Genomic DNA, 107,928 nt, shown 5'->3' with positions numbered 1-107,928 from the left:
CAAACTCCCCCAAATTAAGGAATCTGTAAAAATCTTTTTCTCTAGAACCAGAAGTGATAGAGCTAAGTTAATACTATGAGTTAGTACATTGATGACTGTAGTTTCAAGTTTGTTCATGGCAGAATCAGGGGTGCCCCCCTTAGGTCCCAGGGGAGGGGGGTGGGGAGGGGTCCTAATGGGGCCTAAATTGTACATTTTCATCTTCTTCTTGAGAACCCCATGACCCATTTTCACCAAACTTGGCAGGTAGCATCCCTAGGGGGTCAGGATCTCAATTTATCAAAATGGGCACCATGCCCCACCCAGAGGGCCCCAGGGGGCCCTAATCCCCCCAAATTAAGGAATCTTTAAAAATTTGGGCTCTTATTGTACATTTTCATCTTCTACTTGAGAATTCCTGGTCAAATTTTAGTAGAGCTGTGAAAAGTTTAGATTAGTGACTGCGTGAAAGGTGAACATGTGATACTCAGGTGAGCGCTAGACCCGCGGGTCTCTTGTTTTGTCAAGAAACAGGAAGGTCTAATTCATTTAGGCATCATACCTACAACACTGAAAATGATATGAATGTTCTATCAAGTCATAATGTACAACCCACAAATGTCCTAAAAGGCATTGTTTGTAGGAAACTGTCTTTCATAAGTATGTAATATATATATATATATATATATATATATATATATATATATATATATATATATATATATATATATATGTGTGTGTGTGTGTGGGTGTGCATGTTGTGCATGTATGTGTAATATGTGTATATAATGTGTGTGTGTGTGTGTGTGTGTGTGTGTGTGTGTGTGTGTGTGTATGCATTTATATATATGGTCAAAAAATTGCCAGACATGAATTCAAGTTTAGGACAGATTCTGAAAGAGCAGACTCTGAGCTTTGAAGTGATGTATAACTCAATAAAAATGCACTTTCCTAACCTATCTAAATAATGGAAAGAAAAGTGGAATAGAAATGGAAAAGTATTAACAGAGAAATGAGGCTTCGAAGTTTAGGGTCTATTCAAATGCTTAAAGGAAACCAAAGCCCAAATATAAATGTGGATTGAGTGAAAGCAGCAATATTAGTAGAACTCATTGGTGAAAGTTTAAGGAAAATTGGACAATCCGTTCAAAAGTTGTGAGTTTTTAAAGTTTCTTTGTCATCATTACTGGATACGAAGACAAATACAGATCATGATGTCATCTTGGACAACAATAAATTGTACAATGCATAAGAAAAGGTAAGGAGAATTCCACAGAATATTATTCCCCCGGCTCTCTTAAAGACATTGGTCAAGTACACTTTCATTATGCTAGAAAAGTGAAAATATGTCTAAGTTTCTTTTATTCCATAATTTGTTGTCCATAATGTAATCATGAAGTGTAGTAGTCTCCTTATCCAGCAATGACAGCACAAAATCTTCACAAATTCATAACTTTTGAATCGCTTGTCCGATTTCCCTCAAACTTTCACTCATGTGTTCTACTACTATTGCTGCTTTCATTCAATCCTATTCATACTTGGACTTTGGTTTCCTTTGATGTCTGTAAGCTCTACTCTGTGCAATGAATGGGACAAAAAAAAAAAAAAGAAGAAGAAGAAGAAATAAGAATGTAGAACTCCACAGCAACCACAATGAAGGGATTATCAGATTATGCCGAAATTCCGCACACTATTCAAGCCCATTCTATTCATTACTAATGCAGACTTTCAATGCAGTGGTATCACTATACATGCTTAAATTGGTCCAAAGTATGCTGTATACTGCCAGCTACAAACATGATACTTATTCACACTGCACATCACATTACAATTTTATTACCTTTCCACTTAGTGTGTGATAAGCTGTGGTGTAGGCCACATGTTTTGTGTGTGGGTCATGTGTACATTCGTACAAGATGGAAAGTCTAGCATTTCTTTCACCTGCCTGCCATTTTTTTTTTTTCATTCTAGTGGTAACAGATAAAGCAAATAAGGGAAATAATGGCAAGTCTTCTGGTAACATCCTCTTGTACTATCGAAATCCCATTATGTATTTCTGAAACTAGTTGTGCAATAGACATGCATGTAAAGAAAAAAAAAACCCTCTGTACCGGGAGAATCGTCTCACAATTATGAATTCTTGTTGTGCCAGTGTTTGTGACAGTAGGGTCTGCCTGTACATATTATATACATATGTACAATGCGTAAATACACATATGTATATTATGTATAAACAGACTAACTTTAAACCACCTAGTCGCAAAGATAACAGCTGTATTTTTTTATTATAGATATGATAGATATAGATATAGATTTATAAAATTAATAAAGAGATGAATAACAGCGGCATTGTTATCCATATACACTGTATTACATATGCAAAGTTTTGGTCATTTGTACTACATGTAGCTATATTTTTTCCATCCATTTTGTCGAGTCTTTAGTCTAAGATCCATATATGTAGTCATACTGAAGCATGTGTTGTTTTGTAGGGCTATGGGTATCATTATCCTTTTACCCGTACAATTACATTGTATTTATTTCCCTTTATTGTTAGCATTGGGTGAACACCATTGCCCTAAGCTCACTTGCAAGGCTGATACAGTAGTTAGATAAGATTGCAATACATGTCATGTGTTGTTGAAGTATATAATGTGGTTAGTGTGTAATTTACTCAAATTTGGGTTGAAGGAGATGTCTTTGTGGTATTCCAGGGTGTATCAGGGACACAAATAAGAAACAACTGAGCAGAGCCTTTTTTAGTTTTCACAGGTTTTATTGTTTGCAAATGTCTTGAAGGATTTCATTTGAAAACACAGAGCAATGATGACAAAGCACAACCGATAAGCATCCTCTGAAAAAAAAAAATGGCTACACTTGCTTGCATACATAGATTTAAAATCATTGCGCAAAATCCATAAATAAATCTTTTCTTCAAATAAAGTGTATACTTATTTACACAGAGCCATGCAACATCCAACGCTAGACAATGAAATATGACATTTAAAATAATAGAAAAAAAAAGAGAAAATGATCCGTATGATACGGTAGTTCATGCACATCTAGGCGAGTTTTGAAACATTGTATAGAAATTGGGGTATTATTTTGGCTGAAAAATCTGAATGTCCACATGAGCAATCGTGACAGAACTTGCATGGGAAGAAAAATTAGAGTCGCTCAGTATTCTATTCGCTCGCTTTCACATGATCCAGTACCAATTCATACTGTAAAAAACAAACAAACAAACCCTGGACACTGTTACATCCAAGCCTGTCCGGAGATATACACACACATGAATCAAAACACCTTCGTTGGGTCTTGTACACGTCTTCCAGTGCAATTGTGTCCATTAATGCTAAAATGCAGCAGATCCACAGCATGTTTCCTGCTTAGAGAGGTCAGCAAATGTGGACAGGCTGTTACTCTAAAGTTTGATTCTTTCAAAGAGACATTCATTGTTTGCTGTCCATATTGTAACATTTGGTATATTGATGTCCCAAATCAATACTTTTTTTTCCCATAATTCCTCTCTATGATTCTTCAGTTCTGCAAACAATTCTGACATATTCCAGTGCAATGTTTTCTACATGACTCAAGCTTACATCAGTGCTATAGCTTGGTCTTCTGTTCATTTGATACTATCACTTCAATACAACTTTATCTTTTCAATTTGGTTACTCTTAACAGTCAAAAGTAATTTACACTCAAATTTCATGACAATGTAGGGGTAATACCATTAAATTGTTATTTTTACATTAGTAATTACTCATCAAAAGTGAAAATACACAAGTGAGCATTATTATATAAAGGTCCAATTTTGTGAAATCAATAAAATATAAAAATTAGTCTGAGCTTTTTACTTTGTTGTATGTGTGCCTGTGTATGCCAATCTCTTGAGATTAATTGTTTCAAATACTGTGAACTTTGTGTATGTCAAAGTCCTCTAGTTCAAATTTATTATGAGTGGAAGTAAATTCTCGGACCAAAGTATGAAAAAAGTGTGATGATTGCATCACGTAAAATCACACAGTTGATTCTTTTATTTTAATTCCATCAGGGGATTCGACTTGCGCAGAGTTGACTGTGTACTGTACTTGTACATAGTGTAATATTCTCATCAGAACTACAGCATTGATACCATGTGGTACAATTTTGACCAACTTCGGGGCAGAGGGAGAGACAGAAAGAAGGAAGGAGAGAGGGAGAGGGAAGAGGGGGGGGGGGGGGAGTGGAAGGTCCCAAAATAGAAGGTCAAAATAATCTGAGCAGTACAAGAGAAAAACAAATGAAAAGCTGACGCGTTGTGACAAAATACACTAAAAAGGTCATTGATATACAATGCAAATAGTAATTCAAACTTAAAACCAATGAAGTAAGTCTGTCTTCCTATACGACCAAATGATATGCTTTTGGAGATATGGTGGTTCTGAAACTACTACTGTGTTTCAATTGAATCACTCAATATATTTCTGATGATAGTATTGGTTGAATACATTCTAACGACAAAAATGAGATTAACTGAGAAGTATTATGTTAAAATATTCTAAGGAAGTCAAGAGTATGTAAATGATATGATCTTCAGGTGTCAGGAAATTGTTCATCTAGACTGCCTTGAAGAAAGAACAATTTATGATGTGAATTTATAGATTTTATAGCAGCCAGCTTCAAAATAAACATTTGTAGCCAGTGACTTCTGAAAACTTTATTTCAGAAATCACAAACTCTAGTAAATACAAGAAGTACAATTGGATATATTTAGACACTTCCATTTCATAAGATTATAGCTGCAGCCTCTGAAGAACCGTCTTTTATCTCTCTTTTTTGGGGTGGGGGTGGGTGGGGGAGGCGTAATACAATAATGTAGAGATTAAACTGTGTATTGCTATCATTACATGTATCGGCATACTTTTTGTACGGTTTTATGATAAACGCATCACATGGTACATGTGTTGTGTGAATACTTTCCAAATGTGTATAAATACCACTAGAAAAAAAATCATGCCTTTTGGATTGATGATACTATTTAGAGCATGGGTATACCATAGAAGATTGTGTAATACTTTCCAACCTCTAATTACAGGATAAAGGTGGTCCACATGAACATTCCCTGTTACAATGTATCCTTTCCTTCAGAAATGTTTTATATCTGAGCTTCTATAACATTTCTCTTTTATGTTTATCTCGTTTTGTTTGTTCATTTGCTGACAGTTGTTGCATTACACTTCAAAATATAAAGGAAGAATATGATGATGTTAATATTCAATGTTGCTTACAAATAGTCCTGTACCTGAAATATATATCACAGTTTAATGAGTGTTTGCTAATTAATGCATTGATCTTTCTGAGTGTCATGCATGTATTCATTTGCATCCACACAGGTATAAACTAATGAAACAAAGGGTTAGCACGGCCAGTCCGTTTGCCTATACAGTATTTGGCACCAATTGAAATACTGCTTATCATGTCTTTACTGCCTTTCAGTCCTAACTTTCAGCCATTTTACAGCAAGAAAGGAGACTGCTGAAGAAGTGACCATCAATTGTTCGTCCATACATCTTGGTTTATGCAGGAAATATCTTTGCTTGACATGAATGAACACCTTTGCAAAAGATGCTTAACTTTTTTTCTACGATTGATAATCTCAGTGCAGCAAGCAGGACAGTAAGGAAGTTACAAACTAAAACAAACCAATACATGAATTGGCCCCCCCAAAAAAAATGCATCACAACTATACTGTCAAAATAATAGACTCCATCCTTTTGATTAGAGTGCCATACTCTACTAGTATCCCAATATTTCATCTATAAAAAGAATTACATTTTACATCTATAAACTACATAAGCTGAAGTACGGTACAGTAATTTTTGTTTTAAAGTAAGTTGAATAGTATGCAAGTCAAAAGTGACCCAGTAACTTAGAATTGTTATGAAAGTGTTACTACTGTACAGCAAAATACCATGCAATAATATACCATGCCTTCTCATGCATAACTCAATGGTCAGGCTTGATTGTAGGAAAAGGAAAGATGTATGATAAAACAATCTACTCTTTCTTAGGTGGGTATATTTTGCAATGCTGTGTATGACTTTCAAAAAATCAGCTAAAGACAAGTTTTAACAGACATGTTGATCATTCATTTTTTGTTTTTTGTTTTTTTGCGTGTGTGTATTTGAGTGGCTATTGTACACATTTTGAACAAGCAGGAATGTATATTTCATTAAGGATATTACGTTTCTACAAGAAAGCAAGAACTACATTTATGAAGGTTCTTGGGATTAACATGAGAAAAGGACACAGATTAGTGTTGTAAAACAATATCAAGCTTGCTAAACTACATTACAGAAATCACACATCAAAGCTAGGCATGATATATAGGAGGAACAGCATCTACGTACACAGTTTTCGCTTGTGACAGAAATAGGTATGAGTATTCACCATCAAATCAATGTTATACTGTGTGGACCACATCACCTGGTGTAGAAACTTGAAGATGTACCGCACAACAACATGTGTTTTCACTTGAGAACTTGCTACTAGCTCATTGAAATGTGGCAATGCATGCGTGACAGTGTAATTACCTCAACATTTCTCCAAAACCAGTTGTAAATGAGTTAAAAATACACACAAGCCACAAAGTTACAGACATGGTCGGATTTCAGACAAGCGGTTCAGGTGTGTTATCGACAATCAAGTCACTTGAACAAGAAAATGATATAATACAGTTAGCAAAGTTCAGATAATTAACAAATTTTAGACCAACTGACCATGGCATTCCAAATTTATTATTCGCTGATAAGGGCATGAATCTTGATTTCAGTTGGTCATTGTTAGTGGTCTAAATAGCCAAGAATACTGATTTGTACAGAATGAGAGGCATATGTATCCCCTTAGATACACGTCAAAGTTGGTAGTTAGATGGAGCTATTCATGAGACTGAAAACACAGAGGAAACTGTTATATTTGTAAGACAGTTACTTGTACATGCTCCAACAGACACACATACTTTTTTTTTTGCAAACGTAAATGATAACTTTTCGTCTTTCTAAGCTACGCCATGTAATATTTGAAAATGCTCCAAGATTTTTCTATTTCTTTTTAGCACATGATTTCCAATATTTGCGTCTTTCAAGTGATCTACACATCTGCAGTCAGTACTTGGGCAGTGCTACGGCTTTAGAAGAACATGAACAGAAGTGAATGCATTTTTTCATAGGTACGGAACATTTCATTTCAGAGAATTAACAGCGATAGCTGAGAAGACCAATGACCATTGTGTATGGCAATACACATGGTTTAATACATACTTTCCTCACATGTAACTGCCTTATCACACATTTTCTTTTTTCCTTTTCATTTTTACCTGATTCAGCATCAGCCCTAACAAGAATGGCTATTTTACAAGCAACTTTATTCAAAAGATGTCCCAGACATCTCATATCATGAATGATTTTTAGAGAACAAGAAGAAATCCACTTAGAAAGCTAAAATATTTTGCCTGTTATCACTTATGCTTTTCACTTTTTTTGTCCTTCGTTTAAAAAAATTATGCATATCCTGGTACGTAATATGTTGCTAATTTGCTACTTTGAATATGAAAAGTCGCTTAATATGCTTGACAGAGCCTTACTTGTATACAGATTGGCAATACTGACAATGTCTACAAAAGGATATTCACTGAGAGTTTACAGAGTTTGAAGTACCCATGCATCGAGTTTCAACATAACACAGCAACCATCCAAGCAGGAACAAACCCCAACATTGTTGGAGCTTCACAAATGTAGTATTTACATTAATAATTAACAGATATTCTGAGATATCTTAATCATATTCTGTTGTAGAACATGGCAAACCAGCTGATAACTGTGTGTCGTGTTATAATTTGAGTGCCAATCCAAGAGAAAACTGGTAAAATATCACAATATCTTGATGTATGTTTGAGACCAGCTTACTTACGATTATGAAATTGTGTCACCAGTATACATGTATTTGTAAACTTGGCGGCAATATAATCTGAGAGAATGATATGTTAGGATGGCCTATTTGTTTTGTTCACAAAGGAAACTGCCACTACTCCTGTATAGAGAATGTTGGACAAATATCAATACTGCTCTAAAATGATTGTATTTTTAATGTGTGATTCACAATTCATATATAAAATGGGCAATAAAGTAACGACTGCCAATACGATGTTTTGCACTGTAAAAATAAACATGGTAGTTATGTTGACATGCATACAGATCATGTAAGATGTTGAGTCAGATATTCAAAATGATAAATACATACAGGCAAAGCACTATAGGAATATATGGCATTCTGCATCATGTTTGCCAGATATCATTGCATACAAGAAATCTATGAAAATGTTTTTGTATGTATCATTGCATGAGACGCTATGACATCCAAGACAGCACAGCATTGCATCGTTCACATTTATGTCAAAGCACAAGATATCTGATTCTTTCTCCCTCGTCTCGAGAGGAATGAACATGTTAACTCCACACATTAACTACTTCACCAAAGGTTCAGCAAAGTAGATATATATGTTAAGTGAAAACTACTAAAATCACTTGTTAGGTACCGGTATTTGACATAAAATGCTTAACTTATGCAAGGAAAATGACAACCTGTGCTTGCATATACATCATAAACAGTATAAGGATAGATCAAGTATGCTACTAATAGTGAATTCCTCACAGAATGTGACTATCACTTATGCTAATAAAGCTGCAAATGTCTTATGCTATATCTTGATTCTATCAATATCAAATAAGAGAAAGGTATTTCAACCCTCAAATGCTACAATATACTTGCAGTTCTGAAATCAGTTGATTGGTCTTTTTTCCCTATATTTGCCGTGCAGAATAGTGCAGAATATACTGATGCACTGAACTGGGGTTCCTTGGTAAATGTCAGTGATATTCAGTGTAATTTCACAGTCATCTTGCTTTCTGACTTCTCTTTTTCAAACTTTTCTCCTTGTTATTTACACCAGCTTTTTAATGACATCTTGCAGTGTATAGAAACCTCGAACACTTTCGCATTGCTATGGTTGCAACTACAGCTGGCAGAATATTTTTCCCACTGGTCAGCTATTTACTGCCTGTTTACCATTGATATGCCAATACGTGATTCTTACTGGCTATTAATGCATTCATTACAAATCATATGATACAGCCCATTGGTAGCTATATACGCTGTTGCAAACATAAATACCGACATATTTCTTGCTTTTTCCTAATAATGACAGACCATCATATCTATTTGTTCCTAATAAAGCCTTCCGACACAGTCAAAGACATATGGGTCAATTTCATTGAAATGAGAGCTGCTTTTTTTTTTTGTTTTTGACATGGGTATCTGTTATATTTTTCTTTCTTTCTTTCTTTTTTTCAAAGTATTTGCACAATCTGCATTTGTTGCCACTTGTACATGTTATAAACCAGCAATTAGCTGTGCACGCTAGCTTGGTAGAAAATCCCTCAGTAAACCAGGCCAACCTCATATACAGTATCTCTCCTTGGATACTAATCAGAGGGGTATTCAGCTGATATCAGTGCCAAGCATTATTTCTCATGACATCTAGACATGCCATACATCACAAGCTGTCACAGAAGTACTAATTGAGCAATGTGTCAGCCATTACACCAGAAACGGCAGAGTGTGTTGTGTATAGTCACAATTTCATTCCTTATGTCACTTGTATTCAAGCAACAACTGCACTAACATTCACATCAGAAGTCAGCAGACTGATAAATAACACATACATTTTTTACATCCTTAAGAGAAACAAATAGACACCCACTGACATAGTATGCACAAACAGATGCACTTAAATGACCCTTAGAATGTGAAGATTTTGACAGCAAAGTGAAACTTGGTTTAATAGATATGATTCACTTCCTTGCATATGATTTCTACAATTATCTTCTTTTTTGCACATCTTCACTGATAATTCGTCACATATTTAGATACTGATGTAAGACTAGGTATGTAGTACTACAAATGTGTATTCAATGCCTGTAATACAATTACCATAGGGAGCAACATACTCCATGAAGGGACAAGGATGATTATAAGGCTTTATGAAACACCATCCAATACCTTGGATATAATTCTGACTTACACTGTATCCAGGACCCCAGTTCAGTTGCAGACCACTAACTTATCCTATGCAATCTCTTTGTAAATATACGCAAAGGTCAATAACATAATACCATTTTATTTTATTGCAATAATCCCAGGTTTTCAGTGACTTTGCGTGAATAAGTTTTCCTCTTGCTGAACACGAGAGGCCTCAGTATATATATTTTGCTTGCATTTTGAAACAAGAACATTGACAGGCAGTTTTTCTTTTGTATACTTATTTACACCTGAAATACACTAACGATTACATACAGACCCTACAAAATACATATGTACACACTTATGGACAATGGGGGTGAGAAATTTGATGAACGCAATTTCTCTGAAAGCTGTCGGTACTTGTTTTGGAGATGGCATTTGGGTTGAAGTATTGATGATGGGTTTTTTTTTCAATGAATGTCCCCTTCGTTTTGTGGTGGCAAGCTCTCTTGTGGTGGCTCAGCTTCATCAGATTCCTGGAGACATTAAGACGATTGTAAAGTCATCAAGATAGATAAAAACAAGTTTTCCACATAAAATAGATTAATAAGACTGAGATCCACAATGTTCTGATTGCAATCCGAGTGGAGTGCTTTAATCTATGTGTTTGAAATCTGTGACTATATTGATATCAAATAATCCAGTTGGCCTTTTCAAAGGCCCGCATGTATTGACATTCAAGAGAAGGGATATTTGGGATGTGCATCAGTGTTAAATGGAGCTTACATGAGCTTCTTGGAATGCTTTTGAATCAGTTGATTTTGATATCTTTTTGTTTTGTTTATGTTTTTTGTTTTGGTTAGCAGCAATCATGGAAAAAGCCTTGGAACTCTTTCAATGTTTGACCTAAGTTTCATATTTAAGCCTGAGAATGACATTTTACTTCATCTCCAAAGTGAAGCTAACATTAAATACCTCTATGGTCAACAGTTAACCATTTTTGTGAATTGGAAGTTCTGCGATATTCAGCTCCCTTTTTTTTTTCTTTGTTACACTTATCATCTCACGATCAATAGTTTTTCTACCTGTGCTATAGGGGCCTATCTATAAAATACTCCAAGTCACACCCCTCACACTTCACTACCCCCACAGGGGTGTATCCAGGATTTTTTCTGGGGGGGTCGTAATCAAAATTTTTGGACCTTTACCTTTGCGAGGGAGCGGAGCGACCGAGCGGGGGGATGGTGTGGGGGGGGGGGGGGTGTCCCCCCTCCCATGGTAGGGAGTTTTTGAATTTTATATTTTAAAATGGGGCCATTTGGTGCATACAAAAGTGACTTTTTCGGCATGGCAGTGCAGCTTAGAAATAAGGTATGGCATATTAAAACTAAGTTACGAAATCTACGAGGTTTTTGACAATTTGCTGGAACACCACCTGGTCACTTTTTTTCCTGTTGTATATAGGGTAAAAAGCCCTCAAAAAACAAAAATGTCTTTTACAAAAAGTGGACCTTTTGAAAATTTGGGGGGTCGTACGACCCTCCCGACCCCCCCCCCCCCCTTGCATACACCCATGCCCCACATTACGTTTGCAAACCACTCACACTCATCCCACTGACACCACACACAGCAGGCATACCCCTAATGCCTTAAAAGGTAACCAGTGTGTTTTAAGCTATGTTGGTATATGTATTTCGAATGATTTCATTGCAATCATTACCGCTGTTATTGCTTATTTATACTGTACTGCTACTACTGTTCCATTATTTTCACTGCCAGTGTATGTGATTAATTGCCTCTCCGTTGTAGTGAATGTCATGTTGCTGTCTATATTCTGTTTTATTTTCTTTTGATTTTCTTTTGACTTTGTTATTTTGCCTTGTTTTTGCCTTATTCTGTTCAAATGTATGCAAACTGGTTGCTTTTCTGCTTTTGTGTTTACGTCCCAAGCCCTTGAAAAAGACTGGTAACTCGGTCGAAAGCTCCGGAGAATAAAAGGCTATTAGTGAACATACTGCAAAGTCTGCGAGCAGTCATTCCTCCGTCACACCTATATCTATATATATATATATATATATATATATATATATATATATATATATATATGTATATATATATATATATATATATATATATATATATATATATATATATATATGTACATATATTTCATAATATGTTTGCATTTGTTGTGTATTTACAAGTATCATGTATCGCACCTGCATACATAAACTTATAATATACCTTTTTGCCAGGGTCCTGAGGTCCACAGTTGTCAAGTGAGCCCACTTTACTCTGCGCATTTGTCTTAAATTCCAGTTTTTCATCTTGAATCTGATGATGGAGATGGTTTGACATGCATTAAAATTCTTGTAAAATTGCTGGTCACACAAGACACACTATGTGTTGAAAATGTCTACTATGACTTTGAAATGCAAGGTTGAAGTATACAAATAATGCACAATACAGATGGTGTTAGTAAGAATTATCCACCCAATAGCAACTTTGGACCATCCAAAAGTTACAGAGGGTGGATGATTTTCACTAAGGCCCGAATAAGCAACGTGCATTATTTGTTTTATAAAATGGCAACATGGATCCATGTCATTCAGTAATGTAACTTAATTGTAGCCACACCCGTAGCACCATTTCCACGCTAAGAAGGCCTAATATTTTAACTGCGTAACTGCACGCAATACATTATGAAATATAGGCAGTGCAGGCGAGTGGAGATGATCATTACCCTGGAAATCAACAGGTAATGAAACAACTCGACCAAAGATAGTTTTGGCTGAAAATTTAATTTCTGCCCATATATCAACCATATTTAACATTTCATTGCCAAATCATCTACAGTGGACTTGTCAAGTCTTTTCAAGATTATGGCCAGCCAACTGCATGAACGAAGTCGTGTGTTTCAGGAATGGTATCTCTGAGTGGTCGTTAGTACCGGTCATTAGTACCAGTCACTAGTATACAAATAATGACTGCTATGAGGGGCACAGTTAAAATCATGGGCCCAAGGTGATGTGAAAACCGTAACTATGCCCGAAGCGAAGCTGAGGGCATGGTTATGGTTTTCACATCACCGAGGGCCCACATACTTTTAACTGTGCCCCGAATATCAAGCAGTCATTATTTGTTTTATATACTGAAAATATAGATTCTGAAATATAGATACCGAAAATATAGATTCTAGTCTCTTTTACAGCACTCGTAATCAATGCTGATCGACAGCGCGGCGGCGCGGTCGTATCATTGGTGCGTACATAAAGTGATCATCTATGTGTTCACAGTGTACGGGGTTGCGACTGTCTCTAAACCTATTTACAGGGCACATTGACCGCTAGTCTCTTTTACAGCACGCTGATCGAATGTGCGGCGGTCGTATCATTGGTGCATATTGGTCGTATCATTGGTACATATGAGCGATCTATGTGTACGGGGTTGCGACTGTCTCCAAACCTATTTAACATGTTGCAGGGCATAGTTAATCAACTGTGCCCCGGGCACAGTAAATCATGACGTCATTTTGATCAACAATGGGGCACAGCTTTTTTCACGACTCCCCTTTTAACCAATCAGATGAGAGGATTCTATATATGAGGTATATAATAAAAACTTATGCCCACTGGGCATGTTAGACAGAATGAAAGACTGGTCATGTGATTGCTCTCAGCCAATCATTTGATTAGGATCCATATCACCATTATATAATACTTTTCTTGCATATACTGGCAGAACAATTTATTGACTGTCTATGTTGGTGTATCGCTGGTCACTTAGAAAGATTTCCTTTAACCCTTTGAGGACGGGCTGATTTTGCTGTAACATGGTATTGCATTTCCCATAGACACCTGCCTGAGTATACTCAGGACTATAGTCTTCAGTGGGTTAAGAGGAAAATATTTACATGGCAATTGAACCAACCAGGGTCCCATTTCATAAAAGATGTTAGAATAGCAACTCCTGGAATGGCAACTTCCAATTACGACAGCCAATCAGGAAGCTGGATTTTTGTTGTTACCATGACAATTGCCATTCCAGCAAGAGTTGCTATCATATCAACTTTTTATGAAATGGGGCCCAGAACTTTCCATTTCTGTATGATAATGCATCATTCAGCACTGCAGCCCATGTTCATGATATAAACATTATGCCATGATTAGGATAATCAGTGTTGTTCCATATCTCTATTCAAAAAGCAAGACACTTTAATGTTAAATGAATTTTAGGGCTGGAATGTTATTTATTTCTGGTTTGGGCTACAACATGTGGGCCCAGCACTCGAATCACCCAAGTTTAATTTAATTGTAAATGTGAAAGAGGCAGGTCTTTTTTAATGAATGAATTTGCTCAAGTAAGAGCGAGGCTCACTCTCACTTTCAAATACATAATGTTGAAATGTAATCAAAGTGGTAGAAGAAATTTCATACTTGTAAAATTCAGTGTGTAGATTTTTGTTGACAGTGATTCAGATAGTTAAAATACCTGCAGTGATGACGACAGTGAATGTCAGGATTGACAAAATCTTTTTAAGTCACAAGTTTTGGTTTGTTGATGTACAAATTCAAAAAGGGATTGTTTTCATCATCTTTCAAGCACTGTTACTGTTTAATCACTGTAAGTGATTTAAAGTTTCATACAGAAAATTTAATTTTCCTTCTTTTCATAATGCAATACAACACCATGTTCCAGTTTACTTTGATAACAAAAGTAACATCAAAACAAAGAGAATTTACCTTGAAATGAGAAAAATATGAAATTGGTTCAAATTGGAATAAAGGTTCACTTGTTTGCATGAAACAGTAATATTACCATAGCAACCACAAATTAGATGTGGTGATGATGGCATAGTCTAAAAAATCTCCCATTTACCTGTACACAGATTTTCACTAATTTTTCCCCCTTTTTTGATATGCAATAGAAAAAAAGAAATGTTTGCATGAAACAGTTATATTACCATAGCAACCACAAATTAGATGTGGTGATGATGGCTAGTCTAAAAAATCTCCCATTTGCCTGTACACAGATTTTCACTAAATTTTCCCCCTTTTTTGATATGCAATAGAAAAAAAGAAATGGTTGTATTTGATAGATTATCTATCGTTAACGACATTCATACAAACTAATGGAGAAATAATGAGTTGATAGCAATTATTACTTTATGTTATTGGATTATAATCAATAACACTTTTTTGTTAAATTCAAAGTACTCTTTAGATGAAACTCACACAATTCTGTTAACCTGATTTTACTCTGTATCAAAGTTTGATTCTTCAAAGACAAACAGAGTGGAACTGTATTGCAGATTTATTTCTTTTGAAAATAAAAATTGTAAAACATTGTGCACACACCAGTAGGTGATGCATTGTCACCAAGTTTGTCTTAGATTATTACTGATTGCACTGTTTCATGAAATCAATTGAAACTTACAGATTTCAGTACTTTAGGCTGCTTGAAATAGAATTATTGCTGTCTTGTTTGTATGATTTTTATCTATTAATTGAGGTCAATTTGAACAGGGATCAGCGTTTCTCTTCAATACCTTTACGTCTCCTCCACCGGGCTTGTGGCTTGCATTGTCCAGTGAGCCAACTTTGCTTTGGGCCTTGGTCTTGAACTCTAGTTTCTCATCCAGAATCTGAAGGGAAAAAAAAAAGACATAGTGTGGTGTCAGACAAGTGATTGGTTTTAGTTGATGTCACACAACTAGATTATTCAAATTAATTCATTGTGAGAAAAATCAAGTTGAGACAGTTCTCAGCTTAAAGGGATGGTACAGTATTGGTGGAGATGAGAATTGGGCTTTTAACTTTTTGCAAGATACCAAGAAAACACTAATGATATAGTACAGAGCATACCATTTTAAGAGGAATTCAAAGTTTATTTGATGAAAATCGGGTTTGGAATGACTGAAACATCCAAAAACAAAGTAAAACAAAGTGATCGTAATAAAGTGTGGGCCCCACACTTTATTAGAATCGCTATTTTTTGGATATCTCAGCCATTTCAAAACCAATTTTCATCAAATAAACATTGATTTCCTCATAGAATTACATGCTCTTTCATATTTCATAAGAGGTTTCTCATTATTTCACCAAAAAAGTAAGAAGTCCGAAATTAGGTCTCAACCAAAACTGTACGATCCCTGTAAGTACTGTACGAGCTGAAATTTTTGCGAATTTCGCAAATTGCCTTTGAACCGCGAAAATAACAACATACGAAAATAACAACGCGCGAAAATGTCCTCCATGTAGCAATTCGCGAAAATATCTGTACGCGAAAATTTCAGCTCGTACAGTAATAATCAAGATTCCAAAGAAAAATTAGGCATATTTATGTTTTTTGGAAGGTAACAAACAGTATTGAAATACTATAGAATCGTTTCATTTTATTTATGATGATCCTGCTTTACACCAAAATCATGACATCAAGGTAAATTGATAGTATGATGACTAATTGTGAATGATTGGTCTGAATTGATTTGAGTTATTGATGTGATTTCTAATGAGTTTAGCTCTAATTCAGTCTCTGAGTTGTGCACCTCCATGTCCTACCTGGACAGAAAAGTAAAGAGGGAAAATGGATGTTTTAAGATCGCTAAAAAGACGTTGTTGTTTTTGCAGTTGGCAGGAACTGACCTTTACTTGACCTCCACCAGGCTTATGTTCGATATTGTCCTTGGATCCAATCTTGGAAGTGGCCTTTTCCTTGAAGTCCAGCTTTTTGTTCTCAATCCTGACCTGTCCACCGCCAGCCTTATGCTTGATGTTGTCCTTGGACCCGATCTTGGAGGCAGCCTTGTCCTTGAATTCCAGTTTTTCTGAAGTGATCTTCACTTTCCCGCCACCGGCCCTGTGCGAGGCGTTGTCCAGGGAACCAATCTTGGAGGTCACTTTCTTGCTAAAGTCTACCTTTTTGGATTCAATCTTCACAGCAATGAAAAAAGTAAAACACAATTTAGATATATCCATGTTTATATGAACTACACAGTTTATGGAAAAGTCTATATATATATATATATATACATTCTTTTTTCATTGATGCTTATATCTTTGGAAGAGATGTGTGGGATGCATGCATGTGGGAATCTTTTGAAGTAATTTTGGCAACCATAAATGCATCAATTGTCTCTTTGAATCAATTTCATCCTTCTCACTTAAGTGATGAGCTTGTTTCTGAGGACAGACATCATTAGGGCAGAAACACATGATGCAAAGTGGTATTGACACTCGCAAACAGAAATGGAAATCTTCACTCACAAACGTGTCGGGAAGTTCACTGGTATGTGAGCATACATTTTGTCCTAAACACAAATGAGCTCCTGAGAAAAGCATTCATCAGATCAAGTTGTAATCCACTTCAAGAAACATAAAACTGAAATCAAAATCAAAATCAAATTCAAGATGCATACATACAGAATTCGTGCATCTGTCCAAGATATTTATGGAACACACAGATGCTTTGAGGCCAAAGATATATTGCCTGCTTTCTTTGTATCATAAAAATTCTGGCACCTCCACAACTGAAAGAAACATAGAATATAATTTCTGGCATTTCTTTTGCTATAGAGGAGTATCCGTTGCTCCCATGAAGAAAAGAATGGAGATGCTCAGGGAAATGGAACATAATATGAATATCTCTTCCAGCAGGATAGAGAACAAAAATAAGTATATTTGTCATATACTGCCAACACTGTGTGTGGCATTTCAGCAGAATATGTTCTTGTGGAGAAAAGTCAAGGATTTGGTCGCGGTTGAACAAGGTACTACCTTGACATTTCCTCCTCCCGGTGAATGTTTGGCGTTGTCCATGGATCCTATTTTGCTCTTTGCTGTCTTTGAAAAGTCTGCTGACTGATTGACGATCTAGAAGAAATTTGTGTAGATAAAACATGAGGGTAAAACAAGCGTACAGTATTGGGCAGAGTACACCACCACAAAAGACACAGTACAGTTAGTGCTACAAGGCAGGTATACTTAATCAATGACATTTCCATGTTGTATTTTTCTCTCTTTGCAGCTGTTCTTTTGTGCAAGAATAAAATACATGACAGCACGGCATGCATTTGCAGGATTTTTTCTCTTTTTTTTTTGGAAGGAAATCTCTAGGCAAGCAGTGATCATTTTTGCGTAATACTGTCTTGCAGTCAAACATGATATTTATACTTCAGACTTTGTTGTTTCTTCCATAGAAGGTCATTGGCAAAATTTTATGAACTGGGAAATGAGTTTCACCCAAAGTCTGTCATTGCTGAAGGAAACCTGATTTGAGTTAGTAGGTACAGGACACAGACATAACAAGTACTGAGGCTCATGTCCTTGCTTGTACCTGCAAACAAAAAACATGTTGACTTGTTTCTCCCATCGTTCTTTCAAACATGAGGAAATTGCCGTCTCATTTCAAAATGCCATTAATGGTTACAATGAAGACGTTGCACAGGGAACAGTGTGGACTACCTTTACATTCCCACCTCGTGGGGTATGCTGTGCGTTGTCCAGGGATCCTATTTTACTTTTCGCCGTTTTGGAGAAATCGGTTGATTGAGAAACAATCTAAAAATATTGTGGAGAATAGAATAGAAAAAAAAATATAAAAAAACAAACAAACATAAGGTGCAAAGTAACCAGAGACAGCAGATGAATAATCCTACTCAGCAATCCGATGTTTTCTGACAGCAGAGGAAACAGCTTAAAGATGCATAAAGCAGAGAGTCAGCATAATTGAAACTGGTTCAAGAATTCTTTGCCATTCAGTAGTATCATTCCTTTCTTTTTTTTTTTTTTCATGGTCACATGATGAAAATCAATCATGTGATTCCTTCAATGAGGTTTAAACTTTTTTTTTCTTCTTTTTCTTCACCCTTTGTTTATACCACTTTGAAATTGCTGGGAATGGATAGGAAGAGTATTTAGAGATGCCAAAAATATATAATGTACCTAAATGTATGCCAAAAATGACTGGTATGTCAAAGTAAACATTGAATCAATTTTAATTGCAGCATATGTATGACATGTAATGGAACATCACAGCCAGTTTCAGGAGAAAAAGAAACATAGGTGGATATATTGCAGGCAAATGCAAAGCTATCAACTTGGATCCACTGCCCTGAAATGAAAAGAAAGAGTGGAGAAAATAAATCATTAAATACACATCAACAGAGCTATAAGATCCTGAGCTCAAAATATAATACAACAGAAGAGATCCTGACAAATAATCAGTAAGAGTCATCTTTGTTTTCTGTAGATGAACCCTGGTCTTTAAAGCTCTTTGAAACATAACCATGAAATCATGACTCTCTCTAAATACAAGAAACACATGTTTCCCTGTCTTAATTTTGTTAATGTTATTGTGTTTTCTAATCTATTTGTATGAGTAGCAAAGTGCGCTTAGAAACGTCAGTATGAAGCGCCATATAAATGCAATTATTATTATTATTATCATTATTATTGATTTCTGTCACTCTGTGAAAATGTCTTTGTGTCACAGTCTTGATTAAGTCATAACACCTACACTGATTCACTATCATATACTGGGAAGGATCAATGGGTTAAAAAAATAAATAATTGCCCCTGGTTTCTATTACCACCATTCTGGGAGGTTCCTGCACTTTACCACCTCTGGCTACATGGTTAGCATTATTTAGCAATCCTTCTTTTACTCTATTTCACTCTATGTCTGAATGTCATGTAGGTTACACTATGAAATAAGTTATAACCAGGTCAACAAAAGAGAATGTACACATGTGAGTATAGCTGTAGGGCCTACCTTTCAAGACACTTTTTGATTAAAAAACGTCCAAATGATGGGCATATCCCAAATGACTACATGATTAGGGCCTTTCCCCATCACAAAAATTATCAAGAATTTTTGGTGATTCACTGCATTCATTATTTTCAGGTTGTCTGTAAAAACTGAGTATGGAACACCCTGCTGTTGCAAAGAATTGTGGGTGTTTTTAATAAATATTGACCAAGAGTATAGTGAATATGTGACTTAAAAGTTAAACTTGCTACCATACAGCCACAATGTCTTGAAATAACATTAAGATCAAAGAGTCCAAGAACATCCAAGAATCTAAATTTCATCGCCAAAAAATGTGAAAATTAAATTTTATAAAATGCTTATGTAATGTAATATCATCTGACATCATCTGCTATTTGTATAAATTCATTAGGAATCTTGATACCAAGCAATTGAGGACAAATACCAATGGTATGATAATAATTGATGTCAAATTGAACAACCTAATATGGGTTATTAGATATTGGAACATAGATCACCTTGTGTGAAAATCATGTTATGACCAATACTCTGGCACGAAACCGTATCTGGATAGATTTTACAGATCTGACTACAAAGTAGATTTGAGTATCTATACACCAGCCATTTATGATAGTGCAACATTTACTGCTACTGTTGTTACTGTAATCTGTACTACAGAACAATAATACTAGTTCAACACTACACTGCTATATACTACTACTACTACTACTACTACTATTACTACTACTACTACTACTTCTATTGTTGATTTCAACACTACACTGCTATATACTACTACTACTACTACTACTAATACTACTACTACTACTAATAATAATAATAATACTTCTATTGTTGATTTCACCACTACTACTACTACTACTACTACTACTACTACTACTACTACTACTACTACTACTACTACTACTACTGCAATAAGAACTATACTTACTAATTACTTCCTTTTGTACCATTATGTTCATTCTACATCATTTATCACTACTGTAGCTACCATGACAAGCACCATCATAACCACTGAAACTATTAATGCTATATAGTTAGATGTAATAGAATAGTTTTTATTATATGATTCACAAAAATATGAATGTAGAAGAATGCACAAGTTTATAATGATTTTTTTCTTTTAGTTCAACAAACACTCAATTCATGATTGATTTAGTGATGAATCTCCACACAAACATGGGATTTTGATTAATCTATATGGGGTTACACTTGTCAGTCAATATAATGTACAATATGAGTTGATTAAAGAAACATTGGTAATTAAATTGAGCCACAATTTCAAAGCTGAGAAGATTACTGGTCAAAACCTAGTGGAGTGACGAGTATATTGAGTGTATACTTTGAAAATCAAACATTTTTTTTTCAACTCTACCATTTCCTTTATTTTAACCAGTTTACATATTGTTTTCTGTGCATTCATCTGCTTGTGATGTCAATCTTTGATAATGTTGTTTCATAATGTACACAAGTACTACTAAAATCTATGATGGACGACGTGTGCCAAGGTGGTCACTCTCTAATTCTACAAGTGATAAATGCCATGCTTCATTATTTTTGGCCGAAAAAAGTTTCTACAATGCTTCATTCTTTTTGGCCGAAAAAAGTTTCTACAAAAACTATGGCAGTCACTCTAGCTACAGTTGATACATCATACCTTAATGTTTCCCCCTCGTGGCGAGTGGTGAGCATTGTCCAGTGAGCCTACTTTACTTTTTGCACTTTTGCCGAAATCCATGGGGGAGTTTGTGATCTTTTTTTAATGATGGAAGACGTTGAGATGGGGAGCAGATAATGTTTCAAGTTTTAAAGGGGGAAATAAGACAAAAATAAAGAAAAATAACAATGAATAAAGAGAGTGATACACATATAGAATATGGTACATAATTACAGACACCCTAACTTCACATCTTTTGAAGAGGCATGGTATTATATCAACCTATCATCTATACTTTAATACAAATTTGATATGCCTATAACTAAGATTCTCTTTACATTCATAGATTATGTTTTACTGCATGGATTTACTTGTCACAGAAATTTTTGTTTAACATGAATTTAAAAAGAGCTTACTGAAGTGGACTGTTATTCATGGCACACTGGACCCTTACTGTCAAAACGTATGAACATGAGTTGATTTGTTCCTCTTAAAAGAAGCCTTGTCTCAGGAGACATAGAATAATTAGATATCACATTTATTTTAAATCAGCATTGATCAGAGATCCAGTGTTTAGAGCAGATTTCCTCTTATACTCAACTTGTTTTCTGTTACAGTTGGTGTAGTGATAATAGTAGGCCTAAGTAAATTTGACAGTAACAGTTTTATCATCTTGTTAATATTGAAATAAAGATAAAATATGTAAACAGTATTGGATGCCTGCATCATAGCTATTATGGTAATGTGAACTCTTTCATTTTATCTGAAGAAAAGATGAGTAACTTTGCTTTGAAGAACAAAGAAACAGTTGAGCTCCAACTATCCACATAATAATTGCACTCTTGCTTCAAAACAAAATCAACTTTCTGCTTATGACATAACAAGCAACACTTAAGAATCATATTTTTTTTCATTTAGTGTAATTTAAGTACTTATGAGGGTATATCACTCTGCAAATGTGGTGTTAGATCACAGATGCCATTATAATGAAATATTTGTGAATAGTTTTGTAATCATGACTGTTGAATTTTGATGATTTCTTACAAGTCTCTCTCAATCTTGCTCTCATTTCTTCACTCATGTTTAATCAAATCACTCAAATTTGGGCCACTGTTCTTATTGGTCAGCAGTGGAATAAAGTTTTTTCTACTCCTGTAAGTTATATTTGTGCTGTGATTGCATACATTACCAAAAATTGTAAATAAAACTTGTGAATGCTTGTAATACATTTGAAGAGAAGAAAAAGAAGTTTACAAAGAAGTGATTATACTATGAGATTATTTAAAAAAAATACTTGAACATCTCTTGAAGACAAGTTGTGATATGAGAAAATAATCAGCAAGCTATGTCAACTTTAGTGTAGGCATTACTAATGGTTTCAAAAGTCATCCAAGGTCCAAAATAGTCACCTTAACTTGCCCACCGCCTGGTGAATGGTGGGCATTATCCATGGAGCCGACTCTACTTGACACTGACTTTGAGAAATTCACAGGGTCGTGCAGGATCTATGCAGGGCAGCACGGAACATTGGCACACAGATTGGCAAGGAGGAAGAGTAAAGCAAAACAAGAACAGCAGACAGAAAGAGACAACAAGAACAACAGATTAAAGGATCAAATCACAAAACAACTTTTCATGCATGCAAACAAAGCATTGAGTAGATATATACAATTTAGGGGGTCACTTATTTATGTACACATCTAACCTCAACTCAAGAGGGCATCTTTGAAATCATATTTATTTCTGCATTTGGCTGAGGCACTGACAGTATGACTAGGTTCAAAATTTTCTTTTGTTGTGACATGTACTTCCACACACCAGTCATCTCTATCGATACTACTTATGATGATTTTTTTTTTCACGTAAATGTACTTTTTTTCTCTCTGTTTTTTTGTTTTGTGATTGTTTGATCAATGGTTTTCAAATTATGACTGTTTCACAATCATTTTCTTTTCTGTTTTAGTTTTAGTTTTGCTTTTATCTTCAGAGAGCGAGATTTGCCCTCTTACGGGAGCATTTCTGATACAGCAAAATCATTCTGCTGCCCCTAATGGCATTATTTACCATTTGCAGATGAAACAAAAACCCAGCTTTAGTGCTTCAAAATAGTTCTAAAATGTGAGTTAGGGGAATAGAAACAACCAATGTAAAATTTTTAATCATTTGGGCCTATAAACAATGTTAAGCATTGTTGAATAAAATGTGAACAATAGTTATAATAAATATTGTTTTTAGAATAAACCGTCAAGAGTTATGGTTTATTGAGAAAAAGAAGTGATATCTCTTTATATTTTAGGCTTTAATGCAAATTTTTCTTTAATGGTAGGATGTTTTGTGATACTGACCTACACAATACCGTATGCATCAAATGTGATAAATTGAACATTTTAAAGTCACTGTTGTCATCCCAAATTGAAAATGAATTCTGTTAAAGCTCACATACCCACACAATGATGCTGCAATGTTGTCTTTTAGGTATCACTGGACTATTTTGCACTCTCGCCCATTGAAATCTAAGCAGAAGCACATCCTAAGCTACTATGCAGTCTTGCTTCTTTGACTTTATATTCTGCATTCTGAACTGACAGTCAGTCCCTACCTCAATCTTTGCTTTGCAATCTCAGACAAAAGTGCACGTTTCGTAGAAGCTTTGAAAAGATATAAAATTAAGATTATTTAATATTATCTCATATAGTTGGGATTTGAAATGTGGTAATTATTGAAATATATCTCAAGATTCTACACTTTTGCTGCCAGTTGTGAACAAGGATAAAAATCTATGACAAATTTCTTTAAATTCCTTTCATCGTTGATGACATTTATATACTATGTTTCATATCTTCAGTTCTGATGTATGAATGCACAAATTCATCAAGCTGGATGTGCATGCCTGCCATGAGTAGCATTAAGTACTCTTTCATTTCCATCTTTGCTTGACGGCCATAAAATGTCTTCTCATCATTGTTTTATATCAAACCATCATAACAAAATTTCTTATTATGAACTTGTACGGAAAATACTTATTACTGAACTTGTCATTGGCATTTTGTATCCATGCAGATTACCCAATATGAAAAAAAGATATATATATATATTGAGTACGGAGACATATCAATTGTCAGTATCACTAGTAATGTGGATGCCTGACTCAGTTTTACATTAAGTACCTTTTACTATGAGTAAAAAATTGAATGTGAGATGTTGCACACACTGAACAGAGATTACCCAATTCCCATGATCTGTTCGATAGTAATTGTGTCACCATAATATTCCTATTGGGCTGAGGCACATTGCTACATCAGAGGGGGGTTTGCTTATATAACCTCAGATGGATTACTGAATGCTGATGGGAAAAAAAAAAACTTGACAAGTTCAGCTCAGTGCCTAGTATGCACATTCAAAGGGCTAAACCAACTGCAATATGTGTTGCTTGAAGGTTTGCATGGTGAAGTAAATGAGGGAGAAAGGTTTGTGGTGACACCAGGTGTATGTAGTCCTTAACCGGATCGTTGCTTGGCAGAAGAAGAGCCGTCCTTAACCGGATCGTTGCTTGGCAGAAGAAGAGCCTAGCAAAAGAGGCTCTTCTTCTGCCAAGCAACGATCCGGTTAAGGACTACATACACATGGTGTCACTGCAAATCTTTCTCCCTCAACTGCAATATGTATGATGTTCATCACAGGTCTCTGGCTACAAAGCATGCCTTTTTTTCACTTACAAAAGCAGCATAAGCCAAATGTCTTCACTGCATGGACATTAAATAGCACAAAAGCATGCATTTATACCCATGCAAACATGAACAAGAAAAATATGATGAGCTTGGCTTTGTTATACATAATGAATTCTTGGCTCTTATACCAACAACATAAACATTGACAATAAATTGAGTACTGGTAGGTTATACAATTTTTTCTTTCACTCTTTGCTTGCATTATGTCTTTATTGGAAATGTATATTAAACTATATAACACCACACGTAGGGGGAAAGAAGAAATGAAGAGAATTGCTCAAAAACAAACTTAAAGGTGGTTGATATCTTAGTAAAGATATATTTCATAATATTATCATTTTCTCCATCATGCCCTTGCCATAGCACAGATCTATTCAATTTTTCAGTGCTTGATGAGCAAGTACTGTCCAAGGCAGTGCAGAAAATGTCAGAGGTGACCATAAATGAGATCTGATGTATTCGGGAAGAAGTCTTTTTGTTTTTGTTTGTCTGCATTGGTAACAGATATAATTGATGGAAAAAGATTCAAACTTATGTGAGAGCAGCATCGAGCAACTGTGATTTTTGATACATGGTGTGAATAAAAATCAAGCCAGTGTTAATATACTGTAGCTGCAGTAAATATCATAGACATGCAAAAAAAAAAAGAAAAAAGGATTCACTGCAATTTGGATAATGCATTTTCAACTTTGTCATTACCAATCAAAGTACCATCATCATGGGTTACATTTATTAAACCCATATACTGTTAAACTGGTATTTTGACTGGTTTAGTTTTACAAAAATCACCTTGACTTTCCCGCCTTGCGGGGAGTGATGGGCATTCTCCAAAGAGCCGACACGACTTGTTGCTGATTTGGACATTGTGACAGGGTCGTGGACAATCTGAAAAGAGTAGGGTGAAGGTGTGTGGCACCGTGGACCCAAAGCGGGTACAATTGTCAGGTCAAAATATACAGATTTGTGCATAAAATAATCAGTGACACAGATAATTTGTTAAAGTTTACCATTTCTTTGGTAGGAATCATCAATCAAATGAGGTGTGCAAGCATCGCGAGCAGGTGGAGAATCAATATCTACTTCTCTTTCTTATCACAATCAATCCATAATCATTACAAATATTACAAATCTTGATTGTGTGTGTGTGTATGTGTGTGTGGTTTTATGCCTGTTCATGGTGGGCCTCCATAGAACAAACCATGCATTATACCTACCAGCTTTGAAAATGCTCATGCAGCACTTCCACTGAAAATGGAAATTAACAGCATTTGATGTTCAAAACTTTGGAGTATAAAAAAACCTTGTCTATAAAAAAGAGGGAAAAAATCTCTCTCAAAAGATGTGATAAAATTATGTTCATGTCTTCACATGAATACTTGTTTGTTACCTCAGCTACTTGCATCCTGTATTCTCACTTGCCATTACAGGTGGAAAATACTTGTTGGTACCAGTGTACTTATAATAAAGGAAAAGCAAACCCTCTGAACCTTAGTTAGATGAGGGTACACCTGTTCACAATGGGAGAAAAATGCACAAAAAATGCAACACTGTGGCACAACATACATAGACATGTGCATGCACCATCACAAAGTCTTCCATCATGACAACATATCATGTAACATTCAGGTGACATGGTAAACAAACTGTTACAGGGTTTCAAACACAGCAAATCAGCTTAAACTACACTTGGTTGAGAGCTCAGTGGAATGCACTTGATGTATCCCATGGTGCAATGCATTCATGCAAGGGAGCAGCATGTTTTCATCTTTATGGCTTGTTCAGCTTTCCGCTGCAATGACTGCTTTAGGCTACACTGCAGAATTTGAGACAAACTTGTGGTATTTGGCGCACATTTGCAAATGAGTCTTTGCTGAAATGCTTTTAAATAGTATATGCATAATAGTCTTTTGGCTCCTCTTTCATGTAAACTGAATAATCAGAGCTACAAGTTCAAAAATTACCCACAGACTTTGTCAGAAAAAAAAATTGATTTCAGAATTGATATGCAAAAAAAAACCACATATTTTGATGCTATGCAATATCATTCTCTTAATGGCTTGTTTCAAAACATATAGTCTGGTAGTTTGAAGCATGCATAAACTTTAGCCATTTTTTTTTTTTATTTATGACTATTCATAATCTTCTTTAATTGCATTTTCTAGCTAGCATGATTGAGATTTTACAGCAATTTACACTTAGGTGTACAGAAAATAACTCTAATCAGAACAAATTAAAACTTTCATGACTCTTGCACTGCAAAGATTACCTTTCCACAAATGCCCAAATACCTGGTAATCTCACAACTAGTGAATGCATCTAAATGCATGTTGTGTCAGCATGATATAAAACTGTTTTGCTATGTGGAAATGAGAAGGTGTCCCTTAATTCTCCTTTACATTTACTTAGAAATCTGTGCCTTCTATCATTTTTCTTGCCAAAACTGATGTAAATACAACAAATATAATGAGCCATTAAAAAAATGTTATTTTAGTGTAATTAACCAATTTCTGCTGATACAGGGTATGGCAATAAAAAAACACACACTTTTTTCAAAAAAAAAAAAAACCAGAAAGTTCGTCCATCCCTTTCAGTCCTTTCTGAAGTGTCTCACATTTGTATTTCTATTTGAAGGATATTTATGATTTTCCACAAGCTAAACAAGTCACTTTTCCTTTCAGATGTATGTCTTTAATACATATGTGGGATGTCTGAATATAATTTGTTGGAATGTGTTTACGTGAAACCATCATGATTGATCTAGGATGATGGTAACATGTTCAGTTCATAAAGGCACTCTAATTGGTTAGTCATGAAGATCAAATCAAGTCAGTTTGTTAGAACTTCATTCACAGCATGCAGACTGGAGAAATCCATCTGATGTATACTGAAATAATTTGTATGTCAAGTTCCATTTATGATGTCATGCTACTGATTATAATGCCTTGCCTCCAGATCATGGGTTAAGAAATGTGTCTGTTTTTGTTTTAGTTTTGTTTTGTTTTGTTTTGTTGTTTTTGGTTTTTTTTGCCATGAAGACCAGATAGGTGCTGCAGATCACTAAACTGTTAGTTAACTTCCTTCTCATCGCATATTTGAAACAGACATTTCTTTAACAGTGTGGAGGTCACCCAATACCAGAGCAAGCAAAAAATACGATTTCAATTATAAAAGGAATCCAAACATCAAGTCGTTAGAGTGAATGTATCAATGAAATCATATAACAAAAAGAACAAGAAGTTCATATCTGAATATTAGCTGTCTACCCAGCATATCAATGATTTTTTTTTTCTTTAATGCCCAGGGTTGCTCTTTGGCAGATGGATTTCTATTAGTGTGATGCAGACACAAGATCCTGGTGTAATCCTAGTGTTAAGGTTAGTTTACTCTGCCTCAGACCAATCCATTTAAACAGGATGTGAGTTGATGGCACACATGCAATACCTTAACATTACCACCCCCTGGGGAGTGGTGTGCATTCTCCAGGGACCCAACACGACTGTTGGCCCGCGATCTAAAGTCCACTTTCTCATCAAAGATCTAGATTTATCCAGGGTTGTAGAAATGGGAGGGTAAGCAAGTATGTGGTAAGTATGATCGACTCACCAAAATTCTATCCTTCTATAGATAGTCATGCTCAACTCATGCTATGACAAATATTGCTATTTTCCTTAGCACTTTTATATATTCCTCTACTGTGATATGGAGATAACACATCAGTTTACTGAATATCATCAGCTTCTTGAGCTATCAGCAGCAGATAGAAACAATTTCACAGATTAATTACCATAATTTCAATACATACATATATAGCTGTGGCCTTTCATTAGCTATCATCTTCATTTGTCTTTATTTATGAACATGCAGATGAAACCATTCATCTGAATTATCTTGTATTACTGTAATTCCTGGCTTAAAGAAAACAATTTGAGACAAACTATACATGAAGGAATGTTGAAATTAAACAATCTTTCCGTGAAACACAAGTTTTCTTTTTTAGTGACTATCAAGTTGTGAAGGAAATCCTTGTCTCGCTGTCACTGTGTATCACCCATTGATTTTACTTCAAACAGAAGAAAACTACATTCATTTCTGTCGCCATTGTCAGCATCTATCTAAAGATCTCCTTATGAACTTATTTTATGACATCTGTGATTATTCTCCTTTTGAATCACCATTGATGAGGAGAAAAAAAGTGGACAAAGCTTATTATAAAGACATGATTGTGGTTAAATTAGCATGTAAATCAACAATTGCTGATAACTCTAATATCTAAAATTTTTCATGCTCTGGACACAATTCACACCTCACAACAGTTTTTAATGCCATGAAATAACAGATACAGACACGATGGCTGTGATCAAAGATCTGATGATGGTGGTAACAAAGACTTGCAAGAGAATTCTGTCTTCACAGGTTAATTGATGGCATATCCAAGCACTTTTCTACACATTATGTGATGTAGTGGTAGTATGGAATTTCACACAAAACACAAATCATATTGTCAGCACATCATGGTTTCATGAAATTCCTAACTCTGAAAAAAAAAAGACACAGATTGAAACACAAAGTACTGCAATCCATTCAAGTCATTCAAATATCTAATTGTTGATGAAAATGACATTTTAAATTCATTGATAAAATGTCATAAACTTAGCATGCTATGTTTTGATGCTTGGATGGTATTGAGAAATGTTTAGAGGGGAAATAGTGTCAGTCAACTTTTGGCAGTGTGATAGGTGGATGTAAACAAGTAGACGTAAAGTACCCGAACTATATTTGTGACAAAAGAATGTGACATATCACATGCTTTTCAGGTCAGAATATCATAACTTCCTGGATCACACCAACCTGCATCAAAAACTTTATCAACAGAAAATGTAAATGAAGCTGGAAACAAGAGAGCAACTAGGGAATAGATTTCAAACAGATCAATTCATCTGTCATTATTTGAATGAAAGTGTAAGAGAGGTAAACTTCTTGAGACAAACAGTAAAACTATTTTGTGTCTGTGTAACATGTGACACAAATAAGATATCAGAGGAAATGTATTTGTTAAGGCATATGCATTCTGGGTGGACCACCAGGAAAAAGGAGTCATCAATTTTGCAAGTCTCACTATGAAGCCTGTAAAAAGAAGCTAGCCTGCATGCAAGGAAAACAAAGGATTTGATTCTTCCTATACTCAGAAATAGTTACCTTGACATTACCCCCTCCAGCTCTGTGTGTGGCATTACCCATTGACCCACATCTTGATTGGACTTTGCTGTAATCGGTCTTCTCAGTATGGATCTTTACCTGTTGATGAGGAGACAACATCTTTCGGTCAGTTAATGGAATATGAAAATACTTTCTTGAAACATTAAGGTTGTACAATGTTTATGCAAACTTTTTTTTTTAATGAACAACTTGTCTGATACTAACAGCTAGCTATGAAATATGATAGGATACTGTCTATGGTAGTACGTAATAGTACATTTTAGGCAATGACCAGATGATGTTATGAATTCGAATCAGTAACTGATCTCTGAATTCATTCTAATTTTGATATTAGTCTATATAGAACACAATGTCTCAGACAAATACTATCCTGGGGTCAGGAAATTAATTCAAAAGATCTGTGCATTAAAGTAAAATATGTTTTCAAATGACATATACCAGTTTGTAAGAGAAACAGAAACTGATCTTCTAAAATTTGTTGCCAATTAAGAAACAGTTATATATTTAGCAATGAAGAAGCTTTTGAAATATACCAGAAAACCAGAGGGCTTAAAGGACAGATATCTACCCACAATACCTCATGAAACACTTGCAGTAGTAAAAATCAAGATAGTAAGACACAACATCACCCCAAGAAATGTGGTTTCTGCAACTTGATGGATTAATGCAGATTTAGCTATTATCTAAAGAATGTCCAGAATGACAGCAGCCTTACACTTCCTCCACCAGGTGTGTGTTTGCTGTTGTCAAGGGAACCAATCCTGGATGTTGCAGATCCACCCCTACTTGGAGATTGTCGTAGACGAGGTGAGTCCCCATCAGCTGAGTTGGGGGGGGGGGGGGAGGGGGGAGAGGTTGAGTAGAGATGAAGTGAAGCCCAAAATATAATTGCACATGCTTTATTTTACCTGACATTAACACAGAAAAGACGATGAGACAGTAAACAATTCATTTTGGAAGAGTTCAAATCCATTTTGGTTCTGGTAGAATACTTTGGTTACTAGTGGCAGGTTTGAACATAAGTAGGACAGTAAGAGTTTCTAGTATGTCACAGATAACACCAAAAGGTGACCGGCATTGGTGTGTTTCATTGAAATGTTCCCTATTCTATGTAATACAGCAGTTATTTGGCACATACTGTATCAACAAAATCACAAACTAAGTGATAAAGAAATTACTGAATTTTTATCTTTTGTGAGGCAATATCTGGTTGTACCATCCTTCAATCCCTGAAGACAAACATGCAAAACAGAACATATGAGCAGAACCAGAACACCTCTAAGCACATTATATTATCAAAGATTACCAACTGTACATACCTAAGTCATTATTTGAGCTTTTACTGACAGACTGTTTAATGAGAATTTTCAATTGCTGATATACACTAAAGGTATTACAAAAAGATGATGCATCACCATTCACCTGCTATGGAGATATATTGCCAAAAAAATACCTGATTTTCTTGGTGAAGACTTCCCAGACCTCACTTCTGCACTTGATGTCCTTGCAACTGGTGAAACTGTTCCACCAACCTTTGGCTTGACTGCTGACATCTTGGCCTGCAAAATTGTTTTGAAACAATGAAATACATTTTTGCATTGTGTCACAAGCTGTATTTTGTGGAGTTAATGTAACACAAACGTAGAAGAATACATCTAAGAGATTATGCTGACTGGTGTAGAGACAGAACAAAAATGAACATCAAATTGTCTTCATGAAAAAGCATTAGACACAATGAGGCTGTACAGGAGCAGAAAGATGACAAACAAACAAAATGGCTTCAGTACAGTTGTCTGTCTCATCAAATGCTGATTGAAAGACCCATCTTTACCATCTGAACAATTATTATTTGACGCTGCGATCTAACCTGAAGAGAGAAGGAATGTATGTGTTAGCATGCAAGTGCTAATTAATTTTATTTTCTAATGTCAGTATAAAATACGTCACTGAAAATCTCATTCACAGTGATCATACCGATTGTTTGAAGAGAAATATAAAGCTATGCTTCATGCATGGCTCTAGTCACTGCATTTGATAAAGCTTTCCCTCTCTGTTGGCACAATCTAAGAGAACTAATGATGACATTAGAAATACTATACAGGAAAACTTTTCACGACAGTTTGCAGTATCGATAAGTTAGTTAATTTTGTCATGTTTGTGAAGGTACATAAAGATATACGACAGATAAATATACCATCTCTATGATCTCAATTGAGAGAATACTTGAAGAGTTTGTTTGCAAAAACCGATAAGTCCATATCTGTCAAATGGAGATATTTGCGATTAAAGGTCAAGAAAAACAAAGAGAATAATAAGAAAATTTTTGCTTCTTTTGACCATAACTTCAAAAATATACCTTTATATGTAGTGATCAATATATCATTTAAAAGGTATTATTTTGTACTTTATGACAGAGACCGTATTTCAAAATCTTCAAAAATGGACTTATCGGTTTTTGCAAACAAACTCTTCAATTGTAATTCCAAAACTTCAGGAAAATAGCAACACAGATGTTCCTCAGTATAAAAAATATACACAAATCTTCCATGGCTTGACAATCAAAACAAAGAACTCAGAGGTATCACTTTAATATTTTTTTTTTTAAATACACCACAGTCACAATCTGAGTCTGTACCTCATCATAACAAATGACAATATAGTTTGAAAATATTATCTTTACATACCACTGCATAGAATGTCATTCTAGTCTACATCATTTGAAACCTGTGTCATATGTGTTTTTCATGTTTATACCTTATCAGGCTTTGGTTTACTTTCACTTGGTTTGGTGTCTATCCTTGATGCTGCTGCTCTGGTTCTTCCAGGAGAGGCAGCAGCTGGTGCTGGTGATGCAGTCCTGCGGACATGAGGAGACATCTTTGATGGTGTCTTTGTTGGTGTCTTTGTGGGTGTCTTGGCAGGCTCTTTCTTTTCGGTAGGCACTGACTTGGGTCGTGACTTTGTTGCTGTAGGGACGGTCTTCTTTTGCACTTGAGAAACCTTTGGTATTTCAGGTTGTTTCGCTTTCTCTGCTGGTGATGTCGTTGCTGCCTTGGCAGGACCTTTGCTGGCAGGAGATACTTTGGGCTTTTTGCTTTGCTGAGATGTGCTTGATTTCTGCACTTTTTCCTTTGTTGACTTTGATGCAGCCTTGCCTGGTGGAGTAACTGGTGCTTGTATTGGTGCACTTGGCTTAGGAGCCTCAGTGATCACTGAAGGTTCCACACTGACTGGCTTTTCTGGCTCCTCTGATTGTGTATCAGCAGGTTTTAGCACTTCTTCCACTTCCTGACCAGCAGGTTTGCTCTCTTCAGTCTCAACTGCATCCTCAGCTTGAATTCGAGTTTCTTCTGATAGAAGTACTTGTGGAGTTTCAGTCGGCACCTGATCAATAATTTTCTCATCCTGTACTTCCTTTTGAATTGTTGCATCATCTTCAGGGGGAGACACAGAGGACACTTCTGGTGTGTTTGGTGGTGTAACACTTGGAGCACGCCTTTCAGGTTCACTGTCTGCCTTTTCTTGGGAGTCCTCCAGTAGTTTATCAGCTGTGATCTGTAGGGTTGTGTCTGTTGACATTTCCTCTCTATCAGTTACATGTTCTTCCAATGGCCCAGCTTCGGCTTCATGCCTTGCGACATCTGGAGTGGAATCCTGTGGTGTGTCAGCTGGAATCTCAGTTGCAATGCTTGGTGGTGGCATATCTGATTCTTTGATTGTCACTGGCACTTCTTCATCAACCCCCTTTGAGAACTCTTGAACCTCTTGATGAAATGACTGAGTGCTTAATTCTTCATCAACCTCCTTTGACATGGCTTGAACTTCATGTCTGGAGGATTGAGCATTCACATCTGCTGTTTCTACAAGGAATTCCTCATCACCTTTTCCCTGGAAGTCTTGAACTGTATGGTCTGGTGACTGTGAATGCATTTCTGTTTCAACCTCTCTTGGTATGTCTTTGACTTCTTGTGGTTGTGACAGAGTGTATGATTCATCAACCTTCACAGATAATTCTTCATCAATCAAGTCTTGGACATCATGTTCTTGTGGCTGTGTGTATGATTCTCCTTCAGCACCTTTGGGCATGTCATCAGCCTCATGCTCTACTGTTGGAGTATATGAGCCTTCAGTCTTCACTAGTGGGTCTATATCAGCATTCGCTGGCAAAGTTTGGACATCATGCTGTGGTGACTGATTTAATTCTTCCTCCACTTCTTTTGACATAGTTGGGACATCGTCTTGGAGTGATCGATCTTCTGGTGGCAAGTCCTGGGCATCATGTGGTGACTGAATGCTTGGTTCCTCAGTTTTCACTACTTCTTCACAACCTCCTAATGAAAGGTCCTGGACTTCAAGTTGAGGACTTTCTACTTCCTTTTGTTCATCAACATAAGACATATTGGCAGGTTTGATGATGTCGATGGGCGTAGTGATGTCAACAGGCTCAGCGATATCGATAGGCCCAGTTGTGTCGCCAGGCCCAGTGGTGTCCCCAGGCTCAGTGACGTCGACAGGCTCAGTTATGTCGACAGGCTCAGTTATGTCGACAGGCTCAGTAATGTTGACAGGCTCTGTGATGTCAACAGACTCAGTGATGTCAACAGGCTCAGTGACATTTACAGGTTCAGTAACGTTAATGGTCTCAGATATGTTGATGGACTCAGTAACGTTGACAGGCTCAGAAATGTTGTTGGGCTCAGTAGCATCTACAGGCTCAGGAACACCAACAGGTTCAGAAACATCAACGGGCTCAGACACACCAACAGGCTCAGAAACATCAACGGGCTCAGAAACACCAACAGGCTCAGTAACGGCAACATGATCAGTATTGTCAACAGGAAGTTCTTCTGTTTTCAGTTGATCGACTGATGTCAGTTCTTCTGATACCTCTTCACTCTTTGTTTCATGACTGACTGTGCTCATAGAGGATTGCTCACTAACTTGCTCATTTGATTTGGATTCTGTTGGTTCACACACATCCTTGTCAATGTCAGAAATACTTTCTGCTAGAAGCTCTGGATTATTCATATTGTCTGCAGGAGGCACTTCAGAGGGAATGTTAGTTGACTTTTCACCTGGTAAGTCTTCTGCTTGAGTATCATCTCTGATTTCTGCTTCAACTTCTGTTGTCTCCGTGTCTGCATCATCATCACTTTCTACAGGTGCCTTGCTTTGCACCATATCTCCTTCTCCTTGCAAAGCAAGTGCAACAGCAACATTGTCTTCAATGGGGGAGAAAGAGCCCTCAAATGACTGTTGCCCAGCAGAGGATGGCTCTGCTTGCACATGAGAAGGGTCTTCTACTAGACCATCTCCAAGATCAAGCAGTGGCACTGGCTGAGCTCTTTCTTCTGATTCCTCTGGTTTTTGAACAGGTTCACTTACACTGTGGTCAGCATCACTGTCTAGGACCTTTGATTCTGAAGAGGAAGGAAGGCTGCCATGTAGGTCTGGTTCTATGATATCAGGGGCAGGCATACTTTCAGGTTCCTGTTGGACCTGTTCTGTGGTATCTTGGGAAGGGGTTTCTTGTTCTTCTGTTGCTTGTTTTTCAGTGTCATGAGGAGGCATGATCTCTGATTCTTTTTGTTCTGATTCTGTGATCTCATGAACTGGCATACCTTCTGAAGCAGTGTTTTCTGGTCCTTGGCTATCTACAGAAGTCACAGGTGCTTCTTCATATCCCTTCTCTTGCTCAGTTACTTCTGATGGCCTGTCCACTAATTTCTCTTCTAGCTCTTCTTTTTGGCCATCAGCTTCTATGGTATGCAGGCCTTCTGATTGTAAGGAACAACTAAGATCTTGCTCAGGTGGATGCTTTAAACTTTCACTTTCTTCTACCTTTGATGCAGTTTCAGTGATAACATCTTCTTGAGCCTTTGTTTCAACATCTTCTTGAGCCTTTGTTTCAACATCTTCAGTAGGCAAAGGAGCTACACTGTCATCGATATATTTTCCATCATGATCCCTTTCAAGATCACTGTGTGAAGGAACCTCGGTTATATTCTTTTGTAAGTCCTGTGGCTTTGATGACTCAGATGATTCCATCTGCTGATGCTCCTGTATTGATTCATCCACTTTACTAACCTCTTTATCAGTATCAGCAATCTCAGGATGCATGCTGTGGTCAGGCTCTATTCCTACAAGGTTTTCCGCAGAATTAGTGTTTAAAACTACATCAACAGGGTCAACCTCACGAGCAGTATCAACAAAACCATACTGTTGGTCTTGCTGTTCCTCACAGATACCCATTTGATCTCTTTCTACTTTTGATATTGAATCCCCATCTTTCAATTCTTCGGCTTTAATGTTGTCTTCATGAGAGATATGAACTTCTGGCTCTAGAATGGTAGCTGCAAAGTTATCAGCTGCAGGTGTGTGTGATTCTTTGCCTGAATCATCAGGAGGAGGACTTTCTTTTCTTTGACTGGGATCTCCAATAGAACTAGGAGGACCTGATCCATTCTGCTGTGAAATATCAGATGTTTCACTTGGGTAAGCGTACATTGCTGCAGTAACGTCTGGACCTTCTTGACTGATCATTGAATGCTCAATGCTTTGTGTACTGCATGTGCCTTCATGCACATCCACAGCCTGGCTGCTGTCTTGTTGAATGTCACTTGGCAATAAAGCTTGATCTTGTGCATAGCTATCATCCACACTTGGTGCAGTAGTTTTGTCAATTTCAGAGGACATTTGGGTCTCAGACATGCATGTTTCTTGGGCTTTTTGTAATTCCAGATTAAGTTCTTCCTCTTGACAAGGAACTTCTCCTTGGCCTGCTTCATACAAGTCCGCATGTTCACCTGGCTCCAGTTTCTCATCATATTGTCCATTGGAGCTGGCATCTACTGCAGTAGTCTCCGCTATCCTGGGTACTGCACAAGGATCCATGCTTGCTTCAACTTGAAGCTCCTGGGAGTTGTTTGACACAGGAGCAATTGCTTGCTGGTTAGAACTGGTTGACTCCATCTGCTGAGATTCCATAGGATCATAACCTGCTGCTTCTTCTTCATGGGAAACAGCCTTTACATCTGCTACCTCATTTGCGCTCATGCTTTCAAAGTTCTCCTGTGGTGTATCAATGCCTCTGTCATCCATCACAGTAGGTTGTACTTCTTTACTCTCTGGGACTGTGGCATGTAATTCAGTGTCCTGTGGCACAAATTGCTGTTGAACAGTCAGGTCTGGTTTGTGCTCCACCTCTTCTTCTAGTTCCTTCCGACTTGAGATCTCCTCTGATGTTGTCACCAATAAGGACCTGTCAGTGCCTTGAGTTGATTGAGGTTGACCTCTCTCTGTAGGATAAGATGGCTCCTCCTGTTGTTTAGGCCAAGATGACTGAAGATCATATATATTTTGAGCTTCTGGTGAAGGTGCTTGGGGCATTGGCTGATCATCCGGTGATAGAAATGGATCTGGAATGAAAGAAAATAAAAGACAAAAATCAGTTAAAGGTTTTCCATTATTCCTCCTATTTAAAAAAAAAGTAACATAAAGAAACATATGCATCAATCAATTTGTTACTTGTTGAGCAATCAGTTTGTTACTTGTTGAACGATCTTTTTGGCCAACAAAGTCAAGTCTATGAAGAAATATAGTTTCCATCATGTTTTTTTTTTTTGAGCTATACCCACTAAATTATCAAAAAATCTATGAGACATACATAAGTTGTTCAGGGTTTTGGTTAATAATACATGGACAGATAAAATGCACATATGTCTGTCTGTATGTGTATGTCTATAAGAGTAGGCAAAGAAAGAGCAATATATATACAGTATGTAAACATTTATATCCATTGATATACATGTATACATAAATGCATATTATTATTATTTTCTTCTTGTTAAATATCATACTTCATAGCACATTAATCATATTATATAACTCTACATGTCATAAGAAAGAAGAAAACACAAGAAAAATTACTGTTTTGCAGATTGATCCTTCCGCGGAAACACAGCTTTATGGGCATTTGATTAGTGAATGCCATTTGTGTTGATAAAAACTGAAAACAGTCATTAATCCCTGCCTATTGACCGATTCGGGTTCGTTGAGGGCAGCAGACATTTTATGGCACTGGGCGCAGCCATGAGCTCAAATTGCGGTGTCTCAGCCGACCCCCCCTGCTCTCCCCCACCCCAAGGGCAACGTGTTTATCGCGCACTTGTAACAAAGGTTCGCGCACTATAAGCAAGCATTCGCACATTCAATACAAGACGCCCATTGGCTAAAGCAACCATGCATCAGTTTTTCATTCTGCGCGCGTGCTAATGTAGGGAGAGGGGTGGGGAGTGGGAAGGGGGGGGGGGGGGGTCGGCTGAGACACCGCGTAATGGCGCTGCCCATGCCAAAAACACACATAGCGCGTCATAGAATCGGTCAATAGGCTGTTAGATTAGACACTTTGGATTATGTTTCTGACCTCATATAACACATAAATATCACTACCTGAGACTTACAAGGTTTAAAAGGGAGCACAGTATAATGAGCAAAATCTTTATACAGATACCTATGCACGTTTTACGGCCAGAATCCCACAGGAAAATATATCAGTGGGTGACATTGAATTGATGACTCTGTCTTCCCTGGGAAGCAGTGTTTGCAGCATACATGGCATGAAGATATTAAAAGAGCAATGCAATTCAATTAAAAGAGCAAACAGAGAAGGTTGTACAGTGACTGAAGGAGGCTTAGGATGTCCTCTGTGGAGCCATGTGAAAATGGTCCATTCCCACATCAGACTGTGCCCACTCTAGGCTGTAGTCTAATTTGTCTTCCACAATTCAAACACAGATCCAGGAAGCTCCCTGACATCTCTGCTGTTTGTTACCCCATCTGAGAAGACATCCTACCCCAGCCACTGGCTACCAATTGTCAACATTTCCCTGATGCAAAAGAAGCAATGGAATGTAGTGCATGGTATTCCCCCTAGATGCATAGCTCAATGAGGCTCTTCAAGAAGCTAGGTGTATGACATTTAAAGATTGTTGAGTTCACATGCCCTGCCATGACTTTGCCAACTTCTCTCTATCAATATAATTTCATGGCAGTCACGATCATAGATAAGCGAGGGACATACCAGTAAACAGAATTCTCCGTCTCAAATAATTTACGATTTAGAAACTGGGCAGCTGAGTGAGTGAAAGGCATAATGTTCATTTGTTTTGATATGAGGGCTTCAAATTCTACAGTATAGTGAGTTACTCTTTTCTGATAACTTGAAATAACATAAATGGCTCTTATAAAAATTTGTTGTATAGTCTTTCATCGTGAAGTAAAATACAGTCAGCTTTACTTAAAGTCAATCCCATATAAGTCAAGTCAAAGTCTTTTCAAGTTCTCTTCTCTTTACAATATAGGGATTTTAATCCCTCATAAGTTGAATTTTCTCAAGGTCAAAGCTATTTATTCAGTCCTAATAGATTTGACTAAGTCAGGGTTGACTAGATGTAAAATCAGTATTTTGAGAATATACATATATATATATATATATATATATATATATATATATATACACAGTATGTCCCCCCCCCCCCAAAAAAAAAAAAATACAACGGGGCCCTCCGCAATGATATCTTTAAAAATAGTGAATCAATCTGAATACAAATTCAGGGTGTGAAACTATAACTCATTGCCCACATCTTGCAGAAAACCCCACTCGATTTGCTTCAGTGGTCAAAGAGAAATATGGAATTTTGTAGAGGATGTCAGGAATCTCTTCTGTCCAAGTTCTGTCTATTATCCCACACAAGATCATCGAAATGCTAAACTCGGAAGAATCCGATTCATGACATGCTTTACAACAATCCACATTTCTCTGTGACCGCTTAACCAAATCATATGGGGATTTCTGCAAAATAGAGCTAAAATGTTATATTTTAAGAGCCTGAAGTAGCATTTCAAAAATGTAATCATATTGGGCGTTATCAATGCGAAAATCTGATTGTAATTTTGGGGGGACATACTGCAGTAAGTCGCCCCAAAAATTACAATCAGATTTTTGAGTTGGTAACAGCCAATATGATCAATCTGTCTAGGTGCTACTTCAGGGTCTTAAAATATAACATCTTAGCTCTATTTTGCAGAAAACCCCATTCAATTTGGTTAAGCGGTCACAGAGAAATGCGGATTGTTGTAAAGCATGTCATGAGTCCGATTCTTCCAATTTTAGCAATTCAATGCTCATGTGTGTGAATAATAGACAGAATCTGGACAGAAGAGATTCCCGACATCTTCTACAAAATTCCTCATTTCTCTTTGACCACTGAAGCAAATTGAATGGGGTTTTCTGTAAGATGTGAGCAATGAGTTATAGTTTCATACCCTGAATTTGTTTTTAGATTGATTCTCTATTTTTAAAGATATCATTGCGGAGGGCCCCGTTGTAATTTTTTTTGGGACATACTGTATATACACAGCATATATAATTTTTCTTGACAAACTATCACATTTCGTGAAGTTTTGTTATGACACATTTGAAATAGTATGAAATCCCAAAGTAAGAAGTAAATCTTATCTTAAAGGAATGTTAAATGTTTCGATCACTGGGCTCAAGAAAAAAACAAAACAACAATATTGATTCTTTTTAGAATAATTGATAGAATAGTAGAAGTTGTTTTAACTCAGTAGATGAGACTTTAGACTATCTTGAGATCCCTGTCTCAAGTCCCATTGCAGCAACTGTTGTGCTCCCAAAGCAAGGCACTTATTCTCATTGCCTAGTTCTTCAGATGGGACTTTTAAAGCCACACGTGACATGGTTGCTCGCTTACAAGCATTCATAACTTTTGTTTTTCACTTTTTGCTTTGATTTGATTCTGTTGATAGGAATTTGGAAACATTTAAGTGCATGAAAGTACCATACACCAAATGTTGTATAAAGGCTGTTGAATATTTTATAATGTATATTAATGCTACTACAGAATCAGGCCATCGTTACCATCTGCATATCATATAACTATGATATACCTAATAATGAGCAATATCATCGATACAAATCGTAATCGTAATATGATTGGGGTGATCTTCCCAGCCATTTGCCACTTTTCAGATGCTCTGCTGAGATGTTCCTGACTAATTCACAGGTTAAAGGTGGCTGTTTTTTCATACATAGCACAAGCAAAGCAACAAAAAGCAAAATCAGGTATGAAGGAGGAAAGTATGTTTCCCAATGAAATAAGCCAACAACAAATTTACCCAAGGGACCATTCTTGACATAGACACCTTATAGCAGTGCCAGTTGAGTTACGTTCTTGAAAAGAAAAATGCTAAAAGCACCACCCAACTCCTATCACATCCACATCTCTAAGTCTAAATTGAGTTTAGGTTTGTCATGTCAAAGATGCTCACCTATTGAGTGTCGTGAGTACTACAATAGCCTCCACCACAATGTTTTGCCAGAGATAACTGTGCTTATTCCACAAAAAGTGAGCAGACCAAATTGAATCCTGTCTGCCAGTGCAAATTTATAAGTACAGCGGACTGACATTAAGTGCTATTCATAATGCAGCATTATTATAATTACTCTGTCTGCAAATGAAGTAGTGCCTTCTTGTCTTTGGCGGGAAAATGTTTGATGAGTCCTGTACTTTGATATTACCTGAAGTGCCACATCAATTATTCCAATGTTTGCTTAGGTCCCACACAAAGGTATGCTGTAAGTAACTCTATACGACCAACAGGAAAATGTTTGAATTGCTGATCTTGTTACGATAACGATATATAACTGACTTGAACAATTTGATCATTCAGAGATTACTGCTGCCTACTATACAAATATGCACACACTATTTGTTTATAAATTTAAACTTAGTTGCAGTTTAAACTTTGTTGCATATTGTATACAGATATTCAACACACAAAAAAGTTGCTTTAAAACATCTTTTTCATGCAAAAACAAAAAACAAAACAAAAAACAAAAAATGCACCTTGAAATTAAAAGTCAGACATGACTTTTCATACAATTTCTTGATGGATAGTGCACAGTATATCTTGAAAAGACAAACATTATTATAAGCATTTTAATGAGTATTTGATCCCTTCTCAAAAATCAATATGTGTGTGAGTTAGAATTGATGCTAATGGCAAGCTATAATTAGTATGGAGAGTATTTCCATTCCACCACAAATAGAATCTAAATGACACACTCTCTGATTTGACAATAACATACTACAGTTTCAGTCAAAGTTGGCACTATTTTGGCATATTGGTGCCTGACATGAAAAAACACTACTCTGTAATGTCTTCCTGGTTTGACTAAAGAATCGCACAGTAATAAGAGAAAAAGGAATGCTCTAAATGATATGTCAGCTCAAAATGTACAAAAGGAAATATATTTGCTGTATTTCCAAGAGACTATCAGGGGGAATGTATGGAAGGAGGAACATGTAGTCATTCTTTATTGTGACTGTCGTTTATCTCAGTTTCAGATTACTTTTCAGCCAAACTATATGTTACATCCTTATATAATAACGCAGGTATGATATGGATTGACAGGTATATGAAGTTCTGTTGTGAATATTGTGCTTCAGTTTTGTTTACCGTATTATTCTTCATTATACATAAGTGTATCAGTATTATTATTAGTAGGGTTATCATTAGTTAGGATACTATCTCATAAAATTATTCGTGCCCACAGTCTATCTTTGCAAAAGGAACTGTTTTGTTTCAGCAAAATGCTAAATACCACTAATACAAAGTATTCCTGTCACATTCATAATCCCAGTGTTGAGTATTCTGGCCGGTGTTGAAGCAAAACAGATAAGGGATTGTGAGTGTAATACACGAAATGACACACATCTCATATATTCAATAATACATTTCTTAGTTTAACATGATTTTTAGGCAAGGTATTTTGTATTAAATTTTTGATGAATGGAATTCATAAATGTTAATCACTTTCCAATCCCATGAGATCATTGCACATGCCTCATGCTCACCACTAACCACATTTTCATGTCTGGAAAATTCAGCAATAAAGAAGCAATTAGTGTTTTTGCAGTCATAAAATGTCAGGGGAATGGTCCGTAGAGATGCCATGTAGGAAACAGGTATGCATGGTGTCTGCATGGCTACAATGCATTATGGGTAGCAACAGTATGTAGCTGGTATACAGCGGCACATGCAGGCATTACCCGTGAACATTAATACACGCATGTTGTGCATGTTTTACCCGATCTATAATTCTGTAAGCCCGTAATCCCTCATGTCGACAGAATCCTATCAGGGAGTAACCTTCAGCCCCATCTTTTGTCAGCGGAGCGCATCGACATCATTTCCCCCTTGCGCAGTGGGCTCAATTAATTGGATAACGTTCTGCGGCCCACCATATCTCCTCGCAGCATGCTCGTAAAATGAAAGTCAAGCAAGCGTCTGATAACCATGATTCATTAGTACACTGCAGACATCGCCTTCTGACACCTGTCAACTCCCCATGTGACTCCAGCACATGTACCTCTTCTGAAGCAAAATATACTTTCCCAGGATTAATCAGGATATTTAATATTCATCACAAAATGTGTCTGCCATCTATCTTTGATATCTAATTCAGTCTTGAGACACAATTTTATCCCTAATGGCTACCATTTATCCTGTATAGTGCAACTTGAACTTGACATCTCAATGCACTCTATCTTTATACTAAAACAGACAGCTTGAAATGATGTAGTATCAGCAATCACAAATTCTTTATATCCTATGCAATGCCTGGGTAATGAACAATTTGCATTATAAACAATATTTTTCATACGAATACACCAATCCTGATGACCCATTGGTTGATATTGTGATGGTGTTTCAATCATTTGCACCAAACCATCATAGGTTCTGTAAGAATTGTTCCATTGCAATTTTTAGAAAAGCAATATGATTCCTGCGGTATACTTTTTCTTTTTAATAGTCTTTGCTCAAAGTAGCACATTAAGAAGAAAATGATATTAATAGGCTAGTGTTTGGTAGTGTCATCTGTTACCAGGTGTAAATTCCAAACTATTTTGAAGCCCCAGTCTTTTGATAACTATCTTTTTATGCAACAAAAGTATCTTGCTAAATAAAAAAAAAAAAACAACTGCATGAAGGGCTGGCAAGAAAGAACATAACTTCCAAATCTATTTTCCCTTCCAGCAATCATACGAGCAAATAGTACATTCCATTGTATGATACAAGGTACACTCTCTCAAATAATTTTGTCCTACTATGAAGCAATAAATATGCCCATAAAGATGAACACAATGTCTGCCTACCCACAGATGCATGAAAACATCTTAAAGGTTAGCATGCACATCCAAATATCAACTCAGGGGCCATACCAAGTGTATGACAGGAAAAAATGAGAGTGCAAATATTCTTCCTGTCTTATTATTATTTTTTCTATTATTTCTTTGAAGACAAGGGAGTACTTTCATAGACATGATCTGTACACCTTATAATATAATGATGTTATTAGATAAGAAGCTGGTTTCGTTTAACAATGGGTGGAATTAAATCTGATCATGTGAGGCCTATTGACTACAGCTCTCCAAACTTGATATATCATCCTCCCCACCCCCAATAATGGGTGAAAAAAAAAAGAGACGAGAAGAGATAATCATCCGACAAAAGGAATACAAAATCTGAGAGTGGGAAAAACATGGTGGCCTTGTGTGCATATTCCTGTGGCGAAGTCTATTTTTGACCCCCCACGTGAATGCATAATATACGGCCACGGATGACTCATCCCAGCGCCATGCATGGCAACCGCTCCCTGTCTCCAAGTCTGCCAACGTGGAAGGCGAGAGGAGGAGAAAGGGAAAGACAGCGAGGGAGAATGAAAGAGGGGAAAAGGAAAAAGGATGGTGGTAGGGAGATGGCAGGCAGATAAGGTGTCATGTTGTTCGACTCGAATTTCATCGTTAATCGTAGCAAGAACAAGTTCAGCTTGGATTGTACCAAGAACAACAAGAAAAAATGGCAGACATACCTTGAAAAGGTTGTCACACCATGGAAAGCTTGTTGGTATCCTATAAATGTTGACCTGCTTATCAGTACGGTAGTCTTAATTGGAGGAATGTTCTTCACCTCACCTGTTGCCCTTCAATATATCAAATATTGCTGGCAGACACTCTTTTGTAAATATGTTTGTGTCCATATTGTTATGGTCTATATGAGAACTCCACCTTCAATATAATTGACTATTAGATTAATTGGTATATCTGGTGCCAGCCTGGGACAACTACTGCTCTATGTTCACATTCCCCTACTTACTTCCATGCACCCCGATGGCATGCAATTGCTCTGCTGCGCTATGGTATAAAAAGCACAGCAGACATATGTACTTACACTCTCTTAATTTGTATAAAGTCTTACACAGTTGGGCACTTAAATTGCTACAGGAGCTTGCTCGTGGACAACAAAGTAGCCGGTTATGAAACACCTCTAATACATCTAGAGATTCAAAAGTTACATATACACACTGTGTCCAGCATCTGTCGTTTTCTGACAGATCCAATTCAAGCTGAGATAATGAAGCAGAGGATTGTGTGTAATGAGTGAATATGCTGACTCCCTTGCTGTTGTATGGGTGAAGTAGTGATGATGAAATCCTGTTAGCAAGGACATGTGGGATGAATGGAGTCACTGACCTTGGAGCCTTACGGTGGTGGACATTTCTGTCCTTGCTTTATACTCTCTCTCTCTCTCTCTCTCTCTCCTTTCTCCTCTGGATGATTTGGGATGCAGTGAAAGGATGCACACACACAAATGCTAGACTTTTTCACCAGGATCTTGGGTGTACAAATATTTGTGTGAAAATTATCATGTTTTGCTATGATATAGGCCTATCTCCCTGTAGTGAGATGCAATGATTAATCAGATAAAACACACAGTCCAAGGTCTCCACATCCGGATATTTCACAAATACTGTTATCAATAGTTAATTGCTCTTTATTTAAGTTTGCTGGGTGTCTTCCTTCCCCTCCCCCTCCCCTCCCCCCCCCCCACCTCCCTCTCTCTCGCCTTACAGGGTGGTGGAGAACAGCTGCATTGAAAAGATACCTGTAAGTGGCTGTATATGGCTGAGTACACCACTCATTTCAAATGGAAAACTCGAACTGGTGGGGCCCGGAAATTATGCATTTCATCTGACCATGGAGCAAGCGCATCCAAAATTAATGCATGTTAGTGAGAGGAAGCTTTCCTGTACACACCTAGTCATATTCCTAGCACCTCTGGTAAGATATGAGAAATTTCACAATACATTTTCATATAAGCTTATCAAACTGGAACTTTGTCTTTGTGATGCTGCTTTCCAGATGTTCATTAAAATTGATGAAATTTAAGGAAATGCTGGAATATATTCAAAGACAAATCTACTATGGATATTTTAAGGGTCAATGAATTCCACATGGCAAGGGCTTGCAGGTGATCAATATTTTCGGACTCTCCTCTCATACGTTGTCAACCTTGCCTCAAGTAGTGGGTATTTCTATTTCTGTTCAAATCGACGAGGAAGCTAGGTTTCCAAAGGCAAGGAACTGCATCAAGATGTTTTCTGAATACGAAAGACCCTCAGATTTACGATGTAGGCCTACAGTTCTACGAAGACAGGCAATTCCTAAATGAAAGAGATATATATCTCTTACAGATACCTCTATGATACACATACTATGCATAAATATAGGTCTAGCTACATATCTGTACTCATAAGAACATAATATATGAATACCTACACACAAATATAAACACATATATATGTGTGCGTGTGTTTGTTTGTTTGTTTGTTTGTTTGATTTATTTTTCTTCCAACACAATTTCATACATAAATCAAAATTATTTTCCGTAATATCACATGGAATATCAGTAAGCAGATTACAAGTACATGATTCAAAGAAGGAAAATCGATGTGTAAATTAATTTCATTGTGTGTGTGTGTGTGTGCATGTGTGTGATATAGGCTAACTGTAATGTTGCATTTATTACAATCATTATTTTGGTGCTACATATTAATGTGCACAGAGAGCTACTTGGTGATAGGAACGTCCTCTGCAAAGGACATTCATTTTCTAATATTGATGTAATCAGTCATCACTTTTCAGTGTACACAATGGCATAGCCTCGCAACCCATTACTCAATTTAGCCGTTTGCTGTTCTAGTTCAGTCCAAGTGAGAAGCAAAATACATTCAATGGAAATGAGGTTGACCTCCCCAAATTTGAATGCATCCAAGGCCCTGGGGATGGACTCCTGCCTACCAGCCTCTTCCCTACCACAAGACCCGACTTGCTCTTCAACAGGCTAGCGCCAGCAAGATATGCAAATATTGGTCGGTTTCTTCAGGCAATTACCTGTCTGGGTTGGCTGTCTGTTCATGAAAGTCATTGCGATGTGCATCAGAGGGTGAGTGAGCTTAATGGATGCATTCTAGCCTTCGGAGTTATTGACTTCACACTCAAAGTCTGGGTCGAGAAACTTTAATCTCACAGCTTGCTGCGCATTGGCAGTGTGGCAAAAGAACCTTATCCGCATCATTTCAGGATTGCATGTACCAGTAACAGAGACCATTAAAAATATCTTCAAGCCGTATTACTTTGGTCTTGATGGCATACATAGAGATCATTTTTGTACAGTCAAATGTTAGATATTTACTTAGGATATATTTTATAATTATCACCAATTCAAAAGCATTCCTAAATAGTTTTCCATAAGCTTTCATATTCTCAGAAAATTGTCTGTTATGAAAACAAAGTTCTTCATCACCACAGGAGCCGGCTATGCAAATGTTCTGTCAAATATTGATATTGAGAAATGGTTACAAAAAATTTTATGATAATTTAATCAGATATTTGAAACCATCATATCTCTTTTTCCATTTTCCTGTTACTGCCTAGGCCTCGGTTACTCCAATTGTGTTAAATGTGACTAGAAATGCTGTGGTTTGGGCATTTAAGTGAGATACTTTTTTTGAATTTCAACAATTACCTAAAGTCAGAGAAAAAGAGGACACCCATATACAGCCAGTGAAATCACTGTGTCTTAGTATCTAACCATTTCCTAAATTTTTGATTGTCTGTAGTCTTTTATGTGATTTCCAAGCAGTCTTATGTCTCTGTCAGAGGTCACAGTCATACATGAGAACAGGTTCTCTCATAAATCCACTTATGCCATTTTCCAACGCACACAATTCCCCCATAACCACGTGCTAGACTGAGAACATAATGCATAGTGGTAAAGCCACAAAGAAAAACTTGTCACTAAAGTGAAGAAAGGAATTAAATTTAGAAGCACAGGTCCAGACGTCAGACCTTTTATGAAGTGGATTTGGTTTTGCTTGGCAGTCATTGTGTGTGCATAGCAGAGATGGGTGAACTGCAAAGCTCTGGAATGCATGACTCAGACTGTGAGAGCGAAAGCATTTTGGTTTGCAAGGACATGGCTACTGATCAAGCTGGTTCTGAATCGTACATCCTGCATCATGAATGCTCCATGGAGATACCTCAGGCGGGCTCAAACTTAAATCTATTTACCGAGCAAAGATGACGACGGTCCATAGGACATGCCACAACAAATGGTGAATCCGCCCATGGTCTCAAAATGTTATGAAATGGCTGAGAGCCATACATAAACATCATGGGCATGTACAACATCATATTGTAATATATGATAATTAGAATGTTAGCCTATGTATGTACCATATAATCAATATATATATATATATATATATATATATATATATATATATATATATATTTATACACACACAGACACACACACACATATTATATATATATATATATATATATATGCATAAATACGTTATATCCCTGACTGCAGTGAAAACTGCCACTATTATAATTAACTCCAGTCCAGTATACTTGAATGATGGCAATCACCAGTGCATGTAACCATGAGGACAAATGCTGATGACCACATTAGCCTGTGCTTTATTACACATTATTCGTGCTTGATAAGAAGTAGGCAATTCATTGCTATTTTTGTCAACTGTCAAGTGAATTGTGGACAATTTTTGGATATCAATAAAACACTGACATGTACTGTGATGTATCATAGTGAAAGCCATATAATGTCAGGAAAATTGTTGTTGGGTTTTTGTGGGGTTTTTTTTTGGTTTTGGCCAACTTTGATTCATTAGTTGCTAAGCTTCAAATTGATATAAATATATACTTTGTCCTACCTTCTTACAAGGATTTTTTTTTCTACAATTAAAAGTTAGTAAACTGTAAAAGGAACATTGCCAAAGTCTGCTTTATGCACATTTTTCTTCCTTAGCTTATCTTCGACTTTATACCAGTAACGTGATGATGCACCACAAATGTATGTCACACATACATGTAAATACACATGGCATGATATATCCATGATTATCAGTAAATATACTCTCACAGTGTGCAAGTGTGGATGAAACAGTCTTTTTGGAATGCCCTGTTATTGGATATAAAGCATGCATAACCAAATCTGGCTGTCACAATTAAGTAATAATCAAATGGCATAAACATGATCACAAAAAGTTTATTTGACATATTGTTTCTACAGAGTAACATATTAAGACAGATCCAAAACTGCATTTTTGTACCATGTTTTGTGTGAGTCTCTCTTCTCTTGATATGAAGTTACTCTTTTTGTTTATCATCTACACACCAACACTTCTTTTTTCCTGCCTTGCTCTGTACTCACACACTTGATGTTCTGACTTCACAAAAGTGTTTTTGAGGCATTATTTGAATTTGCATGAATTGATGATCAGCTTTCATTGATCTACCCTGCTAACTCCAAAGCAAGGGCTGATAGAATACCCAACAAAGTACATTAACCTTGTCCAAATGACAAGCCGATTATGCTTAATTCACACAACAGTGACCCGAGTGATCAGATATTAAATCATCCCCTCTCCCCTCCCCCCCCCCTGCTAATTTCTACTATAATATACTGAAAGTAACTAGCCATTATTCTTCACACAATGTTCTAAATTGAACAGTTGAAATGTAAATTAGGCAATTTGTGAAGATAGCTAAGGGAATATATTTTGCTTGGTAGTTTGAAGTTTCATAACATAATATGTTATTCCTTGCAACAGTAAAATTTGACAATAGATGTAGCATGCTGTTTGTCATCAGCATTACCATCATTATTGGCAAAAAAAAAGAAGAATTGTCCTTGATACATGCACAAAAAGATCTATCAGTCAATGCCATCAATAAATAACACACATGAAAACGGGTGGACATTAAAGTTGTCAAGCTAGTCTTTTTACAGGTAATTACATCTGTTTATGAATTATTATATACACATAAACAATTAAATAAACAAAAATGAAACTCACTAAGTATGTAATTGAGGGGCATAAATGTCACTGCTTCATTACATGTTTGCATTTAAATAGTTAATGTCTTTAAATTTGATATTAATAGTTCAAAGTTTGCATCATATAGCATCCGGTGGAACTACTTGTGACTTAAGTACTGAGTCACAATATAAACACTCCCCACCTATTGTCATTATAAACCTAATGATAAAATTAATATTTAGCATATGATTACAAGATGTTTTGTGGGAATTAAAAACAAAAATAGATGACATAACATTCAAACACTACATAACCCCTGACCCCCAACCGCAAGTAAATAACCTTTTGATATAATTAATATGTTCTAGCACAATACCCACTGACAACTTCTGATGAAATTTAGCACAAAAGGAGAATTTCATCTCATGAATACCATACAAAATAGCATAAAACCAGAGGATAATAAAGAAGACTTGCAATGTGCCTGGTGTATAGTTTATGTGTGAGCTTGCATCAGAAGACCAGTCTACACTTTGTATATAGAAGGAGGGAGGAATCATAGGGCACCTATAAATCATCACATCTGTTGAGCAATAAATTCACAAATGGGAGAAATAACTAGGGTGGGTGAAACACTATATATCAACCTTAATCAAGGTAGCATGGTCTATGCACTACCTTCTATTACAGTTACACAATAGTTCATTAGGGTATTGGATGGTACACAGGGCCTACTGAAGTATTGAAACAGAAATGTTCTGCTCGTGTGTAGTTACCTTAAACATTTATATTTTTTTTCACTATTAAACAATGGTGTTTACAATCAATGCATTGCATAGACAAGTTTTGGCATTGTTAGAACCTGAATGAATACATGCTACTTTAGATTGACATTCTTTCTTTCTTTCCTGTTCAATCTTAATGGTGGATATTGAAATTGACATTATCCTAAGCTGCTAAGGCATAAGCAATGGTGCTAAATATCAAGAAAGATTTGTGCAATAACCTGTGTTAACAGTGAAATGGTCCAAATGAAATGAAACTAAAAAAAGAGGGGGGGGGGTTAATACATTGGTAGATGTGTTCATGGACCAATCTTGCACACTATGCAAGGTGGAGGCCCACACCCATTCCTACGATGACTTTTAACCAGACACTAATTAACATGCATGAAATTTTCCTCGTCCCTCTTCATTCAGTGATGGCCTCAACGAGCCATGATATGAGCATTCTGTCAAATAATACCAGGGTTGATCAATAACTTTCCTCCATGCCAACGTATTGGTGGTGGGCATGGTGCCTATATACTGTAAAACAAGGAATGTTTGCATGCATTTTAATTTCGGGAATTTCGCAAGCACCAAGATTCATGAAATTAAAATGCACACAAAAGTTCTTGTCTACACTATATGCATTGAACGCCAGTGGCGATTCACGAAAATTTCATGCCACGATAAAGGCCGCCAGCTCCAATTCGCGAAAATTTCATGCTGCAAATATATCATGTTTCACAGAATCCTTCTACCACAAGCTTTCACACTGACTGGACATGTGTGTACCATGAGGCCTTTCAACATTATATACTCACTGATATAAATATAGAGCATTTATGACTAGAAATACTCTTTTTTTATGAACATTTTAGGATTTTTTTTTTTGTCTAACTGGCTATGCATCAAGTATTATTTCCTACATGAACTCAAGACATTTGGAACAGTGACATGTAAAGAAAATATATCAGAATAAAAGAAAAATGTCAGGAAAACAACAAATAACGAAGATCTAAATATGCATGACACAAAGCAAATAAGATTGCTCTCTCATATAGATCACTTTGGAGGAAGAAATGATGAATAATGGTGTGGCAAGAAAAGTAGGTACCCTCAGGGTACCTAGTGTTTTGATATTCTAGTGCTTTGCATATTGCTTTACAAAAATTACATCAGGCAAATGGGTATCAGAATGGACTCTGAAAAAAATACAAAATGAAAATATGCTTACTTCAGGCAAAGAATTTAGTCCCAGCACAACTGAGATATTAATTGCATATTTGTAATACAGTTATAGATCTAAATATAAAATGCTATTTTGTTAATTCCAATTTTCTTTACACGATTGATTTCTAAACTGAACCTTTTTTTCTGACCCAAGACAACAAAAGGGACGTTAAGAACTGTAATGAATCTGGATTTTTCCTCATTTCTTTTCTTTCTTTCTTTTTCTATGCTACCCATAACATAAACTGATATAAATGAAAAATTTTCACATGGCCAAATCTATTTGAATCACACTATTTCATAATGATGTGACTGGCTTTTTATATGGAAAAAATGGAGAATTTTAATGTGTTGATATCATATACTTCATATAATATGTCAGCATGTTCAGATGATGACTGAAAAGACTTGATGGAGTCAATGCCTTCTGACTATGAATACTTGATAGTTTGGTAAATCCTGATCAGGCTGATGCGAGGCAATACGGCAGACATGGGTGCATATGATTACATTCAGCATAAACTCTACCTCCTGCACTTCACAGCGGCTTCCTCTGATGCCTTCCGAAAGATGTCACATGATTACTTGCATGTGTCGGTGAAAGCGATCACTTTGTGAAGTCTGTGCATGCATGTTGCGAATAAAGCTTTTGATGGACTGTTCCACCGCTTACTCCGTAAGCAGACTTAAAAGTGCATTCTATTGAAACACATGCATTGCCGAGCCATTTGTTTATTAAAACGTAATTACATCTTATCAAACAAAATCAGGTAGACATTTGTATTCTACACACCAAGGTTATTATCATAGTGTCCTGATGAAAAGTGTGTATGTGTGTGTGTGTGGGGGGGGGGGGGGTTGTGTTAGAAGTGTTGAAAGTCATTCCCACTGAGGGGTGGTCTAGCTACTAACAAAGAAACAATTGTACCATATCAGGATAAAGATGTACCCAATTCTGAAGTACAGCAAGTCAGGGTTTGACTTTGTGCGATGCCTCAGTCTGGACTTAACTTTCATGGGGAAATACTGTATTTTGCATATCTACCTAAGATGACAAGTTACTATGGGTATTTGTTGCACTGTTGTGTAATACCACTGGCAGTTGATTAGATAAAGAACTAAATAAACCATGTGAATGGTGTAAATAAAATGTTAAAGTGATACCATCAAAGTAGTTAGAATTCATAATATTCATGCATGTAAATTTCATAGCAGCAATTTATGTCAAGGAAAATAAAAACTTGGTGATCTGTAACTTTCAATTAAGTCTGTGCCAGTGCCAATGAATACCTTTTGGGCCTAAGAAACCCTTGGGTAGTCATGGCCTTGTTCTTGGAAGTCATAACAGGATTACAATAACAGGCCAGTTTGGAGGAGAAACAGGATGCAGGGACAGGCACTAGGGGCGACAGATGGCCCAAGGAATGGCAGAGACGAGGCCGATGACAGACATGTCTATCACAGCGGCCTTGGGTGATGGAGATTGAAGAAAGATGCTGTCTCAAATAGTCCTCCTTCTTCAGGTAATGACTGTCAAGGTAATAACCTCAATACACTTGAATGGTACAAATAGCCTGAGGCCCTTGTAAAGAATTTGGCTCTTTGAAGCCTGTAGTAAAATTTCATGATATATTCATGATATCTATCCATGAACATTTAACAACTAATATCTAATCATATTCATTTGAAATAGCTGAAATATGTCAATAGACAGGCATAGACATACTTTCCTCCCAAAAAGCTCTTCATAGATTAAAAAAAGTTGAAATCATCAGTGTTTATTATAAACACTTCTCTCTTTATAGCACATTTCCCTAGTCTGGTAGACATACCCCTGTACAGTGCCTTCAAACAATTAACCTGCGCTATGAGGCATAATGTGGTTAGCTATCAGCTGCTGTTAACTCACATTTACAAGTTTTTTTTACAAGTCTCAGAATATGTACTAAGAAATCCACTATTACAATTTCAGCAATTTCATCTATAAGGTATACTTAGGTGAAGTGATAATTGGCATAAGCCTACTTGTAAATGTGTGTAGGACTGTTCAAAATGAAGTTAGAATACCTTCCCATTTAACGTCTGTTTTAGAAAATTTTGCAACAATGTGCATTATAAAACCGTTTTGGGATAATCTACAATAATATGCTTTGTGATTTTTATTCATAACTGCAAAACTTGACAGGAAACACTCTTTACTTCACATGTAGACACACAACATGAAGGGCTCCTGATGTAACTGAAGGTTTTCTTTAAAATAATGTAAGGAGAGTAATAATGTCAGCCTCATAATGACACCAATATCCGGATCACTTCAAAACAAGGTGGCAATGTCATGCTGCCTGCGGTTTTCATTATTGTCACATCACAACATGCTCTTTGTTTCAGGGGATATTAGGCAAGGGAAGCCATTATCCCATCTGGGTGATGCTTAGTGCTCAAGCTAATGTTATCATTAGTGATGGCATAGGCTCGCCTCTCTCTAAAAGTTTCTTCCCATGTTGCATGGAAATGATGTAATGATGTAAAGAAAAGTCTATGTAACGACCTACTCCTGAAGAAGATGCATGGCGAAATTCAAGGAAAGGAAGAGGAGCATGCTAAAAATTATCCTAGCATGTGAAATTTGGAAACATGATGTAACAAGCTGATAACATGACCTATATTTTCAAGGAAATGTACTATCATTCAAGTGCTAAACATTACAGGAAAGATGGACAATTTTTTGTTTTATTGTTTGTTTATATTCTATACTACAAACTTGATAAGAACCTGGCACAAAAACAATCATGGCACTTCTCCTGATGTTTGTGAGTTTCAGTCCTAGTATTGCAGGATATATACAGCAAACATACCCTGGCATTTGAGAACTTGGCTGTCGTCTCTCCCAAGAGGCCCAAACCACTCTAATTGATATGCAGGAGTGGGAATATGATCATCACCACCCGATGGAGAGCGGGGCTTTTGAGAACGTTCTAGTTCGAGGACAATATCTCTTAACCCTCTCAAAATCTCGGACTCTGAAATACTCATGCAACACAGCTGCCAGTGATATTCAAAGAGTTAAGGAGAATCCACCTGAACCTTTCTACCTGGAGGGCATAATGAGCAAGAATGGTCACAGGATGCTTTCAGAGGGAGTGACCATATACTGAAAGATAAAGCAAATTCCTATTTACAACAATGCCCAGTCATGATAAATCTCAACATGATAAATCTCAACATGATAACATCAAAAATTGTATTCATTTTGTCAAATTTGTCATCTAAAATTCAAAGTGATGTCTAACTCTTGTTTACCCATTCCTTCAAAAATCAAACACAAAAACAAAAACAGCATTTCCTGAAATTTGTTAGATACAACCTTTTCACTTCAAAAGAAGAATGCATCTTGATATGTCTAGGTTCTACGCAAAAAAAAAAAATACTTTGGTTATACTTCTGATGGAGATGGAATATATTAAACTTCAGAACTCATGTAAACTAAAAGCCAATTTGACTCGCTATGGAAACATGCAATTTACATTATGCTCATCCCTCAGCAGATTTATGCAGGGAAGACCTTACTGTAGTTTGTTAGAGTGGAAAGAAACAAACAAGATGTTATGCTCATGGGAATGATCTATATCAAGGAAGTGCATTTCTTGTACACAGATAAGATGTACAAAAAATAATGATGTTTTGCTCATATACTCCCTTTGATACCAACACAGAATAAGAGAATTAATAATAGACACCCTACATCACCAGATGGATAGGAAAGAAGGGAAGATGAACAAGAGATGAAATTATGGAGAAGAATGTCTGACGTAACTCGGTCGTAAGACAGGTTGGGACATGACATCTTTATACGGCAGTCAGAGTGGTCATTATCAGCCACCAAAAATAAACTATCCACTGTAGATGTACTCCCCTTTGTTTACATATCCCTGTCTTATTTATGTGGGCAGTGGCGTTGAGTTCACAGCTGAAAGTACTTTCAGTGTTGATGAAGATATCCGTTTGAGCACTGCGCATCAACAATCGTAACTGGTTTGTTGCAGTTCATAATCGCAATAGTGAAATGGGCAAGGGGATTTCAAATCTTGTTGTGTGCTACCCATCAAATCTGAATCCCTTTGTTCCATGCCATTTCTCATATTTCTCAAAGCAAATGATAATGCCATCAAAAGATCAACGAGTATAATCTTGTATCAAAAATGGAATTTTTTTTTTTCATCATGATTGCTAGTTTACAGCAGAAGTAACTGAGAAAGGAAATACCTGGTATTCATTCTTTAAGAGAAGCATTGGAATGTATAATGATGCATAAGTTCTTCCTTTCTAATGAAATTGAAGTAGAAACTGCCTTCTGTGTCACCTTTGTTCTTGTCTTTTTTTTTTCTAAATAAAAGACGGTGCATTGCTGATGCTTTCTCCTGTGTCCTGTATCACGGAACAGTTGTATATTAAAACCATTTGTCAAGCGCAAATGCCATCACTTCCACGAGAATTCATATGCGTTGAATGTTCTGTAGTGGGGCAGGGAGTTGCTAGGCAACGCTGACTGCTTGCTCTACTCTCACATTCCTTCTCGTCTCGACAAAGTCATGTGCCAACGCAAGATAATCATCGTGGGCAGTGTCTCGCAGACACAAGAAAAATCGGAGAAGAACTTCATTAGCATAAACCAGCCACCCTCTCAAATATTACATGAACCAGAACTGCATGGTAAAGAATAAGATATGCTTTGCCGCTACTTTGTGGCTTCAAGCTTCTGTAGGACTACACATAATTTCAATTACCTAAGTGCATGCAGGGGGTTTGAATGAGTCAAGGCTTATGCATTGTTTAACAATGATGCATCACTTTGGAGGGTCATAGTTTACCATGTATGTGTCAGAGTTTTGGTGACTATGAAACATCATCATTTTCAAAAGCCTGCACTTGCATGAGAGGAAAATTAGCTGAGACCTACTGTAGATGATGCACAAATACTAGCAACTCCTTGGATATAACAGTCTTTGGTGCAATCTATGTATTTATTTGCAAACATGATTTCACTATTTGCTGTGAATAAAGTCTACCTTTACATGTGAAAATGGTGCCAGATCGTATACATCCTGATGCAGACAGTATTTTTCTTCACAGGGCCAGCTGAAGAAAGTTGTGGCTCTAAACTCAACAATAGTACATTTTCTCTTGCTTGTCTTACTCAGTAAGCATGGTAAAGAAATGCCAGATTCTCTATTCTCTATTAGGCAGCAGACAATATTCTGCCAGTTGCTTCGTTTGCCATGAACATGTGCATTCCATATGGACATGATAAGCTCATGCTCAGTCAAAAAACAGCCAGTCATAGAATGGCAAATTATGCGATCTGTCCCTTGGATAGTATTGATTGGTGCCTTGTCGACTTCTGTACCTCCATCATGGCTAAGAGGAGAGTCAAATTTTGGCGGAAAATGATGCCACTTCATCAAGCACGCAACTACTTCGTTAGCAGGTGGAATTCATATATGGCCGCTGAGATCGATACCCTTAATCATTGTGTGGACACACATCGGCTCTGAGTATTGATTGATGGTAACGTCTGTATTCGCTGATTTGTGGTTCATTTAATCTTCAACCAAGACTCATTGCAGAAATGATGGAGCCATTAGGAGAAGGAATTCAGATGATCAAAGAAAAAGTAAAGAAAAAAATATGAATTTTTAAAGTGAAAACATGAGTATCTTTACAGTGAAAAATACAAAGAAAAATGGCATGATTATATCCAAAAGCAAAATATCACTTAAGTTATATTTTCTTGCAGCTACACTTGTACTTTCACTCTGGCCTCAATTTTCTGCACTGTTATCATAATATTGTAAAGTGGTATTCTAGATAGTGAATCAATAACATATCGTCTTGCTTATATGATGAATGAATATAGATGTTATAAATTATTCATAATGAAAAAGAAGGTAAATGAGTAGTCAAAAAATTGAGACAAGTTAATTGGATAATCACCTGTATTGACCTTCACACACCAAGCTGACGTTATTGTATTCACTTAGTTTTGCAATTACATGGCTGCAATATGTCATGTGTGAAGCAGTTCAAACAGATAGATATGAATAACATGACCATTGGAAGCATGTAATATTTATGATGCCATTAGAACCATGTAATATTTATGATAGATGAAATGATAAATGTATGTAAATGTGTTCAAGACTAGGATAAAACAAAGCCTTAGGAGATACTAAGAACAACAATATATGCTTGCACATTTGTCAAGTCAGTCCTGAACATGACACTGTCTCTACAGCTAGACAATGTAATATGCACATTCTCCTTCCCCTTCTTCTCCTTCTCCTCCTCCTCCTCCTCCTCCTCCTCCTTCTTCTTCTTCTTCTTCTTCTTCTTCCTCCAATAGGTCTGTTAATTGGTCACTTCCTGGGCTTAAGATCTCCCAAACAATCATTGCTCAGATTAATTCCTTCATTGTGACCTTGTCCACTTCAGAGCAGACGTAAAAAGGTCTCAGAATGCAAAGATGGTGCTCATTAATCACTGTGGCAGACAATAAGTGCAGACCATAGTATCCTATGATTACAGTCTGGATCATTTATCATTATCACGTTTGCTTTGGCATCGTGCTTAAAGGAAGGGATGGTCTTTTCACTGAGATTTCAAAGAAACAGTGATGTAAGCAGAATCTGTGTAAGATATGAAAACACTTAAAAGTAATATGGAAGTTGCAGTTTCCTACTGGATGATGTATCATCATTGGTTTGAAGTCAGAAAATTTCAAGATGTATGTAATTTCTTTGATGTTTTCATACTGTTGCAGACAGCTCTGTTAACAAAGGGAAATACCAATAGGCCTTATACATTTGTCATTCAATCCTGTACCAATCTCAGATGGCAGAATTCTGATTCCACTGAGTAGATTCTATGAGTGAAAAACTTCAAATCAATATAGTATCCGTAGCACTGTTCTCCTCCATTTGATTATTTTCATACATGGTTCCAAGATAGATATCCTAACTTTTTGCCCGGGAAGTACATAGGGAGTATAACTTCAAGTAGTTTTCACCTTTAATCTCTTAATTGCATTTGTAGATTTCATGATTGTATATTGTGGATATAAATTCTAGGATAATGCATTAGCTGCTATTCCGATATGTTGCATGGTTGAACAGGATACTAGCAGGAGTGAAGGATGATGAGAAAGAATGGAGAAACTGTGTGAGTGCGTGCATAGATGGATGTGTGTACACATGTGTATGTGTGTTTGTATCTATGCACGGTAATCAAGCTAATGGTTGTTGGGAGATTTTGACAGTTTCTACAGTCCCAAAGGACCATTACAGAATGTGCTAAATGTCTAAGTGCATGTACTTATTAACTATCGAGGGAACTGCAGTGTGTGCAAAAATATCCTGGGGTACCCATGCAAAAAAATCCTGGGGTACGCAAGATGCTTCAGCATATGTATCTAACTACAGCCAGTTTCAAACTCTTCCAGAGGGCAACATGGAAGGCATATATTTAAGCACACAGTGTGACCGTGCATGCATCACAAAACAAACAAAAAGTCGCACCCCTTGATTTTACGTGAGGACTCAAGAAAGGTGAAATGGGTCAACCAAGTCAATTTTGAGTTTTCCCTATTTTCTGGAAGAGCTATTCTTCTTCTACATTATTTTTGAGTTTGGGATCATAAAGAGAATGGCAAAGTGTAGTTTTAGCAGTTTTTCTACAACCCTTTTTTGGTAGAGTAGTGTGATCAGGTTTTTCTTAGAGGTCCCTTTTCATTTTTTGACAATCCTTTGCACACTCTTCAATTTCAACTCTAATAACTTTTGAAAGGGTGGTGCTACTGCTTTGAAAGTTGACATTTATCATGGACAGAATGTGTTTATAGAGCATGCTTAATTTCAGCTTAATTTGATAATCCCTAGATTGTTGCAGCTGCAGTGGTTTACATCATGTTTTTGTCCCATTCATGGGTCAGGTAGCATGGCTTAGTAAAGGCTATGTGCTTGAATAGACTCAGAGCCTCTTTTCTCAGTTCAAACTTTTCTGTAGTGTGGGCTTTCTTTCCTATTTTTGTATAGGTTAGGAAAATCCATTTGAATTGAGTTATACATCATTTTAAAGCATAGAGTCTACTCTTACAGAATCTGCCCTTAACTAAAAATCCATGTCTGGTGACTTTTTGTTGGACTTGTGGAGCAGGGTCACATATTTGTACAATATGCTATGAGAAATCAAAAAGTTTCAGCTTTTAAGAAAAAAACTTTAACCTGCAACAAGAAATCTAGTAACTACGTAGTTATCATCATTCACATTAAACAGTAATATGTCCTCAATAACTTTAATATTGACGTTCTCGGGTTGTTTTTCTGTATTAGATGGTGTATTTTTTTCTATAACATTATAGCATGTTTCTAAAAATGCAATGGAACCTATTCACTGTAAGTTAATGTATCTAGCATCCTGGTCAAATACTGATGATGAACAGCTGCACTTAATGCAAGATAAAACTGTTGTTGTTTTTTTAATTGGTTGATTTAGTGGATGCTTCAATGCTTCTATCTATCAGTTATTGTCAAACAGAGATATACTCTACCTGGCTTCTCATTATCACTGCTGTTTACAATTTTTTACATCTAATAGCTTCCTAGATAAGTACCACCATATCATATCGTTACATAGACATGGTGGTATGGGAAGCTCTCATAACACCAAGAATATGAGATGCCTTATACAGTCATACTGGACATGATCATACACATTCTAAAAGGCTGTATGCAGTTAGGGGAAATGTTACCAAATCGTGATGCTTACACCTCTTCGAGAACCTTCCTCTTCTAATTTGGGCAAGTTGCATGAGTCCATGATCTTTAGCTGGCAGGGCCATGGTGAGAGAGAAAAACAAATACAGTGACGTGAAGACAGACTTCACATTGGTAGTGAGACTCCCTTACCCATGCACCTGTTTGGTTTCAATTAGAAGCAGATACCACAGTCCGAATGGATGCGGTTGGTATCCCTACCTGAGGAAATTTCCTCCTAATATACATTCCCTAAGCTCATCTTCATGCAGAGTGAATTCTCTTTCTCCTCAGACAATATCGTTTTATTCTAAAAATATCACTAAATGTTCATAATTAGTGTTCAGGTTCATGTGAAGGAGGGTCACTGTTGAGAATACCATTGAGATATCTTAGACACAGTGCCTTCTTGCAATAGAATTGTCAAAACTCTATCCTGACATGCTCAGGAGACAATAGCAAGTCTCAATCCAAACATATATTTTCTAAAACATATGCTATGAGTGAGATAATAATTCTGTCACACAATATGTGAGTTTTTGTGATTGTACATCTTATGATTTAAGGCATGAAAGAGACACAGAATTTGACACTCTTGACAGAAAGTCAGAAGGTTCAATGCTTCGGGTGAATTACTCTTTTGTAAAGCTGAAGCAACAAAATAAAAGAAACTGAGAGGCAGGAAAAAAGAGAGGTATGACAAAAGAAAGAAAATAAAAATGGTATGCAGATGTTACACCTAACATGACTGTAGAAACACGCCATGCATTATTTAGCAGCAAAGGTTTAAAAGATGAAACAGCCTAAGACTATGAGTGTCTGTTTGGAAGTGTGATACTAAGAGAGGCATTCATCTTGAATCTCTGCATTGTATTCCTACTGTGAGCCTGTGGGCAGTCTCCTGTTCTGCTTCTACCAGTGTCTTGCGACTGCATGATTGATGGGCCTGAACACTGACAGATATCTCATGCGGGGTTAATGATTCATGATCATCCACACCAATTGTTTTCGAATCTCCCTCACTCCTCTCTCTCCCTCTCCCTCAAACTCTCGATCTCTCCTTCCCCTCTCTCTCTTGCCCTAGCTGGCAAGAGACAAAATCATAACTTCCCCTTCCTTGGCTGATCAGTGTGCTCACTCAAGCCTTAAATTTGGAAGCCTGGATACCTCACACTGACATTCATCCCCAGAAAAAAATGTGCATGCAGAGTAACAGGACACCTTCAAAACTGAAATGGTCCATATGAATGATTTTTCATGTCACATTTTCATGGTGCAAAAACCTGAATTTGTAACTAGGAATAGCGGAAGGGTTGTATCCAAATATTTATATTTTATATTTATATTTATTCAAGCTTTCATGCGTGTTCACAAAATAGGAATGCATACAAATGTATGCAAGTACATCTCATATAGCCAAGACAGAATATATATAATAAGTATACATTGATAAGAAGCAGTTACAGGATAGTATACAACTCCACTAAGAGAGCTACATTATTCAAGGTTACGAACACGCAAAGGAATTGCAACATAAGCTTAAAGCTTGAGAATCGTTGCAACCCCCTGTGCACACAATCTTTATATGCTTGCAAATAGTTTAAATGATACTTGATAGGAGTTGGGGGGGGGGGGTATTTACAAAGAGAGCATGGGAACATGAGGGGGAAAGAAGAAATGCATGTGTGGTGCCTATTTGTCCTGTCGGACATTGACAAGAGAGAGCAAGAAAAAGTTTAAAGTGTCAAGTCATTATAAGCAAATTATACTGATTGAATTGATTAAATTTCTCATAAATCCCATTCAAATGTTGATTTCAGGGGAAATATATGATCACAGCAAGTTTAATAGTTAATAGTATCCAGGAGTTCAGCGTGAAGCTGATAATAGAATATGTTTGATCGACCTTTTGAAAGTAACTATTTTTTGTAAATTACGAACATGCTGAGGTAGCGCATTCCAGACATCAGGACCGCTATGTCTGACTGATTTATAGGCTAGTGCAGTACCGGGGTTCACTAAATGTATATCTGATGCTTGTCTCGTGGGATACGAGTGAACTGCACTGTTAAGTTGAAACATTGTCGAAAAAGAGACAGGTAATAGGTCTTGCTTAGAACGAAACATGAAGAGGGCAGTCTGTAGGAAATGTATATCATCTACTTTTAAACATTTTAATTTCAAGAACAATGGGTCTGTATGTTCTAGGAAACCAGACCCTGTACATATGCGAACAGCTTTCTTTTGCAACAAAAGGATATTATCTGTCAAACTCTTTGACGTTGCCCACAGAATATTACAATACGAAATATAAGGTAAGATAAGTGTGTTATATAACATCAAAAGCACTTTGTCAGAAACAAAACTTTTTACTTTATATAATATACCAATATTGCGGGATATCGGTGTAGCGATATGATTCACATGGTCACTCCAATTAAGTTTATCATTAATATATACGCCAAGGAACTTTGTACATGTTTTCCTTTCAATGCGGGTACCATCTAGATTGACATTAATTTGTTGAGCACCTGAGCATTTCCTCCCTTTAAAGTGAATGAAATTAGTCTTCTGCACATTCAGAGATAGTATGTTACTTCTGAACCATGATGTTAGCTTTGGTAATTCTGAATTAATAGTGAGTTCTAGGGTTCGAACATCACGATGAGATAAGAAAACACTGGTATCATCTGCAAATAAGGTGTAGGTCAAGATTGTTGAAACATCACAAATGTCATTTATGTAGATGAGAAATAAAAGTGGGCCTAGAATGGATCCCTGTGGAACACCACATTTCAGATACAGAATGTCAGAATTAACAGAGTTGCAGTGAGTAAACTGTCTTCTCATTGACAAGTAGCTAGAAAACCACTGATAAGCCACACCCCTTACACCATAGTGACAGAGCTTAGACAGGAGGATCGAATGGTCAAGTGTGTCAAATGCCTTACTAAGATCCATAAACACACCAATAACATGCTCACGTGCAGCTAGAGCACGAGAGACACAATCATAAAATTTCAAAAGGGCATGGTCAGTTGAATGAGACCTCCGAAATCCATATTGTTCAGGATTTAGAGAGTTATGTTTCTCCAAGAAATCATAGAGCCTGTTATATACAATTCTCTCTAAGATTTTAGAAAAGGCAGGTAAAATTGAAATTGGTCTGTAATTCGAGATTAACATTCTGTCATCTTTTTTGTGGATAGGGATTACTTTGGCTAGCTTAAATGAGGAAGGAAATACTCCAGTCACCAGAGAGAGATTACAAATATGAACAAGTGGGGTGATGATTGAGCCAATGATTTGTTTCAATAAATATGTACTTATTTCATCATGTCCACAAGAGTGACTAGATTTGAATGCAGTAACTATTTCAAGAATTTCAATGCAGTCAGTAGGCTGCAAGAAGACTGAAAATTCTGAAGGGCCTTTCAGATATTCCCTAAAATTCAAGCAATTCCTATCAATCTTTTTAGCCTGGTTAGGTCCAACATTTGCAAAATAGGTATTGAAAGAGTTTGCAACGTCATCAGGAGAAGTAATTTCTTGTCCATTTTCTAAGATTTTCTCTGGGGCAGAAGTATTGCCTTGATTGCCTAAAGCGCCCTTTATGACCCTCCAAGTGGAGGCAATGTTGCCTGTAGTTTTTTCAAATTGTGTAGAGTAAAACAGTTTACGAGAGGATCGAATAATTGATGTTAATCTATTCCGGTATTTTTTGTATTTTTCAATGTTTTCCAGAGATGGTTTCTTTATACTTCTTTTATAGAGAGCATTTCTTCTTTTTATTGATCGGAGTATACCACTAGTAATCCAAGGATGCAATCCCTGTTCCTTAGGTTTTGGCTTTTCATACGGAATGTGCTTATCAAAATGCCCGTAGAATTTCTCCCAAAAAATATCAAAAGCCGTCTCAGTATTTTCACAAGCAAGAACATCATCCCAATCTTCAGAAAGCAAGCTGGCTTTCAGACCAGACACCTTTTCGTCAGTGATCTTTCTCTTCTTATCGTTTCTCACTGGCCCATTCGCATGAGACTGGTAACCATATAGTATGCAAAATACAGGTAAATGATCAGAAATTTCAGAGTAAAATAAACCGGACTGTGAAAAGGTTCTTGGAGCTTTTATAAAGATATTGTCTAATAATGATGATGAGAGACCATTGATTCTGGTTGGTTTGTCTATCATTACAGAAAGCGCATTGGAATCAAGAATACTCCGAAAGCGGATCGAGTTAGGGCTGTTTGAAAGCAGATCAATATTGAAATCGCCCATTAAACAAACAGACTTATCACTTGAATTAAGAGTTGACATGAATGACTCTAGATCAAATGTCTTGATGAAGGAGAAATATTAGATAATACTGTAGCTTTGAGAGATTATTAAGATCTTTTTTTTTTTTTTTTCTGCTGACAATGTTGTTTACAATGTTGTTTTCCATTACCGTACTCTACGCAAATAGGGCAAGACTCAGAGAGCATGAGTTATGATGTTTAAAATGAAAATGATGTGGACTGGCATGTGAATTTCTTTCCAACAGGATCATGAAAAACAAATTTTCTCCACTTCAGCTTTTACATACCCCAGAAAACAACAAGAATCATGTGACATTCTCAAATGCAGACCTGAAGACATCTTGTCTATCTTTAACCTACTGACTTTGTATTTGCATTTTTGCTGCCCAAGTTGTGTGATATGACAAATGTCAATTTTGATTGAGGTGTGAGTGTACATGCAAAACTGACTCTCATATCCAAAATGACATTTGCCATCTGACCACACCCAAACCACAACGTCAGACATTAATGTGCCGAGGAAGATCTAGGGTCCACGAAATCTAACGCTAGGAACTGAGGGATAAGATCCTTTCAGACATGCACTGTAGAATATTATGAGTCCCTCAGACATACAAATCAGCTATTCAACCTGCACACAGCAGTAAAAAGTGCTTTTCTTTCTTTTTTTAAAGGAAGGAAAGAAACTAAAGAAAAGAAATGACAAGGAATGTCTCCGAGTTGCTCTTCTGAACTTTGAATAGATCTGTGTACATCATCCATCCTTAAAGACATTACTGTATTTACAATTTGCAGATGAAACAAAAACCAGCTTTAGTGCTTCAAAATAGGTCTAAAATGTGAGTTAGGGGTGGAAACAACCAATATAAAAATTTGAATCATTATAATTAATGATATTAAGTATTGTTTAGATATAGGCTTACAAAATGTGAACAATAAGCCTAGTTATAATAAAAGTGTTTCTAGACTATTAAAACCATCTACAGTTATGGTTTATTGAGAAAATAAATGATGTTTTGTGATACAACTGACCTACATATAATGCATCAAATGTGATATCTCAAAACATTTTTAAATCACTGCACCCAATGGTAAAACAGTACCTTTTTTTTAAAGGTTCAAGACATGTGATTGAATTCTGAGTGACTTGGTTCTCTGAGATGCACAACATGATTCTATCCATTTTTATAAAAAAAAAAAAAAGCCTCTCCATGTGCCGTGATCTATACAGTCCTATCATATGCCATCTACAGAAAATGAAAGTGTTAAAAGGGGAGAGGGAGGGAATAAGTGAGAAGAAAATAACAGGCAGAGAGAAAGAAAACATGAATAACAGAATTAGAGTTTGCGCTCAAGTGAACAAATATGATTACTTGCTGCCTCAAAGTCAAAAATTAGATTTCTGCTACATGAAAGATCTAGGTTTACTCCAGTCAATTCATGTGAGCTGTCTAAAATCTAAGGGTTCTGAAAATATTGATTACATGCTGGAAAATTTTCTCTTTTTTTTTGGTCAACATTATGTTTTCTTTTCTGACAAGGCTATATCTTTGATTTCTCTGAGATAATTTAATCTTTTGACCTGGGAATTAGAGAGAATCCATGCCTTTGTTTCAAGTGGAGTTGGAATACATGTTTTGAAATAAAATGTATTTTCTAGTTTGACCTCACTTTTGAAAAGGAAAGAAAATATTTATTGCTTCAGGATGACATTTTGTAAGCACATATCAAATTTGAGCCCCTCCCAACCACCCGCCCCCCCCCCCAAAAAAGAGAATGATTGCAGATGCAGGTGTATGTGTGAGGGAGACAGGGAGAGAGAGAGACACACACAGTGAGTTGGGGGGGGGGGGGGATTGAGCTCCTAAACTCAGACAAACATCTGTGAACATCGCCAAATATAGTTTCGCTATCCAATACTTGCAGGGAAGGACTGCATTATGGAGATGTTTACCAGGCACAGCCAGATTTCAGATGTTTTTTAATTTACCACAAATTTATAAAATTCAGGCTCTGTTTGGCAAGGAGGATACAGTATATTATGCCATGAAACACATTACACATATCTTGTTTTGTGCAACCACCCAAAACTTCCTGGTGAATGATAATTGATAGCCAGAAATGAACCTGCCCACTGTTTTATGTTTATTCTTTATTGTCATTATTATCTCTAACAAGCAGGGGATATGCATCTAATTATACAGTCGTGCATAATTACATAAATTTACTATCAGTACTACAGGCATAGATTCAGTCATATCTATGTATTTTTCTTTCAAGAATTTTCTTAGACCAATGTCATTCTCCACCTTAACGCTGGACTATCCTCGGCCTGGAACTGTCTGTTGTCTTGGAGTCTCACTGTCATTAATTTTGTTGTCTAAACCTAGTTACATGACATAGGATTAGAAAATTACTAAACTTGTTTTTACTGAGACAGCATAATGCATAGCCTATCATTAAGAGATAACTACTATATTATGGATATTTTTTTCTCTTTTGATGACAGTTAAATTGCCTAATGCAGTTTTCCTTTGCTGACAGTTAATTTTGTTCTTCCATTTGGTGTACCTAGTTTTATTTATTTATTTATTTATTTTTTGTGGGGGGGGGGGGGAGGGGGGCTAGGGCTGTAAACTTGTACATTAATGTGGCTAAAAGGTCTCTTTCTTGGAGGTGATTTGCCAAAACATATTTGTTAGGTGCTTAGATACATGAAGTCAATTACATGGAAATCTTTTTTTTTTCCCTCAGGTTAAGAATATCATTTAGTGATGCTAATGTTAAGCAGATCTATGAAATGATTCAATGATCATTGCACAGGACAAAAAGGAAATATCACAAAGGGCAAAGATAGATCTCAGCTGGTTTCATTCAAAACTGTCTTCTGGGTATCCTCTATTGCATTTTGTGCATTTTCAGAAATATGCCAACTTTGTTGCGGCTGAATTCGGACAACACTAACAGCCCCAGCCAGCCCTGTTGCGTGTTGCATTTCTTGATGCTATAGTGGTAAGTGGGAAATATGGCTGCCATAAATAGCACGTCCGAAGGATCGAGCCAACAACAGCCTAATAGATGAACCAAACAGGATACTTCATTAGTCCCTGCTTCCATGGCTGTCCCAAAACCCAGCCCCTAATATGTCACTACCAGGTAGCATACTTGAAGAAGAAAATGAACAAGCAGTGCCTCACACTGCAAACTATGACAGTGGACAGAGAAACTTTCACACTGGATTGACTCATAGCCATCATGTTATTAAGTGAAAAGTAAGACTGGGTTACATATCTATAACAGGTAACTCTCCAAGATTTAATGTACACAAACTTTCCTCTGACTTTTGACTTTTTATTTGATAATAAAAAGTCCCTCTCTCATATTGCCTATTATCTGTCTGTATATAGAAGTTTGCATTAGACCAGAGTCATGAAAAACATGCAGGGAATACAAACACATCAGAGTTTAATTTATGGCATGCTTGGAAATACCAAAAGGCCAAAGTGCAGTTTCAAAAGTCAAGAACTGTGAAGAATGTTCTTAATGTAATCACACGAAAATCATTTTCAGCCATACCCTAAACAAGGAACATCAGCCCAGTACGGTTTTATGTTCTACAACATGCTATTGTGTTGCTTTGTCCTGCATTTACTAGGTGCAAATCAAGTTGTGAATCTATTACTGGTCATTTAGCATCTAATGTTATGTGTGATAACAAACAAACAGTTCGCTCCTGCATGATTTATACTCAATTTGTGTCTCAAAACTTCACACTTCAGATTCCTGAGTATACGTTTTCACCAGTAGGTTTGATCAGAAGTTAAGAGACGGGGCAGATCTTCTATAGCCCTTTAGTCCTTAAACCACAAGCAATTAAATAACCTTAAACATGCTATCAATTTATTTAAAGGCAGGCAATATAGCATGACAATTCCTGAAGTTCCTGTACTGAGTGGTGGTAAATATTGCAAGAACCCTTGAAGAGCTAAAGGGTTAATGATGATGAGATACCTATCCCAAGAGACAAGACCTCCTTGCTCACATGAAGTCACCTGTCATGATCTCAATAGGTCAATTTTTTCTGTCCCTAAGGCAAGTATATCCCTGCCCTAGCAGCAGTTACCATTACATGTGAGGCATTACAGGAAACTTCCAGATAAATATTGGGCTATCCTAGTAGCTTGCAAATATATCCTGCATGTATTATGTTTCCTGCAAACTTGCTTTTCTTTATGACTTTCAAAATCATGTGCATGGATACTACCAGGGTATCTTTCATGCAGAGCCAGAGCTAGTTGTGAATTAATCCGAACACACTGGGCTATAGAAATGAAACAAAAAAGAAAAAGAAAGCCATATAACAGCGGAATGGTGTTTGATTATGAAGCCTGGACAAGATGTATCATCTAATCATGATATACCCAATTAAGTGGAGTGCAAATTGGAGATAGGCAAGCAAACAGGAAGATATTATTATAGAAACAATTAGTGGGGCTAGAAATCAAATGTCGGAGGACATGTTGTCAACGGCAACATTATTCAGTAGTGTCGGCATCTCTTACTTTCTCTGGATGAAAAGGGCAGCAAGTTTACATCATGATGTAAATAAATATAATGATGATAACCTTGGGTTGTTATGATTCTGTCCTATGTTATTCAAAACAGATTCTAGATGCATCAGCAAACTTTTCCAAAACTACATTTTCCTGGGCCTTTTTGCTTACACATTATGCAAGGCCTAGAAAAGTAAATACAAAACATAAAACATAAAATGCTACTTTTGATTAAAACAAGGACAAAACACATATGGCTGCCAATACTTTCCCAAGGCAGGAACGTTCTTGTGTGATGTGGCAATGAAGGTGTGAGGCAAGCTAAGAAGAGTGTTTTTGTAATTTCACCCTGTGATGGTGTGCTGAGGGGGTGTACATTGCATCACAACCCGTGACCCATCCACACATCCTGAGCCGAGCATGTCCCATATTCATCCTCGTCCTATATCACAAGACATAGCCTGACAGGCAGGCACGCTGCAGCCGGCCTCACCTCTCAAGCTGAACATTCATGTTCTCGCCTGCTCCTCATGAGGAGCGCCCGAGACGTGTGATGCAGCAAGTACATGCAGAGAGATGACGCTGTTTGCCAAGGAGGTGTCACATATCCCTTCTCTTCATTTACTTAGGAAGGTTGTGATGTATGAGCTTTCCCTGCACTCCAGAAATGTTACAGCCTAATTCATTCTGTTTGCTCCAGACTACCTTGCATGTCTTCTCTGCCGCTCTCAACATACAGTGCCACTTAATTCAATCAAGCACAAAGCTTTGCATCCAGCCACTACAATTTTCCTTTTCCACATCTTATCAAAGTAAAAAACAGAAAGATAAAAAAGTACCATCCTTTTATACTTGCTATCTGTTGCCATAGAAACATGTTCTTTTATACAGTATATTACCCAAGTTGGTCCGACATGTGATCCATCTTGTGTTAACCTATTGATTGCTGTATGAGGGAGTAGAATCAATCATGAAACTCAAGTGTGCTTTTTGTTTGCACAGCCACTGAACGTTTTCATAGTCTGTCTGTGGTTCTTTCATGTAGGAATCTGTGGACGTACGTAGCAGTGGGTGGAGTCATTTTACAGCCATTCTGTGAGAAAAGGAAAAAACTTGACCCCACTTCCTATCAAACTGCAACCTAGGAAACTGATTCCAAAGGATGCCAGATGGCGTAGCATGAAATATGTCTACACAGATTTTCCTCTGATGAGTCATCCTTGTGCCTCTCATTCAAAGATGTGTCCTTCTGCCACTGAAATTGTATTTCTTGTATTTAAATACTAATAACAACAAATCAGCTAAAGTTGGGATAGAATCACCTTATTAATTTGTAAAACAAGAACAACAACAACAACAACAACTATTCATGGAAAATCATTGAGGGTTGATTTTCTGTGTTTTGTCTTGTTTTGTTTGTTTGTTTGTTTGTTTTGTTGTTAATATCTGGCAGCTAGGAACCCATCCAAAAGTGACTGCTTTTTTAGTTTAGAGGCCCCATAGACTGAACTTCAACCTTGACACAATGGAACCTGGGTTTGATTCAAATGTACTGTTTCTTTTATCTGTTCCTGGACTACTCCTGGGTACAGTCCCTTAGATGTGAGTCAATGCTGTAAACAGTGCAATGTGAATTAACATTCACACTTCCATTTCTCTTGTCTAACAATATCTGTTGCAAGTAATCAACTCAGTGCAAACGAGAGCTAGATGCCCACAAATGATAGATGTATTGTGGTGGTCAAGCAGGAAACCAATCATGTCTATAAATGTGAAATGCAATGCAGTTATTTCTGAGACTGTAAAGAGAGATTATATTACCCAATCAGACCAGCTCCTCTGAATGTTCCCCTTGAAGAGAATGATACAAACAATTACTACTCACTTATTTTTCATGTCTGTGCATGAGCAATTCAGCTAATTGCAGCTAATCTTCTCTTCCCATGAGGAAAGTGTTGTTTTTATTTTCTTTTAGTTTCCTTCTTGCACATGTGGATTTCTTAAAGGGACTGTACAGTACTGGTTGAGGTAGGGATTCATGTTTTGAACATTCCTAAGTGAGATAATTAAAAGCCTCTTATGAAATGTAAAAGAGCATGTAATTTTAAGAAGGATTCAACGTTTATTTGATGTGAGATATCCAAAAAAGTGCTAATAATAAAAGGCGACATGCCCCAACTTCATTAATATCTCTTTGTTTCACCTTGTTTTTGGATATCTCAGCCATTTCAAAACCGATTTTCATCGAATAAACTTTTGATACCCCTTAGAACTGCATGCTCTTTGACATCTCATAGAGTGGTTTCTGAATATCTCACAAAATGTTAAAAGCTAAATCTTCACCTCGACCAGAACTGTACACACCCTTTAAGACAGCACAGAATCTGAAATGTAGTCTGTTGCTTTTGAATGATGAAATGACAATTGACTGAAGTTGCATAAAGAAGTAGCACCCAGTAAGGTTAAGGCTGGTGCTTAAGTTACACACAGGCTTCAGGTTGTCCCAGATGATCCAAAGATAAAATCATATTGTGTAACTAATTCCTTCTTTTATTCCTATTTTTTTGCTTTTTACAACATGATGGAAACATACCTACCATGGTAATGTTTCATATCTTTCAGGACTGGGCACAATGACATATATGTATACGTATACATAATGCATGCTTTGCAATTTTAATAGAAATTATTTAATTTCTCCGCGGAAACATTATTCATGAGAATCAATACTCTTGGATCACTGATTCTTGCGTGTTTGAATGATATAAAAAAAAATAACATAGTTCAATACATGGTGAGGGACCGGAATATTAAATGCCACTGTGTTGTGAGTAAGCACATACTTACACTATCTACATATTCCCTGCCGGAGTTGACAATGAAGCTTTGCATTTAGCTAAATTCTCCCTGTAGGCAGTTGAGTCATAACTTCTTTTTGATTCATGCAAAAACACAAATCCTTCTCTCCTTCTCTCTCTCTCTCCCTCTCTCTTTCTCTCTCTCTTTCTTTTCCTGACCTTGAAAGAAACTACCCGGCACTTAATATTGAACAATTTCTTTGTGACAGTAATCCAAAAAGCGCCCTCGTCTGTTGTTTTGTTTTTTTCGATGCAAAGAGGTCAGACAGGGGCATCCTACCTTGCAGGCACCCCTTGAAATGTAATCTAAATGCCATTGACACAGGGGTCCATATCTGTCACCCTGAAAGAATTCCCTAAAAGGAAGGAGGTTACCCCCTCACCTCTCATTCTATCATTCCCTCCCTCTCCCTCTCCTGTTCCCCCTCGCCTCTTCTCTCTGCTTGTGACAGGAAAACACAACACTAGGAACTTGTTGAATCTTGTGGGAAAACCTAGGTATCCACTTAGCAAAGTCTACCTGCCACCTTTCATTGTGTTCTCTATTTTCATTTTTCTGCCCTGTTTGATCTCTTCCTTTCCTGTCTGAAATATTTCTCTTTGAATGAAAATAAAAAGGGGGGAGGGAGAGACTGAAAAAGAAAAACACCGACATATTGGAGGGACACTATTTACTGGGGTATTTTACCAAGAAATGATATCAGAACAGTGCAGGTCATGCAACGTTCACTGACCATGGAATCCCCTGGTGAGTTTTTATGACAAATCCATCACAACACGCTGAATAACTTCCATTGTCAAACCAATCATTCAAGGTGCAAGGTAGGATGTAATAAGGGACACGGTATTACCAACTTACACAGAATTAAGGTATGCCCCCTACCATTTCTCTGCCAACTTGTTTCCACCTAGCTCTGCATGAGCTCTAGGGGGGTAATTTGTTGTTGTTGTTGTTGTTGTTGGAAAGTACATTTGAAAAATAATTTGGAGTCCTTTACTTCCTTGCTGTCTATATTCCTTCAATGAATGATTATGCTATCCAATGTTTATGAGATATATGTTTTGTATGAAGTCAAGGGACATAGTATTATATTTTGTAGACAGATGGTAAAAACGATGTATGGTGTGTATTTATGCAGTCATGGATTCAGTGGTCAACAAAACAAAGACTTACAATGTAAAGCCCTCTCAACTGAAAATCCACTTTAATTATGCTCAATTTAGGGAGATGCTAAATCTACTCCTCATGGGATATTTTGAAAAAGGAGTGAAGGCAAAGGTAAGGAAGGGTGATAATCTATGAAGTGATTACTTACCGTATTGTCCACCGTCCTGTTTTCCATTCTCCATCACAGCAGGCGAAGTCTGATCCATGCTCCCGTGACCGATGTAGCCATCATCTGCCTGTTCTCCAGTGACATCATCAGCTTCCGTCTCGGCCATCTCAACGTCCTCGTCGATGTGTCCGTTGGCGGCGACGCCCATGGCATCGTTACCATCCCCTTTCCCGGCAACACCATCCACCTGCAGCTGCTCCAACTGTTTCTCTTCCTTACCGGTCTCCATCTTGCCTCCAGTTCCCTCTGTGTAGTCTTTCTCGTTCCTGTTCACCTCGTACTGTGCCGAGAAGGGATCGTTCTGCAGCACACCAGTCTCCGCTGGATTGTCCATCGTCTCCTCCGCGTGCCTGTTGGAATAAAACGTGATGGATGTGACACATGGTTGGGGTGTCTGGCAGGAGCTTGCCAATCTAAGGAAGAAGTGAACCTGCTAAAGCCATCAGCCTACCGGAGTGTGACGTTCAATATGAGCCTAAAAGAGGCACAGGAATATAACTGTCATGTTCAGTCTCAGCTAGAATAACTATGCTGCTTTTTTGTAAACTAGAGTCACTGCCCTACATTTACTTTAATTATAATGTTTGCTCATTTTATGGCAATTTAATGTATTATGGTAGTAATCATGCTTACTGAACTATCCACTGTATCTCACATCTCCACCTAGGCATTCACATCTGCATTTGATGTGGCATAAATGCTTCACTGGTGTTTTTATACACCAATTAGTCTTGTATTTAACAAAATGATGTAGCTTACACAGTAATCAACATCAAATTGGGAATGCAGAATTGGAAAGTATCATGCACAAAATACTTGTCATTAGGAACAAGCAGCTGTGCTGATAAACCACAGTATGCTGGAACAAGTACAAAATTAGTTGAGTTGCAGAGATGCATCCGCCAGTGCATTAGGAAATGCTGGTGTTAAAAGGATCTCCAGCTAAATTTGATTGTAGGAGTGGCCTTGTACAGCTACTTTAGCCATGGAGCTATTGATCATATACAGACAAAGTGGATGTTGCTTCATTAAATATGGTCAGGGAAAATAATGGCAGTAGACTCAGCGCCATTCAGTAATGTCTGCGTAAAGGTAATAAGTCCACACTCACAAGCAATGCAAGATAATACAAATGGAAAAGCGGAGAGAGAATTATGGTCAAAGTAAGCACTATTCTGGCTTTAAGCTAATATTGCTTCCAGACTGTTATAAGTTAATGTGAAAGGCAAAAGTACACTCTACTCTGAGTTAATTAAATGCAGAAGCCAAGTTGATAGGTGAAGTTGGTTGTTAACATTCAAAATGTGAGTTTATGGGGGTAAATAAATGTATATTAATGCTGCTTCAAAGGATACGATTTAAACAAATTTGTCTCATAAGACATATAGACTTTGAATCACTTCATGAATTCACACCAATGAAGAAAGAGTTAACTGTGATAAATTGACAGTGATCTTTGTTTAGGAACCTATAGATTGATATTACTTCCCTTAATGTTTTCTGTAAGCAAAGTCTATATCAAGATATTCAATATCATTACCAACAGAGAACTCAAGGAATTCTTAGCTGTACCTCTATCATTCCATAGCACTATTAACAGAACAAGAAAGGCATGATTACAATTCATGTGTGTGATCTAGATCTAGTGAACCTTAATGGCTTTTGTCTAGTGATATATATGTAAATTTCCTAACAAGCACTGACCATATATTGTGCAAAAACTTTTGGTTTACTTAAGTAATGTACAGCAAATAATACCCCAGTGCATTTCTCTACTGATAATGTATGGGTGTGCAAGCATACCTTGAATTCAAAATATATTAAATGTCTGACCGAAAATATACATTATCTTGAAGAGGATTACAACAGAGAGAGAGATTATAAAAGAGTCATGGAATTACAATAGAATGACTAATCAACGACAATCACACATACGATTTGTATATGCAAGTACACGCACACACACACACACACACACACACAATCCCCCATGATCCATCCACACCTGTATACCATGCACACACATACAGGAACACATATACACATTCAATATGAAGTAGCTAATACAATGTGTCATTGGAAATAATGTCTTTAACAGAAACTCACACACATTTCTGTTTGACCCCCCCCAAAAAAAAAGAAAAAAAGAAAAAAAAAGAAATAAGAATAAAAAAATAGATAAATAAATAAACAAATAAATAAATAAATAAATAAATAAATAAATAAATAAATAAATAAATGAATGAATAAATAAACATTGCTCTATTCACCTACTCTCAGGTTTAGTATTTTCCTAGACAATGCAATGTTAGATACTTTGCTCTAGTGCTTCCAGCATAAAACACTTTTACAATTTCAACCAAAAGATTGTCTTTGGCATCAGAATTACATGATTGATGTACAGCTCAAAGAAACTACTGGATACCGGTATACTGTACTGCTCCTTGATTTTTTTTTTCTCATGTCTACTAATGCCTAGAGTGCCTTACCGATGCTGTGTTGAGATAATGGATCATGAAATAAAAGTAAAATGAAAATTCTGATGAGATCTATGTTCAAGGCTTAATCAGCTGGGTAACTTAATGTATAATCATAAATTTTGAGTACACGAAACTTTTGCATATTTCAAGAGGAGCAAAGATTCATGGAAAAAAATGCACATGAAAGTGGTTGTCTGCACAGTGCATTGAATGCCAGTATTGATTCACAAAATAAGACTGTCGACTCCAATTCACAAAAGTTTCATGCCGCAAATTTTCCTGGTTCTACAGCATCAGCAAAAAGTTGAAGTCGTGGATGCTTCCCTGTTTGTGCTGAAACTTATATCACTTTCTGCATCCTAAATAACTAATCTGCATAATATGTCATAGTCTTGGATGCTTCCCTATCCATGCTGAAATACATTTCATCTTCTTCATCCTTGACATTCTTTTTCTCCTCTTCTACTGCTTTCATTGACACACCGAAGTATATTCTTTTTTTTTTTTCTTCAATTTCTGCTAATGATATTGAGATAATGTGATTTCTGCTAGCAGACAGTGACATTTGATCATGCAAAGTACCATGTGACTGATCATGTGACTTTATTGATGATGTTTACATGGTGATAGGATGATGTGGTGATGCTCATTTCATCAATTTCCACAAACGTCTCATCTGTGCTTGACACTCTTGACACGCTCCATTTTTCATGTCATTCTGACGATCATTATTAGCTTTCATAATGTGTTCATATCATACACCATCACTAATTACCTCTCCATGTGTGCGCTTTCATCCTATAATGTTCCCCTGTTCTCAATCACATTTACTAATCCTAGGTCACATAAAGTTTGCTGACACCTTAAATGCACTACTGCGATTAAAGGACAAGGACAGTAGGCCTAATCATTAAATTTGAAATGCATTAATAAACAGCTGAAAGTTTAGAAAGAATACCTAAGGGGAAAAAAGAAATACTTATTTTTGTGGAATAGAATCAGCTTATTTGATTTATGAGAGTCTCTGCATGTGGTTACAGGTCAATGGGATGATAGTTATTTCATAAAAATGTAGAAAATATTTGTTGCATTTTAAAACAATACATCAGGATGACAAACAACAGCTGAATTTTCTGTGAACAGAATGAATTAGGTTTTCTACATGAAGGTATTAATGCTACCATGAGTATGTAGTTCATGCCTACTTTAAGCAAGTAAAGTTTTGTGCACTCCTTTTAAATTATGTCCAAACTTGACTTTCCCATATTCTCATTCATACTCCCAGAAATCCATTGTGACAGCAAACTGATGTCAACATCTTCTCGATATATCTTTATCTAGATCATTCTCTCCCAAAAAGAAAGTTAAACAATATTTTGTTCTCTCTCAAACTTTCACAACAAATGACTTCCTAACAATCTGATACCCCTTTCCCGCTGAAGGAAATCTTCCCCGGGTGCCCCCGGGGGCACCCGGGGAACCCCGCAGTGTGAAAGGAATCTCGGTTGAAACCTAGGGGAAGCCTAGGTGAAACACCGATTAAATTTTGGGCATTTTTTACCCTAGAAGCGTCCTGGGTAAACACCGATTGTTCACCGGGGAACCACCGGTGGTTCACCGAGGAACGCCCAGCGTGAAAGGTTGTCTCGGTGAAACACCGGGGGAAATATGCAAATTATGTCAAAGCTTATGTTTTGTTTCTGGTCATGCACACGTTTTTCGCTAGCTATCGCGCTCTCCCAAATTAATCCACACGTAATTCGTGTATACCCATGTAAATACACGCACGACTACAGGAGTATGTCGTTCGTGTGACTTTCACAGCCGCGACGGCATTGTTGTACAGTATTGCATCTTGGTGTTGTATCGTCTACGCATGCCGTATACAAATAAACTGAGCTGATTAGTTAGAGTGTACTCGAGTTGCCGTGTCTTCTTATTGTTCTTTGATTCCTCTTCCAGTCTGGTACGCTGATGAGTCTCATCCGTCTTCGTACTCGACTATACTGCTGCGATTGCAACTCACATCACTCAATTTCTGAACAGTCCGAGTTGATTCAGAAGCATCAGTGACACAATGATAGCAAATTCCATTCTATATTTTTTCTCTCTTTTTTTTTTTTTGTATACAATAATGAGCTGCAAATATCGCGAATTTCAACACTGAGCAATGAAATGAAGGCCCTCCGAAAATGCGAATTACGATCGATAGAGGTGATATAGAGAAGTTACGAGTACGGAACCACTACGCACTGTAGTACAATATCCACCAGACCATGTTCAAATTGGCGCGCGAATCGCGCCATTATTACACACTTCAGCTGGGATCGGCCGCGGTGCGAGCAGAAAACACATCTAGGGGAAAGTTGCATAACAAAATTCACCGAGAGCATTGTCGTTGGTGTGAAACGACGGCAGTGAAAATTTCACCGGGAGGTTCCCCAGTGAATTCACCGGGGAATCCAACGGTGGTTTACCGAGAGGGGCAGCGGGAAAGGGGTATGAGTGTCACCTTAATAATGTGCTGGAAATTCATAGTTTCTAGCACTCTCTGGAATTTTGAGGAAAAATGAATTCCCTTCTTGAGCTTTTCTCCTGTAAAAAGAAGGTATGGGTAAACTTAATAGCTATTCTTCTGTCACATAAACTCCCACCTCATGTACCTCTACTCCACTGACAAAAAGACAGCGAGGTTGACGAGCAAGCCAAATGATACCTTTATACCCTCTTTGGTATCATTTTCCTTCCTATGTCTTTAGAGAGTGAGTCATATTCATGGCATGGAGTTCGGGATATCCACTACTAATTCCAAGTTGAACTGTGTCAAACTTGTCGCTACCTATCACGTTGCTTCCTAAATTTGTCTCCTCAAGAAAAGTAGTTAGCTCGCTTGTGTCTGAATTATAATCCCTCAGAATTCTATATAGGCACTCCTCTTAATCTTGAATGAAGGGGAACATCCTGTGTAGCCAGGTAGCTGAATCATGATTGATAACCATGCAATAAATCACTTCTAGAAATCACTCTAAACCCACAGCAGTGCAGAGGTGGAAACATGCATTATGAGTGACCAAGTAGATTCAAAGACAAACAGCATTTTAATTCATTTCCCTTTTTTGTGCATGCAAGGAAGACTAAAATGTTTCCAATTTTCTGAACAGAATATCAATGAAGCTATTCAATCAATCTGAGAGCAGTTAGAATTCATCTTTCAGTCAATGTTTTGTAATGCATAGCATAATACACCAACATACAGCATGGTTTTTTTATTCTCTTATGTGCTATGCGAGCAATAGCTACAGTCACATGATAGCATATGCATAAAATTTTATAACTTCCCGGTTTTTATTCATGGCAGTTCAAGGAATGAAATAAGGCATACATGATATTCATAATAGTTGCACAATAAATTCTAAAGTTCTATGATACAAAGATCTGTGAAAACAAAGATCTTTAAAAAACACAACTTTTAGTTGTGGTATATGTTTTGAGAGTAACAAATCCAAGAAGTTTCCAAGACATGATAGATTACTGTACTGTTAGATCACACATTTTTGCATGCATGAAACTTTTGCAAATTTTGTGAATAGCCAGGATTGGCAAAAGTGTTTGTCTACACAATATATTGATTGACAGCTGTGCTTCTTAAAAGTTTCACACTGCAAAAAAAGACCATTGGATCTAACTCACGAAATTTTCATGCTGCAAATTAATGTTTCTAGTTTTACAGTTTATCAATGAACGGAAAATGCCATTTAATCAATTCCCTTCATTATATGATTTCATTATTCATTTCCGATTGTTGTCACTGCTAAATGAAGACATGGGTCCAGTGGACAATAATGTAACATGAAACTCAAATAATGGTAGAATATGAAGCTTTTTCATATTAGTGCTTTAAAGGGAAGATAAACCCCAAGAGCAATGTGGATTGAGTGAAAGCAACAACATTAGTAGAACACATCAGTGAAAGTTTGAAGAAAATCGGACAATCGATGCAAAAGTTATGAATTTTTAAAGTTTTGATGTTGGAACCGCTGCATGAGGAGACTACTCGAGGTTATGACGTATGAGTGGACAACAATACCAAGAAAATATAAAGAAAATTCTGCAAAAATCCATTTTTCATGAAAATTACAAATTCCATCAACTTGATGTTGACATATGTTAAGGGTAGCAATTATTCCCCCTGCTTTCTGAAAGCGGTTGGTCCATTGCTCTTTCATAATTCTAGTAAAGTGAATTTTTGTTGAATTTCCTTTATATTTTCTTTGTATTGTTGTCCACTCATACGTCATATCCTCTAGTAGTCTCCTCCTCCAGCGGTTCCAACACCAAAACTTTAAAAATTCATAACTTTTGCATCGATTGTCCGATTTTCCTCAAACTTTCACTGATGTGTTCTACTAATGTTGCTGCTTTCACTCAATCCACATTGTTCTTTGGGTTTACCTTCCCTTTAATGTAGGTTATATTTCAGGTGTAAGACAGAGAACACACACACACGTGTCATTGAGTAATAAGGTGACTGAGGATTATGCTGTAAATAACAATAATGGCTTTAATGACTTGAAATAATACTTTAAGAGCAAATGAATACTAGTATGTTATTGATGATGATGAGTATAATGATAATAAACTCTCTAATGGGTATTCATTATTGCATGATTAAGGTACAATTCCAGTTACCATGGTAACCATTTTATGTCTATTTACTTTACCACTCAAGCCTGGGTTGATGGTTAATGTGTGTCATACTAAATGGAATTGTTATTGATGGGTTATAAACAGTTTACTGTAAATATTCACTCTGATATAAAATCTAAGATATCAAAAAGACCATGAATACACAAGTATGTTTGTGACAAATGCATTTCACTGGATGTTACAGTGCAGGCCCTTTGACAAAAGTTCTATGTTTATCATTAGACTGTGTTAGCTCTATGAACATTTCACCCACACAAATATTTAACCCGATCAGTGAATTATGCCAGTGTTTAGTGTGACCCAAAATATATCAAGATACATGAAAATGTACACCCACAAGGCTAGATCCTGCCCTAAAGGCAAGTATTACTGTATACTGCATACCATAACCATACCAATGAATTCATGAATACACTATAATGAAGATAATCTGAATAACATGAACACAGAAAGGGGACATAGAAACACACGTTCAGTCAGGCCTATGTAGATGAAAAGGGCAAACTACAGATTAGGAATTATCCCTTGAAAATAGCATTTTACATAGTCACTAATGACAATTTTAATCAGGAGGCAGTCTTGGAAATAGAAAAGCATCATCCAGTTTAATGTTAATTTATACTGGAAATATTTACCAGGAGAAGTTGTGAGGGTCTTCATTTTTGTTCAATTCGATAAATTAGATAAATGTAAATTGGGAAGATTCCATCTTTTTTTTTTTATCATGATCTATTCAGGATTTAATATTTTGAGTTGTAACCAAACAAAATGTATGCACACAATAGAGTACCCCAAACAAAGCTTGCTCTTATCTCTTTTGAATGTAAAAGATGTGGTAGAATATTGATGAGAAGTTTGCCCTATGTTAGGAAGGAAAAAACTCATCTCTTTAAAATCGTCATCTCATTAAATCTTGCTCATATTGACACCTCACAATTTCAGCATCACACAGTTTACCAGTCTCTGCCACCTGCTACCCTGTGTTCCTGCTAAACCCTCATCCGCCATCCGTCACTATGCAATATGTCTGAATGCTGGACAAATCCAATACGCATCAGATGTACTGAACGTACTGCAGAGATTACCAAGCCAAAAAAAAAAAAAAGATAAATACTGAAATATATCATAGGTGACAATTAGATGGTTGAATTCCTATGTATATATTATCATTATCGATTTCCCTTTTCCATTCTTTGATTTTAATGTTGACGTGAGCATACACAATTGACAGCACCATGTTTCATGAAGTCATTGGCAATTATTATTGCAGTCACATTGATTGTAATCACCACAGCAACAATAGCTGACAGATGATTCCTAGCTATAGAGCTGCTGTCATGGTAACTGTAAATATTGCAAGATGCAATCAATACTTGAAAACACTTAATGAGGCAGGGCCCTGGTTTGCCTAAATACACAAAGAGGAACATCTCTTTACCTCTGTTGTGTGTTCTCTCTCCTCCTCCCCCCCCCCCCCCAACACACACACCAAAAGTACTTTTGAGTACAGTTTCCCCCTTTAAAAATAGAAATGCTAGTACAAAAATGCAGTTATGTACGATATATGTGAAGCTAATGCAATCTGATATAGCATGTATTATGATGTACATTAGTACCACTCTTGGTTCAAAACCAGTGCATGAGTAAATATCCCCCTAATTTAAAGCCACAAGTTGCCTGAACATTTAGGTTTTTAATATTTGTACTTTTTTTTTCTCTCTTTAGCAATGTGGTGACATAAAATGAGGGTTAGAACCCTGATAAAGACATGAGTATGCTATGTAAGCTGATAACAGTAACTCAATACCCCTGACTGAAGGTGTTATTAGTGGCCTTGCAGATCTAAGCTCTTTATCTCCTGAGCTAAACACTTGCATATATGAGAATTCAAACTGAGTAAAGTGTCATGGTGAATACATTATTGGAGACACGGCAATCATTTGGATTAGTGACCCTAGTCCCAAATCATTTGGATTAATGCTGTATGGATGGTGTATGTGCAGAGAATTAAGTATTTTGTAGATAAAAACCTTGCTCATGCTGAATAAATCCATTCTGCTGGCAACCTGAAATTGATCCACTTTAGAGCTCCGGAGGTGGACATGCAAATAGGATATGAAACCATTCTTGTTGGTTTGACATGGAGATAACAAAATAAAAAATGGACACAGTCTTGTCATGCTAGAGAACAGTGAAAGATGGAAATGCAAGTGACATCAAGACAGACATGGAAATAATAATACAAGTGAGAAAATGTCACGGGAAGAGAAAACTAAGCCACCTGTCAGGGCGATGGTCCCAGTCTTTGTCTGGATGCACTGCATGCTTCAGACTGCATGCAGTACAGTACTGTATGTCATCTATTTAAAAATGAATGCCTATGCCAGACAAGAGATGTAAAGAGATTATCACACATATCACCATCAACAAATCATATAGAGAGAGTATAGGACTGTATTGGCTCACACTGAGACACACAGCAAGTACATGTAGAAGCACACTGGCCACAACCGACAAGACGTGGGTGGAATATTATGTATGCTTGTTGCAGGTACTCAGCAGGCGGCTCTCACAGAACCTGCTAATGTAACACTTGTTAATGCACAAATACAGCCTCCCCCCTGGAGAGAGAGAGAGGTGCCGTTGCCACGGAAATGTGGAGACGGGGGTGAAAGGGATGGGAGAGAGAAGGAATGTGCCAGAGAGGAGCACATGAGCAGATGATGAGATGAGGGATCATCAAGTGTCAAAGGAAAGATGATGAGGGATCTTAGTCTGATGAGATGAAAGGGGCTAACATAGAGGCAGACAAAGTAGAAACAAGGAGGAAACATACAAGAGAGGCACAGATGAATAGAAACTAATGAGTGATATTAACTGAATGAGACAAGAACATGACAGAGACAGACAAATATGGTGGTATATCAAGAGAGTCAGAGATGCAAGAAAATGGCAAATGAGGGGTAAAGTTTGTGGAGAAACTGACAGGTCAACAAATGGATAGATGGCGGGTGAAGAGACAGGTGGTAACATTATGTAAACAGACAAATTTAAACCTGCTACCAGCAAAAGACAGTGGAAGAAAGCTTTTAAGATAGGGAGAATTATAGACAAGGAGTGGGAGAGGGGGGGGGGTAGAGCAAAAGAACATAAAGTAGTAGAATAGAATATGAAAATATCTCAAGAGCCATCTCAAGAGAAAAAATAGAATTTGCCATTTAGAAAGACTTTGATATGAGCCACTGAGTTCTCCAAAGAAATACAAAATTGCATGCACCTAATGAGAAAGGAAGTACAAGTAAGAGATGAGACAAAGATATAGGATGAAACATTATGTGTACAGGTTGATATTGTAAGAGAGACATACAGGAATATAGTATACCCCGAGATTTGAGATGAGAAATAGTCAAACATATTGAGAAGGTAGGTTGAGATGGCATAGCCAATTTTCTATGTTCCAGTCTGCCACCATCTTCCCAACATTCTTTCCTGGATGACATTTGCGTCTGACAGACTTTCACGTCATTCTCCACTCTAGCAAACAACATGTACATATTCAGTACATCTGGGCATTTCACGTGCATGGCATATACCTACATGTGTAAACTCGATTAGTGTGTTTCACCAACACATAGCTTTACCAACTGAATATTACTATACCTCTCTGTTCAAAACTACTTCATGTTATGTGTATGGGTTAATTTTTGTCAACCTTTATATTCAGAGATTCAAGAATTTCACTTCATATTATTTTTTTATTTACTTTATCACCAATAACAGTTGCTTTCTGTGTTAGAGATGATTTTCAAAGAGAGCATGATACACTACATCTCGTTGAACACAGATTGTATGCATTTCATGCATAGAAATGGTTGTTTAAAGTAACATTAGCATTATATGAATCAATATTCATCAGTACTATTCTGAACATACTAGTAAATCAGTGCTCTTATGCACATCAGCTAAAATAGATTAGTTTAAGTGTAAATGGACTGTTTAAAGATTGAAGTTTTATGCTTACATTTATTATGCACATTTACATTGAGAGAGAATGGGTCATCATAGCTGGAAAAGGCAGAAGTGCATTTACCTCCATCAGCTCAATGAACGAGAGTAATGGATACAACCTATATTAATCCAAGTTCTTAGAAGAGATGATATTTTATGGATACTATTACTGTATAAAATATACATTACCAAGATACCAAGACAAGCATTAGTCATTTTTTTTTATTTGTTATCCAACATACAATTTGAGACACATCATACATATGGTACAATATCACTGAGAAATAATTCCAAAACTTTGGTGACAATATCTACAAACATATCAGAGTAAAGATCAAGCATAGGCTACAAAGCGACCATACAAGTTTTTTCCCCCTTTTTTTCTCTCCACACAGCATCATGTATGATACCTGCTTTGGCATCATTATGCATTGAATGCCAACTCTGACGGCAAGGGTTCTTCCAGACGATGCATGGTTGCTATGGCGTTTGCAATCACATGATCAAAGTCAGAGAATATAATTTTCTAGATGGAGGAAAACCTTGATCTGAAGCTGGCTGACAATAAACAATTTAAGAGCCCATCAAGGGGCCAGCTTTAGGCAGAGGAAGAAGAATAAGGCTTGATTGAGGTAAAAGCTTTGTGGCAAAGACTGCATCATGGAAACAAAACAAAAAAAAAAGGTCAAAACATATTTTAAGGATGTATTTGGTTGCATTTTGAGACTGTACTAAACTTGAGCTAGGCTGTTACCATTAATCAAAGTATGGTCGTCATACATGGATAAGTTATACAGTATGAAAGAAAAAATGCTGGTATTCACATTATTCACTAGGAAAGTCATGAGATCTAATGACTGTGTTATTCAGGTCACCACATAATGTCACTTGTAACTTAAAACAAGTGCAAGGACAGAAAGACATTATTTTACTCTCATAGGCACCATTTTACTGCTTTGAACCCATGTCTTCAAAAGACTATAAAAGTACCACAAACATCATTAATCTTGCAAAGTTAATATCAGTATCATAAGATATCATTTTAATATTCATTTTAAGCTCTATGAAAAAAAAAAATCATGCATTTGGTTTTAGTTTGAAATGCATACGCATGAAGAGTTTAAATGCAATGTAAACAGGTATACATCTATTTTTAGCAATTTGATACATAATATGAGATTACATCATTTGAAAACAAAGAAAATAATCAAAGTGTATGTAATAATTTTCACATTATCTTCTGAAATATTTCTTGTTATATAACAAGTGCAGTATCATTGAAAACATTGTCTTTTTTTTTGTATTTCCAACCATTCTAATGGTGTCCTTGCTTTGTAACAATAAACAAATAGTGAGTATCTGTTTTTGCATTCAAATTCTTCATACACTCATGAAGTGACATGTGACATACATGACACTGAAGAAAAAATGATTTACTCAAGACTGTACAGATAAAAAAAGAATGAAATATCTCTGCAAGATGGCATAAGTGCACAAAAGTACAACAGACTTTCCAGAGACAGTTTCATAGTTCCCATGAGTTTATAAAAATGCCTCACATCTGCCCTGTCATTACTCGTTAGTCACTTCGTTCTGACAAAAGTAATTTGGCAGCACTTTAGAAAATTGACCAACACCCTGTCTTATCACCTCGGGAAAGAAACCAATTGATGGTTCTTTGTGGGATCTGCTGGTCAAATACTTTATAGACACCCATTACTACTGGAAGAATTTGTGTCAAAATTTCAGTGATGCTTTAAATCCCCACGCCTCAGGTAGGCTTGAGTTTTCTCTGTTTCCTAAAGTTTCCTTATTTCCTTTCAATTATGAATTTCTTGTTTCATTGATCCTATCCTTTGCCAACATGTAATGTAGGGCTAGCTCTTTCCTCACATACCTAATGTCTTTAGGAGTACAAGATTCACCTATAGTCTTTTTTTTTCTCTACCACCATGTATCAGTCTGGAAAATGGATGTTTTCCAAACTTTATATTACATTATTGTGCCAACTTTGGCTCACATCCACTTCCTAATATTATATCTCCGGGTTAATTGTGGAAAGCAGCACATCATAAATGTCTTAAAGGTCCATATAAAGACATAACATTTAGATAATGCAATAGTCACCAGGTGGCTTGATTATCTCCCAGACATTTACATCTTATTTACATCCTTAGGTAAATTCTAATGTATCAGACAGTGTATGCCTTAAACCTACAGTACATCTTAAGAGACACACACATCTGTTTGTGCAGTCTTGGATACATGCCAATAAATCATCAGGTAACATATTAAAAAAAAACCACTCATTGTATGTTCTTAAAGTTTAAAAATACTTTCTTATCACATTAAGATCAATGGCATGGAATCAAACCAAGCTGACTGTGCAAAATTTCTGAGGCTTCTGACTAATAACAGCTTATCCTGGAAATCTCATGTTAACTATCTATGTCATAATCCTTTCTAGGAACATCAGTACTCTTAATAAGCTCAAACATGTTTTTCCTAGCCAAATTATGCTGAATGTTTACTCAACATTGATAATTCTGTTTATTCTGTTTCAATTTTGGAATTCTTGTTGGGAAAATACTAAATGAAAATGTACTTGATGTTCTTTTGGGTATCAAAAATGCACTGTAAGAAATATGAACCATTTTGTATACTTATTTGGTATCAAAAACCTTTTCTTCACAATAAAATACTGAAAACAACAGATATGCTTTGTTACAAGATTGGCATAATCACATGTATCCGTTTTCCACTATAGGGCTCCTGGATGCTTTTACCCATGCATCTTTAAATACTTTTATTCACAGCTTGCACTCAAACAAACTTCGCGAAAAACATTACATGTAGGGCTCAGGTACAGAAAAGATCTCCCCCACAAATAATAAGTTGCTAATCTTTATATTACTTTAAATGCAAATTGAAAGTTCTTTTACTGAATGGATATCTTGTGGATGTTGAATAGGTCCACAATGTCTTAGGTTACATATTGTTGATAAACCATCAAACTTGCTTATCTATAGGTCCCATCATATTTTTCTAATATTATTTGTACAACCGTAACCACGTTTCATATTGCCTAGTTACCATGCATTACAACTTTCGTATATAATCTACATACTTTTGATACTGTTTGTATTCAAACAAAATACAATAATTTGGGATAAAAATATCATTTACAATGTACCCTTTTATGAAAAATACAAAAATGAACTAAATTAAATTGAATCTGTACATGTGGCATTTTGATAATTTTGTGAATGAAAGGAATCAAACCACTATACACTTTCCACACACCATTCACGATGTGTCTCTACTTCATGCTTTACAACATGAAATGTTACTGCAATATGTAGAATTCTGTGGACTTTTTTGCTCTTTTGAGTGGCCTCTTCACTTTTTAAATTCATGTGAATCTGTAAACATTAACCCATCCTTTTTTCTTCATGATAAAATTGCACAACATAATTATTTTGGAGTGACTGCCGAAAGGTTATTTCTGGATAAATCACCATGGTAATGAGAAGCCTTCACGAGTCATCCCTGCGGTTCTATCTTTAGGCCTTGTATTGATCATTTGAATGGTCTGTCTGGACTGTGGTTTCATTGGTGTTGGCAGCTCAATGAGAGTCTTATGCAATAGCAGTAGACAGCTTGGATATTCCCCACCTCGTGTCCTCATTTGATCTATTTTGGTCTTTGGCTTTGGTTTTGCATTTGTTTTTGTCCGTGGTTAGGATCATGTCAATGTAAGTCACAAACGGTGATATCATGCTTGTGTAGGGATTTCAGGAAATACCTATAAGGACTGCTGCTTTTGTGCTGGAAGATATGTACTCATTTAAAGAAGAAAAAAAAACCCCATAGAAAATGCAAGTGTAAATGGAATGAATTATGAGAGATAAATAGTTGTAGATTTTGGATGTTGAAATGCATTTCCACACTGCTTTTCTTTAAAAATATTCTGTCACCTGAACAATATAAACAATTATGCACCCATCGCCTATGTCAATTAGCATGTGTCAAGTCAAAGGAACATGTACTTTTAATAAAAGATGACATTTTGTGGAATTCTCCATGCATTTCCCCCATATTGTTTTTGCATCAAAGGTGAAATCACAAGCTGTAGTTGTCTTCTTACCCAGCGATGGCTGTAATGAAAATTTAAAAATTCATAACTTTTTAACGCATTGTCCAATTTTCCTCAAACTTTGCTGATCTAATGTCTTCTACTGATATTGCTGCATTCACTCAATTCACTTATTAAACAGTTTTGTTCCCCTTTTCGGTGCCAGGGTCTTTGGACAATTTGTATAATGCTACTGGGTTTTTTGTGCCAATCAGCAGTCGGGGCACGTAAAGGGTTAATGGCAATACCTTTCTTTTACTGCATAAAGATTTCCACCAAAGCACTATTCCAACAATCACTGTTCCTACTAAGATACTAGTTAGAATATTTGAACCCTAATTTGAGCAGACAGATTCACGAAAACAACGATTAAGTGCCAAGTCATCAGGAAATATGCCACTGTAATGTTTGACGTATATTTAGATAAATGCCAAAGAAGCAACTACAGAGTAAACCTTGAGCAAATTTACTCTTGTTTATCCTTCATCCAAGCCAGTTAAGTGCTTATGGTATAAATCTAAATGCAAACATCTAGACAAATTTTCTGATGATGTATTATACTGTTGTTGTTGTTGTTTTTTTTCCAAATCTTAAAGAATCAAACATAGGTGAGTTAATCACTAGAGAATGTTGGAAAAGCAAAATTTGCATCATCATTGGGAAGGCGTCATTATACATGAAGAAATAAACCTCTGTCAAAATTTTTGCCATAATAAAAAATTGATAGCACATAACCTTATAGATATCATCTCAAGAATCCATGTCCTCAGAGAGCATGATTTAAAAGTCAGAATACCTTAATTTACCCTGCATATTATGTGAATACTTAGAAAATATCAAATATGTCATCATGACAGATGGGTTTTGAATTAACTTGGTTTTGACAGCCACACTGTCATTTCACATCAAAAGAAATTCATCCTTGTTGTTTTGATTGCAGCCTGTGTTCTTCCCTTGTAAGTGCATGCCTTTAATTGCTTTTAGTGCTCCCTCATATCATACAACAACATCTTAACCTTGACCAAGGAAGGGAATTATTTCCAAGAGAGCGGATGGCAATCATATTTATAGTAGGCTTATTACCCCCATTTCACATGACTAACTTAGTCTGATGTGCAGCTGTGTTATGCTTTTTTGTCATAGGTGTGCAAAGCTACATGAACTTATAATCAAGTGAATCCATAACTGCAGTCTATCACTAGTGAAATATGGCTTAAAAAGATATTCTGGACATAATTGAATCTGTGCAGCCACTTTTCATGCCTTTCCATAGAGAAAGAAGATTTTATATCAAATTTTTTCTGACAAAAGTACTGCTTCATAATTCAATGGAAGGATGTGTAATTATCTTCTTCTGTTTTTTTTTTTAGAAGGAAGTGAAATAAATGTACTTTTCTTTTGTTGGAATATACTATCTCTGCATACATGTAGAGATTAGTTTAAGATGGTGAAAGGGTGCCTAGCACAGTTGTCCCCTAAATCCTACCACATGACATCATTGCAAACAAGAAAAAGATGCAAAAATCCTTGCAGACTTTTACTCTTTGCAATTAGGAAGGGAAACATGGATTTGGGGGCTTGAAAGAAAATGTCAAGTGAACCTGGCTACAGGGAAAATGGAAAGAGTGAGAGAAGGGGGTGCATGGGGGGAGGGAGAGGGGCTTTCATACAAAGGAATGGGTCTACAAAGAGGCAAAGCTTTTGGCTGTCAATCAGTGAAGCAAAATGACAAGGAGCTCTATGAAACTGAAATCTGAATGACATAATGAACCACCGTGGGCTGGGCAGTGTTTGTGCAGGCACAATATGACTTCAGCGGTAGAAAAACATATCTATGGCAGAAGGTCCTTCCAATACCAAACAATGGTTTTTCTTTCTAAGGTGTGTGTGTGTGTGTGTGTGTGTGTGTGTGTGTGTGTGTGTGCGTGCGTGCGTGCGTGTGTGTATGTACACGTGTGAGACAGTGAAACGATGGAGAAATCAAAGCATTCAATTCAGAACACTAAGCCTATGGATATCAATAATCATTCATAATTCTCATCACATCCCATCTAATGTCACCTATAGGCCTAAGTTGCACCCTACTTACACAGATTTCTTCACTTAACATGGCAAACAATCAAGTACAGTTTGCAGCACAGAAGCAATATATCATTAGATATTTTGGGCAAAACCATGAGCGGAAGTTAAAGGACAAGTCCACCTTCATAGACACGTGGATTGTGTGAATGCATCAATATTGTAGTAGACCACATCAGTGAAGGTTTAAGGAAAATCAGACATTCTCTTCAAAAGTTCTGAATTTTTGAAGTTTCTGCTCAGTCACTGCTGGATAAGAAGACTACTACAGCTTGTGATGTCATATGTGTACAACGATATAAAGAAAACAAAAAGAAAATTCAACATATTTTCATTTTTCTCGCATAATAAAAGAACGCTTGACTTGCCTCTTTTAGAAGGCAGGGGGAATAATATTACCCTTAACATACGTCAGCGACAAGTCGAGGAAATGTGCATTTTTTTCAAAAAATAAAAGTTTGTGAAATTCTCTTTATATTTCCCTTGTATCGTTGTACGCATGTGACATCATACACTGTAGTGGTCTTCTCATCCAGCAGTGACTGTGCAGACACTTACAAAATTTGTAACTTGTGAACGGATTGTCCGATTTTCCCCAAAATTTCACTGATGTGTTCTAATAATATTGCTACATTCACTCATTCCACATGTATATGAAGGTGAACTTGTCCTTTAAATGCAAACAGCATAGCAATCACTGAGCCAAGATATCCATTTTGAAGGAATCATTAGATCCTTAATCATGTGGCTTTTGTAGTATCTAATTGTGCTTGCTATATGATCTCAAAAGTTTATATCTTTTACTTTCATTTCCACAAACCTGTTCCTCTGATTTCACTGAATTTATCTTAAGAAAAGCTAATTTCACTGAATGCACATAATCTTTGTAAAATATAAAGTTTGAATATTCCTCTGTTCTACTGTTCTATATTCAATGTTAAAGTGGTATTGGCAATATCATGTTACTGCGGTCATTAACTTTGCAACATCGCTGCAATGTACTGCTGAGCAAGGAGTTACCTCCTGTGACACTTCCTGTGTTTTTCTTGCCACGAACTCTGGATGAAAACAAAACTTGATAGTCTACTTTTCAGACTTTCTTAGTTAAGGTCTCTAAACTTAGAACATAAAATAAAGTTCAGATGATATGCCTTGTAGCATAATCTATCCTAAAGCCCATTAGAGAGATAGGGAGTAAAACCCAAATATGTGGATTGAGTGAATTGAGCAATATTAGTAGAACACATCAGTGAAGTTTTAGGAAAATCACACAATCCAGTCAAAAGTTATGACTTTTTAAAGTTTTTTTAAAGTTAAAAAAAGAAAATATACATGTTCATGACATTACTAGAGGACAATCACATAAAGAAAATATACAGAGAATTCAACATATTTCTTTTTTCCTAGAATGATGAAAAAGAACTTGACTTACCTCCGTCAGAATTAACAGAGAGAATAATAGTACCCTGAACACATGTCACTAATAAGTTGAGGTAATGTAAACTTTCACAAAAATGAAGTTTTGAGGAACTCTTTATACTTTCTTTATCATTGTTCATATGTGATGTCACAAAGTGTTGTTTCTAGTCTTTTCATCCAGTGACGGTGGTATTAAAACTTTATAAAAGCATTGCTTTTGAAAGGATTGTCAAATTTTCCTCAAACTTCACTAAATATTTTCTACTAATATTGCTACATCACTCAATCTATAAACTGTGTATACATTTGGGTTTCATTCTCCTTTAAGCTAGTGGTAGTGATCATACTTCTGTTTGAAATGTGATACATTACATTAATGAAATGGAAAACTACGTGGTAGGACCACCTTTGGGGGGTGGGGAGGGAAAAAGGGGATATGGCTTAGAGATGTGGTAAGCAGCAAGATTATGTGCAACATTGGCCTTAGCATCTGACAAATCCATTTTGCTTAATTGTGATAAGCTTGGCAAGGAGAACAATTATCCAGAGGAAAAAAAAAAAACAAGCTAACGTTTACTGCATCAGTTTGTTATACACACTTGCAGGATACACAATATCTTATTGTTTGTATTGATGTCTTCAGAAACTACATTTCCATTAAAATGGTCATTGTGACAGTATTACAGTATCTCAGTATGGTGAGGTTTATCATTTATCTGAAAAGTGAATATTTGTATGAAGTTGGAGGAAACATTGTACAGACATCACTGAATTGTGGGTACGAATCTTGAAACGCTGCCAACATTGCGAAACCGCGGGGAATATTTTGCAAGTCAAAAATTCCCCTCAGCCTTTCTCAGAGTTCCTGCCTGGCCCCACAGTAGCTGCATTCTGTATCGCTTCTCTGTCTCCTCCATCTGTGTGTCTGGCACTCTGTGTTCTTTTCTTTCTTTACATCATGGCCTAAAGCTAGAACAAGGACACAGGCTCATATACCCTGCGTCAATTAAAAGTGGCAGCATATCACTGCAGTAGTTATGAGAGCAATATTGGTTAATTGGAGGCAATGTGCAACCAATTAATTCTGATTATGAGGAACAAGGTAATAACAGTGTATTCAGAGACCGTTTTTTCTTGTCAGGATTTATCTAATTATCTGTTTCATTGAAAAGAAACAAAAATAAATGAATGTGTCATATATATTCTAGCATCCCTCCTAATCCATCTCATGGTTACACTCTGTAAATGTGAGATATGTTTTTGAATTAAAACATATCATTTTATATTTCTTTTATGCAATAGAAAAGAGAGCAGTGATATATGATGTCTAAGATATCATGATATCCTGGTGTGTGTGTGTGTGTTTTTTTTTTTTCCTTCTTTAGGCAAACCTTCATTTAACCCGTTGAAGACTAGTCCCAAGTACACTCCACTCGGGCAGGTGTCTATGGGTGAAATGCGTGGATATAGCAAAACCACCTTGTCCTCAATGGGTTAAGAAACTTAATGACAACATGACCATGGAATAGATGTCTTTTGTTATTTAATGTCACGAGGAATGTGAGTAGAGCCTGAGTTTTATGGTTTGCACAGGGTATCTCAGTTACACACAGCCATCCCTGAATGGAATGCCAAAAGACGGCCCAGTTCTTCATCAATCACCCAACAATATTTCTTTGAAGTGCAATATGAATAAAGGATACAATGTGCTTTTAATAGAAGCTGGGTGGGATTTCAGTTTCCATGGATTCCAACAATGGGGCACTGTTCATTCAATTCATGTTAACAAATGATACCTGCAGTGCACAAAAGAAATATTTTACTACAAAATGAATAATAAAGTTTGCTTTAAAACAAGATTTTTTCATTACGAAGATTTCTGTAGGGAATACTTTTATAATCAATGCCTAAAACATGGATAATTCCTTGTCCTACATCCATTTAACTACAAATTATCCCGTGTCATGACACATTGATGTCAGTCACTCATCCCTCGAGGAGAGCTTGTTTTGCTATAACACACGTTTCCCATAGACACCTGCCCGAGTATACTCAGGATTAGTCTTCAACGGGTTAAGGATATTCCTCACTGACCTTCGAAACCTTTAATCATCATAAAAATCAATCATTAAAGAAGATAAACTATATATGGCCTGACAATGCGAAGTGCAAGAAGTCAAACTAGTGCTTTCAATTGGGAAGCATTAAGCTTTGGAAAACTTTCTATGTAATGTTTCTTGCTTAACACACTGGCTGTATTTACCCTTGCAGTACAGATAAACACATCCTACTTTGAATGTGAATTGGCCAGTGGCAACAATTATTTCAAGCAGGTTGCTCTATACCTGTGTCAGCGCATGAAATAAGTATTTCTAGCAGTTACCCGAGGCAGAAATGCTACCATATTGGGCCTCATGGTTGCCATGGCGATTTATGGCGCAGGTCGTCTGCGAGGGTGTTGAATTACTTTGGGTCTGTTTGGATGAAAACAACTTGACAATGTCTGCTGCAGGGAGAGCCATAATGCCCAGAAAATGTAATTCAATTTGATATGGTGCAAATTGCAATTGTCATCTTAAAAGGCATATAAGTGCCCTAGATAGAGGCAAAAAACAAACCTTTAAGAGATGAGGAAAACATCAATTGGTAAAAACATGCAAGAAATTTGGGCAGATAAGAAAACATTTATGGCCATAATCATCCCATCATACAGATATCTGAAAGTACCCATCATCGTGTGATGTCTTATAAGTACAAAATATTTATCCATTTTCATGGAAACAATAACAGAATTGTTTGTTTTCATTTTTGTATAGATTTTAAAATGATACTGACTTTCTATGTCATATCAGAGTCATAAAAACCATTTGAAAGCAAATGGAAATTAGCAACAATCGTATCATACTAACAAGGTGAGCAGTGCCATACATGTGAAGACATGATCATATGACCAGACTGGAACATTGAATCTAAGTACGGTGTAGTCATAATTTTCTACCATAAACATACAGATGGTATCCTTCACCTTCAGATTTGCATTTATTTGTCACATTGTGATATGCTTTAATTCAGAATAGACCTCTAAGAGGATACTTTCCCATGAAACAAAAATGTATGAGAGAAAAAAAAGGGGGACAGAAGGGAGAAGTTGGAAAGGAGAGATGGAGTGATATGATTGAGTGAGTGAGGGAGAAGAAAGGGAGATGTTGGAGAAAGGAAGACATCCAGCCAGGCAGTGAGGTAGATCAAACACAGTGACAGGGAATAAGATATTGACATTAGACATTTAGAAACAGACAGAGAGATGGGGGTGGGGAGACAGAAGACATCCCGAGACAGGAGAATGGGAGGAGGAGAACAGACATGGGAGATGGAGATGGAGAGATACCACCCTATATACTACCAATGTTTTGGTGGGTGAGGGCAGGGGGAAAAATAATGTCATAAATCAATATATCCATGATATATCCATAGCAAAGCTATTCTGATGTAGGTCCAAGGCATGAAAAAGATGGAGCTAGAGAAAGAGAGAGGGAGACAGATTATAGCAGTCTCAGTATTTAACAGCTGTGCTGATGTATATATTCCAGTACTTGCATAGGAGTATCACAATATTGTATACTAAATAGACAAAGGAGAACAGGATGACTGGGAAAACAAATGGCATCAGTGATAAGGGAAAATATTGACATGTATTCTGGGACAGACTGAGTGGGGGTGGGGGGGGGGGTGGGGGAGAGTGAGGGTGAGGGGAGGTACTCGAAGTCTAAATGCATATAAGGAGCAAAGAATGACAATCAATTTTTCCGGGCTCAAAAGTGGACAGGCAACGACAACAAACCTTTGATGCAGGAAAAATCAATGAGAATTTATGCAAATGCTGAACTTCTTAATTACTGCCCCCAGAGCGTGGTAGTGGCCCCCTCCTGTTGGTTTACTAATGAAATGCTTGTACCCTGGTTGGCCAATAGTGCTGTGACAGCTAGGCTACTAAAGGCAATGGAAATTAACATACTCAAAGCTGCCTTCATAAAATGGCAATTACTATCAACTCTTACCTTACGCTGAAACATTAAGGAGAATTTAACAAAATTGTAACAAAGGCACGCACTTTCCAGTGCTCCAATAATCCACCAAAACTTGTCTGAAACTGGAGTGCTTGCTGGATCACATCCCTATAAACATAATAATCTTTACTCTTTGTTCTCATCCAAGCACTGATATAATATCCTGGCTATTTCTGGAAGTATAAGTCATAAGTTGATGTTGATCAGAACAGGCCCTAGGGGATATCACCGTCACAAATGCATAGTACATCACATTAAGGTCTTTAATTGCGAAGATAACATTAAATACACATAAAACAGGATAAATATGGCACATCCTAGTTGTAATCAGACTACACAACCTTGAAACTAGCACCATAAGCAAACAAACAGTGAACGATGATGAAACATGATGATTGTGCACATAGCACTGAAACAGAATACATCACAATGAATACAATCGCAAGATTACCATCTTGTAGTGAGACTCACCTGACACAGTGAAGGAATTCCCTCGATCAGGTTCTCCTCAGCTAACGTGGTCCTCAGGAATCTTCCCAGATGATAGATGGAATTCTAAATGCCTACCAAGTGATGCTGAGAAAGGAAACCCACACTGGAGAGATGAGATGACAAGAGATGCAGCGATGCGGGCGAGAGAAGGAGCCAGCCAACGACTCCAACGCCTCCTCCTGGCTTAGCCCCCAGCCGACCTTCTCCAAAATGGCAGGATGAAGGTTTCTCTGATAGTTTTCTTTTCTGAGTTTTAAGAGGGACTTGTCTGTAACCTTGCCGCATAAAAACCCAAATAGGATTTGGCTTCTGAAGGATGACACGCCTATTGTCAACCGCCGCACTCAGAGGGATGGGGCTATTGTGTGAGAGTTGCCTCCTGTCTATTCTCTCGTCACAATATGAAGACCAACTGGTGGCAGACAGACATACATGCCAACGCACAAACCTTCCAATCGCAACAATCTCATTTGAATGCGTAATTTGCAGCACGAGCGCTCACCGGCTATTACGCAGTGTGAGGATTTGTGTGTGTGTGTGTGCGTGTGTGTGTGTGTGTGGGTGTGGGTGTGCGTGTGTGTGTGTGATGCACAGGGAGAAATTTCACTCCCTCACTCCTATAGCGAGCCACCGGAGAGAGGCGCGGCAGGCTACTAAGCACACGTCAGACGTATGGGCATGAGATAATGTATGGGGCAGCAGCACGGGCAACGAGCGAGCGACGTTCAATTATTGGACGATCCCTGCCCTGCAGTGGATGCAAGAGAACAAGTCACGCAGCGGTGCATTTGAATGGAAGGAGCACCCCTCTTGCTCACTCTCTTGTAGAAGCTGTGTGAGTGAGCAGGGCACTGCTGCAGGCTATCCTTATTGAATTCTACAGGATTCATGTAGGGGACGCTTCTGTACAGGACACTTAGTCTGCACTCAAGACCCTGATAGATTTCAGGCATCACCAAGTGCAATATATTCAACATGGGCCTGATGTGACTGCTAAGATGCACAGTGAATCATAGCTTAACTGTGCCTTTTATCGCATTTGGCATAAGTAAAGGATGACATATTTTTCTCACAATGTACTGTTTGTGAGAGGAAAGCCTGAAATCCTAAACTAGCCAAAGAGACAACGGTTAGTAGAAAGGGGTAACTATTGTTGAGGCGTAGTACCATCAGTGGCTTGATGGAGCGGCTTGGGTATCTCAGACATCACAGGGAGTGTATTATTGAGGAAATGGTTAATTTGGATGAGGTTGTTTGTATGACAGCACTAGACGAGCATTAGGACAATCTCATTTTTTCCCCTTTTTTATTGGTCTGGGTGTTCCATTAGGCACACATCCAGGCAGCATAAAATTCCCCAGGATCTAAACATGGACAATAATTTCATGTCAAACATGATTGACATGAAGATTGTGAAAGGGGTTAGTAATGAAAATTATGATTTCATGACATTGCAAAATGCACATATATGCCTATGTATGGTATTTGATATTCCTATTTTGATATTTGCTTCGAATTTTGATCATCACCTGTTAATAGATCTGCACTAGCCCTCAAAATCTAAGTCAAATCCATATTGCATTTGGTTTTAAAATAGCCGGTTTGAAATGCAAGCTAGAGTTGCAATCAGGGATTTTGCCAGCTTAAGCCATAAGGAGTCTATTTCATTGGAAACCTCAGATTTGAAAATAAGATGTAGCCTATAATGTGTCCGACATCACTCATTTGGTTGGTCAGAAATCATATGAGTCAAGGATTAGCAATTTACAATTTCTATGGTAAAATTTCTGAATGGACCTACCATGGAAGATACTTTCTTAATCAAGAGCCCCAAGTCCCAAGTTGAGCCCAAGAAGGATAAATCTCCATAAATCCCTATAAATCTCCCTGATAAATGCCCTTACAATCTTATGTCCCTAATAATCTCTTTATATGCCTTACAAATTTCCCTTGGAGAAATGCCCTTCTGCATTTAAACTTTAATGATCTACAATATTTGTCCCTAATAGCCTTTTTATATGCCTTACAACTTCTTCTTTTTTAAAGCAATGTGTGCACATGACATGTATGCCTACTTTTTCTATCTTTGATATATTACTATAAAATACAGAATAGGTATATTTTTAATCATACTTATTATATTCATATATATGTGCCTATGAATATGTATGAATTTATATATTTTTCAAAAGTTCGTGTTGTGGGGAAATTTGTTGTGCTGCTGGAAGTATGTGATGTGATGTCTCCTACAAGATCTCCTCACAGTGGGCATTATTCATGCTCCTTAATTTGAATTGTTTACAAATCTATTAAGATGTGATATACCCTGCAAATTCCTCACAACTGGTTTACAGATAAAGCTATGCCTAGATCAAACTGGTATGCTATATCACTGATACATTTCTGATATATATATATTTCACCTGCACTTGCCACAATTCACAATTTACCATGTTCTCAGCCACCTGTCAGCTAAAAAAAAAAAAATATTACACACAAAATCATAATCATGCATACACACAGAAATCATTATACTTTATTCAAGAGACATCTCCTCTTTGTTTCTCTCACTATATCCACCTCATTTGACTACAGAAAAACGAAAACACCTTCTGCCTCCATTCCTCATCTCATTACAAAAATGATATCCTATCTAGCCATTGATCAAACTAAACAGAAAAAGCTGAAATGTTACATCTAAAATATTGATATTGCAAATATGATGATTTCTATATGGTCTCTGTATTCTCCATGCTTGTGTACATTGATGTTATACTTTCAGTCCAACTCTGAAACATTAATAAGTGTTTATGCTGAAACCAGCTGCCACGTAGCCCTACAATCCATCTTCTAGGGGGGGGGGGGGGGGAGAGAAATAAATAAACAAATAAAGTATGCTCATCATTTGACATTTCCCCTGCCAGTGGATTGCCTATGGAAATAATAAAACATATCCAGAATCAGCCTGAAAAAGAATAACAAATATCTCAAGGATCCGCATCACTCTGAGCAAGATTTGTTTTCATTTAAATCTTAAATTCATTTTTCAATCTATTCTCATAATTACTTCTCAGTGAAAAATACACCAAACATAACAAGATGAAATAATACATGACATCCAGCTAGGAAGCATATATTAGAACATTGCAAACATAATACATAATACAGAACATAGTGGTCAATCAATTTGTTTTGTACTAGCTTGTGAATTGTTTGTTTGTTTGTTTATTTATCTATTATTGTAACCCTCTGCCCTTAATCCTTTTTGTGCCAGGGACTTTGAACAGTGTGTACAATACTATGGGATTTTCTGTGCCAATCAGTGCTCAAAGCATACAGAGGGTTAAACAAGAATGACAATATTTTTATTTTATAAAGGATTAAACAACTGACAGAGCACAACTTATGAATCTGAACATCTTTGATGCTCGTCTCAAATTGCAGGGACAGGGGGCGTCCACGTGGAACCCATAATGAGAGCGCTAGAAATGCTCTTTAAGTTAAGTCATATGCCAACAGCATCTCATCTGAGGGGCACGGAGCCATGCTTGGGGTGAATTGCACATGTGCATTATACACATGCTGCTGTACAGTGAGCAAAGCAAATGCATAGAATACTTGAATGCCTTGCGTATGACTTCACACTTCCTGCATCCCACAATGCCATGGGTGACCTTTCACATCTCACATTGAGCAAAATGGAGGGAGGGAGGGAGGGAGCGGGAGGAAGAGAAAAAGACAGACAGAGAAAGAGATGGATGGAGAGAGAGAGGAGAGACAGACAGACAGAAAGACAGCTGAGATTGAGGGAGAGAGAGAGATGAAGAGAAAGACATAATAAGGGGGCAGATAAAGGGAGAGACAGACATACAGAGAGATAGAGATACAAAAAGAGAAAGAGTGCAAGAGATGGGGTTAGAGAGCAGTGGTGATTGCGAGATTGATTGTGCATAGAAGATGAAATTAGCTTTCTCCATCCTATTATGCAGCCAAGTTTGTAATTTATCAAACCTTCTGGTGTTTTTGTTTTGTTTTGTTTGTAAGAACAGAAGAGGAAAATTTGTAGTACAATCTGAAAAATACAAACATAGAATTATTTGTATCAATGCTGTAGTACCACTCTCATACATAGGAGTTTCATCACATCCTATTTGCATGTTAGCAGTGTTTGTCAAAATTTGTCAAAATCTTGTAATGCATCAAAAATACTTTGAAACAAACCACTAACAAACTACAAGGCATATTGCCACATTTTACCCTCCCCTTCATCTCAATCATGCCCTCCTTTCAGTACATCCACCCCCCCCCCCCCTTTAAGAAAGACAAATGTCAATTTCTTGGTAACAAATGTTGCCTTGAGGGAGGAAACTTTGGAGCGTACTTTGACCTTACGGTGGTGGAATTTCTTGTACTTGCACTCTAAGTTCATTGAGGTATATTCAAGTAGAAGATTCAAGGAGGGGCTGAGAATAAACAGCATAGAGAGATCTCTTACACATCACTGAGCTAGATTACTCTTTCCAGGCTTATGAATGCTACAAAAAGATTGATGGTCTACATGCTTTGTTAGATAAGAATCTATGACATCATTGAGTACTTAACTTGATGAGTATATGCATGTGATTTCCTCTATAATGTTATTTACCTATTCATAAACAGTGGAAATGAAAGTGAAAAATAAATTCTTCTTCTATTATGCACTCATACTAGTATTTTCAAATCATATGCTTTGTTACTAAACTTCACTTCAAAAGTGAGGTATAACATAATCATGCAGTTTGTCTATAGATTAGTGCTTGTTATGGAACAGTAACAAATGTGACATGTACTTTTACAGAATATGAGCAACCTTTACCAGAAAGTATTGGTTGAAGCTTTGTGTAGAGCATACTGCTGATCCTCAAACACCTCGAACAAAAAATAGAACATGATGAATAAGTTAGAAAGTTCTTGGAATGCACTTTTTGATGGTCCAGTAGCCTGTCCAAATCAATATTTGAGTGCAGTATGTACTAGCTCTGATTAACTTGCATTGTCACATTAAACAAATTAGTTAACATTTTTATGTTATTATAAATGATTATGGTAGTTGAAAACTGTTTTCTAGAACAAACCTTAATGTTCTTATACAAGCTGTCAAAATATAGGGCCTACTCCTTACTTACAGCAGAAATTCAAGCTATCTATGACCTGTCACAAGTGGTTTGGCTAGAATGACACAAGAATTTTGTTTGCCGACTTCAGCAGCAGACTATCGTGTTTTCTTAAAGGATCAGTGATGGGAACTGGTTGTCATGGCGACACTTCTTCAGTTTCCCTCTACTGTGACTTCCCGAAGGAAACCGTAACATGGGGGGGGGGGGGGAGGGGGGGGGGAGGAGGAGGAGGAGGATGGGGGTCTTGGATGGGGAACTAGGGTGACGTGACTTGCAACACGGCGAGGAGCTAGCTGGTGTATGAGGTCTGGCAAGGGTGAAGGTATGAAGATAAAGATAGGAAAGAGAATAAAATGATAGATGTGATAGGTTATGGGTAGACAGTGAGAGAGAGAGAGAGATAGGAGACAAATATATAGAGGGAGAGAAAGAGAAATATATATGAGGTCTGGCAAGGGTACGATGATGAAAAAAGGAAAGAGAATATAGTAGATTTGATGGGTTATGGGTAGACAGTGAGAGAGGGAGAGATGGGAGACAAATATATAGAGGGAGAGTAAGAAATATATTATGGGGGGGGGGGGTGCTTGTGAGTGTGTTTGTTACAGACAGTCATACTTTGTAGGAGGAGATGTTATTCATATTCAGGATGTGCATGAGGACAGACTGTTTCTATGCCATTCCTTCTTTTTCTTCCTCCTCCAGTTTATGGTGATCACCACAAATTCTCTTACAACAGGTTAACACTTTTATTTTGTCCTATAGCTTAAATTTTCATATTGTACAGTGAGGCTGGATTAGGGAAGGTTGGGTATGATGACTTCAGCTGTAAGATCAGGTATTATTTTGATGTTCTCATGGTTATCAAATTACATGATTATGGTCACCGTCCTGTCTCCCCCTTTGCTATGATTTCTATTTATTTCACATATCTCCTTCTGTTTGGGATTTGATTCATCAGGTGAGAAGCAGGTAAAATGCATATATTGTAAAGAAAAAGATTAATCCATTCATTTTCCTATCTATGTAAATGATCTTACATTGAATCATTTCATGGGATGATAAAACCATGATATTTCATGATATCATCAATGCTTATGCATGTCAACTATTCACTGATTTCTTCCTAGTTGAATTCAGCTGGTGCAATCATACTCGATTTGATTATTCCTCTTTTTGTTTTTTGTATACATTATGTTTCAAAATGTGAGCTCTATTCTCTCCCATATTTTCTGCAGTATTTTCAATTTCCTAGTTCTCATGTCCTGACCACAATGGTATAGAGCTATACAGACGGCTCAGTCACTACTGGTTAGAGGATTAAGGCAAAAGCTGAAATAAATGTACGGGGGGAAATATACAACCCTGCTCACGTGAAATGTCATCGCGTGTACGGATTATTGCTAGAGAGGGCAGTATACTACTTTATTGGCTTGTGCAGCATTGAGGGAGAAATTTCATGGTCGCGCACCTAAAGCTTGGACCAAGGCAATGTATCGCACGATCGGAAAGCTTTGACACAACACGGCGTTCGATCAATCTTTACAAGAAATGCAGGTCTCCATCGATTTCACCAAGCAATTCCCCTGACCAAGAACTCAAAATACAAGTCCATGTTTTAAGAGCGCCCTGCTTAGCTTTTAGATTTGGACAAAACTTAGTAACATCGTGTGTTTGTTTATTTCTGCAAACGTCGCGTATACATTTTGGGGTGATGAAATAAGATTCGTCAGTCCGAAGGTTCGTTATGCTGAAATACACAAAATTCCATATGCTATACCTAGATGTTCGTTCATCCGAAAAAACCCAAAACAACAACAACAACAACAAAAGATTCGTTAATCCGAACATTTGTGGCGTTATTCCGAAAGTTCGTTATTCCGAAGGTTCGTACATCCGAATATGAAATTAGATTCTTTATTCATCAAGTTAATGAAAGAAGGTGCGTTCAAACGAACTTTCGAAAATACGAACTTAATTTCGTTTTCGGATTAACAAACCTTCGAAATAACTAATTTATACGGACTCACTGAAAAACATCCCTGAGGCTGATAGTAGTTTTTTTTTTTCTTTTTTAAACCACATTGAAATAAGACAAACAAACAAACAAACGTTTTCGTATTAACAAATCTCATACCATTTATTTGGATCAACAAACCTCCGGAAAAACTAACTTCATTTCTTTTTCGTATCAACGAACCTCATATCAAATTTTGAGAAGAACTGAATGGTGGTATTGGGGATACAGAAATGTTTCCCCCACAACAAGAACAATAACAACAACAACAACAACAACAACAACAAACAAACAAACCCACAAAGTCCTCAATGTAGAGATTGAACCGTATCCACCTCTCTTGTCTTGAATTAAGTTACCACATCATCTTGTCTCCCAATCACATTTGAGACCTGTCATGTCCCTAGCTCTGAAAATGTTCCAACACTATAATCTAAGTTTGAATACCTGAATACACTGAACAAACCGTGGAGGGGGGGGGGGGGGTGACAAAGGAAAGCCAAAACCGCGATACGACCTGCAACAGGAATAGATGCGTTTCTTATTCTGCTGATTTAAGAATTTCACACGTTTGGGAAAAGTTGTGGGGGGGGGGGGGAGATTAAGGATCTTCGGCAGCTTTCCCTGCAGATTAAACGGATGGTACAGTATTGGTGGAGATGAGAATTTGGCTTTTAACTTTTTGCGAGATACCAAGAAAACACTTATGATATAGTACAGAGCTTACCATTTTAAGAGGAATTCAAAGTTTATTTGATGAAAATCGGGTTTCGAATGGCTGAAACTTCCAAAAACAAAGTAAAACAAAGCGATCGTAATAAAGTGTGGGTCCCACATTTTATTGGAATCGCTCTTTTGTGGATATCTCAGCCATTTCAAAACCAATTTTCATCAAATAAACGTTGAATTCCTCATAGAATTACATGCTCTTTCATATTTTAGAAGAGGTTTCTCATCATCTCACCAAAAAATGTTAGAAACCTGAAATTAGGTCTCAACCAAAACTATACGATCCCTTTGACGTCATTGCCGCGACACCATTGTGTATAATAAATCACAAATAAATAAATCACTAATATGAATAAGTATAAACTCTTTATAAGTTAAAGTTCCGGGTTTTTTTGTTTGCTGTGGGTTTTTTTTTTCTCCATCCTTGCATACATGTCTAGGAGCGGAGGATTCATTCCATTCTTTTAAAGTCATCGTGAAGTGTATTATCTTTTAAACATGCCCCCCACGTAAAGCAGTCTTGGATGTTGCATATCCAAGTTTTCATGCTTAAGTATCCTGACAGAAAACAACATCAACAACAACACGATAAAATATATAGGACTTAACCTGATCCAGTGCAACACTTTCCTTTTTTTTTAAGGAGTGTCACTTTTCCGACATGGTATGGCATCGCCGGATCGGATGTCCTTTTGAACATTTTACGGGTACATCTTTATCGCTTAATTTTGATTGCTCATTTTGGTTGCCATGGACAACGAAATGCTGTGAAAACACACAAACACACACATACACACACAATTATATCAAGTTAATGATTTGTCACGCGATTCCTCTCGTTTCAATAAAGACTTTAAGTCATGAAGGTCTACATGGCAACATCTAAATACCAGTGTGAATTACAGTAGAACATGACGAACAAGACCGTGGTGAGTTTAGGAGGCATGCAGACTATACGCATGACAGCAAGATTGATAATTTATAATTGATTAGTTTGAAATGAGGTAATGGGGAATGAAAGAAGTATAGAGTCAGATATCACAACGGAAGTCGTTTTTTGTTTCAGTAGTAATTGTCATGAATATATTCCATCAGGTGCATTAATGTATAAATAGACGGAAATGCGCTTGTCTCTATTGTTTCATAATAAAAGACTTCAGTTGGCGTTAAGGGAAATGTACCAGTTCATGCTGTCTCTAACATTAATGTTAAGCTCAACTGTAATCTTGTCAGTAGCTTTTCAAAATTTCAAACACAATACACGAAAACATAAACACTCACATACACCAATACATGAACACGAGTCCCCAACCTGTTACACGACAAATGAAGTCTTTGGGCATTACTGACAGTAATGTCATGTGCAGCTAGGATGAATAAAATCTGTTGTAGTTTAGTAACCTCATTTCATTACTTGCAGTGGAAAATCTTTTGCAAATGATTGGCTACCGACAGAGCATTATTTGATTTTTTTTCCGTTAATACTGGACTTCTGCTCCATACTTTCCATTTGCTTTCTCTACGCCTTGGTCCACTAACTTTATTGTTCTTCTTGAGTTTTCTTAAAACATCATAAATTACGAAGTCCCGCCTCTGTATCTCGTTCTTTTATGAGGCCGTAAAGACTTTGATATTATGAAAATTCTGTAATAATGGTCTAACGTGGTCAAGTCTTATAGCCTATTTCATTATGTCCATTGAAATTTTTGGTTTACCCATACTCACACTCTTACTCGATACTCCTCCCTTAAAAGGATTAAAGTTTTAGTTAAGATGGAGATTCAGCTTCATAGGCCTATTGTTATTGTACGCTTTTCAATATTTCACGTAAGTGATTTCTAATTTACTCTCAAGAGGTCAAAATCTGAATCCCCATTTCAACTAAACTATACCATTTCCAGGGGCGGATCAAGGAATTTCGTAAAGGGGAGGCGCCTTTGAAAATTCAAAGGGGGGGGGGGGGGCGCACGCACCCCTCCCCATTTATTTATTTATTTATTTATTTTTTTAAACCAGAAATAAAGAGGGGCATGCGCCCGGTGCGTCCCCCCTCTGGATCCGCCACAGATCCCTTTA

The 107,928-nt window shown here is 36.9% G+C and overlaps 1 protein-coding gene across 1 annotated transcript; it reads right to left on the bottom strand.

Annotated features, from left to right (window-relative positions):
• Positions 1-10,511: 10,511 nt before the first annotated feature.
• LOC140238055 (uncharacterized) lies at positions 10,512-74,897 on the bottom strand. The gene is made up of 14 exons (XM_072317978.1): positions 74,543-74,897; positions 33,187-37,850; positions 31,886-31,991; positions 31,148-31,254; positions 30,412-30,510; positions 26,005-26,100; positions 22,897-22,992; positions 21,488-21,583; positions 18,504-18,599; positions 17,817-17,912; positions 16,686-16,973; positions 15,590-15,685; positions 12,286-12,375; positions 10,512-10,577 (listed from the first exon to the last, which is right to left on the bottom strand). Exons 1-14 carry the CDS (start codon positions 74,895-74,897, stop codon positions 10,512-10,514), a joined length of 6,351 nt encoding a protein of 2,116 aa, XP_072174079.1.
• Positions 74,898-107,928: the final 33,031 nt, after the last annotated feature.

Source organism: Diadema setosum, chromosome 14, assembly GCF_964275005.1.
Source record: "Diadema setosum chromosome 14, eeDiaSeto1, whole genome shotgun sequence".
NCBI lineage: Eukaryota > Metazoa > Echinodermata > Echinoidea > Diadematoida > Diadematidae > Diadema > Diadema setosum.
This window is presented reverse-complemented; position numbering and strand designations above follow the sequence as displayed.

Excerpts from the sequence above, each read along its gene's own strand:
- LOC140238055 (XM_072317978.1), bottom strand. The coding sequence starts at position 74,897 with ATGGACAATCCAGCGGAGACTGGTGTGCTGCAGAACGATCCCTTCTCG. Across the intron at positions 31,255-31,885 it reads GTCTTCACCAAGAAAATCAG|CTGATGGGGACTCACCTCGT; the intron begins GTATTTTTTTGG and ends CCCCCAACTCAG. Across the intron at positions 17,913-18,503 it reads CACGAGGTGGGAATGTAAAG|ATCGTCAATCAGTCAGCAGA; the intron begins GTAGTCCACACT and ends AATTTCTTCTAG.